At 39.6% G+C, this 144,179-nt stretch overlaps 2 protein-coding genes across 2 annotated transcripts; both read left to right on the top strand.

Annotated features, from left to right (window-relative positions):
* Positions 1–52,283: 52,283 nt before the first annotated feature.
* On the top strand, positions 52,284–95,986 carry Agtr1 (angiotensin II receptor type 1). Its single transcript, XM_021659957.1, has 3 exons — positions 52,284–52,427; positions 53,698–53,793; positions 93,386–95,986. The coding sequence occupies exon 3, from the start codon at positions 93,433–93,435 to the stop codon at positions 94,510–94,512; it is 1,080 nt and encodes a 359-aa protein (XP_021515632.1). The 5' UTR covers positions 52,284–52,427; positions 53,698–53,793; positions 93,386–93,432; the 3' UTR covers positions 94,513–95,986.
* Positions 95,987–116,604: 20,618 nt separating this feature from the next.
* On the top strand, positions 116,605–138,161 carry Cpb1 (carboxypeptidase B1). Its single transcript, XM_021659960.2, has 11 exons — positions 116,605–116,673; positions 116,765–116,840; positions 122,069–122,193; positions 125,437–125,536; positions 125,628–125,729; positions 126,512–126,613; positions 128,189–128,299; positions 128,421–128,511; positions 129,729–129,931; positions 137,156–137,240; positions 137,795–138,161. The coding sequence occupies exons 1-11, from the start codon at positions 116,609–116,611 to the stop codon at positions 137,980–137,982; spliced, it is 1,248 nt and encodes a 415-aa protein (XP_021515635.1). The 5' UTR covers positions 116,605–116,608; the 3' UTR covers positions 137,983–138,161.
* The last annotated feature ends 6,018 nt before the right edge of the window (positions 138,162–144,179 follow it).

The following is a 144,179-nucleotide window of genomic DNA, read 5'->3' as shown; positions in this document are numbered from 1 at the left end:
AGTGAGTAACCGAGGTGTGCAGGAACAATAAAGGAAATGTCTCTAAGAAAATGAAGTCAGTTCAAGGTGAATTGTCAAATGCAAAATCTCAAGTCCTGTAATTCCAGAACTGAAAAGATCCATTTGATTTCTCATTTAGCCTTGGCTAAGTTCAGTGAGTGTGTTGGTCAGGCTGCAGTGGACTAAAAAGTGAATTAAAACAAACGATGGAATATTTTTTATTAGAGATGTGAGGAAGCAGAGGAGAGAGATTGGGCAGTTGCTTAATGAAGATGCAAAGTTACTTTTTTCATTTTAAGGGGGAGGTGAGCTCAGAAACGCTCATATATATTTAAAACGTTGTATAGAATGAGCCTGCAGAAGTGTGTAGAAAATGTATAGAAAATGAGCCTGCAGAAGCCTGAAGAAAGGTGAAAGATGATAGTTGAAAAGCTAAGCAAGTTCTGACAAAACTGAGAGGAGATGGAACCATCAGGATAGGCAGAGTTTGGGTTACAACAAAAAGAAAAGAAGTGAGTTGGATGGCAAATGAAGACTAGCTGAAGGCAAAGGGGGGCTCACTGGGAGTCCACCCAGTATCTCTGCATCCATAGAGGAAGGGCCATGGACTGAAAGTGGGTGAATGCACGTGGAATGGAGCTGAGAAGATGGTTTCTTTCCATAAAGCACAATGCCCCAAATGAAGAACCAGACACCCCCTCTGCCTTCTGTTCTTTACAATCTAATCATGGACTCACCTCTACAATCCAGAGTGATATTCCCAGAACCTTGAACATCTGCTCCCACTAAACTGGGAACATCACCATGATGTTATTTTGTTTTGTCCTTTTCTTTTATATTTTTGCTACCACTTTCCTTTTGTATGTTGTTCTTAACGTTATGTAACTTGGAGGAGGTTTTCCTTTTTTTTTTTTTTTTTTTTTCTTTTTCCATTTTTTTCAAGTACCTACTCACCTGAAAGGTTCAATAGCTGCCTAATTCCCCCTGGATTTTCTGTTTGGAATTATCATCGTGTCACAAGCTCCTTTCTGTAGCTAAACTCCAACCCCACCCCACCCCCCCTTTTTTCAGTTTCATGGAAGGTTTTAAGGACTTTATTTTAAAGATGTTATCATGGAACGCAGTCTTCCATTTTTAACAATCTACTGCCCTCTAGAGCACATAAGGATATACAGCACCAAACGCTGGGAAACACCAAGATAATTGGTATGAAAAGGCTTATTCTGAAATTCCAGCGATCCTCATTAAGAAAATATCCACTGAGAGTAGTGTAATTTTATTGAATGCATAATTGAAATAAATAATTAAATTTTTATAATAGGCGCAATGGAAACTGAAGAGTCTCTGGCCACAGACTTAGCTATAACAGAAAATTTCCCAAATAAATTGGGCTCAGAAATAAATGACCACTGCTTTCTGTTTCTAATTTACATAATTATCTTTCTCCAAAGAATGAAAAAATCTTAAATAACAAAAAAAAATGTTGTCTAGTTTTCCATACATGTCTAGAAAGGCAGAAAAATGAGGAGTTAGGGAGGTCAAGTGTCATTAATATTGCAGCAGAAGACTGCATAACTGAAGCTCATTCTTTCAGTCCCTCCTCCCTGTTCTGTATGTCTGTATTTCACAGATGAGATCTCAGAGTCTAAACTCTAAACTCAGATCTTCTGGCTCTCAACTTAGGGTCTTCATTGCTTAACAAGATGATAACTGATGAACGCCTCACAGCAAGCCTGAGTGACAATGGGAGGTGGTTCTCATTATAATAAGAGCAAGCAACAAACACACAGCTTTTGTTTCATGGTGCTCTGTAAAAATAACATTAAAACGTGGAGCTGGGCCCTCTTCCATGGCTTCTGAACTCAGTTATTTGTCAAAAGCCTCTTTCAGAGAGAGCTTTTTTTATTCAGTGCCACCGAAATAAACCAGGGAATTTCAAGTATCATTTACCTAAAAAGATTAAGACCTTAATATAAAAATATGATTCTATGGAGACCATTCTCCTTCAAATCACCACATTCATCCGGAGTAAATTCAAACCCAGGTATTGAATTTTTAATATAAAAACAAAAATCATTTTTTCAGCCCTTAAGTTTTGTACTTCACCTCAGAGTTTGCCAGGTTAATTTTAGAAACAGATATAGATATCTAAAAAGAGGGGAAAAATGTCTTTACCCAGAAAATAAATTGTACTCAGCCTCCTGGTGTAAAGTTCTTCATTCACAGGACCTGGACAAATAAGAGAAGTTAGAAATTTTTTCATGAGAAAATTTGGCAAGTTTTATTAAGAGGGTTCCAAGAATTAACTCAGGTTTTGGGAGAGTGGGGAACACCAAAATTCAATAGAGTGTTTTTGGTTACTCTTTTGATTTTTTTTTTTTTTTATCTGAGCCTAGGGCAAAGCAAATTGTTTCATGCCTCTTGTTCTTTGCACCAGTGTGTGTTCACCCAGAGAAGAAAGATGTCATGGTGTAGGCTGAGACTAAAGAGAGAAAAATACAAAAGAAGAAAAAGATATAGAAGTGATTCATTTGAGAAAACACACATGCATAACCTTGACTTGGTACTAAAAAAAAAAAAATCAAAATAAGGTTTAAGATATGACATAAGCTTCATAAGGCAGAAATTTGTGATCCACATTTCGTTATTAACAATTGAAAGTTTCTGGCAAACATAAGTGACTTTGCTTGTACTGCTGAAGAAAAATACCAGAGACTGGGTAATTTATAAATAACAAAAAGAAATTTCTCACCACATTCGAGGTTGAAAAATACCAAGATCCAATCCCTAGCATCAACTGAGGACATCACTGCAGGGCAGCAAAGTGGGTTAGAAAGGACGGAACATTGAAAGTTGAGAACAGGGGGATAAACATACTAAAATCTCTACACCTAAAAAAGCTAAACAAGAAGGAGGACCCAGGGTAAGATGCTCATCCTCTTAGAAAGACAAATGGGATGGACATTGGAAGTAGGAGAAAACAAGAAACAGTACAGGAGCCTATGATAGAGGGCCTCTGAAAGACTCCACCTCGCAGTGTATCAAAGCAGATGTTGAGACTCATAACCAAACCTTGGGGTATCATTCTTTTCAGGGCCTTCATGGCTCAGTTGTTTTTTTTTTGTTGTTGTTGTTGTTGTTGTTGTTGTTATTTTTGTTTTGTTTTGTCTTGTTTTTGGCTCTGTTGATCTCCTTTTGGAGCTCCTATATCCTCCAGGTCTTTCTATCTCCCTCTTCTTTAATAAGATTCCCTGAACTCTGCCCAAAGTTTGGCTATGAGTCTCAGCCTCTGCTTTGATACCTTGATCAATAAAGTCTTGCAGAAGCTATCTGTGGTAGGCTCCTGTCCTGTTCCCTGTCTTCTCCTGATTCCGACGTCTATCGCATTGTCATTCTGAGAATCTTCCCTGGGGTCTTCCTTGTTGTTTAGCTTCTTTAGGAGTATAGATTTTAGTATGTTTTTCCTATATTATATGGCTAATATCCACTTATGAGTGAGTATATACCATGTGTGTCTTTCTGCTTCTGGTTTACCTCACTCAGTATGATATTTTCTAGTTCCCACCATTTGCCTGCAAATTTCTAATTTCCTTGTTTTTAATTGCTGAGTAGTATTCCATTGTGTAAATGTACCACAATTTCTGTATCCATTCCTCCATTGAGGGACATCTGGGTTGTTTCCAGCTTCTGGTTATTACAAATAAAGCTGCTATAAAAATGGTTGAGCAAATGTCCTTGTTGCATAGTTGAGCATATTTCAGATATATGCCCAGGAGTGGTGTAGCTGTATCTTGAGGTAGCACTATTCCTAGTTTTCTGAGAAAGCGCCAGATTGATTTCCAAAGTACAAACGCATTTTATAATGTAACATTTCCTGGAGCTATATGATCAAATGCCTATTTACCTCAGATAGGACAATGACAGACCTAAAAATCTATTACACACACATCTACTTTGGCAAACCAATAAAGTATACTGAGGTTACTGACAGGAGCACTATAGTCACTTACCAGATCATAGGTGGTTTATGGGAAACTATACCACTGAAACAGCCCACTTCAGTATGGGGTATGACTCTTCATAGCTGTGTCCCTCGAGATCCTGCCCTTCCTTCAGGTAGCCTTACTGAAAAGTCACCTCTTCCCTAACAGTTGCACTGGTGCTAAACCTTGGGGATGATTCAAAAATCTTCTAACTTTCTGAACTTCCCAAGTCTTATGAATTTCATGAGTCCTCTTCCTGCCTCCAGGAAAAAAACAAAAAAACAAAAAACAAAAACAAAACAAAACAAAACAAAAAAACTAGTACAAAGGCACAGCTAATGACACCAGCTCTCTCAACAGGCTAATTACCTAAACGGTTCACAAGAGGCTGCTTTCTAACTCCATTTTATCAGGAACTAAGTTTCCCCACACGTGAATTGGAGAGGACATGTTAAGATTATAGCACAACAATCTTGGAAAAAGATATTTTACACAAACATGCACAAAGAGCGAGAGAGAGATCCAAAATACAGGGGCTGAAGATTGGTTCAGTTGCTAAAAGCACCTGCTGCTTTCACAGTGGACCCAAGTTTGAGTCCCAGCATCTACACTGAATGGCTCACAACCACATATAACTCTAGCTGCAGGAGATCAAAGGCACTCTTCTGGCCTACAGGGCACATATGCATATACTGATACGCACACACACACACACACACACACACACGCACCAAATTAAAATTAAATGACTCTTCTTTTATGGAAAGGTGTCTCAGTGGTTAAGAACACTTTATCTCCTTACAGCGTCCACAATTTCAGTTCCCAGCAACCACAGTGAGCCACAACTACCTGTAACTCCAATTCCAGTAGAGAGAATACCCTTTTCTGGCCTCCACTTGCATTAGACATGCATCTGGTGCACACAGAGGGGAAAATGCAAGCAAAAACTCATTCCCATGCACTGAAAATAAATCTTAAAAACTAAAAATATAAATATTAAAAATGTAAGGTTTTTTTTTGAAAGTCCCGAAACCATTTTTTCTGGGGTTCGTGCGGTGCGCTTTGACAGCCCCTGGTATAATGCTCTGGGAGCATGATGTGTAAACATAAAAGATCCACTGCTCGTGTACTTTTTATGGCTTGCAGGACATGTTTATGCATTTTTGTGCACTTAGTTCTTTAAATTGCCCTATAAGGTCAGTCTTACCGTATTCATTTCAAGGATACAGAAGTGCAAGCTTAGTGGGGTTAAAACAAGGTCTCTTAAGTAATTATAGGAGATTCAAGACTGGAACTTTAGCTTAGAGTCTATGGTGTTTCCAGCAGGAGCACAATAACCAAACAGAGAAAAAAAGAAAGATTTGGGACATACATAATAAACTTCCTTTTAAGAAATTTAACTATGTTCTGAGTGCAGCCTCATTAATCACCCAGGATCTAGAGCTGGGCCAGAATTCCTAAAGTCCCATTTTGTAGCAGTTTTTCTTCTGTTTCTCTTCACATCAGACCCCAAACAATATTTTCTGCTTCTTCCAAAGTTCAGTTCACACAACTTGTCGTGCTCAATAGCACTGTTGTCTGATGGTTGTGGCATGAGCTGAGAGTACCGAAGTGGTCCAAGTAAGAAATGGACAATGGATGCCTCTCACCTGTCATCCCAAAGGACGCTTGCTGCATGATGCCTCTGTGACCCTCTGCCAACACTGGGAGTCAGAATCTGCACTTATTGTCAAAGCTCTTCGCAAAGAGAGGAATAGCTAGGCCAAACTGGAGATAGGGGGAAAAATCTTCAGTAAGAACAATGGCTGAGGGCTGGAGAGACAGCTAAGTCGGTAAAATTCTTTCTTTCAAAGCACTAGGTACTGAGTTCAAATACTCAGACTCCACATCGAATAAAAGCTTGTGGTGCTGAGGATAAGGAATCAGCAGATCCTTGGGGTGTGTTGGCCAGTTAGTGTAACTGAACAAATCAATGAGAGATGCGCTCTCTCAACACGGAAAGCAGATGGTACCTGAGAAATCACAGTCATGGTTCTCCTCTGTCCTCCACACACAGGCATACACAAGTACATCTGTACGAGCACACACACACTCTCACACGCATGCACGCACCACAAATAAATAAAACAACTTCAGTCCTTGAATTAGCAGGAAAGGGAAGGTTTTTAGAAAAACAATCCCAGACAGAATTAGTCCAAAAATGCTCATGAACTCTTCATTTCTGCCCCTACAAGTCACAAAAGATAGCAGGGCTGATGTGATATACATTTGCACACGCTGCTTCCTGGTGCTCCATCTGGTTTCCCTTTCTCCAAACCAGGGATTGTGATGCTTATGCACCTCATGAAATTGTGACAAGAGAATGAAGGTATGGGTGGTCCCCAGGAAACATTAGGACTCATGGGATCCATCTTTCTCCATCCCTTAGCCCATCACTGGAGGAGATCAACACTAAGACTAGTACTGCTGCAATGAGCATGTCTTTTGCCTCTAGCAGAAAGTAAATGCATAAAAAACACTGCACATTGGAGGTGTGGGGTGTGGTAATGACATTCTTTGCTACAATTTTCCATGTAAACCATGACCTCAGAAAAGACTGTTTAATCCCTTAGAACCTTCTATCTAAGACTCTTTGGGTCTCTGAAGGCTACCGGTGTTTATACCTAACTAGAAATCTGGAGCTAGTCATAGGAATCATATTTTCTTTGGTTAGTCTCTAGTGGGAGCAGACATCCTTCACAGAATGTTCCAGAACAGGCCAGAGAAGGCAGAGAAGTTTGCAATATGCTCTTGAACCTGACCAGTGATTTCCTGCAAAAGGGATCATTTTAAATAGCACTACTTCTCCCTAAAACTCATACTTTGAAACATGAATTTAAAACATAAAGTTTTCTAGTCACAGTATTACATTTATTAATAAATCTTAGAGCACTACACCTGAGCACATATTATAATCCGTCTATAATCCATCCTGGCTACTTCCCAGCTATGTGCCCCACTACTTACCATCTTGTCTTACCCCAGCCTCTCCTCTTCGTCTTTATCCTCATGACAACTCCTCATGACCAGTGCCTTTCTCTCTCTCTCTCTCTCTCTCTCTCTCTCTCTCTCATTCTCTCTCTCTCTGGGACTCCCAGACCGAGAATGGAGGTCCCACCTACTGTCTCCTCTGTCTAGTCAGAGACTCTTCAGCTTCTCCATAAACCAATCAGAGATAACTGGGGAATAATTTTTACACAGGATATTTCTCAATAGCAATGGCAATACCAAAATCTGTTAGCATTTGTCTCACTGCTGGTTCAGCAATTAACAATTAAACATATAGGTCACCCCCACTTGCAGCCCCAGAGACCAGCACCCATCATGGAGCAGCAGGTGAGAATCCTCCCCCAACTCTTGGCCTGCCCAAGCCCACCAGCAGTGGGGAAGTCGGCCCAGAGCCTTTTACATCTCGAACCCCACCTCCAGACAGCAATCAGGGAACAACAGAAAACAGCATCCACCATTGAACATCACAGACAAGCAGCCATTTAGGAATACTCATCTCCACCTGCAGTCCCAGCAACTGGCAAATATCAGAGCGTACCGGCTCTCCCCGTAGACCCGAAGGCCTACTGCCAACCAGGAAAACCGGAGGACTGCTGCCATCTGAGACCACCAGCTCTACCTACAACCCCAGAGATCTACTACCATCAGAGACCACCAGACCTGCTAATACGAGAGACAACCAGATGGCCAGAGGTCAGAGTAAGAACTCAAGCAACAAAACCCAAGGACATATGACACCATTGGAACCCAGCTATCCTACCACAGCAAGCCCTAATGATACTATCATGCCTGAAGTACAAAAAAAGAATCTTAAATCTGAGGTTATAAAAATGTTAGAGGCTTAAAAAAATAAATCCCTTAAAGAAATGCAAAAAAATACCATCAAACAGGTGATGGAATTCAATAAATCCCTTAAAGAAATATAGGAAAATAAAATTAAGCAGGAGAAGGAAATGCATAAGCCTGTTCAAGACCTAAAAGTGGAAACACAAAAAAAAAAAGAATAAATAAAATAAAGAAAAAACAATCTAAGGTAATCCTGGAGATGAAAAACCTATGGAAAAGAACAGGAATTACAAACACAAGCATCACCAACAGAATACAAGAGATAGAAGAGAGAATCCCAGCTGTAGACCATATGATTGAAGAAATCAATGTCAGTCAAAAAAAAAAAAAAAAGCACTAAAGCTAAAAAGTCCCTGACACAAAACATCCAAGAAATTTGAGACACTATAAAAAGACCAGCCTGAAGAATAATAGGAAGAGAAGATGGAGAAGACTTCCAGCTCCAAGGTCCAGAAAATATTTCAACAAAATCATAGAAAAAAGAATTTCCCAACCTAAAGAAAGAGATGCCTATAAACATACAAGAAGCTCACAGAACAACAAATAGGTTGGGCCAGAAAAGAAAATCCTGTACACTAAATATACAAAACAAAAAAAAAGCTGCAAGGGAAAAAAGCCAAGTCACACATAAAAGCAGACCTAAGAGAATTACACTTGAATTTCTACCAGAACCCCTTAAAACCAGAAGGGATGCAGAGATGGTTTAATATACAAAAATCAATGTAATCTACCATATGAACAAACTGAAAAAAAAAAACATGTGATCAACTCATTAGATTAAAAAAAATAACATTTGACAAAATCCAGTGCCCCTTCATGATAAAAGTCTTGGAGAGATCAGAGGTACAAGACACTTATCTAAACATAATAAAGGCAATATATAGTAAGCCTATAGCCAACATCAAAGAACAGAGAGAAACTTAAAGCAATTCCACTGAAATCAGGGATGGGACAAGACAATGTTCCCCACTTTCTCTGTATATCTTCAATATAGTACTTGAAGTCCTAGAGCAATAAGACACCTGAAGGAGATCAAGGGAATACATATGGAAAAGGAAGAAGTAAGTCAAAGTATTACTATTCATGGATGATATGTTAGTATATATAAGTGACCCCAAAAATTCTATCAGGGAACTCCTACAGCTGATAAACACTATCAGCAAAGTGGCTGGATACAAAAATCAACTTAAAAACAAATCAGTATCCCTCCTTTATCCAAGTGATAAATGGGCTGACAATGAAACAACAGCTTTCATAATAGCTGCAAATAATATAAAGTATGTTGCTGAAACTGTAAGACAAGTAAAGGAGATCAAAGGGATAAATATTGGAAAAGAAGAAGTCACAGTATCACTATTTGCAGAAGATATGATTATATACCTAAATGACCCCAAAAATTCTACGAGAGAATTCCTATAGCTGATAAACAACTTCAGCAAAGTGTCTGGATACAAAATTAACTCAAAAACTCAGTAGCCCTTCTCTATGCCTACAACAAATGGGCTGAGAAAGAAACTAGGGAAACAACAACCTTCACAGTAGCCACAAATAATATAAAGTGTCTTGGTGTAACTGTAAGCAAGTCAAAGACCTCTATGACAAGAACATTTAACTGGGGCTGGCTTACTGTCCAGAGGTTTAGTCCATTATCATCATGGTGGAAAGCAGGGCAGCAATGCAAGCAGACATGGTGCTGAGAGTTCTACCTCTGTATCTGCAGGCAGCAGGAAGAGACAGTGAGCCCCTGGCTTGAGCATTTCAATAGTTTCCTTCATTGCCTAAGTTCCGCCATCCTAGACCTCACTCTGTAGAACAGGCTGGCCTCAAACTCATGAGACTAAGTAAATCTTAATGTTCTAATTAATTACATTAGTTCTTAGCATGATTACAAATACATTTCTGGACACATTAAAGGATTTGATCATTTATAAGGTACTATCAACTTGCATTTCTTAATTATCATTAAAGACTAGGATGTAGGTTCCATTCCTGTTAGGTTTAGAGGCCTAAGAATGACTCTGAATCAAAACTCTTCTACTATCAAAACAAAGCTTTTTAATCTATAAACACAGTCAATAAAAAGACTAGGGACTTTTCTGACTTTTCCAGCATGTGCCACCACAACCTGGCCTGAATTTTTTAAAATTTCTTTTCATAAGTTAGAAGCCTAACTGGGTGGAATCTTGCCTTGAGGTCACCCCTGTCTTTATTCCATTTAACATCAGGCTTTTCTTTAATCTGCTTATATCCTTGAGTACAGTATTTAGCTTCATTCCTCTTCCTGGTGCCCCTTTTTTCTGCAAACTGTACACTTTCTATTTTTACCTTGGTCAGCTTGCTTCTTTCCATAATAGATCAGCATAAGACTTAAAATGAATAGCCACACAACAGAGTCAGTACTAGGCTGCCTTGAGATTTCCTCTGCCAATGCAATTAATCCAAAACTCTCAAATTTAGATCTCAAGTAGCAGTCACATTCTTTCCCAAAATATTACAAGAACTGTCTCTCAGCCTCAAAACATTCCTCGAGTCATGATCCCACAGTTCAAATCACCCTAGCACTACTGTCTTCCACATTCCTACCAGGAAGGCCCACTAAGCCCCACCTAAGGCATTCAGCTCTTTGCTAAGACCCAAAGTTCACACTCTTCCAAACAAAAGATTGGTCAGGCCTATCACAGCAATATGCCAATCCTTGGTAACAACTTCTGTCTTCATTAGGGCTTTGTTGTTGTAAAGAGATACCATGACCATGGAAAGAAGGAAAATATTTAATTGTGGCTAGCTTACTGTTCAGAGGTTTAGTCTATTATTATCGTGGCAGGAAGCACACAGGAAGACGTGGTTCTTGGGGTGGTGGGATAGCTGAGTGTCCTACATCTGTATCTGCAAGCAGCAGGAGGAGACAATGAGTTCTTAGGCCTGGCTTGAGCTTCTAAAACCTCAAAGCACAACCCCCAATGAGATACTTCCTCCAACAAGGCCACACCTACTCCAACAGTTCCATACCTTCTAATAGTGCCACTCCCTATGGACCTATGGGAGCCATTTTTGTTCAGATCACCACAGTTGGGTTTGCATTTCAAAATCTGTCAGGCTTGGCAAAGCTCCATAAAGGAAGTTCTGTATGTGACTGCGTGGGGCAGGGATTCTCAGAAGGTTAAGTACCTTTTCTCATGGGATGCATATTCCTCCCAACTCCTTAGTAAGTCTACAGGTGAACTAATCTCTTGAGGATTGTCTCATGGTCACATTGACAGGACTAGCTGTATAAACTCTTAAGAAAAGAGGTAGCAATATGTAACATGATCTTTGGAGCATATCCAAATGGGCCAGAGGTAGAACTCAGATTTTATTTATTTGACCAGGAAGAAGCAGTCTTCCTTTAATGTGTTTCAGCAATGCCCTGCTATGTTTACCTTTTTAATACGGTAGTTTAAATCCTAAGCAAAGATTGAGGGAATGTCCAACCAATGACTGCCCAACCTGAGACCCATCCCATAGGACAGAGTCAACCCCTGACACTATTACTGATACTCTGCTATGTTTACTGACAGGAGGTTAGCATAACTGTCCTCTGAGGGATTTCATCCAGCTGCAGATCAAAACAGATGCTGAGACTCACAGCCAAACATTAGGTGGAGCTTGGAAAGTCTTGTGGAAGTGAGGGGAAAGAATAGAAGGACCTAGAGGGGATAAGAACTCCACAAGAAAACCAACAATGTCAACTAACCTAGGCCCATGGGGGCTTACATAGACTGAAGCACCAACCAAAGAGCATGCAAGGCCTGGGCCTGGGCCCCCTACACATAGGTAACCTATGGGCAGCTTGGTCTTCATGTGGGTTCCCTAGCAAGTGGAGCAAGGACTGTCTCTTACATGGACTCTGTTGCTGGCTTTGGAGAACTTCCCTGAACTGGGCTGCCTTGCCTGACCTCAGAAGAAGAGGATGCTCTCAGCCCTGATTCAACTTGATAAGCCAGGGTGGGTTGATACGGGGAGTGGGAAACCCCTTTTTTCTGAAAAGAAGGAAATGAGGAAGAAGTGGTAGGATGGGATTGGGCAAAGTATTTTACCTACATGAGTGTTTATGTTATTTACAATTTTCCAAAACAAGATGTTTCATACTATTTACATAATGGAAGAAGGGAAAGAGCAGAAGTGGAAAAAGCATAGAGAAATCCTGGTGATTTTAGGTTGCCTGAACCCAGCAAGAGGAATTGCTGTGTTTACAAGGGGTGCAGAGTGTTTTTTTACTAGATAGTGTGATGAGTTTGGATTGATACAGAACATTACAAACTCAAACTTAGAATCCAACTGTTACAGACACAGATAGAGCACCAATCTTTGAAACACTAAACCTGATGTCAATCACACAGGGTGTGTGCTGTTATTAACTGTTTACAAGTTACATAAGGAATATATTGCATAGCTATGTTTCTCCTGGGGAAAAAATATTTCAGTCTCACAAAACACTGAACTTGGCGCTGATTATATTTCTCTTCTGGGAGTCATCTTTTAACAAGAATTACTTACTGCGAAGATGCTCAAGAATAGTCTCAAAAGTTGGGTTTTACTCTTTGTTTGTTTGTTTGTTTGTTTTGTTAATGTGTCTGAATTGGGCACTGACAAAGGTCAAGAGTTCATGGTGGCCTTGAAACAAATAAAGAATCAGAAGCAAAGACAACTGTTCTTGAAACAGGCCAACAAGAACGGTTGGTACATGGTGAACATAAAACTTTCTTGAGGAGAAATGCATTCTTGCCAGTAAAGCGCAGCACAGAGCCATCATCAGGAGACCTGACAGGGTGCACTGCTGGGAAGGAAACTCATAAGGTCACAAACTAAGATGCATGGCTCAGTACAGTCTAGTCTAAGTTATAGTGTAATAGCATGACAGCCGTGAACAAAGCAAATTCACCTGTCACTATCAGACAAAAACAGCTGCTCAAATCTGCATATAGAGAACGGCCTTCAAAAAAGAAAATGTCAAAACCATTTACAGAAAGGGTTTAAGAGTATAAAAAATAAAATAATTATCTGTGCCTATAAGCAAACCAGAAAAAAAAAAAACAATGAAAATAGGGCTATAAAAACTAAAATAATAGAAGATTGAGTTTTTGTACATTAAATAAGCAAAAAGCAATCAAATGGGCTGAAAATTCAAAGTATAGTTAAAGACTATTGACAACAGTAAACACAATAAAATGTAATGACAATTAATGAGTAAAAAACAAGCATCAGTTCAGAAATCAAAATTTGTTATCTCTTAAATACATTAAAAATAAAATATTGAAAAAATGGAGGGCATATTGTATATTTTCAATAGGGTTTGATTACATAAAACTACAAGACAGAACTCTAACTCACACAAAATTTCAGAAGGATCAGCAGACCACAAATTTTATTTGTTGAAAGTAGCCCTTTTTGGAAATAAAATAAACTGAGAAACTGAATTCAACAAAAGTAATTCAGCTAAGAGTAAGTTAATAAAGGAATGGGAAGTGAAAGGAAAGATGAACAGAAAAATGAATGGAAGTATTATGGAGTAATGACACAGGAAAGGTGGATACAGAGATCGGTAAATTTCTAGGGTTGGTTAAAAACAAAATATGTAAATAGTAAAAACAGTAAGATTATAGCTGTTTGTTTATTTTTGCCTTTTATTCCCAACTCGGGGATGAGCTAAGGGCTACATACCGACCTGGAAATTCCTCTGCCTATAGAATTGTAGCCCTTTAAGATTTTTGTCTCCTAAAATAACAATTGAAGACTGAGGGCTAACTAGATAACTCAGTGGGGAAAGGGCTTGCCATGCGGCCATGAGGACCTGGGTGCTCCTGTAAAGGCTGGGCATGGTTGTGTGGAGGCCCGCACTGGTGAGGAGGATACAGGTGGCTGGGCAGCAGGGCCTTGCTGGCCACCAGTCTATACAGATTGCTGAGCTCCAGGCTCGGTGAGAGATGAGGCCCACCTCCAAAAGTAAGGTGGAGAGCACCCAAGGGAGACGCCTCATGGCGACCTCTGTCCTTCACATGCCCCTGAATAGGGGAGCTCACTCCGTGTACACTTACCTGTATAACACATGCCGCACACAACAAAAACTAAGTTCCTCTAAGAATAACCCCCAAAATGTAAGTGAAAGCACACGCACACAAACAGCGTCAGACAGTGAAGAGGTTAAACAAGTAAGGAAAAAACTTTTTAATGTAATGAGGAAGTAACTGCAAAATAAAAGAAACAGATTTTTATTTAACACAACCTAAAATTCATTAAAACATACCGAGGGTTAAGAGTGCTTTGGGAGCAGGTGCTGCCAGCCCAGGACTTGGCTGTTGATGAGAGAGATGAGATGGAAGGGTTGGCTTTTAGCCTTCTAACCGCCTGCCTGATTTCATGTTTCTCTCTCAGCAGGAGGATGATTAGATTGTTTGAGAAAGTATTTCACAGAAACAATACCCCACTTTACCAGTGTGTGTAACATTAAGAGTCTCCCGGATGTCATCAACTCTCCATTTTTCTTTTTTTTTTTTTTTTGGTCAGGTCTTGTTTATTCTTCACAGATCTAAAAACTTTAGAGCTAACACCAAACAGGGAGCGTGAAGCAGGACTGTCGCTGAGGGAAAGAAAGCCTGCAGCTTGAGTTCTTAGACTTAATCCATGTCAGAGAGGCAATATATGGGATAAATTATTGATGACATAAGGTTGTTCCAAAAGTTTCAGAAAAACAAACAAACAAACAAAGAAACAGGAACACAATGATGTATAGCATAGCCTGACAAAAGGTTGGGAAGGAATACAGGAAACTGTTAAACAACAAGTTGATTGGGGGGATTACAAGAGTTTATTTTCCAGTATTTACAAAACATTTATTGTGGACATACAAACCATAACTTAAAAAAAAAATTATGTGTTGAATAAAGTCTTAAAGCTAAGATGATTTAGTTGAGGGCTTGTTAAAAAAATTATTAAGACACAGTGTGAATTCTCCTGAATAGGACATATTTAAAGATTAAACAAAATTACTATGTCATCTCCAGTCATCTAATGATAAAAGATAATATTAATAAATGGTAATAATAGATGATTTTTTTTTATAAGCTGTGTCTCCACGTTGTTGAAAGCTTGGTCTCCTGTGCAATACACCCTGGGGCTTGAACTCCAGGGAAGGAAGTGGATGATGAGTGGTCCAGTCTGTTAGTGATGGAATCTGCTGACGTTTTAACAGGTCTGCGAGGCGATGCTGGAGGCTGTATGTGGCCATGGCAGAGAAAGGCACAGGGCCTCCTTGGAAGGATCTGCTTTATCCTTGGATCCCTTTGAATTGTTTGGCTCAGGGTTTTGGCCACAGTGACAAAAAGTAAGTACTACATTTTTCTTGAGTTTGTCTTCACATTGGCCATAAAGCAAATATGTAATATCAATGATAAAATTAGTAGATATGATAGTGTGTCTGTGTATGTGTGTGTTCGTGTATGTGTGTGTTCTTGTATGTGAAGAATAAAACGCATCTGTATGTGAGAGGCTGAATTCGGGTATAGTTTTCAGGAACATCATCTTTCTTGAGACAGGGTCTCTCCTGAGCCTGAAGCTCAACTGTTAATCTGGTCTTATTTGTCAGCAATCACAGGAATCCCTCTGTTACCCTAGCTCACGGATTACAAACTTATGCCACCTCATTCCTGTCTTTACATAGTTTTTGGGGATCAAAGTGTGGTTCTCAGGCTCCTAATGCAAATGCTTTACTGACTGAGTCATTACCCTTTCTCCTGACTTTGAATGTTCCCCTACTCTGAGATAGTAGTTAGACAACTGGTAGACTTTATAGTATCTATACCTATGAAAGCATTATAAAAAATAAAATTAATACTATAACAGCTAACTGCAGCTAAACTGTATTGCATCACGTGAGAATAAGAGAGTAACACAAGCTCCTACACGTATGTTCTTCCCATAAACTGCCACAGACAGACACAAAGCTGAGAACCATACAAACCTGTCACCAACAGACACATGCTTAGCTGAGTTACATTTTCATCTCTATTGACACAGTGGCCTTTAAAGGGCCTGTGTTTATGTTTGCTTTATGAGGTGGTTTCAAATACTATTAATGTTATTATATATCTTAAGCTGCAAGGTAATTACAGGAGTGTAGAAGGAAGCAGAGTGAGATTATTGAATGTTTTTCCTGATTTAGCAAATGAATTTATGAGGGCTTTCTCAGTGCCTGTTTATAATGAAAACACAAATTACATGGGGGACTGACAATACAGACATAGCTACAGAATGATAAAATTCAAAGAACGGGAGAGAGAGTTAAAAGGCTTCCTGGAATGTGGAAGGCATGGGAGAAAACAATGCAGTCCATAGGAAGTGACATTTAGGCATGAATTGTGAAGTCTTCCTGAATGTAGGAAGATTGAAAACACAAAATCACAATAACAGAGGGAACTCCATTTGGAATACAAAGATTAAGTATGAAAACCAAAGGAAATCCATCTTCAAGGACTGTTGATTTCAAGCTCTAGACTTTGGAGAAACAGTGGTAATACATCTTCAAATGAGGATGGGGAGAAAAGACACATTTTAAGGACAAGACCATCAACTAGGTTTGATTGTAGCCTATCACAATTTGAATTTTGAGGGGTGGTCACAAGAGGCCTTCTGAAAGCTGGGTGAAAGTAGGCTGAAGCTGGGTGGACAAATCTGGTGAAAGACTACCTGAAAGGATTTGGCTCACAGACAAATGTATAAGGCAGAAATGAATGACAGAAGTTTCTAAAAACTGTTGAACAACGTCAAGATTTAATCAGTCCCCTCACTGAAAGACTGGAGTGAACAGAAGAGTTGATGATGGAAGAGACCCAAGAAGAACTTGAGCTAGCTAGAGAGCAAGGAAGAAGTGAAGTTGTCAGCTGAATCACACAAACGCTTTGAGTCACTTAGTCTTTGTCAACCTGACTGGATTTGGAATCACCTAGGAGACACACATCTGGCTGTGTCATCACGGAGAGAAAACCCACCTTGAGGGAATAAAAGATGGAAAGGAACAGCAGAACAGCTTGATCTCTGCTTCCTGATACTCCAGTATGGATGTGAGAAGTCCTAGCTGAATGTTTTTGCCACCCTCAATGCCTTCCACCCTGTCTTTCCTTTCTTAGGTAGGGTTTCTAGTGCTGTGAAGAGTCACCATGACCACAGAAAGTCTTATAAAGAAAAACATTTAATTGAGCCTGCCTTAAAATTTTATATATTTAGTTCACTATCATCACAGCAGAAAGCATGGAGGTATGCAGACACACTTGGTGCTGGAGAAGGAGCTTGTCTTCAGGCAGCAGAAGTAAAAGTTACACTAGGTCTACCTTGAGCATCTGAGACCTCAAATACCAGCCTTACTTCCTCACACGCTTCTTCACACTTCCTCACATACTTCCTCCAACCAGGCCACACCTTCTAATAGTGCCACTTCTTCTGGGCCAAGCACTAAAACACATAAGTCTATGGGGATCATTCCTACTCAAACCATCATAGCCTTTAACAGTGGACTAAAACAAATTCTTTCTTCTTCTAAGTTGCTTTTTTGTCACAGCAATGAGAAAGTCCACACCAAGACCTCAGGTGGTCAAAGGACAAAGAAAAATCTTTGGATTTGACTTGAAGGGAACCATGGTAACACTGAAAAGATTGAAACAGCTAGTTTGGATTTAGCAATGGAAGAGGAAAAGGACACTGTAGTCAGAGCCTGGAGTTTGACTGTCAGGAGAATAATAGTGAGAGACCACTTTACTGCATTCTTTCCCCACCCACTGGAGAAAAAGTTGCTAGGAAACTGGCCCATCCCCCTAGGGAGGGACTCCAGATCATTAATGGTCTGGGGACCTTCCTATAGCCAATCAATTCAAAATGTAGCATTTTGACCAATAGATGCTTGCCAGGCAGGAATCACCCCTGCCTTGGGCATGCTGGGAGGGACCAGAATCTTTAAATCATCCAACTAACCTGGGCACGGCGCTCTCAGCTCTCACCGCTTGGGTGGGGTGGGGTGAGCCCAAGCTGCGGGTTGTAATTTACAATTAAAAAAACCTCATGTTTTTACAGCAGAGTCTGTTTATTCCTGGTCTTTTGGGGTTCGTGAACTGGGCAGAACAATAGTAAGTCCCACAATGGCCAGAGAGTAACATGAAGTTAGTTTTCATTTGGATAGAGACACTGGACTGTTTACATACAAACACCGAGAGCAGAAAACAAGAAAATGGATTGATGTTCAAATGAGAAGATACTGATAGACATCTAGAGAAGGGAGAAGCAGAAGTTCAAATCATTTTCCACCTGTAGAGAGTCTCGGGCTAGTCTGGACTCCATGATACCCTATCTAGAGAAGGGAGAAGCAGAAGTTCAAGTCATCTTCTACCTGTAGAGAGTCTCAGGCTAGCCTGGACTCCATGATACCCTATCTCAAACAAACAAAAGATACAGAGACAAAGGGTGTAGGAATATTTAAAAAAAAAAAAAGAAGAAGAAGATAGCTTAGCATGTCATCATGGAAACAATGGCTACCTAGAGCAGATAGGCCATTGAGCCCATAAAAGTGTAGACACACAAAGGGCAAAGAGGAAATGCTCTAATAGGTGAAGTCAGGAATTATCTGATATGAATGATAAGGAAGAGAAAATGGTGGTAAAATAGAAAACCAATCAAAAAGTGCTCCGGCCAGCGGAGCTTGTTATTCCGGGGGATAGAAGAGAATCCGAACCTGTGAAAAGTTGAGCTGAGAGAAAAGAAACGAGTCCAAGCAAACAGGTGCTTGTCAAGGACTAACTTTACTGAGCAGAATCAGCTTTTATAAAGGGTTCAGGATGAGGAAGTAGGGTGGGTGAAAAATTACAGATTCTTCTCGGCCAGGGGCCTGAAACATCTTGTGATAAGCCACGGTTCTGTGAGCACATCTCTGCTGCTGCCAAGCAGTATGTTTACCGCAGGTAAGGGAACAGGCAAGTTGAGGCAGGTTGATGAGTTTCCACAGGTGGTCTCTGACTTCTCCAAGCAGTATGTTTACTGCAGGTAAGGGAATGGGCATCTCCAAGCAGTATGTTTACTGCAGGTAAGGGAACGGGCAAGTTGAGGCAAGTTGGTGAGCTCCTACAGGTGGTCTCTGAAGTTGGCGAGTTCCCTCAGGTGGTCCCTGACAAAAAAGGGCATTTAAAAGTCCACAGGGCAAAGCGCAGGACATTCAATGACGCTAACTCTTTAAGAATCAAATTGATGTTTTCTTTCAACTAGTAAAAGAAGTAAAAGTGTGAGGTGAGAAGGCACAGAAAAGCCTGTAACTGGGCCTGACTGTGAAGACTCAGAGCCTGGGGCAGAGTGATTGTGGGCAGCAGCAAAGGAGAGAGCACCATATTATTACTAGCAGGAACATTTGCTTAGCAGCTTCTTTGACAGCCACATCACCTGCCTGGCAGTGCTACTCTTCCTTGCCAGGCACCATGCTCACACACTGATTCGTCTGAGTACAATAATTAAGTAAAATTAGATTCTGGCACAGCTAGTTGAGTGTGAGTGCTTTTTATTATGCAAATATGCAAACCTCTGTGGCAGAACTTAAAGTGGACTAACTACTTGCATAGAACAGAAAATTAAAAAAAAAAAAGGATTTCTGAGTCTTTGAAAAATTAAAAATTAAGAAGTGAAATTTCTGACATTGGTTATCCTTCACATCATCCATATACTACATATGTGTAATATATACGCATATATATAATATATACCTTATAAAACACCAAAAACATCTGTGCAGAAGCAGAGCCAGTACCTCTGATTTTAACGTGCTAAAGGGAAAGTTTTATTTTCTATGACTATAAATAAAATTATTGATTGCAAATTTCTATGATTTTTTGTAACATAGTTTTTGTCAATTCAGTTACATCTTCATTCATCAGCATTTTATAATCTACCAGAAATTACATTATATATCTGAGATGAAACTGACAACAAGCAAGCTAGGTATTTCCCACAGGTGGGTGGTCAAAGAAAGCCATATCGCCCACAACACATGCTCCTCTGAGTTCTTAGATGCATGTAAATAAGGAGTTATGTTCTTGTTCCTGTCCCAAGAGCCCCTTGGAACATGAGGATGAAGTGGAAAGTTACAGCAACCATGGAAACTCGGAGAGTAGAATGAGGCATGTCAGTGTTCTCTTTTGCTTCCTAACTTTCCTTTGGCTATCATTTGTGAGGAGGTATTTCCCCTCATTAATATCCCACACTTCATGCGAATACTCATTACAGTAAATATCCTGTCTAGCAGGAGGCTTCATCAGAGACATTCATTCCCTGTAAGTGTCAAACAACAGTTATTGCACTAAAATTGCTGTCATTAGCAGGCAGGCATCATTCCAGCCTTCTAGAAATGAAGGAAACATAACTTGGAAGAAATGACGATTGAAACATCTAGAGTCTGGAGGCACCTGAGGGCACCACACTCACTCTCCCATCCCAAAATGCCATGCAGTCTTCAATCCAGGAGGGATTTGTCCCAGGGTAGAATGACCTAAATGGCCTAAAGGGACCTCTGAAATCCAGGAGAGGATTTTAACACTAGCAGCCTGTGCTTATGAAAAGTGTCTTTGCCAAGGGTGCACCAGAAACAGGAACTTATTGATAAAATCTAAGGCATAGCAAGTACAGGGTAGTAACAGTGTCTTTTGGGGGGAGGGTTAGAATGTCTATAGGATGGGGCTACACAGTTTATTTTGTCTTCCTTGGCTGTTGCTCTTTAGTAATGTTAATTCTTTCTTCAGATTAAGACCTTACCATTGGTTTTACAGCCCAAGACAATGCAAGTTACTTCTCTTCTACTGTCCAATTTCATGAGCACCATACTCTATTTTTTCAGGCCAATTTGAGTTTTTATCACTTCAGGCTTTAAGTTCAATTTCTAGTAATGCAAACACCAAAACAAACAAACAAACAACAAAAGCATTTCACACAAAATATATTGAAACAGGGCTAGACGCACTGCATTTAAATTTGTGCTTCACAATGACAGAATTGAAAGAAAAACCTGCGAAGCCGAGGCAGTGACTGCACCAGACAGCATGCAGTTTCTTACATCACTTTCACACTCTCACGCTGCCTTGTCTGAGCTCTGTGTCTGCAGAATCAGCTTTCCAGCACAAACCACTACTCTGGTCAAAACTTTCCACTTACACCGCAATCATAGTAAACCTTGACTTTCAACTTTTCCCTGCTTTCCTTCTGCAGTAGCCAGGAAAGATACCTGAAGGATTCTGACTCAGCCAGCTATAGCGATGCCTGCTCATTCATGTTTATGTTCTATTCATGATAGCCAGCTTCAATGTCCATCAACAGAATAATGGATACAAGAAATACAGTACATATACAAAATAAACTTTTATTTAGCTATGAAGATAAATGAAATTGTCATGATCTTTACAAAAATATGAATTGGAACTATATTATTATGTTAAGTGGGGCAGCCTGGATCAGAAGGACAAATACGGCATGCCATCTTAAGGTGTGATTCCTAGCATTGTATGTGTTATGGAGTGCAGGTATAGGTTATGAAACTAGGAAGGGTATTATGAAGGAGAAAAAAATGAGCAGGCCACAGGGAAACAGAGTACATATGACTTAAGAACAAAATAGGGACTAGCTGGTGGAGGAAGAGAACAGAAGGAAGTGAATGGGGAGGGGAAGTAGCGGGGAGAATAATTAAGGAGAACTGTCATTCTCCATTCAGCAGGGTCCTGGGATTTGGCATGGGCCTGGAACTTGGATTGTAGATAGAGAGCCGGGCTCCCTTTCTCTCAAGACCAGCTAGAGTGCTTCAGAGTAAGGCCCATATATTAGGCTACGATGCAGAAAAGGTTTTCCACAGAGTGTTACCATTTAGCTCACCAGAAGCAACAGAAGCTCAACATTCCAAAGCCTATGGCAATACCAAAATGTTACAACTTTTGATTAAGCTGCTGTGCTAAGGACTGCAAAGGTATGGGAGAAAGCCCATGCCTGGTCAGCTTGCAGCTGAGGCACAGGTCTGGTGAGGCCCAGGCTCAGTGGGCTGGAGGCAGGCCCGATGAGGAACAGGCTCAGGCCCAGCAGGCTAGAGGGCAGGCAAGGTGAGACAAGGGCTGATGGGGGATGAGTGACAAATCTCAGGTGGTTAGGGTGGAAGGCTGATGCTATCACAACCAGTCAGCTGCAAGTACCCCCAACAGCATGTTTAGTTGAAATCAGGGATTTACAAACCTTGGGCAGTGGGAGGGATTTCTAAGGTGAACGTGTTTGATCCAGTGGGGTCAGGAGATCAAGGATATTTGATTTGCATGTAGTAGAACACTGCATTTTCCATTCAGTAGCATGGTCCTATCACAAGAAGGAAAATACAATACCTAATTATCCTGTGGGTGAGGAGAAAAATCTCCAGGTGCAATTGAAGGTCACTGCTGGACTAAGATCCTTAGCAGGGTGGGGCATTTCTCAGAATTCCAAGATGTTTTCTTATCAGGGAAGGGTCCAGCCTGTAATCTGCCCTGAGGGCTGTGTAATATTCCTTACAAGACCTAGGCTCACCCAGATCAGGGGAGACCTTTAGAACCCCACTGAGAAAAGAAAGGCTGTTATCATAGACTGAGCTACCTCGAGACTTCAGCCTTATCCAGCAGAGCACCACAGAGAACCAACAAAAGCAAAGTGTGTGTGAAAATTCTAAGATAAAACCCACAGTTCTATATGCTGATGAGAAGGTATTTCAAAAGTAAAAATAAATAAAATACAAAAATAAAGAGCTGGTGTGTTTTTCTAAGCCCATCTTAAAGCAGGAGGCGTGTTCTTAAGCCTTGAGTACTTAATGAAGGAAACACCTGCTGGTGGTTTCTCATCCTTGGCTAAATGAGGCAGCATCTGAGGCTGTTTGTTTAAGGAGAAGCTGGTGCAGCTCTGCCATGTGTCATTCTCACATCTGACACATCTGAGTTGACCAAATTCTCTAAATATATTAGTGGTATGAAGACTGAAAGTATATCCACAGGAACCCGGAACAATATTCATATTTTTACACAGAATATTTATCATTTCAAGAAAATTGGCTAAGACAGATTCTACCCTACCTGGTTCCTTAGAGTATAAATTAAATCATGGAAATTAATTGTAAACCCAAGGGAAGGGTGTTGCCATTTTGTATTTTAATTTAGTTGGGACTCAAATTTACCTGAGTCCCTGTACTTTACAGCTTGGCACATGTGATGTAGATATAACTATTCTGAATCCAAACACAGTGTCATGTAAGCAGAAAACATCTGTATTAGTAAGGGTTCTCTAGGGGAGCGGTTTTGAAAGTTTGGATAAACACACACACAAATAGATACACAGACACACAAACATACAGAGAGACAGGGGTGGAAGGAGTGAGGAATGTATCAAAGCAGCTCAGATTGAAATAGTAACAACTGTTGTTGAACATTGAGAAGCAGGAAGTGGCTCAGTCCCCAAAGCCGGGCACTCCTAGAAAGCCACTGGTTCTAGTCACTGAGGAAACCTGGAATCAACTCAGTGACAAGAAGGAATGGTGAGCAAGCAAATGTAAGTGATAGTCATCCAGCCACAACGTTTTTATCTGGGATGTCACCAGAAGGTGCCATCACATTCAATCTTCCCACATCAACTTAAGCAACCAGACAGTTCTTCAGGTGATGCTCCCTACTCAGGTAATTCTAATTGGAGTCAAGTTAACCTTAAAATCAACCATCACGAAACTGTGACAGATAAGGGAATAGCTTTAGTCTCTCACAAGGTAGTTACACTCTAATCAGATCTGATCTTGTGTACCTCTTCATTACAGTCAATGTTGGCCATATGAGCTGTGTAGATCCTGGTGATGTGGGATGAAGAGTCAGCAACCATCTTTCCAGATGGTTTAAGCTCCATAGCCCAGAACATCTTCAGTTCAGACAATTATTATTACAGTGCTTCCTTCAGACAGTGCATAGCTACAAAACCAGGAAGAAAGGCGTAAAAAGAAGGGAAGAAAAGAATGTCTAATATTACCTTGTCAGGGGTGAGAAGATGGCTCAATCAGCAGAATGTTTCCTTTGCAAGTCTAATGACAAGAACCCAAGTAAAGCCAGATGTGCTAGCACATTCGGAAGCCCCAGAACCCCTGAAAGCTTGCAGCACAGTGAACATGTATTAGTAAGGGAAAAGGAATCTATTCAAACATGGTAGATGTCAAGGATTCACACCTAAAGTTGTCTTCCGACCTTCACACATGTGGCATTGCACACAGGCATAAACACACACACACGCGCGCGCGCACACACACTTTATATAACACATCATATCCATATGCACTAAAAATACTTCAAGTTCACATATCCAGGGTTCATTTCTAAGGGGGAAAAGTCAGTACAAAAAAATAAGAAAGGGAGTGACATTTTTTAAATGACCTTCTTACAGTAATTACTTAGAGCTGATATAGAATCAGAATTGAAAAGAGTGAGCACGGCTTCAGAAACTCCAAAGCCAAAGCCTATAACAACATTCAAACAGTGGATATTAGTGTAAAAACAAATGAGCCCAAAATAGTCAATGCGGAAATCTGAGAACACGCTGAAGGCTCTAAAGTGTTAGAAACTAGGGAGTAGGGTAGAGATTTCTATTGTATTTTGTTATTTTAAGTTTCAACAGGAATTAAAAATTACATATGATAAAATTAATCTGTACTGATGTCCGAGCTAATAAATATATATTTTATATGACACCATGGTAAGAGAAGTCTAGCAAACCCCAAAGCAAGAAATTTGTAAGTGAAATATCCAGAATGTTAGACAGGGGAAATAATAAATTAATATCCAACAACAAGCTGTAAAAAGTATTTATAATATCTATGAATATGAAAATGTGTTTTCAAATATACACAAATATTGCCATAAGACATGAAAAACAAGCTAAGAGGGAGAATAAAATTGCCAGGAAGTGTATTACTCAAAGACATTAATAAAAAAAAAATTTAAGTGTTAAAAAGAGAAAGAGATGTTTACTTTATAGTGGAGTGGGGAACAAAATGCCTGGTTTGTCACATACCAAGAAACAGAAACTTTCGTATTCTTTTTAATTAAATATTATCTTGAGAATTTCATACACTAAACGTTCTTTCCCCTCACCCAACTTCTTGCAGTCCCTTCCCCCACCCTACCTACCCTACTTCATGTTTTTTCTCTTTTTTAACCAAAACAAAAGAAAAAGAAGTATGCACGCACACACACACACACACACACACACACACACACACACTATGAAATCCAATTTGGGTTGGTCAAATATTCCTGAGCATGAGGCCACTCCTGAGTGTAGTTTATATATATCCAGTGATAGTACACTAGAGATAGCTGATTTTTTTACCCTCTCCCAGGATCTATCAATTGCAAGCAGCTTCATGATTAGTAGGAAAACTTTGTGCCCATTCTCCTCCTTCATACTGAGATTTTTTTTTTTCTTCTTCGAAGCTGTGTAGGCTTTGTATATGCTGTCACAGTTCCTGTAGGTTCATACATGCATCAGTACTGTTGGGTCCAGAAGACACTGTGTTCTTGGAGTCCTCTACCACCTCTGGCTCTTACAGTCTTTCCATCTCCTCTTATGAATGAATCTCTGAGATTTGAGGAGAAGGCTATGATGAAGACATCGCATTTAGGACTGAGTGTTCCAAGATTTCTCACTCTCTGTACATTGTGCAGTTGTGGGTCTTTGTCTGAATTCCCACCTGTTGCAGGAGTAAGTTTCTGGTTAGGACTGAGTGAGGCACTGATCTACAGGTAGAACAGAATGTCCTTAGGGGTTAGGAGTCATTTTACTGCTAAGTTCCTTTAGCAGAACAATAGTAGGACTTTTTTTGCCACATATCCATACCTATATACTGTCAGGTTCTTGGGTACTTTAACAATGTAAGGGATGGGTTTCATCTCCTGGACAGAGCCTTAAGTCCAATCAATGAGTGGTTGGTTATTCTTCCAAGGTTTGTGACATTATTGGATGAATGGACATATCATGCAGACTAGTAAGCTTTATTATTATCATTATCATTATTATTATTATTATTATTATTATTATTATTATTTGAGACATGGTTTCTCTCTGTAGCCTTGGCTGTCCTGGACTCACTTTGTAGAACAATTTGGCTTCAAACTCATAGAAACCGCCTACCTCTCTTGAGTGGTTACAGGTGTGTGCCACCACGCACTAGGCAGCTTTAATATTCTTTAGCTGCAAGTTCAAAACATTAATTACTCAGTTAACTTCTGACACATTTTTTATAAAACACAATGATTAAATTAATTGTGTATATTCTTGGAAAGAAATTCTTCTTAAGAATTCATGTTAAGAAAAAAGTCAGGAAAGCACACAGTTATCAAATGAAGTAGCATCAAGTATAGAAAAGAATATAAGTGAATACTACTTTTGTTAAGAGATATTTAACTGTTTTTTGTGTGTCATAGAATATTATGGTAAATATATTTTTACATATATTGTTATATTTATCCGCTGTAAGATCATTTCTTTCTTACTAGAGATTTGGCAGCACTTACCTTGATGCCTGTATATGTATCTGCCTTCGAGAATCGACTATCTGTCTATTTGACCGTTTCTCATTCCATCTATCCATCTAGCTATCCATATTCCATCTCCCCATTTGTGCTGGCTTGTTTTGTTTCAACTTGACACAGATCTAGGCAGATCTAGGAAGAGTGTGTCTTAGTTAAGAAAGTGCCTCCATAAGATTGGCCCCTCAGCCAGTCTGTGGAGTATTATCTTGACTAAATTGATGTGCGAGGCCCATCTTCTTGTAGGTGGTGTCACCCCTGGGCAGATTGTCTGAGAGTATATAGGACACAAGGTTGACCAAGGCATAAAGAACAAGCCAGCAGTGTTCCTCCATGCTCTCTGCCTCAGCTCATACCTCCAGGTTCCTGCCTTGAGTTCCTTCCCTGACTTTCCTTGCCAAGTTGCTTTTAGTCACTTTGTTTTATCACAGAAAAAAAGTCTGATAAAACAATATTTCTAATCCATCTTTCCATCTAATCCATACATGTGTACCTATCTTTCTTTCTATCTATCCATCTATCATCCATCCATGCAAAACAATCTAGTCTGAGATTGATGGTGTAATCATAATGCTCTGCGGTATAATGTGAGCCACAGCCATAGTGCTGGGAGCCGATAGAAGGTCACTAGCCTCTGGATCAATAAACCAATGCATGCACAACTGTGGGAGGAAAGTTAAGCTGTCCATCACAGCTTCACACCATTTTAAAAGAATATTGAAAAACACGGTTTCTTTTATTTGCCAAAATAAACTAAAATTATGACCACCCAATGAGATTTTGAGGCACCGATTTCAACTTACTCATGAACTACAAAGGATGGACAAAATTTTCCAGTCTTTTAATGATTCAAAAGAATAGATATTAATTAAAATTTCTATTTTGAATTTTGATCTTTTTTTTTCCTGACCACTGATAGACCCATATTCTGTCATGTTGTCTAAAAGGCACAGAAAACAGCTGCCTCCAGCATCCTTGAAGTCACAGGAAGAAGCAGCAGTCACCTCACTATGACCTGTGCTGAAGCTCCCGTTCAGCAGCTTACATGTCTTAAATGCATTTCCATACCTATTTTTCACTTACAATGGATGGACTGAGAGGGAGTGCCTGCTAGGTATTAGCCTCTTGACTTTGATTCTACTTTTAGTAAAAACTTCTTTCAAGCTCTTTCTGATAAAGGGTATTAAGGATTTAGGGAAACTTAGAAAGTAGAAAAGAAAAGAGTTCCATGGCAGCCTGGAAATCTTGTAGCTCCTGGGGCAGGTTGATGACTATACACTTCCCTCCCCTGTTTCCTGGGCTTCCCTGCTCCTGAGACTCCTAGTGCACTGACCATGAGCTTCACTAGCCATTCTGTCTTTTACTTTCAGCCTTTCTTGTATTGCTGTCGGGTCCCCAGCCCCTCAATCACTGGGCATCCTGTGTTGATGTAGCCATCCCTCTGTGTGTTGACTTGCTGCTAGATGAGGATGTCCTTTCTCTATCCTACATTAGGTATAATGTTTAAGGTGAAAGATATGTAAAGTATACAACAACCTAAAGTGTCCTGCTACTGAAGAGTCATGAGAGAGCCAAGAAAGAAAGAGAAAGAAAGAAAGAAAGAAAGAAGGAAGGAAGGAAGGAAGGAAGGAAGGAAGGAAGGAAGGAAAGAAAGAAAAACAAAAACAAGGTCAAATACATTTAAAAGCCTGGATCTCAGCAGGTTATCTCCTTCCCACACCCTCATCCTTCTGCAATCTTGGGGTATTCTCTTTCTCTGAAAATCTTATTTGGTTATTTCTCAGAATGGAATCTGTCTAAACTTTATCCAGTAAGTATTTGGCCAGATCCTGGAAGGCAACATGCCCTCAGAATGTTTTAAATACGAATTCATGTGAAAGAAAATGCTGCTGCTGAGGAACCTTCCAGTTCCTCTGGAAGATGATTAGAGACAGACATTGACCATCTCCAGAAGAAGATACAAATCCAGGTGACAAGAAAGTCCAAACACACACACACATCACAGACACAAAATGACAGAGCACAGAAATGTGTTGAGAAGACAAGGAGGTTGTTGAAAGGGTTAGGATAGTATAGCTCATACAGGGAGAGATGGTCGACCTGTGAGCACACCTGGCCCTGCTTCTTGGCTAGCTTCCACCACAGTCTGCTGACTGGCATCTTTGCAAGGCCCTTATGAAAACAACTGGAGATGTAGTCACATCAGAAAGGCCATCAAAATGAGTGGTCACAACTGTTTGACAGCTTCTCATGCTAACTCAGCACACAAGAAATGCTTTTGAAAAATTGTTTTATGTCACTTATCTTCAAAGAAAACTCCGGGAGATTGTCACAGCTCACCCCTCCCTCAAGAACTATAGATGTCACATAGCGAAGTTTATGCAATTGTCAGGAGTCCAAAAAAAAATCACATGGCCTTGGCTTTTCTGTTTTTTTTGGTTGTTTGTTTGAGGAGTGACCTTTCATTAATTATGTTGTACACATTTTCCTGCCTTCTAATTTGGTTCATTTGTAAGGAATTTATAATTACAACAGGACCAATATAACAAACAACACGGCCTTTATATGAACCTAAAACTCTAGAATTGTGTGAAACCTATCACAGTTTACACATCCCATTTACATGGAGTTATTTAAAAATGTACAGCCACTGACTTATTTGAGCTGACTTAATTTGAGCCGATTATGGTATCTTTTTCTCCATTTTAAGGAGGAGAAAATTGAGGTCTAGGAAGGTTAAGTCAAATCCCCAAGGTTCACACAGTTATAAGCAGTGTCGTCATCTTTGAAAACTCTCAGCCTCTGACAGTTTGTGTCTCCTCTGTTAAGAAGAGGAGACAGCCAGCAGACCATTCCCAGAGTCCCTTGCACAGTAGTTTAGAGGTCAAAAGATACACCAAATTCAATATGTCATCATGTTAAGAGCTCCATTGATTGCCATTGTCATCTCACTTTCACAGTGCAAAATGACACTTCTCAGGTAATACTGGAACTCCCTGGAACCAATGCCCTTTTCCCAGGGCTATTCGATGGAAAATTGGCAAGAAAAAAAAAAAGTTCTCCTGGGGATTTATTATTAACCTTTTGTGGATATTTCTGTTCATCCTGTCTTGAAGACAGCTGGTGATCCCTAAGATTCCTGTTCTCCAGGGCAATCTCCCAGCTCTGCCTTCTTCAGAAAGTATTCCATACCCTAGGTAAATTCTCTACAGTCACCTTCTCTCTATTGGATCTCAGACCCTTCCCTTTTTTGCTATCCTTCCTCATGATACAGGAAATAGTCAAATGGGTTCTGTGTAGGGTCTTGGTAAATGGCTTTGGGAAAACTCTGTCTTCTGTGATTCCAATAGGTAACTTCAACCACCTACAGCAAGCTGAAGAGAGACCCTGGACATGATTAGTCCTGCTTGTAACCATTCGCTCTGGGAGTTGTCTTAACTCATAACAAAATGTACATTTTCAAGGCTACCATCTGCTCTTCAATTAATAATTCATCTACGTTGCTTTTAGAATAAAGCATTGCACTTTTAAAAATGTTTAGACTATTATGCTGTAATGTTTTCTTAGTAAAAATGATAAAGGATCATGTAAAAGTGACTCTTCACTATAAGCACGTTAAGAGAAGATCTAAGAGATGAAGTCGAGGGACTGGAGCCTGTGGAGATTCCCCATATGCTCCCACGGAAGGAAATAAAACAGCCCTTTGCCTGACCATTTTAAGCCACAATTACATTAGCTTTTAGGAAATACACAAAGGAGACAGTCTTTACAGGTCTTCCAGGGATAAATTAGTCTATTTCTTGGAACTCCAGTAGCCACAGTAAATGGCAGCATATGCTGGAAATAACCTTGTATGACATTTCTGAACTAGCGTCCGACAGTCTCTGAAGCCATCTGTTTCCAGCCCTGAAAATAACCAGAGATAACTAACTTCTTGGAACACGTTTTTTTTGTTTTTGTTTTTTTTTTTTTCCTTCTGCTTTTCTGCTTAATTAGGAAAATACGGTCACCCTAGTCAATCTCTCTGATTTAAGGTAAATGTTGGATGGTCTAGGACACACAGCGGACTTCAAGCTCTCAGCTGAATGGCATTAGTTTGCTAGCTCCCAGGAACACAGCAGAATGTGCAGGTTCAAAGCTCACCGTTCACAGGAACACGTACTAGATGTAGGTTTGAAGATGCTAGAGAGATGCTCCAGTCAGTGCTTTTCACACAAGCATAAGGACCTGAGTTGGATCCCCAGCACACTTGTAAAAGTCAGGCATGATGGCACACACTTGCAACAGAAGTACAGGCAGGTAGACACTTGGGGGCTTGCTGACCAGCATGCCTAGCTGAATCCATGAGCTCCAGGCCTTAATAATTGTCTCAAAAACAAAGGTCTGGAAGGTGGTTCTGTGCTTAATGTTATTATAGACGACCCACATTTCCCAGCGCCCATGTCAAGAGGCTCACAACGGCCTATAATGCCAGCTTCAGAGGACTCTGATGCTCTAATCTCCTTGCACCTGCTCTCACGTGTGCATATGCCCATACAGACACAACACACACACACACACACACACACACACACACAAAATAACGGTAAATAAAAACAAGATAGGTGGAATAAAGTTAACCCTCTGGACTCCATATATAATTAACACTCGAGCACACACACGTGTACACATACAAAACACACAGTCACAGAAATAATGAAACTTCTAGAATCTTCTCTGCGTTGACACGGCTTTCTTACTCAAAGCCATGTCTCTGGCTGTGTTATTTTCCTGTAATCCATCTGTTTGTTTTCTTGCCGCTTTTTTTGGCTCACCCAGTTGTTTGTATTTGCCAGTTGGGGCACATCATCTCAGATGCTTGCACTGACTAACGGTGGGAAAGGAGCTTCTGACATCACAGACGTATTCCCGACAGATTTAGGATCCAGGTAGAATCTTCTCTGTCCAAATGAAGCAAAGACTACTTGAGGAAGGATAGCTAAGATATGGTTTTCATGAATAGACAGTTCCTAACTGCTTTTAATAAAGCAAACATAGAAGGAACAGAGGGGGTTGTAGGGAAAGAACATTGCTAAGTCATTGCATTTAGGAGTCTGGGAGACACGTATTGAATTGCTTTGTTTCTGCAATGCATGGAGTGCTGCGGAAACCCTCCTGTGACTTCCTTCCTTGCCTTCATTCAATTTCATATTGTTTCGAAGGTGCAGGCAGAGACAATATGTAACTGGGCATTCGGTGAATGTAGACAGTGAAACTGTACCCAAAGTTATTAGCTTATCTTAGTTTGAAGAGCAAGGTGAACATTTTGTGTCATCTAACTTTTTATAACAATCAATTAATGCTGAGCTCCAAGAGCGCTGAGACACCATCTTTATCCATTCCTGTGGAAACACTGACATCTAGTGGGTCGCTGCATTACTGCATGGCAGCTCTGAACATGTGGAGGGAAATCCTTAAATATCAAGAATATCAAGTGTGGTATTATAGCCTTCCTGAACTAATCAGGCCCCTGAGCTCATTATCTAGATCCTGTTTGGAATCATGAATTTATAAAATGACTCACAGACTGTTGTAGAAAGCAAAATTAGCATTGCAAACCAATGGCTTTCATGGATCTTACACAATTCTTTTTTTAATTGATTGATTTATTTATTCACTTTACATCCCAATTATAACCCCTTTCCTCCTCTGCTCTTGGTCCCACCTCCTCTGCTCCTTCCCACATCTCCCTTCCATATTCCTCAAAAAATGGGAGCCCCTCCCTACCAATCCACCCAAGCTCATCAAATCACATCAGGACTGGGGGCATCTTCTTCTCCTGTAGTCAGGCAAGGCAGCCCCACTAGGGGAAAGTGATCAAAAAGCAGTCAGTAAAGTCCATGTCAGAGACGGCCCCACTCCTCTTACTAGGGGCCCCACATGAAGACCAAGATGCTCGTCGACTAGGGGTCCTTGGTCCAGTCCATGCATGGTCCTTGGTTGGGTGCTTCAGTCTCCACAAGCCCCTCTATACCCTGTTTACTTGGCTCTGTTGCCATTCTTGTGGAGCCCCTGTCACCCCTAGGTCCTTCTACACACACACACACACACACACACACACACACACACTCACACACACACATATTTTTCCACAAGACTCCCTATGATTAGTTGAATGTTTGGCTATGAATCACAGCATCTGTTTTGATCCACTGCTGGGTGGAACCTCTCAGAGAACAGCTATGCTAGGTTCCTGTCTGCAAGCATAGAAGAGTATCATTAATAGTGTCAGGTTCTCTCCTGTGGGGTTGGTCTCAAGCTGGGCCAGGCATTAGTAGGATCTCTGTTCTGTCTTTATCACTTCACAGCTTGTAGGCAGGGTAAATTTTGGGTTGAAGTTTTTGTAGGAGTCCTGTTGAGCTAGAGGGTGTCCTCTTCAGTCTCCATTGACCCCTGCTACTAGGAATCTAAGCTAGCGCTATCCCCATAGCCTCCCAAGAGCTTACCCTGTCTTAGGTCTCCAGCTTGTCACTTAGATGCCCTTGCCCATGGTTTCTCTTCACTCTACAAGCCTTCTGTCCTCCTGCCTCCTCCCACTCCCGGGTCTGATCACCACCCTCACTTCTCCCTGCAGTCCCTCTTCTAACTTTCTTCAACCACTTCTCCTGTCTGTTCTATTTTCCCTTCTGAGTGAGATTTAAGCATTTTCCCTTGGGTTCTTCTTGTTGCTTATTTTCTTTGGATCTGTGAATTCTAGTATGTTTATCCAATACTATGTGGCCAAAATCTACTTGTGACTACATACCATGTGTGTCTTTCTGAGTGTGGGTTACCTCACTAGGATGATCTTTTCTACTTCCATTTCCCTGAAATTTCATAATTTTCTTGTTATTAACACCTGAGAAGTATTCCATTATGCAAATGTACCACGGTGTCTTTATCCATTCTTTGGTTGAGGGACATCTAGGTTGTTTCCAGATTCTGGCTACTACAAATAAAACTACAATGAACATAGTTGAACAAGTGTCCTTGTATCTTTTGGGTATACGCCCAGGAATGGTATAGTTGGGTCTTAAGGTATAGCTATTCCCAATTTTCTGAGAAAGTGCCAGATTGATTTCCAAACTGGTTATATAAAGTTTTTAATCCCACTACCAATGGAGGAGTGTTTCCCTTTCTCCACATCCTAGCCAGCATGTGCTGTCACTTGAGTTTTTAAATCTTAGCCATTTTGATGGGTGTAAGATGGAATCTCAGAGTCATTTTGATTTGCATTTCCCTGATTACTAAGGACATTGAGCATTTTCCTTAAGTGCTTCTTGGCCATTTGAGATTCCTCTGTTGAGAATTCTCTGTTTAGCTTTGTACCCCATAAGAACAATTCTAAACTTCATGTAGAAAAACAAAAACACAGAGTAGCTAAAACAATTCTATACAATAAAAAGAACTTCTGGAGGTATCTCCATTCCTGACTTCAAGCTATACTACAGAGCAATAGTAATAAAAACTGCTTGGTACTGGCATAGATATAGACTGGTTGATCAATGGAATTGAATCAAAGATCCAGAAACAAACCAACACACCTATGGACACTTGATATTTTTCAAAGGAGTCAAAACCATACAATGGAAAAAGATAGCATCTTCAACAGATGGTGCTGGTTTAACTGGATGTCTACAAGTAGAAAAATGCAAATAGATCCATATTTATCACCCTGCACAAAACTAAAGTCCAGGCGGATCAAAGACCTCAACATGAAACCAGAGGTTTCATCTTGTACCCGAGTGGTAGAGCTTGATCTTGAAATAAATCAAACCCATCCTGAGGAACCACCACACTGATCTCCATACTTACTGTACTCCCACCAACAGTGGATGAATTTGCCCCTTGTTCCACATTCTTACCAGCATAAGTTATCACTTGTATTTTAAATCTTTGCCATCCTGACAGGTACAAGATGGAAGCTCAAAATTGTTTTGATTTTGATTTACCTTATGGCTAAGAGTGCTAAGCATGTGTTTGTTTTTCGGCTATTTGAGAGTTTTCTGTTTAGATCTATAGTCTATAAAAAAATTGATTTCTTTTGGTTTGGTTGTTGTTTTTGATACCTAGTTTCTTGAGTTCACTATATATTTTGGATGTTAGGGCTCTATTAGATGTGGAGTAGGTTAAAAAAAATCTTTTCCGATTCTGTTGGCTGCTGCTTTGTCCAAATGATAGTATCTTTTGCCATGCACAAGCTTCCCAGTTTCATGATGTCACATTTATTAATTGCTAATCTTGGTTCCTGATCTAATGTTGTTCTGTTTAAAAGCCATTAGCTTGGGGCAGCTTTAGTGAAGGTTTATTGTGCAGCATCTCAGCTCCCTAGTCCCTAAGTACTGAGTGAAGCTCCATGACTCTAGAAGAAGCCACCGTCACCACTCTGAGTGGAGGGGTACAAAGCTTTGTGTAACTCTCCTGAGGTGTCTCAGTGTGAAGTTAGAGGGAAGGATAGAAGAACTGGACTAAGGATGTCCCACATGCCCCACCCGCCCAACAGTATGCCATCTACATGTATGCCCACCCTACACAATCTCTCTCCCATAGGCTGCTGGAAGATTGAGAAACAATGCCTATCAAGTTACTCTTTGGAAGCCTTTTTCCCAATCCCCAAACAATGAACTTTACTGGAAATGTCTTCTTTGGAATATGCTTTGACATGTAAGGGAGGAAATCCTGAGGTCTGTTACCATCTCCCCGGAGATACCCGTGTATTTTCTAGTACTCTGTGTAAACAGACAACTTTACCTGGTTCTTTGACCCATCCATGTACCTTTTCTTTGAAATGGATTCAGTGAAGACTTGAAAAATATTCCCTTCTGGAGTTTTCCCTTCCTCACCATTGGCTCAAATAGTTAACCAAAACAGAAAAGCAGCTATTGTTTTGAGAATGTGACTGGATTTATTAACAGGGAAATGTGATGTGGATAAAGAGGAACAGACTTGTCCACAGAGGGCTAAATATTTTCTCTAGTGAATCTTAGATGAGTTTAAAAGCAAAGTGCATATGTTTTCCAATTAAAAAGACTTCTGCAGGGCAGTGAATAATCCACATGTCAGCTCCTCTTGGATATAAATGAACATCATAAGATTGTGCTAAAAAAAGAAAAGCATTGCTCTTGCTTATGGCCTAGCAGTGTGGAGTCCCCCGTCATGACGAATGCATCTCTATTAGGACCACTGTTTTCTTAAGTATACTTCCACTGTTTAATGCCAAAAAAATTAATTCTACAACTAATGCAATGAAGTGCTACAAATAACCCATTCCAAAAGCATTTTCTCATTCTCATTTATTATTTCTCAACTAAAAATGTTCTCAGCACTATTGTAACTAGACGAAGCCAAATAGGAGATAAATGTATTCTGTGTAATAAGCTTTCATTTCTTGTGGCATATGAAAATGTTATTGTCAAATGGAAAATAAGTCTAGTGCAGCTTTTGAAAGAGCAAGCAGTTAAAAAGCAAGTAAACATGTTTCTTTGATTCTCTCAAATTTGAGTTTATTAAATTTCTTTCACACACACACACACACACACACACACACACACACACACACAGTTTTTCTGATGCACTTGTCAGCCTAAATGTCCGATGTATGCCCAGTCCTCTCTGAAGAAAGCACCTGCCTTTTGCAGATCTGCACAGGCTGTTATTTTCAGATAACAGCAACCAAGACTATGGAAACATCTGGTCCAGTCCCCGGTGAGTGGTAGCAAGATCATACAAAGTTCTCTCCCTCGGTATTGTGAAATTGTGAATGCAACGCTGTTAGTCACCATCACTCTGCTGTGTAATCCAGATAGATTCTTCTTCTGCACATAACATTGTCCTCCTCCTGCTGCTGCTGCTGGCTGCTGCTTGCTAGTTGGAGATCTCCTGATGACTAAGATAAAGCTTGCCCCAAAGAACTTAATACCCCAATCAGCAGGGACTAGTCTAATGCGATGGATATCCCCTTTCCCCTCTAACCTTCTTCCTCTCTTACCTAGGGTTGGGGGCTTGAAAGGGTGGAATAAAGGTGGAGAACGGTGGTAGGAAAAGCAACCCATAAAGTAGCCAAAGTCTAGCTACAGTTAGCCAAAACCATTATATGTTCACCATCTCTTTGTTGAAACCTCTACAGGTCCTTCCTTTGCTCATGTTCACTGCCTCTCCAGTCCATCAAACTAACACTAACCACTGCTCCCACCATGTTTTTTCATCCTATTCCTTCACTTTCTACTCTTATTCACAGTAACCAACGTATCAGTATGGAGCGCTGGCAGTAACCCAGTACTCACTGAAGCAGTGGTAATCAAGGGTAGTTGCTGAACATATTCCCGTTTCTCTAAACGAACAGCGATTTCACCCCGGTTAATGACTATCGCGGTAGGCAGTGGGTGGGAATAGGGCCTGAGGCCCTAAACATGAATCAAGTTCTGCACCTTAGTCACTCATGAATGTTGCAAACTTCCTACCAAAAGAAGAAACACGACTTGAACTTCAAAACAGGAGGTCAGCCAGCAAACCCACTCCAGTGCAAGTGCCCAAAACAAACACAGGTAGCATTAAAAGCCTTAAAAACAAAGACATGTCTTGTCCCAAAGTGATCAGTCCCACAGTAATGACCTCCAACAGGAATAATTCAGACATTACAGACACAGAACTCAAAAGAATATTGGAGAGGGGCATGGGAGGAGATGAGGAAGGGAGGGTGGGATTGGGAGGGAATGACAGAGAAACCTACAGTAGATACGAAGTAGATAAACTGTAATTAATATAAAAATGTAATTAAAAGAATATGTTCAGTGTAATGAAAGAGGATATCCATGCATTCCAAAACAAACAAACTAACAAAATTAAAACCTCAATGAAATAAAGGAGTTGATTTGGGTTAAAAATAGAAGTCAACAAAGAGATAGAAACACTGAAGAAAAAACAAAGTAAACTTAGTCTGGAAATGAAAATTTCAATATGTTAAATAAAAAAAAAACCTGGGGAAAATGCTCATCCATATGTGGAAAACAAGGCATCAGGACTTGATGACAAAGTGGAGGACTTGGATAACTACAAGTCAGGGATGAAGTTTCCTTTAATGAATGAACAAAACATGGAGCGCACATGAGACACACTGAAATGACAAAAATCTAGGAGTTTGGAGCAAAAAGAAGGAGTAATTCTATACCAAAGGCAAATGTATCTGAAATATTTCAGATGGAGGCATAGACTAAAATTCCCCAAATGAAGAGAAAATGGTGCCTATTCACTTATAGAAGAGGTATACAAATACCAGATAGACAGGACCAGGAGGAAGTCTCCATGTCATAGTGAGGTTAAACACTGAAAATGCAAGAATGGGAGGTATTAAAAACCACAAGAGAGAAAGAGAAAAAGGTCAAGTCACATACAAAGGCAATCATAATAAACAATGGCTATTCATCAGAAATACAGAAAATTTAAAGCACACTGTTACTATAACTGTGATTGAGCCAATTTTTGACTTTCTATTTAGTAATATTTTTTTTTTTTTGTAAAATTAGGTATACTTGTATTTGGTGCATATATAAATAGAGTTGAAATGGTTTTTTCCCTTAATGGGTTTTTGCCTTAATCAATATGAAGTGATCTTTAAAAACATTTTCTTTCTAATTTATTTAAAATCTATTTTACTTGTTTCTTGGTCCATTTGCATGTAGCAACTTTCACCATTCTTTTACCTAGGAGTAGCATTCATCTTTGATAGTGAGGAATGTTTCTTGGTGTTAGCAAAATGATAATTTCTGTTTTCTAAGTCTACTCTGCTAATCTGTCTTTTGTAGAGAAATTAAGATTATTTAACATGCAGAGTTATTTCCAGATGTCTCTGACTAATCAAAACTATCATCAGAATGTGAAAATATTTTAAACAGATTTATAACAATGAAATACAAATAGCGATAAAATAATGAAATACAAGTAGTTACTGCAGAACTCATCAAAACTTCTTCAGAGTATCATGACTCAAGTTATTCCACAAAACAGACAAGAAGAGAATACTTCCAAAATGTAACTCTCTTTCCCTCTCCCTCTCCCTATCCCTCTCACTTTCTCTCTCTCTCTCTCTATCCCTCATCTCTCTTTTCTCTCTTTTCATGGTCTCTCTGTGCTTCCCTGGCTGGTCTAGAACTCAGGTTTAGACCAACCGAGCCTCAACTTTACAGAGACAGAGTCCCACGTACTGAGGGACGTGCTGCGATTAAAACATGAACCACCATCACCATTCAAATTCTTTTCATGAAACCAGCATATCCTCTCGATTACATTATCTCAAATAACTTTCTTCCTCTGAGAGTTTTTCTGGTGGGAAAGGGCAGTTGGAAGGAAGAAAAGCTACTGAAATCTGTAAGGGTGAGGCTCAGGGTGCATTTAAAATAATGAGAAGAAGTACATGAAATGAAGCCTAAATGTGCTTAAGTGGGTGGGTTTGTACAGAATTTATCAAACTTAGAAACAAGTTTATGAATACAACTTAAGAAGAAAGATAAACTCTTTCCTCTTTTATTTTTCTAAGTTTTATACATATTTTATGTGGAATGTTGAACAAGTTTCACAGACTTACTCTCAACAAGCCAAAAAAACCATGAGAAAGCTACAAGCAGCTCCTGGATCATTTATAATCACTGCCTACAATATTTTAAAATTATATTTACATTCCAAATGCCTCTATCGTGTGTTGAAAATGATCCCAGTTTAAAAGTATACTCAAGCTTTGCTTAGCTAACAAATTTTATTAAATAACATGCCACAAATTTAGAAACGTCGCTCTAATATGAAAATCCCTGTGAAGGGTACCCAAATAGACTCATGGGCTCTGAGAGTCCGGGGCTCAGAGGATAATGGGAAAAGCCACAAGTTTCGCACCAGACACACTCCAGGTTTTGTCTTGTTTTGTTTTGTTCTCATGCATCCATGGTATTTTACCTGAGTCATACTTACACATCTTTCCTCTGATACAATGTCAGTTTTTTTTTCTATTAGAATATAACATATATGTTATACATCTATAAATGGTTTTGAATAACCACCTGAAACTTAAAGTTGCTTCATGGCTTTCTTGTGGAAAAGCAAGAAACTCTCTCTGTGCAAAATGTTTTTTTACCTTCCTACTCACCCATCACAAAGCTCAAAAGCACTCCCAAGAACTTTAATATTTTATCTGCAGGTGTTAATTGGGTGCTGCTAAGCACGTACTTTTTCTTGCCAACCTTGCTTATAGTCCTCCTTTCTCTTTGGCTTCCCAGTTATCTCTCTCTCTTTTTTTTTCCATGTTGTTAAATGATCCACTTTTTTAAAAATCAATTATTTAATTAAACTATAGGGTCAGAAAGTGCTCAAAAGTCATTAATTATGTAACCTTTAGACTATTAAATACACACACTCATTTCCAAATCCTCAGAAGTGTCACTGATTTAAAAACTTTTTTTTTGTTTTAGGAAATGACAATTATGACAGTTGAAAAAAATTTTTTTCAGGTTGATGGAAATTTATTGAACACTGAACAAAGACTAGACCTGTCAAAGACGTAATCTGGACTTGGGAGCCAGAGCCAAATTATTACACAGGTCAGTGTCTACGGCAGGTTTTTCATATGAATAACCAGGTAACAACCAGCTAACCAAGTGTAGGAAGCCATGGGGGGTAGGCAGCAACACATCATTTTGATTAACTAAACATAATCGATATTGTTCTAAGCATATTGTATCTAGGTAGCCAGACAACACACTTTAAGTTGATTGGCTGGGATTTAAGGTTTGAGGAGCTCTTGGAGGCTTTCCAGCTTTCTCAGAGTAAGGAACACAGCAGGGTGCTTTGGTCATAACACTAGCAGAGCATGCATGTATCTTTAACTCAAGTAGAGCTTGCATTCATTATATATTGTTTAATCATTAATCATAGAATGGTTAAATTCTTTTAGGGACCATAAATATACAAGCAAGCATCTTATGAGAGGGAATTAGACCCAATTCCATCATATTCCATAAGAGTCTATTTCATGCTGTGTGCCAAGCACCCACCCATAAACAACAGAATCATTATAACATCACAGGGAAGCTTAGTGACAATAAATATTTTGCTAGAATATATTTCTTCAATGGATGGGTGAAGTGGTTTGGCTTTCTCAATAATAATATGGTCACTATTGAGTATTTATTACATGTTAGGTAAGAGATTTGAACAGCATGGCAACTATTAAACTGCCACTTTCTTAGAAGTAATATACAAGAACCAAAATTGAGTATTCAAACTTTTCCACGGACAGAAAAATAACACAGCTGGTGGCAGAGCAGAGGCTGTGACTTTGTGCTCAGAATATGCCATGAATACTTTGTTTCCAATCACTTATTTACTGTCTGGCTCGGAGTTTGATAAAGTCACAAGTATTCTAAACAAAATGAGGTACCAACATATGTATTTCACTGATTTCTAAGTTAAATTAGTTTAGGAATTCAAATTGAGAGCAACAAGGTACATAACACAATACCACATAATTTTCTGAGATATTAATAGAACAGGAATCCTTTACAGAGAGAAAGAGAGAGAGAGTTACTTTCCCAACTATAAATATCCAAAAATTCAGGACATAGCCAATAAAATGTCAACATTTCTGGTTAGTTCAGGGATTCAAACTGTGTATTTTGCCTTGCTAACAAATCCTTTTCTGCAGAAACAGAGAAGGATTCGGTAAAATACGAGGGAACAGTTTCATTGTTTTTGGGGGAACAAGTCACCAAGGACACTTACAGAAATGATATAACCATAAAAAATTTTCAGTATTCCGTATTTTACAATGATAAACAATATGACTGGGCTTCACCTCAGAGCCAAAGCTTACATGCTCCAATCTGTTCAAGAAAATTCATATTGTGCATATTTAACTCACTTTTTACATTTTACCTAGTTTTCAATGACATTACGCAGTCTTCTATACCACTTTTTATTTTTATTTTTTGTATTTGTGTATTATTTGCTATTGTATTTATTTCCTTAGGGGGCTGAGGGGAGTACCCATGCCATGGCACACATGTGGATGTCAGAGGGGAACTCGGGGGATTTGCTTCTGCCGTTCTACCAGGCAGGTTCTAGGGTTCTCAACTTAGTCATCAGTCAGACTTGGCGGCAAAAGCCTTTATCACCTGCCAGCCCTATTCTTTTCACTTTTAACAGTACATCTTCACCTAAACTTATGATTTATAATCATATTTGACAACTATTCAGAACATTTTAGTGGATGCTATAGTAAACCCTTGAAACTTCCTTTTAAAGTAAATTGCAAAATCCTGCATTAGGTAGAATCCCAGCAAGAAACATAATTTACCCTAAGGACCAAAAGAGACTATTTTTGCTTTACAGGAATATAAAGGAAAAATAACAACAAATGCCTAGAAACTAAGTGATGGGAACTATCTCCACTGCTGAGATGGAGGGGTCAAGGGAAAGAAATGGTGGTACTTGAATGTATCAAGAAAGAGACCACAGAAAAAGGGATCTTCAGAGAATTAAGGTAACAGATGTGTAGAACTATTTCCAGAAACCCAGTACCCAAGCAGGGAGGAAGCCATTGACCAAGACCCAGCTTCTCTTGGGTATTCTGCCTTGTGTTAATCATCCAAATGTTTGAGGCACCAGGAGTTGTTCAGTGCAATTCAGCCTCCAATCAGATAAACTAAAACAAAAGCTGCCAGGTGCTGCTTCACCTGGGGCGAACTTCAACAGAGCAGGACAAAGCATGGCAGACTCTACATATAGGAGGCCCTGTGTCCAACGCACAGGACCGTCAACACACCAGTATAACTGTCCTTTAAGTTTAACACAGGATGTGGGGATATAAATAAAGTGCTTTGGGAGTTCATGAGCAACACCAGCCAGAAAAGTAACCATTCATGCCCTAAAGGAGTCACTTCATGAAGCCAGACCTATTAGAAGCCTATGTTCCACTGCGTGGGATCTTGTCTTGGATAAAGAGTAAAACTACAGACATTAAGTACAGAATATATATATATACATGGTGATACATGTATATGCACATATATATGGTGATATGTAGATATTGGATTTTATAATGAGGATCTTTCTTGGTAATTAGGTAATTCTTTTCCAGTTGATACATGTACGTATATGTATTTGATGTTTGTTACTTCAGTACATACTGTGGCCCATCCATTCTATTTTAAATATGTACCGTTGAGAAATATGTTCACTAGAAGCATGTACAAGCATGTTCACTCAAACAATAGTTGTTATAGCCAAAGGTTAATCCACAATGTTATGCAAGTGATATATATATATATATCATTTGTGTATATATATGGTATCATAAAATGAAAATTAACAGACTGGAATTGATACCTAACAATATGGAAATTCTTACCAACATCACATTGAGCAAAAGCAGTAAAGAAGAGGAAAATGCAATGCCAGACTGGGTTCATTTATAAGGCATAATAACTGCATTGCATTGTTTGGGATATGTTCCTATGCAGGGAAAGTATTAAGATAAATGAAGACCCTATTAACATGAAAACAGTATGGTGGTGAGACCCAATTGAGAGGGTAGGTATAGAAAACAGATCTGATTCTGGAATGAATTCTGTATTGTTCTGCTTGGCTAGCGTTTACCGCGGATGCTGGATGCTTCATTATTACTACAATGTATATTCATAAACTCTTCTATATTATACTTATTTAACAGAGTGTGTCTTTGCACTATTCTATAGGTGTGCAGTGTTTCTCATTAAAATGTTTTAAAGCAATTAATTGATTTTCTGTTGTTTAAAAATTTGGGGTTTTATAATGAGGATCTGTCTTGGTAATTAAATATATAATCCTTTTCCAGGAAACTTTATGCTTTGAGATAATTTCCTTTGCCTTTGAATCTTTAATTATAACACTTATCAGATAGAACACATTGGAAGGAAAATTCTGAACATTTTGTTTCTGAAATATTTAGAAGCTTCAGTTTTTTAAGTGGAATGATGTGCCTTCACCAACAAGGACAGTTTGTCACTAAATCATATGTTCTGGGCATCTGTTTTTAGAACAGGGAAAAATAAACATAACTGGTACTTTAATTTCTCAAGAGAGTTGTAGTACATAAATATTATTAACCAATAATTACAATTATATGTGTGTATGTGTGGAGTGCTTACCCACACATAACACATCTATATACCATTGTGGAAAAGATGGCTGCTTCTCCTCCCCTTCCTTTTCCTCCTCCTTCTTCCTGCTTCCTGCTTCTACTACTGCTTCTTCTTTTTGAGACAGGAATTTTCTCTGTAGCCTTGTCTGTCCTGGACTCGCTTTGTAGACCAGGCTGGCCCCGAACAATAGCTCTCTGCCTGCCTCTGCCTCCCAGAGTGCTGGGCTTATAGGTATGCACCACCATGCCCAGCTTCCTACTTCTTCTCATATGCACCTCTACCTCCCACTGGATCCTAAGTTTGGGTCCTCTTTTTTTCTTTTTTTATACCCCACTGAGTTCAATCTGGGCTGCACATGTACTCATAAGTGTTGGGCCATCCACTGGAATATGGTTTATCTACGAGAGGCCTTTGTAGTAGGAAATGTGATAGATGTCCCATTTTTGGTTGAGAACTCCATAGAAACCTATTTTCTGCACTTTGATCAGAAGTGAAATTCTCATGTTGTATGCTAGTGACACAAAGTCCAGCATACTTTCATTGACAGCCAGGTTGAGTGATTTGCCATAGGGTATCAATTTGCTCCTGCAAGAGGTCAATCCTTGAACACCATCAAGCTTCCTTTTAGTTGAGCATTAATTCCTTTATGTACAACTAAGGCATGAGCTACATTGGCTAAATGATTATTCAGGGTCTGAGCAGTCTGCCCAGTATGACTCATGGCTAATGCCCTGGTGGTAGCTCCAACAGCCGTCAATGAGATGGTAGTAACAATGGTGGCTGTAGTTCCAAGATCCCTTTTCTGTCTGAAGAGAGTCATAGCATGAGGGGCATCAATGGGCATAGGCACCCAGTGAGGCATGCGAGTAACCAGGGCATACCTAACTTTACTAGCATTCCAGCATTGGGCAAAAAAGCAAGTATCATTACCACAATTACTTGGCTCTATCTGGCTAATAATGAATAAAAATGGGGGATATAGACAAACAGGTGTGGGCTTATAGGAAATATTATGAGAAGCCTTAACCCCTCGTTGGAACATCCTGCGTCAGTTCTAGAACTAGCAGTGGTGGTGTCCGAGGTCTGAGTAGGTTCAGGAGACCATTGCCCCCAGGGGCGAGACGTGCTCCATGCCAATTGACTAACTCCATGTTTTCCTCCAATTTTGAAAGTCATTTAAGGTTCTTAAATTATTTTTTCCCTTTTTTCTTAAATTTTTCATCAATTACACTTTATTCATTCTGCATCCCCCCATACGCCCCTCCCTCCTCCCATCCCAATCCCACCCTCCCTCCTCCCTCTGCTTGCATGCCACTCCCCAAGTCCACTAATAGGGGAGGTTCTCCTCTCCTTTCTGATCTTAGTATGTCAGTTCACATCAAAAGTGGCTGTATTGTCCTCTACTGTGGCCTGGTAAGGCTGCTCCCCCCCCCCCCCAGAGGGAGGTGATCAAAGAGCAGGCCAATCAGATTATGTCAGAGGCAGTCCCTCTTCACATTACTATGTAACCCAATTGGACTCTGAACTGCCCTGGGCTACATCTGTGCAGGGGTTCTAGGTTATCTCCATGAATAGTCCTTGGTTGGAGTATGAGTCTCTGGGAAGTTCCCTATGTTCAAATTTTCTTGTTCTGTTGCTCTCCTTGTGGAGACCCTGTTTTTCCTGTGCTGCAAATCTGTCTAAACAATTGTCGAGCTATATTTTAGGTAATTGGACTGGAGAATTCGATACTACGATGGAGCAGCTGAGAGTGGCCATTGTCACAGTAAATTCTACCGGAGTGGAAGCAGGACTAGCCACAGGATTATCAACATGGATTGCTGCAGCCATGAATCATCTGAAGGAATGGGCGGGCATGGGAGTGTTAGCAGGCCTTCTGGTGTTGGTCTCCTTGGTTTGCCTGTGGTATATATGCAAGATTAGAGTCTCACAACTGTGTGATGCAGCCATGATCATTCAGGCCTTTACAGCCATTGAAGCAGGACATTCTCCCCAAGCATGGTTGGATACCATAAAAAGCTAAAATGATACGCTCAGGATGCGAGGCTAAGCACTGCACTCAGGGTCAGCCGCTTTGGACCCAGAGAAGAGCATGTCTGATTGCATGCGGGTTGATGCCCCAGGTCCCGCCTCTGAGAAAAAGGTATCGGTCGGTCTGATGCTCTTTGGGTGGATGACACCTAAATGAACATCTGTACAAAGTCCCAATTTATTTCTAATATCAGAGATCAGACCTCTACTCTTGCCTGATGCGTCTAAAACAAAAAGGGGGAACTGTAGAGAGCTGCGGAATGCTATGCCTTAAAGATGGAGCTGGTTTCCGCCTTCCACCTTCCCGATGGTGAGTGCTCTCTGTCACGAACAACTCCACATTTGGCTAAGGCCGAGGATCTGGCTTGCTTCCATGTATATGGACCTATCTGCATTGCCCACGTGGCACGCCTGGGTTGGCTACCCAGAGGCTATTTAAGCTGTGGGCTGGCTTTCCCCGGGGTCCGAGGATTGTTCAATGTTCCTGAATAAACTGCATTGAAAAATAAAAATAAAAAAAAAAAAAGAAGAAGTGAATATTTGCATTAACCACCATCCACTGCACAGAGAAACTTTTCCAATGAGGTCTTAAAGATGCAGTGATCTATGGGTGCAGAGCTCCAAATTTAGAGGGTACTTTGATACTGTGTTCATTTAGCAATATATTAGCACATTCGATCCTGGGTCCTGTGAGATCCCCACCTAGGTTCTCAGCCAGATTTATAGTATTAGGGATTAGGAACGTGTTTCTTCTTGCATAGTAGTTCTTAAATCCAAGCAAAAAGTTGGTTACCCTGTAATATTCATGACACTATTGCAACCATGACAATATCTTGCATAGCCAATGATGATTATTATTATTCAAATCTGTATAGGACTACTGATAAATGCCCTCAACACCAGAAGCCTACATATACATACATACATACATACATATATACATATAAATACATACATACATATATATTTCCAAATGGCTTTTTCAAACATCCTTAGCACTAGTTATCCTTCTCTCTCCTTATCATTTATCTTATTCTCTAGTCCATTTCTTTACTTAACCCCTTCTACATTATCTCCCTGTCTCTCACATCACCTCTGTTCTATTATACCCCTCCTGGAAGAGCTTTCTTCCCATTCTTGTCATGATAGTTTCTCAGGTTCTGTAGGTACTTTAAGTTAAATATACAAATATAAACAGATTCACTGCTAATATCCACATATGAATGAAAACATATGATGTGTGTATTCCTATGTTGGGTTACCTCATTCAGTATAATATTTTATGTTCTGGATGAAATGTTTGATGTAGTTAACAAAAACATTTCTTATGCATGGATAAGACAATTGCACCATTATACTTGAACTATCAGTAAACATGCTTGGGTGTTGTCTGCCTTCCTAGTCTGGTACATTGCATTTTTAGAGCAATCAGTAGTTAGAAAGAGATACTGTCTCAAGACAATTATTTTACAAATAACAGTATTAAACAAGTCCCTTCGTGTAAACATAAAGAAATGTCCTAAATGTTGCCAAGTGTTGTAATTCCATTTACAATTCAACTTAAAATTCTGTCAGACTGGATGATATTAAGAACCAAATTTAATTTCTTTCAACCATTTCAGTAACTGTCTTAACACTCGTAATGTCAGGGGGACCTGTGGTTGTTAGTTTTAATTGTCAACTGCCACAACTTAGAATCATGGAAAGAAAGTCTCAGTGAGAGATTGTTTACATTGGGTTGGCTTCAAGCATGTCTGTGAGGGATTGTCTTACTTAAGCTAAATGATGTCTGAAGATCTGGCCCAGGGTAGGCTGCACCATTCACTGGACAGGGGATTCTGAACTGTATGATAGAGAAGAATCAACATAACCACAAAAAAGCATGTGTATGTTCATTTTTCTCTGCTCTTGGTTAATGTGATGTTTGATGTTACTATCAATTTACCCCCAAATGATAGGCTGTACCTGTAATTATGAACTGAAAAAAAAAAAAACTTTTTATGTTTCTACTCTATGTTGATTTTTGTCAGGGCATTTTATCACAGTGGAAGTAGGGCAGGATCTATGAAAAGGAACATAGAATCTTAGGCCAAACCTCAAGCAAAGAACAAGTAGAAGCAAAGACCATCTGTTCCCTGCTCACAGAACTATGTACTCTTCTTTCTTGTGCTTCCTGTCTAACTGATAGCTTCTCCCTGAAACCCGAACTGGTTCTTATTTTCTGTATGGATCCCTTATATAATACATACATATAATATATATTATATATTATGTATACATACATATACTTCAAATATGGCAAGACTCCGTTTTTTTAAGATTTATTTATTTATTATGTATACAGTGTTCTACCTGAACACCAGAAGAGGGACCAGATCTCATTTTAGAAGGTCGTGAGCCACCATGTGATTGCTGGGAATTGAACTCAGGACCTCTGGAATTGCAGACAGTGCTCATAACCTCTGAGCCATCTCTCCAGTCCCCAAATATTACTTCAATTAAATGAAAAAAAAAAATACTAGCTATGTTCTGTCCCTTCATTTGATTTGGCATGTCAATTTTCTTTACCTTCCTGGCCAAACATAAGAATCTCTATGGTCTTTTCTATCAATATCCTAAATATTGCCAAATATAGTACAATTTAATTTATGGCCCCACTACTGAAAACTCATCTAAAGTTTTTGCTTTTAATTATTTGTATACATGTTTCTTTGTGTGGGTATGTGCACATGAGTGGTGCCCATAGGGGTCAGAAGAGGGTGTCATATTTACCTGATCTGCAGATAAAGGTAGTTGTGAGTTGCCAGACACAGGTACTGGAAATTGAAACTTGGGAGGCACTGGAGAGAATATGACCAAAATACACTGTATGGAAAAACTGTTATTTTTCCCTCCCCGTCTCTCATGAAAAAAATTTAAAGAAAAAAATAGTCTTTGTCTTCATATATAACAAGTGGGGTAATAGGACTTTTTGTTCTGTGACCTTGGTGACTTTAACTGGACATAGAAAATTGCTTAAACACTGAATCCTAGCTTTTCACCATCAGTTCGTCCCTTGAGACAGTGTGTACTGAGCATCTACTATGTGTTTAGCACATACCATACAACAGGTGGAGCAGTAAACGTGCTTGACATGTGCCAGAACAGTAAATAAGGCCCGCTGACTTCATGTGTCTAAAGATTTGACGTGTTCTTTGCTCACATCAGGATTCTAACCAATCAGAAAAAACAAAAAATAGTAAGGAAAGAATCATTGCATATCCCTTCCCCCCAAAAATTACACAAAAGCACGCTTTCATACATGTTTCACCAACATATGTAGTAAGCTTTGTCTAGTGTGCTCTCTAACTTTCAAGACATGGTCCAAAGTCTTCCTCTGTTATGAGAAAGTCCCCAACTTCTCACAGTCAGAGTTAGCTGTGACTTTTTTGTTGGTGCAGCATGGGAGTTCAAACCCACAGCCTTGTCAGTACTGGGCAAGCACTCTGTCACATTATACCTTTTTGTGATCTTTTAAAATTCAAGGACTGTGCAATATTTATGCTGCTAAAACCAGATGAGTAATCATTACACTCTGTTTAAGACATAAATTGTCTTTTCTGTGACTAAAGGCTTAAATCCAGCATATACAAACATACATATTGTAATAATGATCAAAGGTTTTAAATAGAAGCAGTAAAGAAAAAATATTTTAAAAAGATAGCATGTTGTCCCAGGATATTTATTCCTGGGGAGATAATATGTTATCCACATGCTTAAATTATTTGTTCTGTTTACATGACTTTTCCAGACCTTTTTTCTTTCAAGATAATCCAAGTGATTTGTCGTGAAAATGTGCTTAAGTACTGATGCTAATTTTAGCTACTAGATTTATATTTTTAATTCCAAACTTATCCATTGGCATATAAATACCTCTGTAAATAAATATTGATAGTAACGTCTTACCAATGAAACATTTGTTCTATGTAAATAATGTTTGTCTCCTCAAGTCATAAACAATGTGTAAAATAAGAACAGACTGTAGAAAGAGTAAAAAAACAAATTATCATAATAAATAGTCTAGCTTTGAAGATATGTCAAAGGAGAGATATTATCAAATAGCTAACTTCAATACCATGGAAGAATAAGAATGAATAATAATTAGGCTGATCAAGGAGTACTAGGCAAAAGCGACTTAATTAGCAGCTACCAGCCCGAGTCGATGTGCAAAGACTGTGGGTCACAAACCATTAGAAAGTCTGAATGATGGAACTGTGAGCCTAGGAAATCTAACTTTGTTAATTTTAAATTATAGCAAGAGACACATGGAAAGGTGTAATAAATTAAAGAAATCCCTATGAAAATGAAAATAAAATTGGTTCTTGCTAGTATATCAGAAAAGATACTGTTTCAGAAAAACTTCCTCTTTAGAAGACAATTTCATCCCAATTCTCCCTCTCCCACTGGACTCCAAGCAGCCCATCTCCCTCGCAAACATTGTTCAAAGCTTGCTCATAGTGCTTTTCTTCTCTTCACCTCTTTTGTTAAAAACATTTTTTCTCATACAGTATGTCCTTATTACAGTGTTCCCTCTCTCTGCTCCTCCAAGCTCCTTATCACTTCTTCTCCCATCAGCTGGATGCACTTCTTTTCTGTTTATCATTAGAAAAATAATGGGCTTCTAACAGATAATAGCAAAACATAACAAAATAAAATATAATAAGATAAAACAAAAACCATCAGACTGAAGTTGGTCAAAGCAAAACAACAGAAGGAAAAGATCTAAAAGAGAAGGCACAAGAGTCAAAGATCCACTTGTTCACAAACTCAGGAGCCCCATAAAAGCAGAAAAATGTGAACTATAATATATACCCAGAGGACCTGGTGCAGACCCATGCAGACTCTGTGTTCACTGTTTCAGTCTCTGAGGGTTCATATGAGATTTGCTCAGTTGATTTAGAGGGGCTTGTTCTCCTAATGTCCTCTATCTCCTTGGGCTCTTACACTCTTTTCTGTACCCTCTTTTGTGGTGGGGTTCCTTGAGCTCTGAAGGGGGGGATTTCATTTAGAGTTGAATTTTCCAAAGTCTCTCACTCTGTGATATATTTGGTTGTGGTTCTCTCATATTTATTTATTTATTTATTCTCATCTGATGCAGTAGGACACTTCTCTGATGATGACTGACTAAGGCAGCGATCTATGAGTATAGCAGAATATCATTAGGAGTTTATTACTATTTTTTTTTTGTATTTTAAAGACCAGTAGTATTTGGTTTTACCATAGGGCTCTGAGCTCTCTAGTCCCTAGTCCTTGGTCACCCAAGCACTGTCAAGTATTGGTTCCATCTTGTGGTCTTAAATCAAATCAAACATTGGTTGGTCGCTCCCACAAGCTTTGTGCCACCATTGCCTAGCATATTTTGCAAGCAGGGCTGGTTGTAGAGCAAAGGGTTTGTGGCTGGGTTGGTGTTTACATTTCTTTTTTGATAGCCTGCAAAGTACCTTCCCATAAAAAAGACACTAGGACATAGGGGTGAAGGTTCTCTGCAGGCACCAGCTTGATCTCTCCATGTTCAATGAGTACTGTATGTGGTCTTCAGCAAGGGGACCTTGTTGTCAGTCTGTGGAGAACAGCCTATTGTTTTGGCAGCATCCTGGCTGTTTGAGGATTTCTATGTGACTTCTTTGAACAACAACTCAATTAGATGCAACTCAGTCCCAGTACTGGAAGTTTCATTTGGTGACAAGAGATGTCCAGTAAGGATGCTTTCTTTAGGGAGACTTCTTTAGGGTTGCCTTCATATATGTTAGAGAGTTCCCATCTATGACTCCCAGCGGCATTGTCAAATTTTGACTTAGTACTATAAAAGACAAGAAAGTGTTCTAATTACTCTTTAAGAGTTTTTTGGGGGGCGTTAATTTTGTATCCAGCCACTTTGCCGAGGGTGTTTATCAGCTGAAGGAGTTCAGACAGGCTGTCTCTGGCATGAATTCAGTGGCGGGCTCTTTGATCACCTCCCCCTGATGGTACAGCCTTGCCAGGCCACAAAGGAAGATGATGCAGCCAGCCTTGATGAGCCCTGATAAGCTAGGGTCAGATAGAAGGGGAGGAGGTCCTCCTCTATCAGGGGACTAGGGAAAAGGCATAGGGGGAGAAGAGGGAGGGGTGGGACAGGGAGGAGACGAGGGAGGGGGGCTGCAGCGGGGGTACAACGTGAATAAATTATAATAAATAAATATATAAATTAAATTAAAAGGTGTTTTTTTTTCCAACTTAGAATGGAGCCAGCAGGTAGAGGAAGAAAGAAACTAGCAAACAAAAGGATATCTCCAAAGTTAGCAATGTTGTTTGAGTCCACCTAGCTCCCTACTTCTTAGAGACTTTGTCTAGGGCATGCTGGGTTCCAGGCCGGTGAGCCTGCATCTGGAGTACAGTGGTGTCATCCTTGCCTTGGTCAGAATCTGTCAGGGGAGGGGCCAGGAGGGCCTTTAGGGCAGGACTATAGGGGAAGGCGAACTCAGCCTTGGAACTCACAGAGCAGCCACGCCCCTTTGCTGTATAAATTGGAGCTGTCCCCTCTTGGATTCCAGCTGCCAGCAGCTTGGATCCCGGGCAGCAGTGAGTGACAGAGACCAGACAGGACATACACACAGCTCACAGCTCAGCCTCGCCAGTGAGGAAGGTGGATGGGGAGCGGCCACAAGGAGTGAGAGAAGCCCAGAGCTGGGCACCGCATTAGGGTGAGTCCTGGCCACCTTAGGGAGATCCCAGGGAGGGAGGCGACTTGATGGCAAGGGTCCTGGGATAAGAGGGATTCCAGCACATTGTCTGTCAGCGCCCTCCCTGGAACTGGCTACCATCCCCAGAACACCATTCCTGAGGGGCCTCAGGGATTCGTGTAGGCTTTTTTGCAGCTTATTCCAAATTTTAATTTTTCGAGAAGTAAGCCAGAAAATTTTCTCCTCCACCCAAGTGAGTCTAAACTGTGAACTGAAGCTTGTGACACACGTGACACATGACACACGTGAAAGTTATGTCGCTTTTAGGTAATGTTAAGGGGAGCGTTGTGCTCAGCCTCTGATTCTCAGACATGTATCTCCTTTTCCCAAGCTCTCTGCAAACACTGTCAGTGAGGTCATTGGCATCAGACCCTGGAAGTACATGGAACAAAGACAGGCACTCTGAATTGTTTCCTGATCCCCTTTGAGTCATTGGCATAACAGGTGGAGAAGTACAGGAACTAACTTTTTACTGAAGGCCACCGTTTCCAGCCTTCGACTCCTCTTCATCTGGCATCCCATTTTTCATTCTCTGACTCAACAAGCAGCTTGCTCTGGTCTCCAAACTCCAGCTGATCTTCCCCAGGGCCTCTCCCGGCTTACTGTCTTTAGATAAGCATCAGAGACCTCATTGCTATGCTTTCATTGAATATCAACCTCCCACCATCAGCACCAACACCAACACCCTCCACCTGCTCACTCCTACTGTCTCCTGTCCTTTCCTACCATCACATGCAGGAAGCTGACCATGCTTAGTGTCATTCCAAGAAGAGAAAAAGTTAAGAGTAAAAGAGGCAAGACCCCTCCCTCCTGCTAAATTATAACCCATGAGTAACTATTGTCACCTTTTGAAGGTGCTTCAGCCCCCAAAATAATTTTCCTAGTAGTTACCACTGGGGAGGCTCCTGAGGCCGTGGTGTTAGTTTTACTCCCATTTCCTGGGGTCTAACACAAACAAACAAGAAAATAAAACAAAGAACTGTTGCCAGGCCTGCCATAGCATTTCCCTAGCTGTAGATACTACGTTTGAACAATCCTTCCCCAAGCTTTTTTGATTGTGTGTTAGTTTCTTGGGACCTGTCCTCTCCATCACCCCTCCAAGCAGGGAAGCGAAGATGTGGGATGAAAGGTTGCTTTTCAACAACTCTTAACCTACTTCTGTGCTCTTAAGGTCCCTTTTGCTATAAATTCCCCCTAAACAAGTCTTGCTGTCACATGCCTGTTATTCCAGCACTCAGGGCATGCAGACAGAAGGAACAGGAGGTGAAGACCAACCTTACTAGATGCCAGATTCCAAGTCTTCCTGCCCATCTCAAAAAGCAAACAGGCAAGACAATGCTTTCTGTTTTTTAGTTATTGTTTAAAAGAAAAAAAAATGAAAGCCTGACCTAATTACCCTGTTAGGCGGCCCAAAACTGCCCAGCTCTGCTGCTAAATTATCTGCTCTGGATAAGCATTCAGTTTTCTGGTGAGAGTTATAAATGTCCTTCCTTGAATTATGAATGGCAGTGCCTGTAATGTAGCTTATGGTCCAGAGAAGCACCCCAAATATGGAGGTGTTAGCATCGACTAAAGTTTCATGATTGTCAGTTTGAAGTCTGCAACCTGCTTGGATTCATTTTCTCCCTGACGGCATTACTCTCCGACGCCCTCCTGGTGTATTGATTTCCAGTTCTGCTCACTTTGTCTTTAGACTGAGTAACTGCCTCATCATCTCCCAACATGGACTGACTCGATGTGGGGAAGGCTTGCCATTTTAGTGGGACTGGGAGGAAAGGAGGGAGGGGGCTGGGATCAGGCTGTAAAGTGATTAAATGAATTAGAAATTCGCTTCATTAATATATATATATATATATATATATATATATATATATTAAGATCTAGACTCTAGATCCTAGAATATCATCCTGTCACTGCTGCTATGGCAGTTCCCCCATCTTTAGTCTTTTCTCGTTGTCTTACTCTGCATCGTTGTTCAAAAACGAGGCCAATTTATGAACCCTGCAGGTGTCTCACTTTCACTTTCTAGTATGGAGTCAAACTGTATTTGTGTGTTCATGTGTGTGGTTCATGTGTGTCTCATCACTGTGCTGCTCCTATGGACAGCAGTGTCTGTCTTGTGTTAGAGAGACAATAGAAAAGGAGCGCTAATCTGCCACTTACCAAAGCCAGGGTAAATGTTGAACTGAGAAGGAAAATGAAGAATAGTTTGGCTGCTGTCCACCTGTGCCGTCCTTCGTCTCTCAAGAAAACAGAACTTTTCAAGAAAACAGTCGAAATGTGCTGTATTTTACTTCCAAACCTGTCCTGTGAACAGAGATGTAATTTCTCCCTTATTTACATGTTTAGCTGTCTGGTGCAAACTCCTGTCTCTTGGCCTCACGCTTAAGCAGGTGACTTTAATGCACACAACGAAGCAAAACAATAACCACAGTGAAAATATCTAAGCTCAGTTTAGGAGTGTTTTCCTCCCATGTGATTTTGCAAATTGGACACATTGGCTTTTCAATGCCTCATTGCTAGAAAGCACTATCATTTTTTCTTCAAAATAGTTTAAAGCGTTCTCTCTTTAAAAAATTACCTGAAGTCATTGGGTAAGATGGTCGGTGTTTCATCTCATGTATTAAAGCAGTATGCTAAAGCTCTCATAAACATAAGTAAGCTCTGTCTGGTTTCTATCTTAGCTTTACCTATACATACAGCTTCTATTACATTCACTATTTGAATTTTAGTTCTTTAAAAACAGCTTTTTTAATGGATTACTATCTAACACAACTAGTGTTTAACTCACTAGTATCTACTATCTTCAGAAATTTAAAGCAGTATTCTACTTGACAAATGACTTCCACTAGTTTACTATTGTTCTAAAATACATAATTCAGTGATGGGGAAAATGTAAAGAATCATAAACTTTCCTGATATTGTTTTAAAGCACTGTTCCTTTAAGGTCAATTTTGACCATTGGAAAAAGAAAACGAAGTGAGCTTAGAACAGTCATCACTATGCCACTATGCCATGCTGCTGTATTAAAAGTAAATGATTTCTGATTTTCACTTTGTAGGAGATTTTCACAAGGGATGAAAGTGGCTTTGTGTATGAAAACTAAATACAAAAGTTGTCTTATTTTAGATTATTTCTATAGGTCAGTTTAGAATTATTTACTCTTGGTTTTTTGTTTGTTTGTTTGTTTGTTCATTCAGCTCCTCCGTAGGCCAAATAGCCTCTCAGGCAGACTAACAAATTCAAAATTTTGTTTAGAAGCTTCACTCCAACTACTTCAAAGACTGAATAGCTGTCTTAAAGGCAGCATCTTGAGTCAGAGGGGAGGTCTGGAACCTCCTGGTACTATTGAAGCATTACTCCCATATGCAAGAAATTTTTCTGTTGCTTGGCCAGTCTGACTTTTAAAATATGGAGGTTGTCAAGAAGGTAAATGGTGAATTCAGGAGTGCTCTAGCTGCATTGTACCTTCTTGGCTTAAGTTTCCACTGGCATTGTCCTCAAATTCTAAACTATACAGTTAATAATTCTTTGGTTTGGGTCAACTCCTATGTGATTTCTCATCCAATTAATGTACATAAAATATACTTGGATCTTTACCAAAGTATTCAAATATCTTCTTTAGGACAATGAACTTAAATATCAAAGGCTAACTAGAAAATAAGAATACTGAAAAATATAACCACGGTTGTGCACTCTGAAAGAGTTCATGATTGCTAACGTGCCCTTCATGTTGATTTGTGTTTTCTCATTTTATATTAATTTCTTTAATAGGCTTTGGAAAAATAAAGAATGCAGATTCTTGCAAAGGGATAGATCAGATGACAAAATAACACATCAAAGGATAAAAGCGATCTTTGCCCCAAACAGGTGTTGGGCAAGCTAAGAATGTAGATAGAAAGAAAAGATGTTTAAGAACCACCACTTCTCTTGTCTTACTTACCTTTCAGGCCAAATGGAATGTGTAGCATGGTTCAGTTCCCACGACTTTTATAATAACTGATGCTTCTTTCCACCTCTCCTCTACCAAAGGCTGCTCCTCCTTTGGTAATAGGGACCCCAGTAATGTATGCCCACAATGCCCTCACAATCTCACTTACTGCACACTCCACAAAAGTCACTGCATTTCCTTTTTGTTTGTGGGCTGTTTTTTTTGTTTTTGTTTTTCAAATAAAGGTGTGGAAAGTGTTCAATGCATTTTCAGATCCCCATATTAAGAAGATAAATGTTACAGCAAACATTTATCTAGATAGATTGTTGTGCACAATTAAATGGCTTGGATTCTTCAGCCTTACCAACAGGGCAATTGGACATCTTTGGCATTTTTCAGTCTGAAGGAGTAATAATGGCAAATGAAAGTTAATTCCTTATCTTTTTTATTTGTGGTTTGATTGTTTCCAGTAGCAGTATGGAAAGCCTCCAATGCATTTTCAGATCTCTGTGTTGTATAAAATAAATGTTACAGTGAAACTACCTTTCAAATGTCATCTAGATAAATTATCCCATTAATGTATTAGTATACATTAAAATGGCTTAAAGTTGATTCCTTGGCCTTCCAAACAGGTTAACTAAACATCAATGCCATTTTTCATTCTGAAAAAAGACTGGCAAGAGAAAAACAAGACTTTAAAAAGAGAGGTTGAAATATAAATTACTGATCCTAAATGTGTTAAAAGGCAGGTAAAACAAGGCTGTTTAGTGCAGGCTTAGATTTTTCAAACACCTACTTTATTTAAGGTTCTTAAATGCCTCATCCCTTCCAACCCCTCAACCCTGTATAGGAGATTAGTAGAGAAAGGTGGGTGTTGTGTAGACCTCTTTGAGCTACTTCCTGCTGATAGGGGTCAATAGGTTCTCTGGGGATTATCAAACTCAGTCGTCGGGAGACCAGCAGTCCAATCAAACAGGAAAGCAGCAGCAGCAGCAGAATGATTCAGCAGAAGCGGCAACAGTCCATCCAAGGGGCACAAGTCAGCTGCAGAGCAAAACTCCACCACAGCAGCACAATCAGGTGTCTGCAGCACTCCTCTCTGCAGAGACCAGCGAAGGAGCTGAACCATTGCAATGCAGAGCAATACAGAAGGGGTTCTCACTGTCTGTGGGCTCCTATTTATCCCTTCTCAGGGTCCACAGGAGGATGTCCAGCTCACAAAAACTACTTACACGAGGTAGTTTTCAGCTGACAAACACCAATCGCCTTTTCACAGTGGCTGTTTTCCATGGGGGCTGTTTTTCACTGGGGGGAGGAGGTGGGACATTCCCACATCCCACACCTGGGACCCTAACAAAAAACATGTTCACATGGCACAACTGAGTTTCCAAAGAAACCAGAAACTTTCTCTTCAGGTTAGTATATTCTGAAAAGATGTTAAATCTGGACATATCATCCACACCTTCTTTTTACCCTTTTCTTCCCCAACCCGCTTCTTGAAATTCATCACATCACTATGCATGGTAAATGGTGGGAACTGGAAAACATCATCTTGAGTGAGGTTTCCCAGAAGTAGAAAGACACACAGGGTATATACTCACTCATAAGTGGATACTAGACATTAACATAGGATACTAGACATATAATATAGGATAAAATACTGAAATCTGTACACTTAAGGAAGCTAATCAAGAAGGAGGACTCTGGGTAAGATGTTCAACCCCCCCATTCAGAAAGGCAAAGAGGATGGACATCGGAGGAGGGAGAAAACAAGTAACAGGACAGGAGCCTACCACAGAGGGCCTCTGAAAGGCTCTACCCTGTGGGGTATCAGGCAGATGCTGAGACTCATAGCCAAACTTTGGGCAGAGTGCAGGGAATCTTATGAAAGAAGGGGGAGATAGTAAGACCTGGGGAGGTCAGGAGCTCCAGAAGGAGAGCAACAGATCCAAAAATTCTGGGCACAGTGGTCTTTTCTAAAACTGATACTCCAGCCAAGGACCACTCATGGAGATGGCCAGGAACCCCTGCACAGAGGTAGCCCATGGCAGCTCAGTCTCCAAGTGGGTTCATAGTAATGTGGACAGAGACTGTCTCTGACAGGAACTGATTGGCCTGTTCTTTGATCACCTCCCCCTAAGGGAGGAGGAGCCTTACCAGGCCACAGAGAAAAACAATGCAGCCACTCCTGATGAGACCTGATAGACTAGGATCAGAGGGAAGGGGAGGAGGACCTCCCCTATCAGTGGACTGGGGGAGGGGCACAGGTGTGGAAGAGGAAGAGAGGGTGGGATTGGGAGGGGAGGAGGGAAGAAGCTATGCGGGGGGAATAAAAAGTAAATAAACTGTAATTAATAAAAATAATTAATATAATAATAATTTTAAAAAGATAACTTTTTTTCTAAATTCTGGAAACTTTCTGCAAAGGAGCAGGTTTCTTAATGGCATTCTTGATTTGGGTTGATTTGGGTTGACACACACACACTCTACCTCCTCTCTGGTAACTTCCTGCCTCTTCATCTCTGATCAGACCTTCCATCCCAGTGTCTCCCTTTTAACCTTTTCACCTTCATATCACATATACTCTGTTACTCCTCTCCCTCGAAGCCTCTGGTTTTTGGTTTTTGGTTTTTCCCACTTTCTTGTGGGTCCCTTTCTACTTTCTTGGCCTTTGCACAAACTCACTCCAATGTAAATAAACAGATATAAGCATTAAAAGCTAAGATCTGCATGTGTGAGGGACTACGTGTGTTTGTCTTTCTGGGCCTGTATTTTCCATCTATTTTTCTGTAGCTTTCAGTTTAATTTACCTTTATGGCTGAATAAAATTCCATTGTGTCTCTGATAACATTTGTCTTTTCATGGACATCTAGGCAGATTTCATTTCCTGGCTATTATGAATAAAGCAGCAACAAAGATGAACAAGTGTCTCTCTAGTAGAATGTAGGGTATTTTGGATAAGTTTCAAGGAAAAGGATAGCTGGATTATATGGTATATCTATTTTTATATTTTTGAAAAACTATCATACTAGTTTCTATAACGTCTACATCAGTTCATACACCTATCAACAACAAATAAGGGCAAAATTATCTACAGATTTAATGTACTTCTCAAGAAAATTCTGACATCATTCTTCCCAGAAGCAAAATCACATTTTGAGAAAACTACAATTAACTGAGTTGGTGTTGACCTTTTCATAACAACTCTATAAAATAGTCACTACTTTGTCCTCATTTTATGGTCTAGAATACTGAAAATAAGATGAATAACTCTCCTAAATGTAGTAACTGACAGAGTCAAGATTTACACAGAGTAATTCTAATCTCAAATCCTGTCTTATTTAGTGCACAGTCTAATCTCTACTCCAGGTCACCTGTGTTCTAATGAAAGCTAACTATTTGAATGTTGAAAGTTAACAATTTGAAAAGTAAGTCCTCATTTCTTTATTTGTGAAAAGAAGAATACAAGATCTCTATTTCATTTAAAACATGTGACCCAAAGCACAATGATGAATTCTAGGCTTTTTTTTTTATTTGTAAAAAAACACTAAAATTAGGACAATCCTCTCAAACTCATTATTGGCGATATGCTTAATAGGTGGGTCAAGTGTAAACCAGGTTATCTTAGTCCTGCCTTTTACAAAGGAATAGTAGGTGACCCCAGTGCCACATGTATATAGCCTAGCTACAAGTGAAATGGAGACAGGAAGATTCCTTTAGTCACATAATTGAAGATCACCCTGGGCAACTTAGAACAATGTTATAAAATGTACATATCTCCTAAATGATGGTATAGTTTAAACATATTTTTGTTATCTCAACTAAAATTTACCATTAAACATTCAGGATTCTAATATTATCAAGTTGTTTCTCAGGCAAGTAAAACAAACTGTTCAGTAAGCCAACTGAAATCAGCAATCGCTTTTTTTTTTTTTTTTTTTTTTTTTGCTGTTACTATAAATGCTCCTTTACCTCAAGTATGATTTTATAGTAAATAAACAAAGCTACAGCTGATTACAGACTCTCAAGCAAGTGATGCCTTATTTTAAGCTTGTGGCTTCCAAAATGATTCAGTCTCTTTCATCTCAGCATATGCCGGTTTTCAAGAAACTTTCAGACGGTCCTGGCCAAATGCCTCTCATTTTGAGATAACCTATTCCACGAGGAGAGAGGTGTGCCTTCCACATTAAGCAGGCACAATTTTCTCAAGGGTAAACTTTGCCAGATGCTTGGATATGGGACGTTAGTATTCTGGGAGCATTCATACCTATGTAACAGTTAAGTTAAAGGTTAGTGCAACCATCATGCTACATAGGCACTCTGGGAAGGGAAGTAACACCAAGGACAGTCTACGGACAGTTCGAAAAGTTTCTATAGTGCTAACAAAATTATAAAATAACAATGACCATCCTCTTTGGCCTTTTAGAGTTCCACTGGACTCACCAAACCAAGTTTGTGAACATAATTGAAAACAACATGTAGCAAGACTTTTTTTAACCCCAAACAGATTGAAAATTAATTAATGAAGAAGTGATTCTTCCAACAAGGGCTACACACTTGCAATTTCATCATACTTTTCTTTGCTTGACCCAAATTCTTCTTGTTATTAAATTCAAATGTGTTCTTACATGCTTCTAATTCAGCACGGTATTTCTCTAGAACAGGAGTGTTCCATGAACCTGAAGTCAGTAACTGTCTCAAACATACGAAACACATGATGTTCTCTAGCTATTTGCCTGCGTATAGCTAACTGTTGCCACTTTATCTGGCGTGGAGATGTGTGTGTGTGTGTGTGTGTGTGTGTGTGTGTGTGTGTGTGTGTATACATATATATATATTGGGGTAAGAGTTTTCCTTCTGGTATCTTCTAGTAGGGCTGAGTTTGTGCATAGATATTTACATTTGGTTCTGTCGTGGAATATCTTGCTTTCTCCACCTATGGTGATTGAAAGTTTAGCTGGGTATAGTAGTCTGGACTGGCATCTGTGGTCTCTTATGGTTTGCAAGACATCTGCTAGGCCCTTCCAGCCTTTATTGTCTCTGCTGAAAAGTCAGGTGTGATTTTGATAGGTTTTTCATTATATAATACTTAGCTTTCTTTCCCTTGCAGTTTTTAATATTTTTCTTTGTTCTGTGCATTCAGTGTTTTGACTACTTTGTGGCAGGAGAATTTTCTATTCTGGTTTAATCTGTTTGGTGTTTTAAAGGCCTCTTGTGTGCTTATAGGCATCTCTTTGTTTAGATAGGGGAACCTTTCTTTCATGATTTTGTTGAAAATATTTTCTGGACCTTGGAGCCTGAAATTTTCTCTTTTGTCCATCCCTATTATTCTTAGGTTTCATATTTTCATGGTGTCCTTGATTTCTTGGATGTTTTGGGTCAAGAATTTTTAAGATTTACCATTTTCTTTGATTGTTGCATTGATTTCTTCCATTGTATCTTTTACACCTGAGATTCCCTTCTCCATCTCTTTTACTCTGTCGGTGAAGCTTACCTCTGTAGTTCCTGTTTTCTTTTCTAAGTTCTCTCTATGATTTTCTCAGTTTCTGCTTTCTTTATTGTTTCCATTTCCATCTTCAGAACTTGAAGTGTCTTATTAATTTCCTTCAACTGTTTATTTGTGTTTTCCTCCATTTCTTTAAATGATTTGTTCAATTCCTTTATCTGTTTCCTTGCATTTTCCTGTATTCCTTTGAATGATTTATCCATTTCCTCTCTACAAGCCTCTCTAAGGGCCTCAACCCACTTGACTGTATCTTCTTGTATTTCTTTACAGATTTATTCATTTGCTCTGTTGCATCTTCTTAAGCATAGATTTAAGGTCATTTTCTTGTGTTTCAGTTGTGTTAGGGTATCCAGGGCTGCTTGCCTTGAGATAACTGGGTTCTGGAGATGCCACATTTTCTGGATTTTATTGATTGTGTTTTTATGCTGGTCTTTAGCCATCTGGTTGTCTCTTGCTTTGGCTGGTAGTTTCTGGTGCCTCCTGGAGTTCTGAAGGGGCCGTGCTAGAAAAGCCCTGAGTGGCAGCTGGGTGTTTCTGCAGAAGCCCTCCTCAGATTAGTGGGTATGGTTTCTGACTGGTGGTGGTTCTCAAGGAATTGCCTGAGAATCTCCCCAGATGTGTGAACCTGTGGTCTAACTTGACTCCTCAGGAGTGCAGGGAGCGAGGGGGAGGGCTCTCCTCTTGCCAGGGGAAATCTGATGTAGTGGCCCCACCACCGACTTTGTTGCTCTGATGTTAATGAGCTGCAGCTGCCCAGACACTGTGCTTGATGGCTGAAGCCTTCTTAGAGAATCTGTGAGCCCAGAGGTCTGGTTGGTCTCCCTAGGGAGATGGGCTGAGCTTTGGAGTGGCATCTCTGGTTTACTGTGGCTCCTGTGTGTCAAGAGGCCTGAGGATAGAGCTGTGTGTTCTGGTACCCCAAAGGTATCCACAGGAAGGTGAGAGCAGCCTAAACGGGAATGGCTACGAGCTGAGACTGTCAGCTGGTGGGAACCCAGGATCTTTTCTAGTGATTAGCCTGGTGTCCTGAAGTTGGTACCTCTTGGTTTCCTCATGGTTACCTTTTCTCAACTGGGAGACCCAGACAATGGGGTTTGGGGGCCCACAGTTTGGTTTGGGACAGGCATGCAGGTGTGTGGCTAGATGCTGGAGACTGGAGCAAGTGGGAACCTGGGATCTTTTCTAGGGATTAGCTGAGTGACCTGAGGTCCGTCCTGCTCGTTTTCCTCACCTTTCCTCCTCTCACCTGGGAGACCCAGACAACCGTGTTTGGAGGCCCCAGTTCAGTGGGATAGTTAGAGCAATGCACAGGTGTGCAGGCATGCAGACATGTGGCTAGACATGGGAGACCACGTGTAGGAAATATTTTATAATAGATGTAAGATGCCAAAATTATTTCATATTACAACACCGTAGTCAGAGTAACATACATATATGCACATAATGTTTAAATCAGCTATGTGTTGTCTTCTTTGGTAACTTTTAAAAGTTAAAATAATCCTATTTTTAAATGTTCCAAGTCCACAGTTAATTAACAGTTAGGGACTGACTCGATACCTCTGCAAAGTAGTAAAGAGCAGCTGCCAGCCAAATCTGATGATCTAAGTTTGACACCCTGGATTCACAAGGTAGACGAACTTCAAAGTCATCATGTGACCTCCATACATGAACAATGACATGAGCACATTCCACTCCACACACAAATAAATGAATTTATTAAAGTAGATATGTAATGAAAAGTAGCATAAATAAGTTCCTGGGAAACCCAAGAGACCTATTGAGTAATACTCCATTGGGTAGATGTTACTCTGCAATGAAAAATAAGAAAATCATGAAATTTGCAGGTGAATGGTGGGACCTGGAAAGGATCATCCTGAGTGAGCTGTCCCAGAAACAGAAAGACACACGTGGTATATACTCACTCATATAGACATATAACATAGGATAAACCTACTAAAGTTTGTACATCTAAAGAAACTAATCAAGAGAGAGGACCCTGACTAAAACGTTCAATCTCCATCCCGAAAGGCAAAGACGATGGACATCAGAAGAAGAAGAAGAAGACAGGAAACAACCTAGGAACCTGCCACAGAGGGCCTCTGAAAGCCTCTGCCCTGCAGACTATCAAAGCAGACGCTGAGACTTATGGCCAACTGTTGGGCAGTGTGCATGGAATCTTATGTAAGAAGTGAGAAATAGTAAGATCTGGAGAGGACAGGAACCCCACAAGGAGAGCAACAGAACCAGAAAATTTGAAAACATGGGTCTTCCCAGAAACTCATACTCCAACTAAGTACCATGCATGGAGATAACCTAGAACCCCTGCACAGATGTAGCCCATAGCAGTTTAGTGTCCAAGTGTGTTACCTAGTAATGGGAAGAGGGACTGCCTCTGACATAATCTGATTGGCCTGCTCTTTGATCACCTCCCCTTGAGGGGGAGAGCAGTCTTACCAGGCCACAGAAGATGACAATGCAGCCACTCCTAATGAGATCTGATAGACTAAGAGCAGAAGGAAGGAGAGGAGGACCTCCCTTATCAGTGGACTTGGGGAGGGGCATGCGTGAAGAAGGGGGAGGGAGGGTGGGACCGGGAGGAAAGGAGGGAGGGGCTTATAGGGGATACAAAGTGAATAAAGTGTAATTAATAAAATAAAATAAAATTTAAAAAAGAGAGCTATTGAACATGTAAAATATTAGTTTCTGTGAAGTGACATGAGCTTTTCAAAACAAGAAAATGTGAACAGCTCAAAGAAAATTAAGCAAAAGGGATAACAAAGCAAACTGGTAGAAGAAAACCATGAAAATGTCAAGAAACTGAAAGGAAGCTCAAGTTATTTCCCAGTTAAAGAAATGCCAATCCAATCAAATCAATGGACAAAAAAAGAGTTCATGAAATTCAATTTTTCAACATCAAACTTTTGTTGGAAACTTTATAGAAGTGAGCTTGTAAATACCTGTCAAGAACTTAAGAATATAAAGATTGGTTCAATAAGGCCCTTTTAGATGTATCCTACTGATACATTCATGCAAGTACAAAAGTACTTCTGCCCAAGTGAGATGACTGAGACATTTTTGTGGCAGCTAAAGAGGAAATTGGGGAAACAGGTTGAGCCCCATAAACGTTGGTTGGTTAAATAAGTTGTTATCAAGAGAATTATCATGAAACAGAATACTATGCAGCCATCACAGAGGTTGCTTTATATGTGATAATGTAGGACATAGTGCTTAGTAGAACTAACAAGTGAGAGAAACAAGAAGAGTAATAAAATGAGTAAAAAGAAAGAGCATGTAGGCTGGGGGAATGGCTCAGTGGTAGAGCAGTTTGTCTAGTATGTGTGAGTCCCTGAGTTCTATTCCAAGCACAGATGTCAGTTCTATTACAGGCCCAGAAAAATATTTTTACAAAGCTATTTTTAAATTATGTTTTAATAGCCCTGGTAAAAATTTTAAGCTAAAAATTTTTTTAAAGTTCATTTAGCCACGTGACTATTGCTCTGTGAAAGAAACCGAGGAAACAAAGACATGTGAAATCCCAGAAATCCAATCTCATTCCATTCTCTTCAATATGCAGATTAAAAATGCATGCATTTCAGAGTTGAGCCCCGCCCCAAAGGATGCATCCACAGAACGCTCCAACACCTAAAGCTCAGGCATTGAAGAGGAGGGATCAGAACGATGGTAATTGCCAAAGGATCACAGACTTGGCTGTGAGATTGTGTCTCTTAGTAACATCAGAAGCTATAACCACTATGTCTCCCCAATGTAGTTGCCCAACTGTGACCTGAAAAAAAAAAAATGACACCAATGAACATGTCAACCTGAGAGGGAAAGGCCCATGATGCCTCAACCCTACACAAAGAACTATATGCAAATGCGGAAAGGTGGCCCAGAAAATGTGGTTCTTCTCAGGAATGAGCACATCTATTGGCCGTCCAGTGTCAAATAGCCCTGAAAACATACATAAAAGTAACATTATGCAAACTGAACTTATATGTAGGAATATGACCTGAAAAGAGGCCATGAGTTTTATGGGAGAGTGGAAAGGATACATGGAGGGCTTGAAGTGAGAAAAGTGAAGGAAGAAATATTGTAATTATATTATAATCTCAAAAATATAGGCATTTATAGAATGTTTTATACACACACACATATATATAATCAGAATTTCTAAGATGTATCCACTCATGTACTGATGGCAACTCATGTGAGAGGTATACAACTCTAGCAAAAAAACCTTTCCTGTCTACAGTTGATTGCTCTTAGCTGCGTTCTTGTCGCTATATAAAGCCTGTCAAGATTGGCCTGTGACTTCTCTTCAGCAATTCATGGTGGACATGTATGCTACTTCCGCTAGACCACAGACTTTAACATTTGACCTGTCCATCTTCAGAAAACCCACGTGCCTCATTCCTGCAAATTTTTCCTTTCCAGAGAAAGGCTAACTTGCAGTCAGAGGGAGTCCCTGAGCCTGGTGCAGTTTAACGATGTGATAGGCATGGATGAACGGCGTGAAGCCACGCTGTATGATAACAATCTCCAGAGAGCAACAGAGTGGGCTGGGGCTGCTTTGCCTTTCCAACCCATTCCTCATGAGCTTTCTGATAGTTTTCATGAAAGGACCCTTTGATTTACCTGACTACAAGGAGGAGGGAGCTTCAAATAAGTCCTCAGATTCTCATTATCCTGAGGGAAAGGGAATGTGGCTTCTCCCACTCTGGAGGTTGTTATTACATTCTACGGAAGTCGAAGCTAGGTAGGTGCTAGTTGACCAGGTACATATTGAAAGTGACTTTGCCCCTTCCTTGACAGGCAAGTAGGGAACACTATCTCTAAGGCACTCAACAGTAGAGCTGTGAGGAAGCTATACAAGATGTTTTAATCTTAGTGATTACAAAAAAAAAAAAAAATCATCACCTTTTTATAGGGTTCTGTCACTAGATATTTTTAGAGTTTGTTTTGTTTTTTATTTTCATGTATGTTTATTATTGATTTATCTTTTAGTTAAACCAAGGTTATTCCTAAACAACCCAAATCACCACAGAGAAACTAGGATTTATTTAATTAACCTAGAGCACAATGCTGGGCAATAGTTACTCCATCCTAAACTTCCAAGCCCAAATAGTTTCCTCCTATTCATATTTCCCACATTATACTTGTTTTCAATCATATCTTAGGTCCGGTTCCTCTCTCCTCATGGTTCCCAGTCCTCTCCTAAAGAGCTCTCCTCTCTGACTCCTCCCACTCGCTTCTTTCTCCTCCCCTCCAGACCAGGATGTCCCATCCTATTCTCACCATTGCACAACACTGGCTGGTTGTTTTATTGAAAATACAGAGAACAAATGGTGGTACGTTTACACAAACTTGAGACAGGTGATGCTTAGAATAAACATCACAATGCAATGTCCAGATTGAAACCAGAGAAATCAGCATTTGAATGAAGAAGGGTAAATTGAATACATTTTACGAGAACGTTTACCAGCACATGCATGTGCATGTTTATGTCTTTTTTTTAAAGTGTAGATAAGTTTGGAGATATGGGCTTTGAATGCTTTAAATTACATATATATATATTCAGCTCTAGAAACAATAATAATAAATTACATCATATACACCTTCCAGCCAGGAATATGGTAAGACTGGATGCATTTTTTCAAGTCTGGACCTTGAACCTAAGGTCCAGCTAGGCAAGCTAGGCAAATGCCAAACTCCTAACTCTTCTCTTTTATTTTTTATTTTGACACAGGCATAGTCACACAAAGTTGTCTGGGAACCTTTGCTCCCTGGGATCATCCTTGCCAGCCTCCCCCTGCACAGCTGGGTTGAATGGCTGCTTCACCAGGCTTGAGGGTTGGGGGGGGAGAAGATGCATTTAGCAAGAGTACTTCTTTCTTTGTAGCCCATTAAGCCTTTCAGTGGTAGAAAGCAGACAGCTAATGCCAAGAAATCCCGCTGAAAGTGATATTAAAACTCGCCACTCCTCTACTTAAAGACATTCAGATAGGATAAAGAAATTTCAAGCAGTCCTTTCTGAATAAAAATTGTCTGCCTTCAGAGCCTCTTCAGCTGCCCATGTTCAACATAAACCCAACTATATAACCAGGTCTGAGTAGCTGTCTGAATCCCCAGCAGGGCAGGAATAGTCAGCTGATCAAATCTAATTATATTTTCCTCAACTAATTGATAAATCACCCTCTCTCTCTTAATGGGGCCCTCAGTGTCTGATTATTCCAAACCTAATTAACCTGTGATGTTTCATTAAGGAAATTAATTATATCTATTGAATGAAAATTTTCTGCAAAATGAATTTTCACATTTAATGGTTCTTAATTGTTAGCTTTAATGTTGAATTACTTTCTCTTTATATTTACACATACGTATCATTTACACGTTTATGCAAATATATGAAACTCCCTCCCGTAGCCTATATGGAAAGGCAAATGTTGAGGGAACAAACATATTTAACAGTGTTCAGAAGATGGGTAGGACAATGAAGATTAGTGGTTTCTCTCATGTCAATTTGATTTTCTACAGCTCCTTTCCTGAAAGCTTAGGCAAAGGAGTTTGTTACTATTTCCAACAAATAGAGCCAAGATCTGTGATGTCATACCTCTCCCATGGAGGCCTTCTGTGCCATAAACTTGCAATAGAGACTTCTCAGTGTAGAAAAAAATAAGAACAAGTCTGTATTAAGGCTCCTTAGAAAAACAGAATTAATGCAGTGTGTGTGTGTGTGTATGTGTGTGTGTGTGTGTGTGTGTGTATCTGAGAGAGAGAGAGAGAGAGAGATTTTTAAAATGGCTTACAGGCAGGGTCCAATAATGGCTATCTCCTGAGGAAAGACCAAGAATCCAATAGTCGTTCAGTCCGCACTGCTGAAATATCTCAGCTGGTCTTCAGTATATGTCAGAATTCAAAAAAAAAATGTAGGATCAAAGAAATGAATTTATCAGCAACAATGAGGTCAAGTGGGCTAAAAGCAAAATATTCCTTCTCCCAGGTCCTTTACAAAGGAGGAATGGTGCAGATAGGATGGGTCTTTTGATTTCAATTGACCTGGATTTAATGTGGGTCTTTCTACTTCAAATGACTGAATTTAAGATGGGTCTTCCCACCCATGAAGAAAAATCGGTCAAAGGTGTGACCAGCTACTTGGGCTTTAGTCAATTCTAGATGAAGTCAAGTTGATAACCAAGAATAGCTCTCACATTATTATCTCAAGCAGAATAAGAAAAAAATTACAATGTCCATCACTGGAAGAAAATAGTAATAGCTCAATGTCTGGGAAGTTCTGTGACAAAGAATTTTGAAAATTATTTTTAAGTAATCTGATTCTAGATAGTCATGTGGTTGTTATTCCTTGCAGTAAGAAATACTTACTGTGTGTTTTTTAAGTAGGTATATATTAAATAGTTCTAAACTTGGGTAAATCAAGAATTTAAAACTATTATTAGGAAACATTTTAAATCAGGAAAATTAGGCCATTTGAAACCCATTTTATTCTTGTTTTTCATACGGACATATCTTTCCCACCAAAAGGTGAGTTTTAATATATAACTTATTTATATTTAATGTTCATACATCTCTACACCTCAAAAAATGTGATTTGGTGATTTGAACCAACTTGGTTCAATTTGAATCCATTTTTTTTTTTAATAATATCTTCTTTATGTACTCCAGGCTGGCCTGGAACTTTCTGTCACCCAGCCTCGGCCTCCTGAGTGCTAGGATGGTAGACATGCATCACCATGCCCAGCTGATTCCAGAACTTTTAAAACACAATAACCACCATAAGCCTAACCATAATTCAACAATAGCTCTTAAACCCCAAACTGTATTGTACTGAATATTTCTAATAAAATTAAACCAAACTATGGTCAGTGAACCTTCTGGTGTAAGTGAAGGGAGAGAAACAGCCTTCTGAAGTACCCTAATGTCCCTCTATAGGGGTTTCATCTCCTGGCTTATGATCTTTCTAAAATTCCATTTGTTACATGATTTTTTTTTTCTGACTTTATCCCACTTGCCTGGTTTCACAGAAATAAAAGAGGCTCTGGACATAGAAATATGTGGATTTGACAGAAATGTTTGAGGTTTAGTTTTAGTGGGTTTTTTTTTTCACCTTAATGAATGTTTTATTACCAAACATGAATTTGATTCCTTATAGCATTTTCCTTTTATTTATTCATTATTTATTACAATCTAGTCACTTTGTATCCCCGCTGTAGCCCCTCCTTTGTCTCCTCCTGATTCCACTGGCCCTCCTTTTTCTCCCCCTACTTCCCTCCCTTAGACCACTGATAGGGGAGGTCCTCCTCCCCCACTATCTGACCCTAGCCTATCAGGACTTATCAGGACTGGCTGCATACTCTTCCTCTGTGGACTGGCAAGGCTGTCTCTGCAGGGGAAGGTGATCAAAAAGCTGACCACTGAGTCCATGTCAGAGAATGCCCCTGCTCCCCTTACTAGGGAACCCACGTGGAGACTGAGCTACCTGTGGGCTGCATCTGAGCAGGGGGTCTAGGTCCTCTCCATGCATGGTCTTTGGTTGGAGTGTCTGTTATTGCAGGCCCCCTGGGCCCAGATATTTGGCTCTGTTGGTCTCCTTGTGGAGCTCCTGTCCCCTCCAGTTCTTTTTATCTCTCCCTTCTTCCATAAGATTCCCTGCACTCTGCCCAAAGTTTGGCTATAAGCCTCAGTATCTGCTTCAATACACTGCTGGGTAGTCTTTCAGAGGCCCTCTCTGGTAAGTTCCTGCCCTGTTCTCTGTCTTTTCCCACTTCCAATGTCTATCCTGTTTGCCCTTCTGAATGAGTGTCTTCCCTAGGGTCCGCTTTGTTGTTTAGCTTCTTTAGGAATATAGATTTTAGGATATTTATCCTATATTAAATGGCTAAATATCCACTTATAAGTGAGTATATACCATGTGTGTCTTTCTACTTTTCGGATGATCTATTCTAGTTCCCACCATTTGCCTGCAAATTTCATGATTTCCTTGTTTTTAATAGCTGAGTAGTATTCCATTATGTAAATGTACCACAAAATTTCTGTATCCATTCTTTGGTTGAGGGACATCTGGGTTGTTTCCAGATTCTGGCTATTACAAATAAAGCTCCTATGAACACGGTTGAGCAAATGTCCTTGTTGTATACTTGAGCATATTTTGGATGTATGCCTAGGAATGATATAGCTGTATCTTGAGGTACCACTATTCCTAATTGTCTGAGAAAGTGCCAGATTGATTTCCAAAGTGGTTCTACAAGTTTATGTTCCCACTAGCAATGGAAAAGGGACCCCCTTTCTCCATATCCTCTACAGCATGCGCTGTCACTTGAGGTTTTTTTTTGGGGGGGGGGTTGTTTTGTTTTTTGTTTTTGTTTTTTTATCTTAGCCATTCTGATGGGTATAAGGTGAAATCTCAGAGTCATTTTGATTTGCATTTCCTGAATGACTAAGGACGTTAAGCATTTCTTTAAGTGTTTCTCTGCCATTCGATATTCCTCTGTTGAGAATTCTCTGTTTAGCTTTGTACCCCATTTTTAATTGGATTACTTTGAGTACTTTATATATTCTGGATAATAGTCCTTTATCAGATATAGGGTTGGTGAAGATCTTTTCCCAGTGCATAGGCTGTCATTTTGTTCTGTTGTCAGTGTCTTTACAGAAGCTTTTCAGTTTCATGAGGTCCCATTTATTGATTGTTGCTCTTAGAGCCTGTGCTGTTGGTGTTCTGTTCAGGAAGTTCTCTCCTGTGCCAATGAATTCAAGGTTCTTCCCCGACTTTTTCTTCTAACAGGTTCCGTGTGTCTGGTTTTATGTTGAGGTCTTTAATCCATTTGGACATTAGTTTTGTGCAGGGTGATAAATATGGATCTATTTGCATTCTTCTACATGTAGACATCCAGTTAAACCAGCACCAGTTGAAGATGCTGTCTTTTGTCCATTGTATGGTTTTAGTTTCCTTGTCAAAAATCAAGTATCCGTAGGTGTATAGGTGGGTTTCTGGATCTTCAATTCTATTCCATTGATCCAACAGTGTGTTTCTATGCTAGGACTGTGCAGTTCTTATTATTGTTGCTCAATAATACAGTTTGAGATCAGGAATGGAGATACCTCCAGAAGTTCTTTTATTGTACAGGGTTATTTTAGCAATTCTGGGATTTTTGTTTTTCCATATGAACTTGAGAATTTTTCTTTCAAGATTATAAGAGATCTTTCCAACTTCTGATATCTTCCTCAATTTCTTTTTCCTCAGAGACTTACATTTTTGTGTTTTTTTGTTTGTTTGTTTGTTTGTTTTTTGATACAGATCTTTCACTTTCTTGCTTAGAGTCACACTTTATGTCATTTGTGGCTATTATGAAGGGTGTTGTTTCCCTAATTTCTTTCTCATCCTGTTAGTCTTTTGTATACTGGCGGGTTTCTGATTTTTTTGCTTTTTAGTTAATTCTGTATCCAGCCACTTTGTTTAAGGTGTTTATCCTAGATGAAGGAGTTCTCTGGTAGAATTTTTGTGGTCATTCATGTAAACTATCATGTCATCTGCAAACAGTGATACTTTGAGTTCTTCCTTTCAAGTTTGCATCCCCTTGATCTCCTTTAGTTGTCTTATTGCTCCAGCTAGGACCTCAAGCACTATGCTGAAGAGATACAGAGAGAGGTTTAGTTTTCAACTGCTGTGATGGCAAGTTTTATGTCAACTGGACACTCGCTAGAATCATTGTAGAAGAGGAGAGCTCAACTGAGAAAATGCCCCGACCAGATTGGCCAATGGACATGCCTATAAAGCATTTTTTGATTGATGGTTGATGTTGAAGATTTCAGCTCACCGTGAGCGGTGCCACCCTTGGGCTAGGAGTCCTGAGACTTGTAAGAAAGCAGCTGAGCGAACCATGGAAAGCAAACCAATAAGCAGCCTTCCATGGCCTCTGCATCAGCTCCTGCCTCCAGGTTCCTGCCTTGAGTTTCCACTCTGGCTTCCCCCATTGATGGGACATTACTTAAAAGTCATAAGATGAGATAAATCTTTTCCTCCTAACTTTCTTTTGGTCATGGTGTGTTTTTTTTTCCAGCAGTAGAAACCTAACTAATGCAACTACCAGCATGTGGCTGGTTCTCTAAACTGAAATCTGAACTCAAATGGAGCATTATTTCTGGCAGAATTCCTGGTCCTTGGGCTACTTAATAGTACAAGTGCAGTCATTTATTTATAAATATTCAGGAATTTATTTCCCAGAACCACTCCTAGCATGTCAGTACATAAAATAAAAGTAGCCTTTTAAGGAGGTAAGACATCTTGAGAATATAGAATGTGTGATGTTATATGAAGCGCTTTCTCCTTCACACACTGACACTAAGACAGGCTCCAATTTAAGTAGCTGTGGTTTCAGGAGACGTCTATATTTTTTGCAAATCCAGTGTCTTTGAAAATGGTATAGGGGCCAAAATGCCAAGATCTAGTCTTTATCCTCAGAGTGTCGGTAAGTTGTCGCCGTTCTCCTCAGTTCTCATTGAAAAATAGGGCTGTTTTAATTCTAAATCCCAACAGTATGGGAAAGGCAGGGGGCTTTCAGGGAATGTCTGTAATTTAGGGTTTAGCCAATAAGGGCACATGCCACCAAGCCTGATTACTAGAGTTCAATCCCAGGAACCCGGGTGTGGAGGAAGAGAATGGATGCCTGCACATTGATCTCCACGAATGCACACACATGTACATATTAAATAAATACATGTGCCAAAGACTACCTGTAATTTAATAAATGTCACACCCTGATCAAGAGCTTTCTCACCAACGTCACCTCTGAAGAAAATTACTACACAGCATTTTAAAGAAAACAAATTTCTATAAGTCACGAGGGATGGAATACTAAATGGACAGGGTTCTTAGCTTGAACCCAGATGCTTTTTTTTTCAGAGGAGGGTTAGCTGCTGTCTAACTCCATCTTACACAAAATCTGCCCTGTCCTTGCTAATGGGGCAAATTCTATCACCTTCCACATCTAGAATTTCTTCACTTCTAACTGGCATCCTTGGAAAAGTAGCCACCAATAGCTCTCGAGGAGGCCCCTTCCGAGTTGTTACATGAAATTTGACAACATGAGACCATAATCTTCCTCCTGTATTCTGTTTTACTCTGAGAGCTCTAGATTAATAAAGCCTGAAATGTGTCAAAGATAGCCTGGAAATTAGCACTTTTTCAGATTTTTTTTTTATTTAAAATTTTCTGAGAACTTTTTACACGAGTATTCCTATGATTTTTACCCTTCCATCTTCCCCTCTCCCTACTCCCTCTCAATTTTATGGCCTTTTCTTCTTTAATTTTTATTGACAAATGCACATACACACGCACACTCACACACATAGAAATACATATTTGTGGGTCCATTTGGTGTTGCTTATTTTGCACATGTGGATGATGGCTGGGTTTTTTTGTCAGCTTGGCACAAGCTAGAGCCATCTAGGAACAAGGAAAATCAATTAAAGAATTACCTCCATCAGATTTAGGCAAGTTTGGGGAGCATTTCCTTGACTAATGACTGATGTGTGAGGCCCAGGCTACTGTGCGTGGTGCCATCCTGGCAGGTGATCCTAGGTTGTGTTAGAAAGCATGATGAACCTGGCATGGAGACCAAAACGATAAGTAATGTTCTTCCATGGTTCTGCTTCCAAGTTCCTGCCCTGAGTGTCTGCTATAGCTTCTCCTCATGATGAAGGAGGACTAAGACAATGTATTAAAGGCTGACTATCTCAGAGCAGTTCCCACTGCTTTCTCAGCTGGGTGGTTTTTCCACCACTTCCCTACTTTGGACCAAGGATAATGCTGGATGTAGAAATGACAGCAGGCGTATGCAGTGGCTACCCCAAGTACTTGGTGTCATGTGAGAATGTTAGAAAGGTGTGTGTAGTATCTTCTTGAACCTTCAAATCTTCTTTCCCAGCTGTTAAAAGTAGATGGTTGACTTTGGTCCAAAATGGTAAGTTGGCAGTCCTAGAACCCAATCCAATCCTGTAAGAGTTCTGGTTAGTCTGTTATCATTTACGTTATATTAGTGTTTATCATCCCCATTAGTATAAATATTTTTAAAAGATATTTCACATAAAATATTTATTTTTCCAGCTTGTTTTAAAAAATCAGGTTGGCAACAGCTGACGGGTAAGTTCTTTGTCTCCCTTCAAGAATGAGTCAGGCCCTCCTTTCATCATCACGCACACTTCTACATTTCCGTTATTTTCAGATCCTGTAAGTATTTGAATATGAGACTCCTGGCTCTCCAAATTTATATGGTTTATTACAAAATTAAATACTATAAATCTCTGATTTAAGTCTTTTCAAAAGAAGCAAAAGACTAAAAGAATAGCAGTTCAACTACATGCTTCAAATGCTAAAGGAGACTTTGCTTGGATAGCCAAAGCAGCACTGATAATCCTCTATCTGTTTCTACCAACCAAGGGCAAACATTGATCCTTATATTCTTCTGAGAATGAAAAGGAATAAATTTGACTTTCTGTTCCATGTTAAAATAAACCTACTGCTCAAGCCCAAGTCAAAATGACCCATGCTGCAGATTAGTGTTTTATACCAAGAAAACATTTTTTGTTCTGGGTATAGCATAATTTATTTAGGATATAATTAGAGATATAATTAAAGCTGATGCTTCTTTTTAAGCACAGCTATGGCTACTGGAATATACTGGTTTCTGAAACATAATTTTTGTGTGGAAATTGGAATGTGTTCGTATGAAGATGTCCATAATATGCATATTATGTTCCTTTCACAAAATTCTATCAAACCTCACATATCTGCCTGTCCTAGTATGAAGATATTCGACCTAATTTGTTTTGCATTATTTTACATAGCAACAAACTAATAACAAAATTTATCAGCAGAAAAACATAGTATTATACAATTTTCAGAAAGTGAAACCTCTAAAATCACATTTAAAAATAGCGATATCTATATGATAAGTGAGAAAATCAAGGAAGAGCTAGAAATAGTAGGGTGGCCGTAGGCAAGGGAGGCACTGTATTTCTAAGGGAAAAATGTTTTCATTCAATTAGTTGAAGTTTTTTCACCCACCAAAGGTCTGTAATGATTTGGTTCTGTTCCTTCAACTTGATCTTACAAATATCTTTAATTAAAATGCTTATTCTTTCATTTCTTAAAAACTGATTTGATAATTTGCTTTATGCAATTAGTAACAGGTTATATCAGCACATAATCTGATAAAGGCTATTTTTATTATTTCAATCAATCTATTGACCATATGTATGAAATACTGCAACAAATTACACATGAAAGGTAAAATTTTATTGGGTAATTTAGTGTATTTATGGAGAAATTGGTAATATATAGTAGCGATTATGATCAAAAACATTTACTGTGTATTTTATTTGCAGCAACCTTTCCCCCATTTTTTTATATAAAAAAGTTACATTCACAGTAAACAGTTGAATTTCATACAGCTTCAAATAGATGAAGTCTAAGGTCGGAAGGAATGAGTAAATTGGCCAATCACATGAATAGCAAGGAATATAAGAAACAAATCTTTAAAGCTTATTATGGTTGTTTTGTTTCCTATGATACAGCAACCAATAACTGAGGGAAGCTGAATTGGCATTTCCCTTTAAGATTCTAAGTGCTGGTGCTAGGGATTTGATTCAGTGGTAGTGTACTTGCATGACCAAACTCTGAGCTCAATCCCAGTACCACCCAACCCAAGCGGTAAAGGCACAGGATCAAAAAGTCAAGGTCACCCTCAGTTACCTAACTAGTTAAAGCCAGTCTGTACTACACAAGACCTTCTTTAAAACAAAATGATTCTAAGTGCTTAATATCTATCACTATCTATTTTGGTGTATGTATTAGCTTTCCATTCCAGCCATTCACTGAATTTGCTTTTATCCTTTGTTGGTTTTTGTTGTTGTTTGGTTGATTGGTTGGTTTGTTTTGGGAACCAATTTTCTTTTTATTTTTACTTTCAATTTTTTGTTAATTTTTTCACTTTGCATCCTTGTTGTAGCCACGTCTCTTCTCCCCTCCCAGGCCCACGACCTCTCCCTCCACCTCCCCATGCTCCTTTTCTTCAGTTCCTGCATGCTCTTTGGTTGATGCTTCAGTCTCAGCAATCCCCTCTGGGACCTGGTCAGGTGGCTCTGTTGGTCCTCTTGTGAACTTCTGTCATGCCCAGGTCCTTTTCTCTTTCCTCCCACTTTTCCACAAGACTCCCTACTCATCCCAATGTTTGGCTGTGAGTCTCGGCATCTGTTTTGAGGTGCTGCTGGGTAGCGCCTCTCCAAGGACAACTCTGTCAGGCTCCTGACTGCAAGCTGAGCAGAGCATCAATCATAGTGTCAGAGGCTGGCACTCTCCCACAGGGTGGGTCTTTGGCTGGGTCAGGCATTGGTTGGGCATTCCCTCAATCTCTGCTCTCTCTTCATCCCTGCCGGGATAATTTGGAGTTGAAATTTTTGCGGGTGGGTTGGAGTCCCTCTACTAGGAGACTAGTCTGGTTAAAGGGTGTCCTCTTCAGTCTCTGTGCTCACTGCTATTAGGAGTCTCTGCTTGAATCCCTATCTTATCCTCCCAGGAGCCTACCCTGACTTAGGTCTCCAGCTTGTCACAGAGATACCCCCACCCTCAGTTTCTCTTTTCTCTACAGGCCTTCTGTCTTCTTGCCCTCACTCTTCCCAGACTTGATCTCCACCCTCTTAACTCTCTGATATATTCCCTCTTTTCAGACACTACCTTCGTCTATTCTATTTCCCCTTCTGAGTGAGATTTATGCATCCTCCCTTGGATCCTCTATGTCACTTATTTTCTTTGGGCCTGTCCCTTATTGTATGCTTATCCTGGATGATATGGCTGAAATCCACTTATAAGTGATTACATACCATGTGTGTCTTTCTGGGTTTGGATTACCTCACTCAGGATGATCTTTTCTAGTTCTATCCATTTGCCTGCAAATTTCATGCCTACTTTGTTTTTAATAGCTGGCACGTTGTGTAAATGTGCCAGTTTCTTTATCCAGTCTTCAATTGAAGGACATCTAGGTTGTTTCCAGATCCTGGCTACTGTGAATAAACCTGCAATAAACATGGCTGAGCAATTGTTCTTACTGTATGGTAGAGCATGTTTTGGGTATGTATCCTGGAGTGGTATAGCTGGTCTTGAGGTAAATCTATTCCCAACTTTCTGGGAAAGAGACAGATTGATTTACAAAGTGGTTGTACAAGTCTACACTCCCACCAGCAAAGAATGTGTGTTCCACTTCCTCTGCACTCTCCCCAGAATGTGCTGTTGTTTGAGATTTTGATCATAGCTATTCTGACAGTTGTGAGACGGAATCTTGGAATTGTTTTGATTTGTATTTCCCTGATGACTAAAGAAGTTGAGCATTTCTTTATGTGCCTCTCAGCTATTTAAGCTTCCAGTGTTGAGAACTCTGTTTAGTTCTGTGCCCCATTTTTTAATTGGGTTATTTTGTTTATTGATGTTTGATTCCTTGAGTTCATCATATATTTTGGATATTAGCCCTTTGTCAGATATAGGATTGGTGAAGATCTTTTTCCAATCTGTACTGTCGTTTCATTCTATTGACAGCATCCTTTGCCTTACAAGCTTCGCATGAGGACCTTTACATGATGTCCCATTTATAGTTGTTGATCCTATTTAAAGCCTAAGCTGTTGGTGTTCTGTTTAGTAAGTTGTTTCCTGGGCCAAATACTTCCCCAATTTCTCTTCTAATAGAGTTACTGTATATGGTGTCATATTGAGGTTTTTGATCCACTTGGATATGAGTGGGAGATAAATAAGGATCTCTTTACATTTTTCTACATGCACACATCCAGTTATACCAGCACCATTTGTTGAAAATGCTGTCTTTTTTTTCCATTGTATGGTTTTCACTCCTTTGTCAAAAATCTGGTGACCATAGATTTATGGGTTTATTTCTGGGTCTTTGATTTGATTCCATTGATCAACCAGTCTATTTCTATGCCTGTAGCAGAAAGTCACCTGTAGTGGTATTTTTCTTAACTCTACTTTATTTGGGGTGTTTAGGACTCTACCTCTTTTCCACCAACCCTCAACCTTAAGTAAGAGAGAGAAAAGGTTAGTGGGTAAAGTGGGCCTAGACCCCTTTAATTCTCCCTCATTTAGGGTCAAGGGGTTCCTTTAGCACTCTATACCAATCCCTTCAACCACAGACACAGCCAGCAGTCTCTCCACGCCACTGCACCCCAAAGCATTTCTCCCCACCTGTCTATTCCAAACAGCCACACCATCTCTGTTCTCTGGTCTCTGGTCTCTGGTCTCTCCAAAGCTCTCCACGCCACTAGCCAACACTGAACACCGCACAGTCTCTCTCTCAGCCTCATATTTATACTCTCAGAGTCCTAGACCACGCCCCTCTCCGTGCAGCATGTGGAAGGCCCTTACCCACTGGCAAAGATCACGCCCCACACGTGACAACTAACAAGTGTGGACAAACTATAGCCCAGCTAAAATCCCACACTTGGGATTAAGACACAAGCATATTTTCATAACATACAAAGAAACCAGAACTCCCATTACATATGCCAGTACCATGCGGTTTTTATTACTATTGCTCTGTAGTATAGCTTAAAGTCAGGGATGGGGATACCTCCAGAAATTCTCTTAGTGTATAGGATTGTTTTACCTATTCTGTTTTTGTTTGTTTGTTTGTTTTTCCATATGAAATTTAAAATTGTTCTTTCAAAGTCTGTAAATAACTTTGTTGGTATTTTGCTGTGGATTGCATGGAATCTGTAGATTGCTTTTGATAGGATGGTCATTTTTACTATGTTAATCCTACTGAGCCATGATCATAGGGGATCTTTCCATCTTTTGATATCTTCTTCATTTTCTTTCTTCAGAGACTTGAAGTTCTTGTCATGCAGGTCTTTTATTTGCTTGGTTAGAGTTACACCAAGGTATTTTATACTATTTGTGACTATTGTGAAGGTGATTTTTTTTCCATAATTTCCTTCTCATCTCATTTATCACTTATATGTTGGAGGGCTGCTAAATTATTTTAGTTAATTTTGTATCCACCCACTTAGCTGAAGGTGTTTATTAGCAATAGGAGTTCTCTGGTAGAAATTTTGGGGTCACTTATGTATATTATAATATCATCTATAAATTATGATGCTTTGATTTCTTCCTTTCCTATTTGTATCCCCTTGATCTCCAGTTGTCTTATTAGCTGCTTCTGCTTTTATGCTTTTATGCTTATCAGCTTTTTCTTTGTTCTGTGATCTTTTGACAGTTTTATGTTTTCAAGGAAAAGGCCTTGTTTGCCTAACATATCCCGACTTCAAATACCTTGCCAAAATGTTACCCATTTGGCTCTAGTATACAGAACCTGTGTTCTGATAACAATTCAGTGACTTTTTGTAGTAAGAGAATGGAGGTTTTACCACCACCGCCCAAGCCTCAGTTGTAGTGGGCCTGTCACTGAGCTACAAGTCCAGCTCAGAGAATAGAGCTCTTACTGAAAGAAAGAAATGTATAATTCCTTCTAATTTAGATCATCTTTCAAACTATAAAATTTGTGGTGGTGGTAATTTTCAAAGGATAAACCTTTATAATCATGGCCACATATCTCTATTCTAATGATATTGCTATTTGAAAGGTTTTCCTCAGTAAAGTTCTTTGGCAAAAAAAAAAAAAAAAAAAAATCATAACCCTGCAGCCTGATGGATCAGAAAAGCAGCTCTCTGTACTAGAGGCAACTAAGAGAATATCAAGCTAAATCACTAAGCTCTGGTTTATTTAACTCTGATATGGTTAACTTTTCTCTTCCTCATTTTTCTATAGTTACTTTCATTACAATTAGACCCTTACTGACATTTTATATTTAATGAACCATTCCATAGAAAAGAACTTAAATGTAAATGCAAACCTAAATCTGTACGTGGATATTGAAATATCAGTTCATGTCTTGTGGATGCAAGATCCCCTCTGATCCTCAGTCTGACCCTATCAGGTGTCTGAGGATATGGTACCAGCAGAGGGCAGGGTTTGACCTCCATTACTTCATTCTCGTGAAGAACTTGGGGCCAGAACAAGAGTTGTAGAGCCACTAGAAGTACCCATGGACAATTCAATAGGATCCCTTTGCCAGCGTTTGAATACAGAATCCTTGAGAGTTTAATTTCTAGACTTACTTCATAAGCAGATGCTTACCCAATGCCTACAGACAGAGCGTCTACTGTAAGCATCTAACACCACCTTGGGCTTTTGAGGAGTTATCCGGCATGAGGTAATCCCCGAGGTGAAATGTATAATGCTCCTGGGGAGATACAATACTGAAGTAAAGGATTCTAATAAAAAGTACTTTATCAATAAAGACAGGAAGAAAGAGGAAGGAGAAGAGCAGGGCTTTTCGATTTGACAGTTGGGGCCACGTGTTTCTTTATCATGGGAGTGTACTCCCTGTATCATAAAATACTTGACATTTCCCCTAGACTTTGAGCACTAAATGTTAACAGCCTTCCTCCCTGCAGCTTATTTTGTTGACAAAATGACTTATGTGTACATGTCACCAAATGCCCTGAAGGGCAAAATTACCCTATGAGTACAAGCCCTGAACTAGATCAGAGTACTACTTTTAGAGTAGAAAAAAAAAATAAGCACTTTTTCTGGAAGCTTATTTCCTCACCTGGAATATGAAAATTACCTGTGTCTTCTCTGTAGGGCTCTCACAGAGAGTGAGACAGTTAGCACAGTACTTGGAGTATAGTAAATGTCCATTTAATCCTAAACAATATGTTACTGTTAGCAGAAATCCACTATTATGAATCCTTTCTCTGAATCAGATTCCAGCAGAAGTTCACAGAAGAATAAAATAATTGCATCATAAATAAGCTCAATAAGACCCCTGTACATCTTTGTGCTGAAGAATGTAATTGGCAGGATTAAACTGGCCTTTCCCCTAGTACCATGTTAGTCAACTCAAGGATGTTCCATCTTCCTCTCGTGAAGGGTAGGAGCTCACCCACTGGAAAGCCTGAAGAGTAGCTGAGGATGCAGATACAAACTTCTTAGTGCTTTGGGAGCTATGTACAGATAAGTTCTTTGTAAACATTTTCCTACAGGGAAGTCTGAAATGAGGATTCCTTCTAACTTTTAATTTTATTTGTAATTTCACCCATCTTTCCAATTAATTGAAATTAATTAGATAGAAAGATTAATAGATGATTCTAAACTGCCATGAGCTATAAATGAGAAACTGCAGATGTCTTGAGATTGCAAATAAACTGAACTTACAAATGTTTGTTTATAAAAACTAGAGTTTAGGTACTTCTAACCTACCAGTTTATTGTTTGAAATGTCTGTTGGCTCAAGGAAATGGTGTTCTATTTTCTACTGGAGGGCTACTAACCAAGAAAAATCACTTTGGAATTGGAAGCTGTATCTTTGAGGAGTGTTGCCTAAGCCAGCCAAGAAGAACAAGGTGGTATTAATATTTCAGGAATAAAAGAAACCATGAACAAGCTTGCTGTCAGAACCAAGGTCATGAAGAGGGGAGTTCACTTTGACAGTTGCTGACTAGAACAGGTTTGTGGCTGGCAATAAAAGCAGAAAGCCCATGGTGAATTCACAGAGGCAAAATGAGAATTTCCTATGACAAAGCTTAAAACGAGAGCAGACGGTCGTCTTGGTGTCGACAGGGTGTGCAAACATCTTCTCTTTGGTCCTTATGTATTTGCTGATGTCTGAAGTGTGTACCACCACACTAGGACCTTCTTTTAGGCAGAAATGCTGTTTTCAATCGATAAGCCAAGGAATTCATTTTATTTTATCATCTTTTATGTTGTGAAGAAGAACAGCCGCCCAGAAGGTTAAAATTAAAACATTGTTGCAGCTCTTTTGGAAAGAATACATGTTCGACTCCTTCTTGGACCATATGAAGATACTGGGAATATATTTTAATTTCAGATTAGATGAGTAACTTGTGGTAAATTGTTTATTACTAACTAAAGTTTCCTAGGAAGCAGCACTCACCAGCAACTCTTCTTATTTTTCCATTGGCTCAGCATCCTTACATTTTATCCCAGCCTGTTCAGCAGAAAGTGAAAGAAGCCCAACAGAGGAAAGAGAAGGAAAGACACATCACAGTAAGGTACAGGGTCAAGTTATTTTTATTACAGTTAGTGTACTGTTTTATTTTAATTTACATAAAATCCAAAGGGACAGATTCAAGCTGGAAAACTGTCCACGTAGGCAGCATTTCACTGATGTCTTTCAGTTCCCCACCAACTATTTTACCTGTTATTTATACTTCCGTTTCTTTTACTTCTAGCACTTCTAGACTGAGGTAGATGTCTCTCAATCTGCCTTTACCAAGTTTGTTTACAGTGGAGGTGACTGGTCATTGACACCAGTGTGACTCTAGTAGCATTACCCAAAGTCCAAAAGTTCTAAGACCTCATAGCGTGTTCCCATACACCATCATATTTGATGTTTCCACCAGCCTTGCAAGTCAGAGTCAACAGATACTTACAGCTTCAATATCGTCCATCTCAGGTGACTGAAAATCCTAACTCCGTGCCATAAGAAGTAAATCTTAGGATGGATCCCATCTCTGTGCTCCCCCCATGGCCTCACCAACCCAGTTTTATTGGAGTCTGTGTTCTTGGTACATTGTTCTAAGGTAGTTTTAAGTACATTGTGGAGGTAGCATACAACCCCACCCAAAGTAAAGACATCGTAGATAAATGGGAATAAGTGAAAGAAGCATTTTAACATATAACATTCTGCTGGACAGACTTTAACTGTACCATTCCTGAATGTGTGAGAGAAATGCAGAATGTGACGAGTAATTCTTAAGCTCTGCATAGCAGTTTCTCCTGCTGCCATTTTTTACCCTATCAAAAGGCCAGATGAAAACACTACCTGAGTTAATTTTTGTTATTCCTTGGACTTGACTTTGTCTATTAGTCATTATTTCTGGTAATAGATATTCCATATTTGGAAACGTGGATGTCTATACTATGGTGTACTTCAATAATTAATATACACCAAAATCCCCTGCTCGTCCCACCCACAGTTTTTGATTCAGGGATCTCAGTGGTGCCTGAGTTTTGCATTTCCAATTAGCCCTGAATACTGAAGCTGGAACTTTGCTCGAGGGATCAACCAGAGGACATCAGTGATCTAAGTTCTGCTGTTGTTCACAGCAGCAGCCATCCCAAATATGAGGAACATTTGATCATGGCTGGTCTCAACTGATATGTGCTGGGAACAACATCATTCTTTGATGAAATGATGCAATAAAATACAAACTCTCCCAATACTTTTTAATTGAGTAAGTGTTTAAGTAATAGTGTTCATATCCTAGATTTACTTAAATATAATATCAAAATTAATTTTACCCTTGATCTGTTTGACTTGGTTTTAATTTACTTCTTAATGTGGCTACTACAGAGGCTGTGGTTACATATGTAGTTGATACTTCACTGCTTTTAGAGAGCACTGTCCACCTGAAAGGAATATAAAAGAATGGAGATTAGTGAACAAAGAAAGAATCAAATCCCCCAAAACCAGTGTGCAGTGGGGTTGAAGAAGCAAAGAAATGTTATCTATTGGGTTAGATTTGGGGTGAAGGTCCAAGGTTGTAGCTCAGCACTTGTCACAAGTTTTAATATATAAGTTATAGAATATCTACCCTCTTACATGTTTTCAACAGTAATCAAAAATCTTGTTGTAATTCTTTTCTCCACTATCACTTTTATTTTTATTTTACTTTTTATTTATTTTTATTACCATTATTATTATTATTTACAATTTATTCACGTTGTAGCCCAGTTGTAGCTCCCTCCCTCATCTCCTTCCAGTCTCACCCTCCCTCCCTCTCCCTCTCCTATCCCTCTTCCCTGGTCCACTGACAGGGGAAGTCCTTCTCCCCTAGCCTATCAGGTTCCATCAGGACTTCCTGGATCCTCTTCCTCTGTGGACTGGCTAGGTCGCCCCACCAGGGAGAAGCAGTCAAGGAGCAGGCTGCTGACATGTCAGAGACTGTCTCTTCTTCCCTTACTAGGGAACCCACATGGAGACTGAGCTGTCTATGGGATATATCTGAGTAGGGGGTCTAGGTCCTCTCTATTCATGGTCTTTGATGCATCAGTCTCTGCTGTCCCCACTGGGCCCAGCTTTTCTTGGCTTTGTTGTCTCCTGTCCCCTTGGGTCCTTCTGTATCCCCCTTCTTCCATAAGACTCCCTGTGCACTATCCAAAGTTTGGCTTTGAGTCTCTGCATCTGCTTCAATCCCCTGCTGGGTGGAGTCTTTTGGAGGATATCTGAGATAGGTTCCCATCCTGTTTCCTCTCTTCTACCGCTTCCGGTGTCTATCCTGTTTTCCCTTCTGAATGAGAATTAAGCATCTTCCCTAGGGTCCTCCTTGTTGTTTAGTGTCTTTAGGACTATAGGTTTTAGTATGTATATTATATGGCTAATGTCCACTTACAAGTGAGTATATACCATGCATGTCTTTCTGCTTCTGGGTTACCTCACTCAGGATGATCTTTTCTAGTTCCATCCATTTCCCAGCAAATTTCATAATTTCCTTGTTTTTAATAGCTGTAAATGCAACACAATTTCTGTATCCATTCTTTGGTTGAGGGACATTTAGGTTGTTTCCAGATTCTTCCCAGATATGCCCAGAAGCGGTATAGCTGGATCTTGAAGCAGCACTACTCCCAGTTTCCTGAGAGAGCACCAGATTGATTTCCAAAGTGGTTGTACAAGTTTACATTCCCACCAGCAGTGGAGGAGGGTTTCCCTTTCTTCACATCCTCTCCAGCATGTGTTGTCATGAGTTTTTGATCTTAGCCATTCTGATGGGTATGAGGTGGAATCTCAGAATCATTTTGGTTTGCATTTCCGTGACGACTAACGACACTGAACATTTCTTTAACTGTTTCTCTGCCATTTGATATCCTTCTATTGAGAATTTTCTGTTTAGCTCTGTACCCCATTTTTAATTGGATTATTTGGTTTGTTAGTATCTAATTTCTTGAGTTCTTTATATATTTTGGCTATTAGCCCTCTGTCAGATGTAGGGTTGGTGAAGATCTTTTCCCATTCTGTAGGCTGTCAGTTTGTTCTGTTGACAGTGTCCTTTGCTTTACAGAAGTTTATCAGTTTCATGAAGTCCCATTTATTGATTGTTGCTCTTAGAGCTTGTGCTGTTGGTGTTCTGTTCAGGAAGTTGTCTCCTGTGCCAATGCTCTTTCCTACTTTTTCTTCTCACACACTTAGTATGTCTGGATTTATGTTGAGGTCTTTGATCCGCTTGGACTTTACTTTTGTGCAGGGTGATAAGTATGGATCTATGTGCATTTTTCTACATATAGACATCCAGCTAGATCAGCACCATTTGTTGAAGATGCTATCTCTTTTCCGTTGTATGTTTTTGGCATCTTTGTCAAAAACCAGGTCTCTGTAGGTGTGTAAGTGTATTTCAAGGCTAGTGAGATGGCTTTGCCAGTAAAGGAACTGGTGACCTGAGTTCAGTCCCTGGAACCCACACAGTAGAAGGAGAAAACTGCCTCCTAAAAGCCATTCTCTGACCTTTACACAAGTTCCACAGCATGCATAAACCCACATATACACATGATTCTTTAAAAACTGACTTAAGATTGCAACAAAAATGTTTCTACTGAGTTTAAACTTTTTTTAGTTCTAACAATTTTTAAAGTTCAGGATTTGTCTTTCTTCAGTTGATGTGACTTGCCTTGAATAACCTTATGAAAGGTTATTTTTTAAATGTGTATTTGTCTTCCAACCCCCTCACTTTATACCTGTGGCAAATATGAAACAGAAGCGGAAACAGGTGGCTGCATTCTCAGTCTAAACACCTTGAAAAGTTTAAGCAGTAACAACACAGGATGACTGGCTGGAGGCACTCCACTCTGGAACTCACATCTGTCAGACCTTACTCGGGTCCCACAATTTCTTCACATTTTAGTATTTAAAAACAAAAATAAAACTTGGGGATAGAGGTGGCTCAGCGGATAAGAGTACTTACTGCTCTTGCAGAGGACCTGGTCCTATTCCCAGTGCCTACAACACACCTCACAAACATCTATAACTCCAGTCCTGGAGGACACAACACCTTCATGTGACCTACGTACAAGGGCACTGCACACATGTGGTGCATGTATATTCATGCAGGCAAAACACTTATACGCATAAAATAACATAAATTTAAAATATTAAAAGTATAATATACTTATAAGTATTCTTATAAAATATAATATAGAATATAATTATACTCATTAAAAGTATAATGCATACAAGAACATGGTCTCAAAAACTAACTAGGACAAAACCAGAAAACTTGTCCTTCATGATGTTCATTCTCAGGACAGAAGGGCCTAAAGTTCTCAAAATGCTGCTGACTGAATCCTTCAAATGCTGAACGATGTTGTGAAGAACTTTACTCCTCACTCTCTATTTTTATCCGGATTGCTGAACCACATTAACTAATTGTAAAACTAATAAGTAATACTTTTCTGCAAAGAATCCACGACTGTGTTTATTTTCCCGTGAGTTACTTTAATAATATCACACTGTGCCTGGCTTTTGTAGGATAGCATAATCTTGACTCCCTCATTGCAGGGCGTGCTTTTAATTCTGTTTACCAACCACAAACCATTCTTTTTTATGGCATTTCATTCTGCAACAACATTAAGTAAATATGGATTCCAGAGATGCTCACAACTTTTGGCTATAAATGGAATCAAACAAGCTGACCCAGGCAAGATTTACCAGGATATGTGGAAACCATTTCCCTGAGCGTTCACTTTATAAAGAAAGAATGAAACTGCTCCTATACAAATTATATGTGCTGTTTCTTTATTTACCCTGAACGTTGCTTAATTTTGTTGTTTTAATTAAAAGACTGCTTGTGTTCACTATAGGATTTTATTACTATATACTAACGTGTATACTTATACATAAAAAACTGACTTGATATATTCTGCTGTCAACACATGTTGCCTTCATCTTCAAAAGATGCATAGCCCTTCAGAACAAATACTATGTTATTTTGGTGGCTCAGGAGATTTTCTTAAGTATATAACTTCCCCCAAGGATGCAGAAGCCTGAAGAAGTTGAGTGCCTGGGTCAACTTCACCCAGCCGGAAAATTGGAAAGCTATCACAATCACAGTTTTCACTTTGTCCAGGGGTAGTTTTCAGACTGTAGTTCAAAGAATACTCCTACGGTAATAAGAACACTGAGCATTTGGGGATACGTGTGAACTGTGATGTACATTTTCTGCTCTCAGTTAATTTAAGTTTTATAGCTATCTACTCTATGTATTTAGAAATGTAATCTAAAATTATTGTTAAGTAGAATACAATTCCTAACACAAAATTCAAGATGCACATAAATTCTAGTTTCAGAAGGGTCTAAACTGCACTGCCTTGCCTGACTAGTCACTCCTCTTCCCTTTAAAATGACGGTTTTGAATGAAATAAAACAGTTTCAGCAATTGAGCGAGGATTCACAAAAAAAAAAAAAAAAAAAAAAATCTGACGGGTTGTGGCTGGAAAGAATAGACTCTTCTTGCAGAGGACCTAAGTTCTGTTCCCAGTACCCAAAGCAGGCAACTCACAACTGCCTTTAACTCCAGCTCAGATCCTTTTGCTCCCCACCTATGGACACCTGCCTTCACATGCACATCTCAACACACAAATATATACATAATTTAAAACAAAATGAACTTGCTCTTTAATCTGGGGGGGGGGAGTTTCACATGTAGAATAGCATAGATATTACTGAGATGCCCACAATGGTTATTGCTTTTCCATTCAACGACTGGGACTGCCGTGTGCAGACTCCAAGACCACGTTATCAGAACCGTGTTTTGTTCCCCATGGCCAGGCTGCTGATATGGTGAAATGTGGTAATTACAGTGGAAAAATTCTGTGACCTCATAAGCCTGAAAAATTTGAGAGCGAAAAAGACAGCACTCTGTTTGCTTCAGGCTTTTGTCTTCTTTTTTTTGTTTTCTTCCTTTCCTAGCCTCCAGAACTCTCATCTCTCCTCACTCCTTGAGCTGCCTTCACCCTTGAACTCTTTATGTAACATAAACAATATTTTCTGTTAAGTTCATAGTGTCACAGGGGGATTTTTCTAAAGCATAATAATTAGACTTGATCTCATATCTTTGATCCCTACCAATTGGTTCTTTTTTGTTTTATTTTGAAATAAAAAAATCAAAACGCAACCAAAACTTTGAGATGATTAGGAGGACATGCTTGGGACATGTGTTATTCTGACTATAATTTAAAGTGAATAGGGTTTTCTAGAGAAAGAGGCTTATCTTGAACTAGGTCTGAGAAACTAAAATGTGAGATTGACATTTTACTTTTATCAACATTCATATCCCAGGTTGAAAAGAACTTCTACATTTCCTTTCATAAAGCCAGAATCTGGACCAGCGGGCTTGGTGGGTAAAGGCAGTTGGTACCAAGCCTGATGACCCAAGTTCGATCATGAGGACCCACATAGTAGAAAAAGAGAGCTGAGTCTCTTAACTTGTCCTCTTAACTCCACATGTGTGTTGTGGCAACTACACACACACACACACACACACACACACACACGCACACAGCATGAAACAGGTAGGAGTTTTTAACACAGAGACAATCAAAATAATTGAGTAACTAAAGGAACACACAGCAGCCATAAGATAGGCATAAATCGTTAAGAAATAAGAACACCAGGGCATTTGTTCGGGTTTTTGTTGGTTGTTGGTTGGCTTTAAGAAACCATAGAGACTACGTTTGTGCTGAATAACTGCTGTCAGCTGTTCTCTGAAACATTGCCGGGAAAAATGGACAAACAGAAAAGAAGGGGTTGCTTTCTAATGTCTGGTTTGTAAAACCGTCACAAGAATGTGGATTTTGAATTAGATAGTTTATTGAGCTGTCCAAACCTGAAGCAAATGACAGCTGTATTCCTTCTATACAAGAGCTACTTCTATAGATGATGAATTGAAAATACACCTGTTTGGTCTTTGGGCTCTATATTAACATAGGGAACTATGGAGCATGTTTCTTTTTTAGATTGCAAACTCATTAAAAACAAGGCAGCACACAATTTAGATAGGTGTTCGGTGGCCTAAAAGCTTAAAAGTATTAACAGTCTAAGCAGAAGTCCCAGGACTTTTTAATTCTAAAGAAGAAAAAACAATGTTTGATCTTCTGCTTGCTTCAGGTAACCAAGTAAAATGTAAAGAAAGACAAAGTAATGCCTGCAAGAGCAAGTGGACAGAAGGTCCCACCTGCAGAATGGCAAATTTGTTCAGCTGTTTCCTATTTCCTTTTTACCCATACTCCCAGAAAAACAGTTTGAAGTTATAAGCCTTTTGATGTCAATGTGAGAAATTTACCACAATTTTGTTTGTATTATCTAATGCTTTCCTTACTGATAGGTGTTGTGAGTCAATGCTTGCCTTGCATTGAAAAAAAAATAAAGTTTTAATTTATTAAACCCTGTTTAAAATTAATGCCCAGTACTTTCACATAATCTCATTTCATGTGAACATGAAACTTCCAATATCATGGATAACAAGACTAAGGATAACATCAGAGAAATTATATGACAGAACCATAGTCACACTGTTCTAGAAGTGACAAAGGTTGATCCATTTGAAGTATTTCTACTACAAATCCTGCTTCCCTGGCCTATGGGAAAATGGTGCGTAAAATTCCTGTATGCTGCAGAGCCTGGATAAAGGCAGTAACAAGAAATAAAATACAAACTGTCCAAAACCTAAATGCTTTTTTTTAAGTTCCTCTGTCCTTTTTCTATTCTACACTTCTCACTAAGCTGGCCAACTATAAACAGAGAACAACCCACACATCCTGGAACACAGTGGAGATAATGGGATCTCTGAGGCTTCTTCTGTCTTCCTCCTAAAGGAAGAAGACTCTGCCTTACTCATTTGCGAATTTGACACACGTGGACATAGCAGGTGTTTGGGATTGTGATAGATAAGTAAGTGTCAGCAAACTATATCTGTCCACATTTGTGTTCTTTTGTTCTTGTCCCCTAAAATTCCACTTTCCTCCTTGTTTTCTAGTCTTAAGTATGAGATATGTGTTTCCTTGTTAGGCGATAAATCTTGGTCATTATTCAAAAATTCCTGTATGTATTAGCATAATCAGTGTTCTGTCTAGACTCTTTCATGTAATACATTGATTATTTAATCAAGACTTTCTTAAAATTTCCAAGGATGAGCTCTGTCTTAGGGTTTTATTGCTGAGATAAAGCGTCATGGCCAAAGCAACCTAGGGATGGAAAGGGTCTATTTCCTCTTACAGCTTGTAGTCTATCATCCAAAGGAAGTCAGAGCAGGAACCTGATGGCAGGAACTGATGCAGACACATTGGAGAGATGTTGCTTACTGGCTTGCTCCTCCTAGCTTTCTCGGCCTGCTTTCTTACAGAAGCCAAGGTCACTATCCCAGGGATGGTACCTCGAACAATGGGCCACATCAATCACTAATTAAGAAAATGCCCTACAGGCTTGCCTGTAGGCCAGTCTCATAAAAACATTTTCTCAGTTTTAGTTCCCTCTTCTCAGATAACCCCAGCTTGTGTTGAAATAACAGCAACAACACTCCCCTAGTGTCAATCTATTGAAGTACAGGAAAAGCCGATCTCAGCTTGGAAATTGGATTTCAAATTCAAGTTTATAAATCTGTCCTTTCAAATGCAGATGTTTTCTCTTTTTGTTCCAGGCTAGTCTCAGACTACTTAGTACAATCTTACTCACTTCAGACAAAACTAACGCAACCAATTGATTTGTGTGAAGTCGAGATGGGAAGAGATAGGAGAGGAGAATTTCTTCCTTGCTCTAGCCAGCTCAGAGCACCCAAGGGATTGTCATACTTTAAATAAATTTCGTTCTGTTTTTTTTTTTTGGTGTCCTTATTCCCAAACCAAGCCAAACATTCCTACTCTTAGTGTAGAGTTCATTCAGGCCTGTTTTGTTTTTTGAAACATTCTTTAACCTTGACATTTCTAAATATTTTCCTGAAGGAAATCCAGCTACTTACAACTACATGTGAGAGAAAGAGCAAACAAGTAAATTAATCTTTACTAAGGTAAAGATTGACTACTAACGATAATGACTACTAACCAATAAACGTTTTATGATAATTAACTTTTATAAAGAATATTTATCTAAGGAAACGGTCCTGTTATATTGGCGTAAGTTCCATAACTGTCGTGAAAGCAACGAAAAAGTAAACAACGCCAAGGGAAATCCTGCCGATTGAGAAAGAAAGAAGCCTATCGCACAAAAAAAACCATAGGTTCTGTCAGGTTATTTTCTTTTCCTTGTGACTCGGACTGTTTTGTAAACCACACATTTCTATGGTTTTCCTGCCTGTTCCTTTTGTTCCGCAGGGCATGTCTTCACGCTGGAACTCACAGCCACATGCATGCAGGAATTTGACCAGGGCATCATAACGGAATCCGTGTAATTAACAGGCTACCCTCATCTGAGAGCACTCCAGCTCCACACCCTGCCATGCTACTCTTACAGCAGCTCTACCTTCCTCCCAGGGCTTCCTGATGGACTTACCCTGTACAGAGCGTGTGGCTTTTCAGAATCACATAAGTGAACGGCTTAAGTGTTGATCGTGTGCAATGTTAGAGAAATAGCCGCAAAAGTCTCTGTGGAACTCCTTTCCAAGCATCTGACCATCTAAATACCATAAAAAAAAAATTGCTCCTGTTCTCCAGGTCTAATTAGATAACTGTCAGTCCTGGAAATAATCCTAGGCTAACCTGTTCATTTCACATCCTTCCTACCCAAATTGCAAACTATTAGTTAAATAGTTGACCTCAGCAGTAAGTCCAATAGGAATGAAAGTCCAAAAAGACCTTTTGGGATACTGAGTTGGGGATTAGAAAATAAACAGTTTCATCCCGAAGCAGCCTGAACAATCATGGAAGGAGTGTTACTCCACAAAGCATTGAACACTCCTTCCTACTCCTCTTAAATCTATTCACAGTGACCAATCGCTCAGTAACCAACCACAGCTCCCTGCTTAAGGGAGAACGCTAAGGATTTCTACACCCAAACAAAGGCTGAGAGATGAAATAAATTGGTTGAAAAATAACATATGTACACATCACACTTTTAAGGTTAAAGATCTGTTCATTAGCCGTGCTTATACCAGGAACAGCTCTCTAGTCATTCAGATCAGCTAATTTAGTTTGTACTTTAGTTGAGTATTTTCCAAGACTTAGATCGTTATCAATCAACTCGGAAGCTAGGATTTGCCAACCTACACAGACTTGGGATTTTTTTACCAAAGACTGAAGTTGAATTGCTAGACTTGTGATTGTGAATTAAAATTGCTTATTTACAACAGCAACTTACACTCTTAAACAAAACAAAACAAAACAAAACAAAATCTCTGTTTTCTCCAGGTGCGTTTTGAATAGTGTTGGACACCAATTCACCCCAAAAGAACGACATGATCTTTAACTCCTCTACTGAAGACGGGATTAGGAGAATTCAAGATGACTGCCCCAAGGCTGGCAGGCACAATTACATATTTGTCATGATTCCTACTCTCTACAGCATCATCTTCGTGATGGGAATATTTGGAAACAGCTTGGTGGTGATCGTTATTTACTTTTACATGAAGCTCAAGACCGTGGCCAGTGTTTTCCTTCTGAATCTCGCCCTGGCTGATTTATGCTTTTTGCTGACTTTGCCGCTCTGGGCAGTCTACACCGCCATGGAATACCGCTGGCCCTTCGGCAATCACCTGTGTAAGATCGCTTCGGCCGGCGTCAGTTTCAACCTCTACGCCAGCGTGTTCCTGCTCACTTGTCTCAGCATCGACCGCTACCTGGCCATCGTCCACCCAATGAGGTCTCGCCTCCGCCGCACGATGCTGGTGGCCAAAGTCACTTGCATCGTCATCTGGCTGCTGGCTGGCCTGGCCAGTCTGCCAGCCGTCATACACCGGAATGTATTTTTCATCGAGAACACCAATATCACGGTTTGTGCCTTCCATTATGAATCTCAGAACTCAACCCTCCCTGTCGGAATGGGCCTGACCAAGAACATCCTGGGCTTTGTGTTCCCTTTTCTGATCATTCTCACTAGCTATACTCTTATTTGGAAAGCCCTAAAGAAGGCCTATGAGATTCAGAAGAACAAGCCGAGAAACGATGACATCTTTAGGATAATTATGGCGATTGTGCTTTTCTTCTTCTTCTCCTGGATTCCACACCAAATCTTCACTTTTCTGGACGTGCTCATTCAGCTGGGCGTCATCCGAGACTGTAAAATCGCTGACGTCGTGGACACTGCCATGCCCATCACCATCTGCATAGCCTACTTTAACAATTGCCTGAACCCTCTGTTTTATGGCTTTCTGGGGAAAAAATTCAAAAAATATTTCCTCCAGCTTCTGAAATACATTCCCCCAAAGGCCAAGTCCCACGCAGGCTTGTCAACAAAAATGAGCACTCTTTCCTACCGCCCTTCAGATAACATGAGCTCATCGGCCAAGAAGCTCGCATCTTGTCTTGAGGTGGAGTGAGGGGGTTCAAAGCCTGGTAGTGACAGGATTCCCTGACAGAAGAAGACAGAGCAACATTTGGCTGCACTGCTCACTACCGAAAGATCGCTCAACTTCCACCTCTTCCGGATTGAAGCAGAGAAGGGATTCGGTACATGTTTTCTAAAGCACTAAACAAAAGTTCTTCTCGTTCTTCAAAACAAATTGGAGCAAAGCCCCCGTTCCCCACCCTTTTCGCTAACTAAACAATAGCTGCTCCAAAGACAACATCAGATATCGAGGGACTGAACTGATTTTGGAAAAAATGTACCGGCAGAAATGCAACCTCTCCAGTCCCCCTCCCAACTGTGTTACTTTTGATTATCACATTTAGAATGCATTAAACGTATTTGGAATGCGTCAGAGCTGCAGACTAGCAAAAGCGAGATTGGAGCTCACCAGCTTCCAAGGGGCGAGGAAGCTGTTCGTCTGCTTAGCTACTACTAGTGACTATGACACCACTGTTCCCGTCACTATACATTTTGTGCCAGATTTACTAGGCGGTAGTCATGGAGTTTCAAAACTCTTTGTGGAGTTTGGCCAATGTCTTAAGAATTTACGCTGTCAAAACAATGCCCACCGAACAGCTTATCTGTAGAATGGCCCCACTCCAGTCATGCAGCAAAGCTAAACTGCTTGTAAGGCTGTGATTCTGCCCAAGGCAATTGTGTCTTCCTAGTTGGATCAGTTTTATTTCCTATCTAATAAATGCATAGTCTTTGATAAGCAGATTTCCCATGAAGTGTGTCTTAGAATTCTAAAGATGTATATATTCTATGTGTATATGAATAGTTATATCTCTAAGCTACTGTTTGATTAAAGTTTAGCAAAGTTATATTTATCTTGAAATAAAAATTTATCAAAATATACTTAATCTTCACTACTTAAAACATATACTGATTTATTTAAACCATGAGTAAACACGAAGATATTTTAAGCTTGATTTAATTGTAATGTAATATGGGTAGATATAGTTTTTAATTTTTAGTACCTTTATTTTTTTGTGGTGCACATAGACCACAGCACACACGTGCAGGTCAGGGAATAACTGTGGGAGTCAGTTCTTTCTGTCTGCCATGTGGGTTCCCAGGTGCCAACTTAAGTCATTATACTTGGAGGCAAGCTCCTTTATCTACTGAGCTATTTCAGTGGATGCTGTACATTTTCGAGTCTTACTTTTGAAAGGATATAGAAGAAAACACTTCATTCTAATGAACAACATGAAATAATCACATCCTTTTAAATTTTCAATGTTACCCTATATAACAGCAAAATCATCAGCTCTTTATAACTCAAAATAATAACAGCATTTTACCTATAATTTGTAATGTTGGGATTTGTCTAATTATGTACATGAACACTGTAGAAAATTTAGAAGACATATAAAATGATAAAATTATAAAAGTCTTATTCAGTGTCCCAATGCACATTAAAATTTTAATCCATTTGTTTCTGGATATTTCATGCTCAGATATACACACAAATTATTACATGAATCATATATGCATTGAAATTTATTTTTCATAGAGCAATTGCTTCCTACACTAATAATATTTTTCTCGAGCATTGTAATATTTAGTTGTTATCAAACAAAGACATATACCTTCATGTAGTTAGCGAATCACCAATTTGGAATTTTTGTATTGTTTCAGTATTGTAAGTTTCATTGAGATGAGCTTTCAAACACATGGATATGACAGATTTCATTCTCTAACTAGTATAAGTGAGTATAAAGAGTATACAGTTGTAAACATTACTAAATGTTTTCTAAAATACATAAAACAATTTATAATATTGCCAACTGTTGGACTCAACAACATGAGCAATTTATAAAATTTCATCAAGAAGGAATTGATTGTAAGAATCCACATGCCGCATGCAAGGGTTAGGACCAAACTACATCTGAAGAACCTGCTGTAACATGATGTTTCTATCTGGTAGCTGCATCATTCCTCAACCTAGAGGTTTCAACTGTTTGTGAGGTCCACCTACAGAAGGCTAAGATGCCCACTCTTGTCCAAAAAAGTGTGACCAAAATATTTAAAGAACATAAACTAGTTGATGAGAGCTGTGAAAAAACTCCTTCAGAGTTGCTCTGGTGCACAAGGCAGAATCTTCAACAACAGCCTCTTGTGTTCATCCTCATTGCATAAAGGGTTATTTTCTGATTAGGTGCTTGCATATGCCTCATGTTATCTTTATTGGACTATTTAAAATTTATCTAATTCAGTGCCTGCCACTTACCAGTGTTCTTTTATTTCCACAAGGAATCATACCCGGTGAGGGAGTTTCCTGGTGGAGTTTTGGGGGTCACTCATGTATACAATCATATCATCTGCAAATAGTGATACTTTGACCTCTTCCTTTCCAATTTGTATCCACTTGATCTCCTTTGGTTGTCTTATTGCTCAAGCTAGGATTTCAAGCACTATGTTGAAGAGTTATAAAGACAGTGGGTTGCCTTGCCTTGTCCCTGATTTCAGTGCAATTTATTTAAGTTTCTGTCCTCTCAGTTTGATGTCGGCTATAGGTTTGCTGCATATTGCCTTTATTATGTTTAGGTATGTGCCTTGTCCTTGTATACTTGACCTAGATTTTGTCAAATGCTTTTTCAGCATCTAAGGAGAAAAACACCTTCAGCAAAGTGGCTGGCTACAAAATTAACTCAAAAGGTCAGAAGCCCTCCTGTGTACAAAAGATAAACAGGATGAGAGAGAAATTAGAAAAGCAACAGCCTTCACAATAGCCACAAATAACACAAAATACCTTGGTGTGACTGCAACCAAGCAAGTGAAAGACCTGCATGAAAAATTTTTTTTCAAGTCTCTGAAGAAGGAAATTGAAGAAGATATAAGAAGATGGAAAGGTCTTCCATGCTCACGGATCTGTAGGATTAACATAGTGAAAATGGCTATCCTGCCAAAAGCAATCCACAGATTCAGTGCAATTCCCATCAAAATACTAACACGAATCTTTACAGACTTTGAAAGAAAAATTCTCAACTTCATATGGAAAAACAGAAAACCCAGAATACTAAAACAACCCTGTACAATAAAAGATCTTCTGGAGGTATCTCCATTCCTGATCTCAAGTTGCTCTATAGAGCAACAGTAATTAAAACTGCATGGCACTGGCATTGAAATACACTGGAGGATCAATGGAATTGAATTGAAGATACAGAAATAAACCCACACACCTACGGTCACTTGATTTTTTACAAAGAAGCTAAAACCATACAATGGACAAAAGATAGCATCTTCAACAAATGGTGCTGGTCTAACTAGACGTCTACTTGTAGAAAATGAAAATAGATCCATACTTATCACCCTGCACAAGAATAAAATCCAAGTGGATCAAAGACCTCAATATAAAACCAGACACTAAACCTGTTAGAAGAAAAAGTGGGGAAGGGCCTAGAACTCATTGGCACAGGAGACAACTTCGTGAATAGACTACCAACAGCACAGGCTCTAAGAGCAACAATCAATAAATGGGACCTCATGAAACTGAAAAGTTTCTGTAAAGCAAAGGACACTGTCAACAAAACAAAACTACAGCCTACAGACTGGGAAAGGCTCTTTACCAACCCTACATCTGACAGAGGGCTAATATCCAGAATATACAAAGAACTCAAGAAGTTAAACATCAACAAACCAAATAATACAATTTTAAAAATGGGGTACAGAGCTAAACAGAGATTTCTCAATAAAGGAATATCGAAAGGCAGAGAAACACTTAAAGAAATGTTCAATGTCCTTAGTCATCAGGGAAATGCAAATAAAATGACCCTGAGATTTCACCTCACACCCATCAGAATGGCTAAGATCGAAAATTCAAGTGACAACAAATGCTGAAGATGATGTAGCAGCTTAGTCTTCATGTGAGTTCCCTAGTAAGAGGAGCAGGGGCTTTCTCTAATATGGACTCAGTGGCCAGCTCTTTGATCACCTCCCCCTGATTGAGGAACAGTCTTACCACGCCACAGAGAAAGAGGATGCAGCCAGTCCTGATAAGACCTGATAGGTCTAGGGTCAGATAGTAGGGGAGGAGGACCTCTACTATCAGTGGACTAGGGGTAGTACATAGGGGGGAAAAATGAAAGGGAGGGTGGCTCTGGGAGAATATGAGAGGGGGCTACAGCCAGAATACAAAGTGAATAAATTGTAATAAAAAATAACCACATCTATTAAATTCTACTTAAATTCTACTTAACCACAAATTATAGTGTAGACTTACTACTACTTGACATACCCTTTAGTCAATTTAATACTATGTTATCATTTTTCAATTGTTGTTATGCCGCGAGGGATCAGAAGCAGTTCATGTTTGCTAACCTACTATATTTAATATTTGATAATGTTTCTTAAAGGAAATTATATTTATATAATCCCTTATCCCCTTATTAACAGGTATGAATGTAATGTTATACGCCTCACTTTTGTTTTATTTTTAACAAATTACCTGGAAAATGGTAGGCGAAGAGCAGACCTTTATCTCTCCCTCTTCTCCTCTGTATCTAAAGCTTCAGTCTCATCCTCACTTTTGCAGTAGAACACCTACTTCAGCCTCCCTGTCCCCTGCATCTATCTCCAGTGGATCACACAGATCTCCACCACCTCCTAAACCCTATTCTCTAACTCAGTGCTTCACCTCAGTCCCCAACTCCATCAGGTACTCCCTGGAACACATATGCCATGCTGACAAAGAAAGCAAGTAGGCTGATGGCAGAGCTTCCCTTCTCCTTCCATTCCCCCAAGTTCAATCCCCAGCTCAGACCCAGCTATGCAGCAGACCTGCTACGATGGCCTTTCCTTTGTCCTCATTTTCGATGGACTGAGCAGATTCTGGAAGAACACCCTGCATTTCTCCATAATGTGGAGGCCTTCTGCACCACAACCTAACCCATCCCCATTCCTAAATACCCAGAAGCTCCAATACCCAGAAGCACATTTTACCAGAAGCCCCCTGTGGCCACACCTATCAGGACTCCAGGTGAATTGCTAACACACAGCCACCATACTGTCCTAAGAATCACAGAGGGTAGCAAAGAAAGGAAACAAAGAACAAAACACACACCCAACAAAGACAAGAACACATATTGACAGCTAGAATTACAATGTTCCCAATCCCATATGGACAGATAACAGCATAAAAACACAATTAATAGCTGCCAGGACAATATGTCTTCACTAAGGGCCAGCAACCCCCCACACACACCAGGCCCTGATTAAACCAACAAAAGCACAGTGGGGAAAGACATAAAATAGCCTCTCTGAATATGATAGTGTTGCTTAAAAAGCAAATGATTATTCCTTAAAGACATCTATGAAAACACAAACATTAGAAGAAAATTAATAAAACAATTCAAAGCGTGAAAGTGGAAACAGAAGCAAAAAAGAAAACCCAAATTAAGGAAATCTAGAAACAAAAAAATACAGGAATTCAAACAGGAACCTCAGAGACAAACATTACAAATAAGAGTATAGGAGCTAGAAAGGAGAATCTTGGGCATTAAAAACATGATAGAAGAATAACTCAGTCAAATAAAATATTAAATTAAAAAATCTCCTTGCACAAAAACATCCAGGAAATCTGGGACATTGTGAAAAGACCAAATCTAAGGATAATAGTAATAGAGGAAGGAAGGAAAACATGGGGAAAAGGCACAAAAGATACTTTCAATGAAATCATGGAAAGAAAAATGTCTAACCTAAAGAAAGTGATGTCTATCAAGGCATAAGAAGCATGCAACACACCAGATCATGGATCAGAAAAGAAAGTACCCTCAGCACATGATAATCAAAACACTGCATGTAGAGAAGAAATAATATTAACATCTACAAGGGAAGAAGACCAACTAACATCTAAAGGAAGACAGATTAAGATTTACACATGAATTCTTTTTTTTTTTTTTTTTTTTTTTTTTTTTTTTTTTTTTTTTTTCAATGCAGTTTATTCAGGAACATTGAACAATCCTCGGACCCCGGGGAAAGCCAGCCCACAGCTTAAATAGCCTCTGGGTAGCCAACCCAGGCGTGCCACGGGGGCAATGCAGATAGGTCCACATACATGGAGCAAGCCAGATCCTCGGCCTTAGCCAAATGTGGAGTTGTTCGTGACAGAGAGCACTCACCATCGGGAAGGTGGAAGGCGGAAACCAGCTCCATCTTTAAGGCATAGCATTCCGCAGCTCTCTACAGTTCCCCCTTTTTGTTTTAGACGCATCAGGCAAGAGTAGAGGTCTGATCTCTGATATTAGAAATAAATTGGGACTTTGTACAGATGTTCATTTAGGTGTCATCCACCCAAAGAGCATCAGACCGTCTGATACCTTTTTCTCAGAGGCGGGACCTGGGGCATCAACCCGCATGCAATCAGACATGCTCTTCTCTGGGTCCAAAGCGGCTGACCCTGAGTGCAGTGCTTAGCCTCGCATCCTGAGCGTATCATTTTAGCTTTTTATGGTATCCAACCATGCTTGGGGAGAATGTCCTGCTTCAATGGCTGTAAAGGCCTGAATGATCATGGCTGCATCACACTGTTGTGAGACTCTAATCTTGCATATATACCACAGGCAAACCAAGGAGACCAACACCAGAAGGCCTGCTAACACTCCCATGCGCGCCCATTCCTTCAGATGATTCATGGCTGCAGCAATCCATGTTGATAATCCTGTGGCTAGTCCTGCGTCCACTCCGGTAGAATTTACTGTGACAATGGCCACTCTCAGCTGCTCCATCGTAGTATCGAATTCTCCAGTCCAATTACCTAAAATATAGCTCGACAATTGTTTAGACAGATTTGCAGCACAGGAAAAATTCTCATGTTGTATGCTAGTGACACAAAGTCCAGCATACTTTCATTGACAGCCAGGTTGAGCGATTTGCCATAGGGTATCAATTTGCTCCTGCAAGAGGTCAATCCTCTGATTGAACACCATCAAGCTTCCTTTTAGTTGAGCATTAATTCCTTTATGTACAACTAAGGCATGAGCTACATTGGCTAAATGATTATTCAGGGTCTGAGCAGTCTGCCCAGTATGACTCATGGCTAATGCCCTGGTGGTAGCTCCAACAGCCGTCAATGAGATGGTAGTAACAATGGTGGCTGTAGTTCCAAGATCCCTTTTCTGTCTGAAGAGAGTCATAGCGTGAGGGGCATCAATGGGCATAGGCACCCAGTGAGGCATGCGAGTAACCAGGGCATACCTAACTTTACTAGCATTCCAGCATTGGGCAAAAAAGCAAGTATCATTACCACAATTACTTGGCTCTATCTGGCTAATAATGAATAAAAATGGGGGATATAGACAAACAGGTGTGGGCTTATAGGAAATATTATGAGAAGCCTTAACCCCTCGTTGGAACATCCTGCGTCAGTTCTAGAACTAGCAGTGGTGGTGTCCGAGGTCTGAGTAGGTTCAGGAGACCATTGCCCCCAGGGGCGAGACGTGCTCCATGCCAATTGATTAACTCCATGTTTTCCTCCAATTTTGAAAGTCTTTTAAGGTTCTTAAATTATTTTTTTCCCTTTTTTCTTAAAGTTTTCATCAATTACACTTTATTCATTCTGCATCCCCCCATAAGCCCCTCCCTCCTCCCATCCCAATCCCACCCTCCCTCCTCCCTCTGCTTGCATGCCACTCCCCAAGTCCACTAATAGGGGAGGTTCTCCTCTCCTTTCTGATCTTAGTCTCGCGCTTTCTCAGACAACTAGGAATAGCACTTCCTCAAGATCCAGCCATACCACTACTGGGCATATATCCAAAAGAGGCTCAAGTACACAAAAAGGACATTTGCTCAACCATGTTTGTAGCAGCTTTATTTGTAATAGCCAGAAGCTGGAAACAACCCAGATGCCCCTCAACTGAAGAATGGATGCAGAAATTGTGGTACATCTACACAATGGAATATTACGCAGCAATGAAAAATAAGGAAATCATGAAATTTGCAGGTAAATGGTGGGATCTGGAAAGGATCATCCTGAGTGAGTTGTCTCAGAAGCAAAAAGACACACATGGTATATACTCACTCATATAGACATACAACATAGGACAAACCCACTAAAACCTGTGCATCTAAAGAAACTAAGCAAGAGAGAGGACCCTAACTAAAACGTCCAATCCCCATCCAGAAAGGCAAAGAGGATGGACATCAGAAGAAGAAGAAAACAGGAAACAACCTAGGAACCTACCACAGAGGGCCTCTGAAAGCCTCTGCCCTTCAGACTATCAAAGCAGATGCTGAGCCTGATGGGCAACTGTTGGGCAGAGTGAACGGAATTTTAGGTAAGAACTGGGAAATAGTAAGAGCTGGAGAGGACAGGGTCTCCACAAGGAGAGCAACAGAACAAGAAAATTTGAACATAGGGAACTTCCCAGAGACTCAAACTCCAACCAAGGACTATTCATGGAGATAACCTAGAACCCCTGCACAGATGTAGCCCAGGGCAGTTCAGAGTCCAATTGGGTTACATAGTAATGTGAAGAGGGACTGCCTCTGACATAATCAGATTGGCCTGCTCTTTGATCACCTCCCTCTGGGGGGGGGGGGGAGCAGCCTTACCAGGCCACAGTAGAGGACAATACAGCCACTTTTGATGTGAACTGACAGACTACACATGAATTCTTAACAGAGGCTCTAAGAGCCAGAAAGGCCTGGAGAGCTGTGCTGCAGACTCTAAGAGAACACACATGCCAGCAAAGAATACTATTCTAAGAAAAACTTTCTATCACTATAGATGGGAAAATAAGACAGTCTATGATAAAATCAAATTTAAGCAATATCTACAAATGCAGCCATACAGAGATGCTAAAGGAAATAAATTCAACCTAGAGGTAAACATCCACAGGGAATAAATGATCCCAGACCTGCAAATCAAAAGAAGGGAAGCACATAAACACAAGATCACCACTACCAACAACAACAATAACAACAACAACAAAATCAACACTGCTCACGGATACCTTTCAACATCAGTGGTCTCAATCCCCTAATAAAATAACAAAGAATAACAGAATGGATGCAAAACACATCTTATCAAAAATAGACATCACCTTGAATGAAAGGGTGAAAAGTTATTTCAAGCAAGTGGACTAAGAAACAAGCTATTACTAATGGCATTCCAATAGCTGAAAAAAAAAATAGACTTCAAACCAGAAATAATCAGAAGAGAGAGGAGAGGACACTACATTCTCATCAAAGGAAAAAATCCACTTAGAGATTCTAATACCTATGCACCAAACACACGGGCACTCAAGTTTATAAAGGAAACACTACCACTAGTCACATATTGTCTTTCACACACTGAGAGAATTGTGGTGGGAGAATTCAATGTAGCACTCTCAGCAACAGGCAAGTCATCCGAACAAAAACTAATAGAGAAAGGCTGGAGTGGAGTTAACCGACTTTATAAACCAAATAGACTAAACAATATTTACAAAACCCATCTGCCAAAACACAAACTGACATACCTGTTTCTCAGTAGCTCATGAAACTTTCTCACAAACTGACCACATACTCAGACACAAAGCAAGTCTCAGTAAATACAAGAAAATTAAAATAACACCCCACATCTTTTGTGACCACTGTGAATTGAGGCTGGATATCAACAGCAGAACCAACAGAAAGCTTATAAACTCATGGACACTGAAAAATTCACTACTGAATGAAAAATATGTCCAAACAGAAATTAAGGGGGGAGAGAGGTAAATACTTTCTAAAATTTCATGAAAATGAATATACAACATACCCAAACTTATGATACACAATGAAGGTTGTTCTAAGAGTCAAGTTCATGGCACTCAGGATCAAAGGGCCTAAACAAAACAAAAGATGGAGAGATCTCGTATGAGCAATTTAGTGGCACACCTGAAATTTCTAGAACCAGAAGAAGAAATCACACCCAAAAAGAGTAGATGGCAAGAAGCAATAAAACTCAGGGATGAAATTAATAAAGTAGAGAAAAAAAAACAATACAAAGAATCAATAAAACAAAGAGCTAATTCTGTGAAAAAAAATCAGTAATATTGACAAATTCTTATATAAGTTAATTAAAAATCAGGGGAAAAAAATCCAATTGACAGAATTAGAAATGAAAAGGGGGACATAACAATAGACATTAAGGAATCCAAGATAATCATAAGACATACTTTAAAAACCTCTACTCCATCAAATTGGAAAGCCTAAAAGAAATGGATAATTTTCTCAGTACACAGCACTTACCAAATTTAAATCAATATCAGTTAAATAATTTAAACAGGTGTATAACTCCTGGTGAAATAGAAGCCTTCATTAAAACTCTCCCAACCAAGAAAAGCCCAGGGCTTGATGGGTTTAGGGCAGAATTCTACCAGACTTCCAAAAAGAGTTAGTGCTGCACTCCATCCTCTGTGAGCCCTATTCCCCGTACACAGCTCACCCTCCATCTCCAGGGACTGTAGTCACCCAGGACAGAAAGGGGTGATGTCCATGTGCCACCCCCCTGCTTGTGCCCCAGGGCAAGCAAAGCAGCAGTAAGCTATGACCCCCCCCCCCATGTCAGCTCCACCCCCAGATCACAGCCATACCTGCATTCCCAGGGGCCTGAGGCCATCAGAGACCACAAGCTCCATTTTCTGGCCCACAGCTCAGCTTGCATCACCTAAGGCCTGTCAATATCAGAGACAACAAGATGGCTGGGGGCAAGCATAATAACATTACTAAGAGCCATCTCTGAGCACCTTCCTCTAACAACACAGGAAAAATACAAACTCATCAAAGTCTTGCTCATTTGTTGCTTGTCAGAATTTTTCAAAATATTTCACACAATTATACAAAACAGAAACACAAAGGTGTCTTCTGCTTTAACAATCACCAAAACTATACATACAGAAGGATAATTTAAAATAAAACATGAGACAGGAAACAGAAATGTCAGTATCTGTGAAAAAATTATGGAACTTAGTTTCCTCTACTTAGATTTACAAATCACTAATTTGAGATAAACAAGTATTTTTCACTCAAGTTCAAAGCAAACTCTCAAGTTCAAAACACAGGTCAGGCATAGATGATATGTCTTTCCTGAGGGAATCTCTGTGATTCTCAGTCATCTGGATCTGAGCTCATTACCTGAATTTAGAGAATTCTCCAGATAAGTTACCATAGGAAGCAAAATTGGTAGATTTTTAATACTTCCAACCTTCCTTGCAGTAAAGGCATTGATCTGAGTTTAATTTTCACTTGGGAAATACTGACACACAGAAAGAACTTCTCAAGATCTGAACAGAAATGGGTAAAATCAGAATCTGGAAAATTCTGCAATAGTATGAAATGAATGTACATGCCATGTTGGATTAGGATAATTCAGAATAAATTAATGACTAATGAATAAATCACACTGTAAAGGAATTTTAATTCAGAACATGGTTACTCTGGCAAGAGATCTTATTCAAAGACCTTCTGGGTCTGTTTGATCCGGCTGGAATACAGACATGCCTTTAATCCCAGGAGACAGAGGCAAGCAGATCTCTGAGTTCAAAGCCAGCTTAGTATAGAACAAGTTTCAGGTAAAGAAAAGTTTAGATCCAGCTGTGGTGGTACATGCCTTTAATCCCAGCACTCAGGAGACAGAGGCATGCAGATCTCTGAGTTCTAGTCAGTGCTGTTCAGTCAGTTTGGTTGCATCAGTACATTAAGAGGCTATGCAGTAGAGCTGAGTTCATAGCACTTCAGTTCATGAAATTCAGAGGCAATTTTACCGGGAGAGTTTTACGGAAACAGGTTGAAGAAAGAACAAGTTAGACAGCGGTAAAGACAGAACAAGCCAGAGAATGGGAAGGAGACAGATGATTAGGACATGTTGCTAGAGTTAGTTTGAGGCCAAGTGGAGAAATACAGTGAGAAAATAAGAGAAGCCAGATTGAGTCAGTCATTTTGGAAAAGAATTTGAGCCAGTTGAACCAGCTAGCCAGCGTTCATAATGAGCTAGAAAGGGTGAGCTTATTCAGCATTAAGTCTCAGAGGCTAAAAATATTCTAGGCCTAGATTAGATTGTACTGGGGCTAGAAGCTTCCAGGACTAGGACTAGGCCTAGATTAGTAGATGGAGGAAGTAAGCCTCGAAGATGGCAATTAAATCAGGTGAATAAAAGTTACTTTTATATAACACTATTTACCATTTATGTAGGAGCCAGAGCACAATATGTGATATGGGTGTGATTAAATAGCTCATACCTGTGAGCCTGAGGTAGGAAGATTGCTGTGAGTGAGCTTGAGGACAAGATAGAGACACAGTGGATCATGTCTGAAAGACAAGAAGAAATAGAGGGAGGGATGGGGAAGAGAAGGGGGTGGATTCTAAGAAGAATCCGTCAATGGACGCTGTCAGCCATAAGAATATAGACAGTGGCAGTAGGCTTATAAGTTGAAGTGTTTCTAATTTTTCTTTCATGTGACTTTTCATATAATTATATAAAAAGAGGGAATTCCAGAAGAAATCATTGCTATCAACCAAAGAGAAGAACATTTGGCCTTTCTATAAAAAGGTTACCTGTCTTAATAGCAATCTTCCTATAATGTGTTATCGAACAGTACCAAGGTAATTGGGATTTTGTGGGTATATCAGACTGTTATTTCTTTTTATTTCTACTCAACAAACAGCTCTGAGTGTACTAAAATATGTCCCTCAATTTGTCTTTTGACATCTATACACAACCATGTGTCCTGGCTAGTTTTACGTCAGCTCGACACAAGTTAAAGTCATATGAAATAAGGCAATCTCAACTGAGAAAATTATTCCATAAGATCAGGCTTCAGGTGAGCCTTGTGAGCATTTCCTTAATTAGTGATGATGTGGGAGGGGCCAGCGCATTATGGGAGGTGATATCCCTGGGCTGGTGGTCCTAGGTTCTATAAAAAAGCAGCTGAGCAAGCCATGGGGAGCAAGCCAGTAAGCCGCACCCCTCCGTGGCCTCTGCATCAGCTCCTGCTTCCATGTTCCTGCCCTGCTTGAGTTCTTGTCCTGGTTCCTTCATTGACAGACCACAGTGTGGAAGTGTAAGCCAAATAAACCTTTTCCTCCCTAAGTTGCTTTGGTCCTGATGTTTTGTCACAGCAATAGTAACCCTAACTAAAACTCTGTGGCACATATACACGCACATGTGTGCACACGCACACATTGAAGTGTGGTAAAAATAAAGCCACCAAAAACTGAATAAGATCCAATTCAATAAAGATCAACTCAACCTACCTGGGAGCCTGCCATCCTAATGAGAGGAAAAGATTTAGAAATAGTCAACCAAGATCCAAACAATAGAAATAACATGCATAGATACGAGCAAAATGTTAAAAGATGGTGTAGAGGAGGAAATAATATCTCAAAAGAGGCCAACTGTTCAAACTGCTACTTAGTTTTGTACATGAACTACTTATAGCTTCATATTCATGATGTAGTTGAGATTTAATTGTTTTTAACTTCTCAATAAAATTATGATAAATAAGGAGACAAATCAAGCATATATTAACCATATAATACAGGATAATCCTATTATAATTCACATATGTAAAAAAAGATAAATGACAAGGAGGACTCTAGGGAGGATGTTTAAGTCTCATTCAGAAGGGCAAACAGAATAGACACAGGAAGGAGTTGAAGAGAGGGAACAGGACTGGAGCTTAACAAAGAGGTGTTCTGAAAGACCTCCACCCAGCAGCAGATCAAAGCAGATACTGAGACTCACAGCCAAACATTGGGCAGAGCAGGGGGAGTTTTATGGAAGAGTGGGAAGATAGAAGGACCCAGAGAGGAAAGTAGCCCCACAAGGAGACCAACAAAGCCAACAAATCAGAGTCCAGGGTGGGCTGCAAAGACTGATGCACCAGCCAAGGACCATGCAAAAAGAGGACCTAGGCCCCCTGCTCAGATGTAGCCGATGTAAGCCAATTGGCAGCTCAGTCTCCATATGGGTCCCCTTGTATAGGGAGTAGGAGCTGTCTCTGACATGGACTCTGTTGCCTGCTCTTTGATCACTTTTTCCTTACAGGGAGGCTTTGCCAGGCCACAGAGGAAGATGATGCAGGCAGTGCTGATGAGACTTGATAGGCTGGGGCCAGAGATCTCCCTTTCTGAGGGGTAAGGGAGGGGGATAAGAGGTAGGAGGGAAGGAGGTTGGGACTGGGAGGAGATGAGGGAGGGGCCAAATCAGAATATAAAGTGAATAAATCATAAAAATAAATTACAAAGAAGGGGATAAATAAAACAAAGGAAAACTGAGTTGTACTCTTTTAAAACATCAGTGATATGGAAGATAACTGTAGACATTCTAGTCCACGTTAAAGAAGACTGAAAAGAGAATCAACAATCAAACCTTGATTGAACCCTAACTCATTTACACACACAGTTCATTGAACATCTTAGCTCTGGAAGACAATAGTCAGTTCCTTCTCACTGGCCACAAAAGAGATCTAGACTTCTTTCTGAAAGACTGTAATACAGTTTGGTATACTTTAATAGACCCAGTACCCAGCACGAACATGATGTAAAGTCTGAAACTTGAGAAAGCTGCCCATTTTTAAAGGAAGAAAATTTCACCCATTGGGCCCAGTGCTTTGGAGAGGCAATTCTGAGGTTGGTGTGGTAAACTAGCTTCTTTACATCACTTTGAGTCCTATCAATATTAGGCCTAATTGTTAGCATGTTAGACAGATTGCATGGAGTTAGTTCCAGTTTTCATCAGCCAGGTTGATCAGAGTGAATAACCAAGTGGCACATTAATGGGAATGTTTGTTATAGAAAATATAGAATGCTTTAGTATTGTTGAAAGCCAATCCAGTGTGAGTCACACTCATTCCCTGTTTTTAGAACAGCTTTATTCTGCATTGTCCCTGTATTTTGGAGAGCAGAAGACAGAGATGTCCTTTCTTTTGCCCTTTCTTTGCCCTGACTCCAACACAAAGGAAAGGATATTTGATAGCCAAGATCTCTCTACTATCTCCTTTACAACAACGCTGTCTCAAATTTGTAAGCATCCCCTTCCGGAGAAGGTTTACTAAACTCAGTAGGTGCAAGCCTGTATACAGAGTATCTAATAGAGCCCGGTCCATTCAATTCCCAAACCATCCAGAAGAAATAGAACTGATACAAATGTAACTCCTGTGTTTCAGGCTTTTCAAGAATAACTCCTTTGTTTCTGACTTGAGTTTCATGTCCTCTGCCAACATGTTTGTGACTAGCCAAGGCAACTAACGTGCTATCTTCTGGATAGAAAACAAACAAAAAACAAAGATTTTGACAAAGACTGAACTAATGCCAGCAAGTGTCTATTTTATGAGATAAAAGACCCAGTAAAACAGATTTAATTTATCCTCAAACTTGTCTGTAAACTGGGTTCAAATCCCAGTGAAAGTAAGGATTTTCACGAAAATAGAAAAATAAAATTAAAATAAATGTTAATGTAAAGTTCTTATAACTAAAACAATATTATAAAAGAAAAAAGTTACAGGACTCTATTGTCTGCTCTTACGGCATGCTTTAAAAAGTAGTAATCAAGACATTTCAGGCAGTGTCTCACATTAGACCAACAGGTCCATGCAACATAACAGAGAGTCCAAGGAAGCCCAGAAGTGAGCTCATGCATACACGGTAAATACATTTTTACAAAGAATCCAAAGTAATTCAGCAAGGAAAGAAAACTGGATCTACTGGATCTTTTAAAATTAGATCTTTTAAAACTGGATCTTTTAAAATTAGATAACACCTTACCAAAAAAAGAAAGAAAGAAAAAAAAAAAAGCAAAGCTTCTATAAGAAACAGGTGAACATGTTTTGAGACCCTGGAATAGACAATTTCATACAGGAAAAAAAAAAAAAACACTCAGACTCCAACTACAACTATAAGAATTAAAAGAAAAAAACCATAAAATTTTGATTCTTCTAAAGAAAACATTCAGGAAATGAAAATATGAACTATGTAGAGGGAAGAAATATTTTCAGCAGCAAGCATGTACCCAGGACCCATTAGATGGCTCGGAAGATAAAAATCACCTGCTGCAATAGCTTAATGACCCAACATCAATACTTCAGAACAAACAGTGGAAGGAGATGACAGACTCTGGAAAGTTGCCCTCTGACCTCAGGCACGTTTTGGCATGCGCATGCCATTGCATGCACATACATGTGCACACACACACATAAAAATTATAAAGAATATGCATTTGAGCTATATAAAGAAGCCCTGTTCCTGTGTGCATGAGCACACACACACACAAATAAAAATTATAAAGAATATGCATTTGAGCTATATAAAGAAGCCCTGTTCCTGTGTGCATGAGCACACACACACACAAATAAATGAATAAATAAATAAACAGATAATTTTTAAAGTACATGTATGGAAAGAAGTCCTAAAAAAAATGAAGAGAGGATCCAAGATGGTGGCGCTGAGACCATACTGTGTCTGACCAGCAGGACAGCAGTGACTGCACAGTGACCAACAGGCCGAAGTGTGGACCTGTGAGAGGAAACCCCATGGTGAGAGAAGCAATTGAGTCCACTGTAAGGTCACCCAGTTAAACCCCAGGAGAGTTCCTGGGTCCAAGCTAGCCACATGCCTGCATGCTCTGATCGCCACTCCAGACTGAACTGCAGGCCCCACAACAGCAGAGACTGGGATTTCCAGTCGAGAGAAAACCCCACAGTGGAGGAAGCAGTCAGGACTGACCTCAGGTCACCCAGACAATCCCTGGAAAAGGTGTCACTCCAACAGGCGCTCAGCCGCCAGCCCAGAGGCACATGCCTGCGCGTGTGACTCACCATCTCAGACAGAACTGAGAACTGTGGGCCCCAAAACACCAGAGACTGGGTTTCCCTGTCTGAAGGAATCAGGTCCAACCTCAGGGCACCCAGCCAACCCTTCCTCTCCCCCCTGGAAAAGTTCCTGGGCTCCTGCAGGTGCTCAGTCCACAGCACAAAGCATAAGGTCTGATCTCAGGAAACCCAGCTAATCCCCCAGAAAAATTCCTGGGTTCCCCAAGGCTCTGGGCTCTAGCCTCCAGTCACACACCTGTATACTGCCCTCACCTGCCACTGATTACCGCTTGGGTACTGGGGCACAGAGCTCCAACCTCAGACATATAGAAGCCTGGGGCCCACACACACTGCTCCAAAGCACAACCTGTCACCCTAGATAAACTGACAAAACCTTGGGGCTCCCTGGTTCTTCAAGAGGGCTGCACCCAGCAAACACAGTATATGAACACCAGCAGTTCACTAAATTCAGAGCAAGAAACTTAGTGGAAGGGCAGTTGTCTCCAGGACTTCTGGTGAGAGGAGAGCCCCTGGACTCCCAAATGAGCCCAGTTACCCCACAGGACGATACACCTGAGGAGAGCTGTGGCAGTTCCTTGAGAAGCACTGGCCATTTGGTGACCATACCCAAAAGTCTGAGGCAGCCTTCTTCAGGAACAACCATCTTCCTGCCAAGGGGATTCCCTCCACCCCAGGATTCCAGAAGGCACCAAAAATTAACAGCCAACACCTGAGACAGACAGGTGGGTAGAAGCCAGCGTAAAAGTACAATCAACAAAGGCCAAAACAATATTGCATCTCCAGAATCCAGTTATCCAGGGACAAGTAGCCCTGGATACCTGATATAAGTTCAAACAAATACTAAAAGTTGCAGGAGAAAAAGGCCAAGTAACATATAATAGCAAACCCATCAGAATCACACCTGACTTCTCAACAAAGACTTTGAAAGTCAGAAGGGCCTGGACAGATATCATGCAGACCCTAAGATAACACAGATGTCAACCCAGACTACTATACCCAGAAAAACTCACAATCAGCATAGATAAAGAAAACAAGATATTCAACAACAAAAACAAATTCAAACAGTACCTACCCAAAAATCCAGCCTTACAGAAGGTACTAGAAGAAAAAATACAACCCAAGAAAGCTAACTACATCCAGGAAAACACAAGAAATAAATAACCCACTACAGCAAAACTAAAAGTAGCCAAGCACACAAACACACTACCACAACCAACATCAAAATCAAAGGATCTAACAGCCACTGGTCATTAATCTCCCTCAACATCAATGGACTCAACTCTCCAGTAAAAAGACACAGATTAACAGAATGGATTCATAAACAAGATCCAACAATCTGTTGCATACAAGAAACACACCTAAGTCACAAAGATAGAAATTACCTGAAAGTAAAGGGCTAACAGACACAAGAAGCAAGCAGGAGTAGCCATTCTAATATTTAATAAAATAGACTTTCAACCAAAACTAATCAAAAGAGATGGGGAAGGTCACTTCATACTCATCAAAGGAAATTCCACCCAGGTGTAACTCTAACCAAGCAAGCTAAAGACTTGTACAAAAAAAAAAAAAAAAAAAAAAAACTTCAAGTCCCTGAAGAAAGAAATTGAAGAAGATATCAGAAGATGGAAAGATCTCCCATGCTCATAGCTCAGTAGAAGTAACATAGTAAAAATGGCCATCTTACCAAAAGCAATCTACAGCTTCAATGCAATTCCCATCAAAATGCCAACACAATTCTTTTTTTTAAATATTGCAGAGTTTTATGTGCTCACTTTGACACAGAACACAAATACAAAGGGAAGAATTAAATAAAAAATGAACAGCACCGATGTGACTATACCACAAAGCTGGACTATGCACAATAAGTAATCAGTATCTCTATCCCCAACAGTATTTTTTTTAATTTTTTTATTCATTACACTTTATTCATTTTGTATCCCCCCATAAGCCCCTCCCTCCTCCCCTCCCGATCCCACCCTTCCTCCCCTTTCTGCATGCATGCCCCTCCCCAAGTCCACTGATAGGGGAGGTTCTCCTCTCCTTTCTGATCTTAGTCTATCAGTTCTCATCAAAAATGGCTGCATTGTCCTCTACTGTGGCCTGGAAAGGCTGCTCCCCCCAGGGGGAGGTGATCAAAGAGCAGGCCAATCAGATTACCCAACGCAATTCTTTACAGACCTTGAAAGAAAAATTTTCAACTTCATATGAAATCACAAGAAACCCAGAATTGCTAAAACAATCCTCTACAATAAAAGATCTTCTGGAGGTATCTCCATCCCTGATCTGAAGCTGTACTATAGAACAACAGTTATAAAAAAAATACATGGTACTGGCATAGAAACATACTCATGGGTCAATGGAATCAAACTGAGGACCCAGAAATAAACCCACACACTTATGGACACCTGATCTTTGACAAAGATGCCAAAACCATACAATGGAAAAAAGACAGCATCTTCAACAAATAGTGTCGGTCTAACTGTAAGTCCACATGTACAAAAATGCAAATAGACCTATATCTATCGCCCTGCACAAAAGTAAAGTCCAAGTGAATCAAAGATCTCAACATAATACTAGACACACTAAATCTATTGGAAGTGGGGAAGAGTCTTGACCTCATTGGCACAGGAGACAATTTCCTGAACAGAAAACCAACAGCACAAGCTATAAGATCAATAATCAGTAAATGGGACCTCATGAAACAGAAAAAAAGCTTCTGTACAGCAAAGGACACTGTCATTAGAACAAAACGACAGGCTACAAGCTGGGAAAGGATGTTCACCACCCTGCATCTGACAGAGGGCTAATATCCAGAATATATAAAGAACTAAAGAAGTTAAACACCAACAAACAAAATAATACAGTTTTTTTTTAATGGGGTACAGAGCCAAACAGAGAATTCACAGTAAAGGAATATCCAATGGTGGAGAAACACTTAAAGAAATGCTCAACATCTTTAGTCATCAGGGAAATGCAAATCATAACAACTCTGAGATTCCATCTTACACCAATCAGAATGGCTAAGATCAAAAACTCAAGTGACAACACATGTTGGAGAGGATGTGAAGAAAGGGGAACCCTCCTCTGTTGCTGGCAAACTTGTACAACTACTTTGGAAATCAATCTGGCGCTTTCTTGGAAAATTGGGAATAACACTACCTCAAGATCCAGCTATACCACTCCTTGGCATATACCCAAAAGATGCCCCACCATTCAATAAGGACGTTTGCTCAACTGTTTTCATAGCAGCTTTTTTTGTAAAAGCCAGAATCTGGAAACAACCTAGATGTCCTTCAGTCAAAGAATGGATACAGAAATCATGGTACATTTATACAATGGAATACTATTTGGCTATTAGAAAGAAGGAAATCATAAAATTTGCAAGCAAATGAATGGAACTAGAAAAGATCATCCTGAGTGAGGTAACCCAGAAACAGAAAGACAGGCACAACAGATACTCACTTATAAGCGGATATTAACAGTATAATATAGGATAGCCATCCACAGACTTAAAGAAGGTAAACACTGCGGAGGACCCTAGTGGGGGAGGGTGCTTAAATCTCATTCAGAATGACAAACAGAAGAAGCAGTGGAAGAGAGAAAACAGGATGGAAGCCTACTATAAAGGGTCCTTTGAAAGGATCCACTCAACAGGGGATAGAAGCAGATGCTGAGACTCATGGCCAAACTTTGTGCTGAATGCATGGAGTCTTATGGAAGAAGAGAAGGGTGGGGATACAGGGACATGGAGGGGACAGGACCCCCACAAGGAGACCAACAAAGCTAAAAGAATCTGAGCCCAGGGGGTCCTGCAGAGATGATGCACCAGCTGAGGACCATGCATGGAGAGGACCTAGACTTCCTGCTCAGATGTGGCCTATTGGCAGCTCAGTCTCCATGTGTATCTCCAAGTGAAGGGAGAAGGGGCAGCCTCTATCATGAACTCAGTTGGTGCCCTTTGATCACTCACCCCTGCTGATGTGACCTTCCCAAGCCACAGTGGAAGAGGATCCAGGTAGTCCTGATGAGACTTAACAAGCTATGGGCAGATGGCAATGATAGAAAACTCCCTCTCTCAGTGGACTCGGGGGAGGGGACTAGGGAAAAGAGAGAGGAAAGGAGGGGAATTGAGGGAGGGGGCTTTAATCAGAATATATAATGAATAAATTGTGAAAAAAATTAAAATAAAAAATGAAGAAAAGAAGCAAAATATTAATTTCTTTTCAAAATAGTTCAGTAGATACTTCATACAACCAGATTTTACAAATTGCAATTAACCATATGAAAAGGTGTTGAGCATTTTCAAGCACTGGGAAGATGCGAATTACAACCATTTTGAAGTCCCTTCACAGTTACTAGAATTAGCAAAATGAAAGGTGACAAATTAGAGGATTCAGAGAAACTAGTTAAAGATTAAAGTCTTATAAACACCATGGAAAATGCTTGATAGGATCATGTTAACCCTGATTCTAAATTATTATTCATGAATTCCACTCAGAGAGCTACATGCTGTGCAAATGAAAGCTTATGCCAACAAAAAGTCTTGTACAAAATATTTGTTAAACTATTATTTATAGTAGCAAAAAGTTGCAAGTGCTTTCAGTATTCACTAAGAAGGAAACAGAAAAATTGGAGTATGCTCCTACAGTGAAATGGTACTTGTGAGTAACAAGATATGAATGTTATAAAGAAAAACATGATTACTCCAATAATAGAAGTCATTGTCCAAAAGAATGTAAGCAGTATCTACAATCTCATTTGTGTGAAGCTTGAATGGGCAAAATTAATATAAAAGTCAAAACATCAATAGTAATTGCTTGAAGAAAGTTTAAGTATATTCAAGGAAAGGTGCTAATGGAACTTCTTAAGCTAAGAAATTGTCTGCCTTTTATGGGAGGTCAATTAATATGGGGTTTACATTTGCCAAAGCCCACCAAGCATACTTAAATCTGTCTCACTTGCTGCATGTAAATCTCAATTCAAAAATGAAAACAAAAAGACCACAACAGAGGTTTTATTTAAAATCCCCCCTCCAAATGATTCTAGCTTTAACGTGCAAATTAAACCAATTAAATGTGGGAGCATTTACTGTTTCTACAGGTGTTCAAAAAAGATAACTTCCGAGACTCTAAATGCCTCCTAGTCACTGTGCCAGGAAAATTATTAATCAAGCTCTGATAATGCCCTTTTTTTTTTTTCAGTCAGGAGAGGCATGGAAGGAACACTCTAGATTATAAAAGCAGGACTCTGTCACCAAGATAGTCCTAGTCAAGCACAATGTTGCTGCTACTGTTTCTGGTGAGTGTGGCTCTGGCTCACCCTTCTGAGGAACACCTTGATGGGTAAGTCCCTAGTTCCTTACAAAGTAAGTTTAGTTAGCTTTTGGACATGTTATTGAAATGTAACTTTCTATTCATTCTTCTGATCACTTAGCAACCGGGTGTTCCGTGTCAGTGTATCTGATGAAGATCATGTCAACTTAATCCAGGAGCTGGCCAACACCAAGGAGGTAAAGAAACAGCTCAGTTCTCTGCTTTATACTTACTTTAAAGTCTGATTTAGTCTGGTTATATCAAAGAGCAACGACATGAAATATTCTCTGCAGGATTTTTAGAAGAAATAAAACTTGGAAAATACTTAATGCCACATTGCTTTCCTTTGGTGCTTAAATTAGACTGTGACAAGCCCTGTAGTGTTATAAATCTATACAACCTTTTAGAAGAACTGACAGGGACAGTTAGATGAGTTGGATCTGTCTTGAAGGTCACAGAACATCTAACATGCAAGTCACTTCCCTTCCACGACAAAAGAGAAAAATGATCAATTTGGAACGGACTGAAAAACTGGGCTTTGGTCCAACTTCAAATTCATTTCCGTACTCCATGTGTAATCCTTTCCCTTTGATTTTCTTTCATTTATAATCACACAACTTGAATTTTCCTAACCTTGATTCTGGCTGCCTTCATGATATGACGGGAGGAAGAGAAAGAAGGCAAAAAGCACAAGTAATTTTCATATTACTCTTTTGCTTTAAAAAAAAGTGAAATTTTGCTATCAAAAATATCTATGGCTTAGAATATATATTTTAATTACATATACAATGTGGTAAAAAAAAATCTACTCCTTAATACAGGTAGCACCACTTGGGTCAATGCTAGTTATCCTTGAGCATATGAACTAAAACAATGTCCTAGCTCCTAGGTGTCATTCTGCCCATCCATGTTCCTATCCATCCATCATCCATCCATCCATCCATCCACTCACCCACCTATTCATCCATCCATCCATTCATCTATGTATCCATATATATATATATAGTCTATCTATCATCTCTGTGTGTCTCTGTTTTAGCTTTTAAGGCAGATGTGGAGAAATGAAGCAAAAGGTAGAAAGTGTCATAATCATAAAATGTGAAGTTTTGATTAAAAAGAAAAAACATAAAGTCACCTATTCTAACCTTCTTTCAAATCTGGAATTTCCCCCTAGCAAGTAGCACCCCTGACTGCCAGCCTTAACCAAAATTAGCTGAGTTGCTTCCATGGACAATGGCAACACCTTATACCCCACCCCACAGGATTTCTTTAATGCGTCAAGATGGAAGGTGCCTTCCTTCTAACTTTGACTCACTAGAACTAACTGAGTCAAATATCGATTGCCTCTAAAATTTCTCTTTTTTGTGTCTTTCTATCATTTCTCCTAGGATTAGCTTAGAGTCTGGAGCATTATGGTCACATCTGGAGACAGTTCAGTCTTTGTATTTTGTCTTGCAAATGTGTCTTTCAGAAGTGGCAGGGGTCTGCATTAGAGCCACAGGGCTATTTCCTGCCTTCTTGTATATAGCCAACACTTAATTAGTGGAGAATAACATACTTCTGCTTCTACTAACCTTGGGTCCTATATGAACCATTTTTTTTTCTCACACAAACAAATTACTCAAATCACTCTCAAACAAATCACACACACACCCATTTTTCTGTGCTTATCTATTTTTTTAATGTAATTTCAGGATTTTAGACTTGTTCTGCTAAATTCTGTAGCCTGTTTTCAACACACTGAACTTGTTTGAATGCGACCAGATCCTCCAGGACTGGAGTTACAGGTGGTCCCCTGGAAGGGCATTCAGTGCTTTAAGCTGCCTCTCCGCCTCCTCAAGCATGCTCTCTTAATTTATGTATTTCACAGGTGAAGGAAACGTTGAGGAAGGGGTCCACACAAAGAGACGTTCACTGCAGTTCATTTAGTCAAAACGTATTTATCATCGGTCCCCAATGTACCATGTAAGGCATTAAATAATGAAAGTGATTCATCAGCTTGCTCTCCTGAGGAAAAGTATGTTCAAACTGCCTAGCGTGAGTGAGGTGTTCTCTAGATACAGCACTGTGTGGCTTTCTGACTTGTAAAAAGGCGTATCAGTACAGATACTTTATCAAGTGTTTTCCTGAGATCAAGATTCTACCAGGCTAGCAGTGGGCTCTTCCAATTATCAGAGGAAGTCAGCTGAGCCTGACCCTTGCTTCCACCCATGCTACCTCCCAGGGATCACCCTTGTTTTTCTGAGCATTCACGGTCCATCAGCTTCCAGTTGGCTCTGCAGCTTCTTGAATTCAGTGACAGGTCCCAGGAGTTACCACTACTGCTTCTTTATTTCCCAAGGAATGCCTTCATTCCCCAGTGAGCCTCTGGAATTTTTTGACCCCTCAGTACTTTAATGCTGTCTGCCATATTGTTTTAGTCACCTGAATTGTCCCGTTTTGTTGTGGTCAAGCACAGGGAGTGATTTCAGATTCACCAGACTTAGTTTGTGGCCATATCACTTGTAGCTAGTCTTGTGCTCCTCTCTGCACCTCAGCTTTCTCATTTGTGCTGGGGTTAATACTCTCTTCCTTTGAGATTTGTTGTAAGAGCTTAAATTAGAGTATAAGTATGCCACTTGGAAATAATGAGGAAAAACCCTGTAACTGCTAATGGCTACTGTCATTGGATGAACCCAAGGGTTCCTAGTACCAATATCTGCAGAACTTACCCTACAAGGTTTCTAAAAGGACAGACAGAGACTCATGTAGCCCAGGCTGGTCTCAATCATGTTACATAGTAGAAATGGCTTTGAATTTCTTTGGGGTACAGTTTCTAAGACAGTATAATCACTTCTATTCTCATCGCCTTGAACCTCAGTGTTCTCTTTGGAAGCTGAAAAATCTTGGTTTCTACCTTTTGGTAGAAGCCAAGAGAGTTAAATAGTCCAGCTCTCCTCCAGCTGCAGTAGCCCAGTCTAGCTCAACACAGGAAGGGACATGTTTCTTTCTTACATTTTTCTTTATTTCTAACATAAATTTTCAAAAGATTTAAATCCTCTTTACTGATCATGTGGGTGTGGTGTATTCTGGGAAGTAGCCTTCCTGATAAGATCATCAAAAGGACATCTAGTCTTTTGTGTATCCTTGGCCCAGTGTGTCCTTCCTCCCAGCTTTTGAACGTGTCCTTTTAAGGACGCAGTGTGTTGAAGGATCAGAGCCACACTGTACTTTCTCTCATCATTTGTAATTTCAGAGCGAGGGCTTTATTTTACTCTTTGCACTGACATTATATTGATCCTCTTGAGAAACCAAGGTATTTATAGTAAAACTTACTCTCTGTCCTATGAATTTTCCTAGTCTCTGTTTCTGGGGTTTTAAGTCTATTTTTCTCTGTCTAGAGTAGCATTATCACTATCTGCTTTATTGTTGACACCAATGCTAAGTCCCTGAGTCTACAACAGTGAAAGGACAGAGACACAAGTGACAATGAAAGGGCAGGAACATAAATTGAAAGCTCGTATTCAAACTGGATTTTCCAAGCCGGGCGTGGTGGCGCACGCCTTTAATCCCAGATCTCAGGAGGCAGAGGCAGGCAGATCTCTAGGAGTCTGAGGCCAGCCTGGTCTACAAAGTGAGTTCCAGGACAGGCCTATTACACAGAGAAACCCTGTCTCAAATAAAAAATAAAAACAAAACAAAACAAAACAAAAATCCTTTCTCTTCTATTGTCATAGCTTTTCTCTTTGCAGTGCTGCCTTTGCCGCTAGACCCCAGCTTCCTCTGTGTTTGTTGTGGGTTATGTTTACACTGTCACCACTAGCATTTTAGCTGCAATCCTCTTGATTCAGCTTTTTTCTTTCAGTCCTTTTCTACACATTAATATAGTATTCTTTCAAGCATCTTTTATAGCTGTACTGACACTCTTCTGGAATCCTTCTTGTTGGAATTATGTATCCCTGCCCTCTGTCGCCCTGGTTTCCTGTGTAGCCCTCAGCATCCACTGGACTAATACAGTGGTTTCAAATTCAGCAGGGCCAGCTATGGTTACTGAACTCCACGAATGCACACCAGAAACTTGGTCACCTTAAAACCTTTCCTCCTCAATTTCTGGTATACAGTCTTCAAATCTGCTCAGTTTTTCCCGACAAGGTTCCCAAAAATGGTCCCAAGTATCACCAGAATTCACATTTTCACCCTGAGCCTAGCTTGCAAACATCTAAACAGGTATTGAGTGAGACACAATAGGAAATCAAGACGCAGTGTCAAATTTATCCCAGACCTCCAGGCCTCTGCTCAATGTAAAGAAGAAAGAGAAAAACATACCTACAAAAGGCAGTAGAACCTAGTTCATGTTTTTCCATGAAAATGGATATCTGTGATGATGTATGAGTAAATAAAAGCATTATAATAGTCAAATGTGTCAGTCACATTATTATTTCCATTTTCTCGAAAGTCTCCCTCGGGAAGATAAATACTAGGTTTGAGTCACCCACTACTGTGTCACCAACCTGAAGCCCATTATGTAATAAGCCTCAATAACGTTAATAAAAGTTAATGAACTAGATAGGAATCTCAGTATAGTCCTGGATCCCCAATATTATTTTGTTTGCAGCCACAGTACAGAACACATCAGGAAGATTCTCTTGGGCTCATATTAGTGTGTTTTATAGAAATAAGCTCAAAGATTATAAAAATAAATCTATTAAAGTGAAGGAAGGCTCAGTTTCTCTCCCCTACCTTTGTGGTCTGTAATGGTTTTATTATTACTTGGCAGCTTTATCCATTACCAGAGAAGATGCTATCATAATAAACAAGTGTTCCGTAAAATTGAAAATCAGAGGAGCTAGAGAACACTGCAATTAACTAGTGTTATGAGAAATAATCATGCTCTTCATGCTTCTTGCTAATCAATGTCTTAGCCTCGTATGTGTCTGTATTTGTGTGTGAGTATGTGATAATGCAGTGGGTGCTAGCACACACACCCATCTGTGCACACAGAGGCCAGAGGGGGATGGCAGTATCTGCTCTGTCATTCTGTGCCTTGTTCCGCTGAGAGAGGGTTTTTACACTGAAGCCGGAGGGAGGCTGGTGGACAGCAAGCCCCAGTCATCCTCTTGTCTCTGCCCCTCTGTGTCCCCACCAAACACTGGGTTTATAGGCACATACAACCATACTCATCTTGTCCTGGCAGCATTTGAACTCAGGTCTTCATGTTTATAGAACAAGCATTCTTACCCACGAAGCCATCAATCCCCAGCCTTGTAGACATTTTTTATTGTCATCTAACTGGTTGGTCCTTATTAATTCAAAGGAGATGTTTATAACAGATTTTCTGAATGATTTAAGTTTTAAGAAAATTGTATGAAATAGAGCATTCATGTGCTCTCAAATCCTAACTTGCCACTGAACTGTAGATATTTAGTACATATATGTTTTTATTCAGATTGATTTCTGGAAACCAGACTCTGCTACACAAGTGAAACCTCTCACTACAGTTGACTTTCATGTTAAGGCGGAAGACGTCGCCACTGTGGAGAACTTTTTGGAAGAGAATGAATTTTACTATGAGTAAGTTTATGCCTGTACATTTTATAGTTATTAAAATTCTCTCCCCTTTTATCTAGGCCTGTTTAACTGCAAGTTCTTACCAGTGATAGACTAGCTGATACAAATTAATTATCCGATTGAACAATAACAAGTTATGTAGAGACTGTTGTGACTACCATAGTTATTGCTGGAGTGATTCGAGGGGACTTATTTATTATTATCCCATCGATCTCTAGTGATATACTTTGCTGTCACTACTCATTCTTTGTTTCTGGGAGAATTCTATAGAAAGTTGGATGTAAAACTACAGTTTACAGATTTTTTAAATTTGCTCTATGCTAATTCATGATCTGATTAAAATTGCTAAATGATGCAAGTCTTCTGATGCTCTTTCCCAAGATGCAAAAGGATACCTTTACTATTATGATCTATAATTTAAACTGTTTTTAATACCTCATTGTCATGATTCTTGATTAAACTGTTGACTAACACAATAAAAACTTTTCTCTTTCTTCCTGAAAGAAAACCCCAATAGCCTTTCATAGTTACTAAGTCTTCTTTAGGTCATTTGAACTAGACATTGACTGTTTTGAAAGGATAGCTACATCCTTTCTGTGAGCTTTGCTGTTGCCTTCACCCAACGCTGATTGCTGAATATCAGCACCGGCCGTGATTATGGCTTTATAGAAGAGATGTCTCCTGAAAGCCTTAACTCTGTGAGTGTTAAGGACAATTAACTTAGGATATATTTTCCCCGGGGAACGCAGTGAGAAGCCATGTAACTTACATATTCTGTAGCACATCTTAGAATATAAAAACTAGGGATACAGCTCAACTGTATGTTCAACTTGCCTGTGCAAAGCCCCGGGCTCAGGCTTAAAAACTGAGAAAATAAAAGGTGAAAGTATAAATCACTTGCAATTTCTATTGGCTCCTTCTTTCATTCAGAGAAGTCTGTCTGGGCTTGGCAGTATTTGTTCTTTCTATCGGGCGGTATTGAAATGGAATTGTTTTCTTAAAGTTTTCTGCCAGCTGATTGTTTTGGTTTTTAGATTTCTGTTTTGCTTGTTCTGTTTTGGCTCGATGGCTTTTTATTATTAATTATCTTGAAGAGCATTTTCCCAATCTTTTTTCTAGCCCAGGGTTTAGTATCTCTCTGTTTTCTTAGTTTATAGAGGTTGTAAATAGTTTTTGCATCTAGTTTTGAAGGCGTCTATGTAAATGACCAAGAACGGTGGGTTTTATTTCAACTCAGGACTGAAAAGGACATTGAGTATCCTCTAATCAAGGTCCCATTCTCAAGTCATGAAGGCCAGGCAGTGCATGATTTTTCTCAACTCCATACATACATTGAACTACACCATTACCTTGACCTCTTTATTCCCAATTCATGATTCCTTCTACTTCCTGTTCAAATTTTTAGCCTTCTAGTTTGGACGCTGAATACAAAGAAAGCCCTTCTAAACAGGATGGGCCCTCAAAGGTCTCATCCTCATCCCCAAGTGACTGAAAGCAAGAACTCAATTTGTTGTTGCTGGCTTTGGAGATGGAGGAGGCAGCCTTAGCCAAGGAATTCAGGAAGCCTTCAGGAGGTGCAAAAGGCTCATGAGGATCAGGTTCTCCCGTAGTAGGTCAGACGAGAACATTTCCACACTGATATTTTTCTCTCAGCCCAGGGAGACCTATGTGGGACTCTTCATCACCAGAACTATATACTGATAGACCTATCTTGCTTTAAGATACTGATAGACTATATCAGTATACTATATACTGATAGACCTATTTTGCTTTAAGATATCTTGCTTTAAGTTTGAGATGAATTGCAGAAGACTAACTCAGTAAAAGAGTTTTTATGACTGTTCCAAAGAAAAAATTTCTTTGTTCAGTAAAACTCTAACATTGGCTCCTTTTCATCTTTTAAATATTAAGAGTTAAGTCATAAGAAAGAACTTGCTAAGAACTCAGATAAGTCATTTAGTATTAACTTATTGCATTTCCACAAACAGGCACAAGCTCATACCCAAATTCACCAAATGGAGGGGGACTGCGTGAGAGGTTCAGAGGGTGTTCCTGATAGGTGCCCTTAAGTCTAAAGAGAACGAAAGAAGATTTTTACGGGTGCCTACAATTCTCTTATGTCAGACAAAAATCACTGAAAGGCTTAACTCTGAATGACAAAGTTTTTGCAAACTGACCTTGTTCTGGCATATTCAGTGATTAAGGACATTGAGGTCCTTTTTTCCCTTCCCAGCATACTTCGCACTCAAAGTAGTAGTGGGAAATAAAGATAAATACATGAGCACATGTAGAAATGTTCAACTGAATTTATTTATAGGAATAAGCAGGCCTCTAAGCTTCTTTCTCTTCAGTTTTAATATTGCCTTGCTATAAAATCATTAGATTATTAGGCTAGACAAACAGCAAAGATTTTTTATTTGATTTATTTTTATTTTACTCAACTTTTTAAATTTTTTTCTTTACAATTTATTCATTATATATTCCGATTGAAGCCCCCTCCCCCAACTCCCCTAGCCCCACGCTCCATCCCTTTTTTCCCCCATCCCCTCCCCCCAGTCCACTGAAAGGGGGAGTTCTCCACTATTGCCATCTGCCCATGGCTTGTTAAATCTCAGCAGAACTGCTTGGATCCTCTTCCTCCATGGCCTGGCGAGGCTGCATCATCAGGGCCGAGAGTGATCAGAGAGCAGTCACCTACTCATGATAGATACTAGCTCTTTAAACCCAGTGTCACTTGCGTAATAAATATTTAATACTGTTAATATTTCTGAACTTTCAACCAGCAGTTGTTTTCCTAAAATCCTGAAGACTGGCCCTCGGTGGCCAACTTTCATATCACATTGCTAGTGATGAGTAGGTTTCTAAGACATGGGGCATTTGTTCAGTGCTAAAATCAGGAAAACACTTGAGGTTTAAAAAACAAAATAAAATAAATATGCCTCAAATATGTACCGTTGTGTGGATACCCAAGGCCCTGGGGCAAATGCCTGAGTATCAAAGAAAACCATTTCTGTGTTTAGGGTCACTAAGGCATGTGAAATATGGGCCCTAGAAGAGTTTCACGTCTCTCAGTGTCCTCAATGGCTCACAGTTTCTGACTGATACCGCAATCTCCCTTAAGTGGCTCAGCTTGAAGAGCCTTAATAAAGGTCAGAAGTCAGTAGGAGGTGCTGCAGCATCTACTAAAGCTGTGGTTCTTGGCTTCGTGTGTTTCACACTCAGAAACACCTGTGTTCTCTCACACAGGGTATTGATTAGCAACGTGAAAACCGTTCTGGAAGCCCAGTTTGATAGCCACACCCGTGCCAGTGGACACAGCTACACCAAGTACAACAAGTGGGAGACGGTATGGAGGGGCCCCTCTCTCTGATACTTTGGGGAAGGTTTGGGCTGAACCAACAATATCACATTAATCCAATCGTAATTTCTTTTGGTAGATAGAGGCTTGGGTTCAACAAGTTGCCACTGAGAATCCAGACCTCGTCTCTCTGAACGTCATTGGAACCACATTTGAAGGACGGAACATGTATCTCCTCAAGGTAACAATTTTTAAACGTAGCCTGAGCTCTTTAAATCAACGAATTCTGAATTCTGAATTCTGAATTCTGAATCAATGAATTCATTAGCATCTGTTCCACAGACATGCTTACCCCCCCCAAAAAAAAAAAACTCTAGCTCAGATTCCTTGGATTCTTCGATTCTATATGCATTTTCAAATAATTACTTTCGATTTATTCAAAAAGAAAATCCAGTAAACTAGGAGAAGTCTTATGACTTTTACCACATTGCTAGGCACTCTAGGTGATGGTCGACCTGATGAGAGTCCCCTCTCCCAGATGAGGTTTCCAAATACGGTGGCGGGTTGCAAGCTTTCGTTGAAAAGTCATCCGTCAGGCTGCTCTCAGTTATCAGACCACATTACAAGGAACACCAACAGTTTGTTTCCATCATCCTCAGTGCTACTTTTATCATGCAATTCCAGCAATAAAATGAAAAGATGAGAACTAGGTGGAGAGAAGGAAAATGTTTATAAAAGTTGCAATGGTCATAATCACTTACAATTAGTCATCCAGTATCGTAGTCGGGTCTCCTAATAACAGGCTGAATATAAGTGCTACGGGGATACAGGTAAGCAGGGAATCAAGCTTCTTGTGGCAATATAGCCTAATGATATTGCAAGAGTTCAGCTCAAACCCAGTTTGAGTGCTGAGCATCACCCACTGATGTCAGGATTCACCTATTGAGGCCAAAGGGAGAGGATGTTAACCCCTGATGGCCACACAGTAAATGACATTTCTCCTTTTCCTTTTGTTCACAATAGGTTGGCAAAGCTAAACCCAATAAGCCTGCCTTCTTCATAGATTGTGGTTTCCACGCAAGAGAGTGGATTTCTCCTGCATTCTGTCAGTGGTTTGTGAGAGAGGTGGGTTGATGGAATGATTTTTGGTGAAAGAAATAGAAAGTATTAATTTCAATTAATTATTTTCTATGGAATTCCTAATATGAGAAAATATACATACACACACACAAAAAAAACATAATTCCAAGTTTTTATTGAGGGAAATTAGTTTTAATATTTGTCAACACACCTTTGTAAGACATGCATTTTTAAGTTAAAAAATGGTTTTATTTCAATTTCACTAAATTATACTTTCTCACATGTCTTTGGTGGACTGGCTGACAGCAAAAATAGTAATCTGTCCTTTAAAATTGGATAAGTATAGATAAATCACCAGCTGACCATTGAATTCTCTTGATGAAATGAAATGTTCAAGTTTTCAAATATCCATGCAGTAATATTGATACAAATAGATACTTCATAAATAAAAAGGAAGAAGAAATAACCATTTCTTACAAGATAATTACAAGCAATATGGGCACAAATAATAAACAAAATCATATTTAGAGTATCACAGTTATAACGATTTTAGCAAACTCACCGAAGGGTGCAGAAGTTAGTGTATACAATTTTAAGGAGATACAAGATATTTTCAAAGCCATAAAGTATGTTCCATCCAAAATATATTACTCCCAAAGTGAAAACTTACAATGAAAAAAATTTAAACTATTTTAACTGAATTTTTAAGAATAATATCACCAGTATTAAATAAAATACTAATAACATGTAAGTCAGGTCACCTTTGTAGCCTTCTCTAAGTATATAATCTCCTCATAATCATAAGAAATAACAAAACAACCAAACAAGTTCAAACTTCAGGCCATCCACCAAACAACTAGACCAGTGCTTTTCAAGGATGTGAAAGTCATAAAAGATGAGGAGAGACTGAAAATTAACATACACCGATGGAGACTGAGGAAGTATGACAGCTGTCTATTCCGGTACATGCCTATAATTCCAGTGTGTGGGAAATAGAGACAGAAGTGTAAGAAACTCAGGGACAGGTTCAATTACTTAGCAAGTTTAAGGCAGTCTGGGCAACATGAGACCCAAAAGAGGGAGAGAAAGTAGGGGAGGCAAGGAAAGCCCTATAACCAGAAAGGGACATTAATAGAAACACTGATGAAATCTAAATAAAGTCTAAAGTTCAGTTTACAATAGTGTTCCCACGTCAATGTCTTTACTTCGATACCTCTACTGTGATTACAAAAACTGATAACATTAGGGAAAACTAAATAAAGAATATTTGGGAACTCCCTGTATTATTTTTACAGCTCTTTTCTAAATATAAAACCTTCCATTGATATGTTCTTAAACTATAAGAATTTATTATATGAAATCTAATTTCTTTTCTTCAAAGGACTTCTGTATTAATTTGCAATGTTTTATCCAAGAAAGCCCAGGAAAAGGTTGGATTTAAATGCAGGCTGGCCATGAGGCAGAGAACCCTGCTTATGTTACCAAAATCAACATGCATCCAGACCAAGTAATGGCCCATTCCCTCATCTTTTGTGGTTTTCACATTGTTGAACAGTTAGGAAGGCGTGCCTCATTCTATTGCATTCTCCCATGAAATCCCACCTTGTCACTCACGTACAGGCCACCCGTACCTACGGAAAAGAGATCCACATGACTCAGCTTCTTGATGAACTGGACTTTTATGTTCTGCCTGTGGTCAACATTGATGGCTATGTCTATACCTGGACGAAGGTACATGAGCTCAAACAGACTTGTGAACTTCACACTGCTACTTCCTGTGTGTGCGTGCGTGTGTGTGTGTGTGTGTGTGTGTGTGTGTGTGTGTTGATCTAACTATATAATTTACTTTCAGAGCCGAATGTGGAGAAAGACCCGCTCCACCAAGGCGGGAAGTTCCTGCGTGGGTGTAGACCCCAACAGAAATTTTAACGCCGGTTGGTGTGGTGAGTAAATGCTGGCTAACCATTTTGTGCACAACATTAAAAAGCGTAAGGGGTAAAGTAGCCTAAGAAAACAATAGGTCAATATTTAAAACAAGAAGTGTGCTTAACAGCCTATGGCCATTCATGCTCTCTTGCTGCCTCGGCATTATTGTTAAGATTAATTACTGAATTCAGATGGTGAAAGTTTGACATCATCGCTGTGTCCAGTAGTTAGCTGAGTAGCACAGCCTGTGACCATGGTACATAGCAAAATTATAATACCCAGTGCCTTGGAACTGTAAAGGTTCCAACTAGGCACACGGATCACTATAATTTCCAGAAAATAAAGTTTCAATGCAAAGTGGAGATGGACCTTTTGATTGTCTCAAAGTTCTGTCTCTGTGGCAAGCAGTTATGTATTAAAATAAGTTCACTTAATTTTGATGATGGCTATTTGTCTTTAACCTGGCATGTGTTTCCTCTTCACTATGCTTTCTGCTCCGTATATCAATAAAATAACAGTGAAAGTAAAAGTGAAATTATATCTTTTAAAAAAACAGAAAAACTATAATGTTTTAGCATTCTAACTTTCTCAAAGCACAGAAAACAGTTTATTGACTCATTTGATACTGTATGGAGCAAAGCTCTGTATTGTGTTCCTAGATACATTAAATTCTAAAATTGTGCAGTTGATGCACTTGATACAGTGTATCCATGTGTGTGATGTATCTACAGGATCTAATATAACGACCACTTAGACACAATATTAAGTAAGTATCATTTAAAGAAAATCGTGATGCAATTAAGTGATTACAGCAACATAGGATTTTTTTTTTTTCATGGTCACGATTAATAAGTAGTCCAGCCAGAACACAGGTATACTACTTGTCTTCATAAATACTGATGTTTTTAAAGGCCTGTGATAGAAAGATATTGGTGATTTCATGTGTATGACAATGTAATATATGTGATATATGCATAGTCAGATGGGTAGATGATAGATAGGTACGTAGATAGATAAATAAGAAGACAGAATATAGATATAGATAAATGATAGATAGATACATAGATAGATAGACAGATGTCAGACAGATAAAGAATCATGAATTGTAAAAACTCCTGAGAAAATAGCTTATATTATTTAGCTTCCTAACCTGAAAATCTGAAGCATCTAACATCTCCCATGAGAACTTCAGTAGGTGACCACTGGCCACTAAGAGCGATCCATGTTTTCGCAGAAGTGGGAGCTTCTCGGAGTCCCTGCTCTGACACCTACTGTGGACCAGCCCCAGAGTCCGAAAAAGAGACAAAGGCCCTGGCAGACTTTATCCGCAAAAATCTCTCCTCCATCAAGGCCTATCTGACAGTCCACTCCTACTCCCAGATGATGCTCTACCCTTACTCCTATGACTACAAGCTGCCTGAGAACTACGAGGAATTGGTGAGTGGGTGCAGCGGGAAGGAGGTGATTTCAGTGTTGAAACTGAGAACAGTTGTCAGAACAATTTCATGTTCGTTTCAGGAGTAGAAAGTGTGGGGGTGGGATATTATGTTTATATGTATATGCATATATGGTATATATTAAGGAACTTAATTCTGAACAAACTAGAAGAAAGAAATGGAATTTCGATACAGAGAACAATCTCCTTCGAATACGATTTCTTTACCAATATTCAAAATGACAGTAGTTCCATTTAGCTCTACCGCAGTAATGACTGTGTTAGTTATTCTCTGTTGCTGTGATGAAATGCCCTGACAAAAGCAAGCTAAGAAAAGGGTAATCTATTTTGCTTTACAGTTCCAGAGAAGATAAAGTCCATCCTGTCGGGGGAGGTAGGACGGGAAAATAATACTGGTCTTGCAGTCAGGAAACAGAAAGCTCACATTTCATCCACGCATGGGAGACAGAGAAAGAGACAAGTGTGGGCAGGCTGCACAGCCACATATGGCTGTATTTACCAGTTACAAAAAATGCCACAATCGTTGGCTGACACACACAGGCTAGTTAACAATAACAATACACTACTTCAAAATGAAAAGCAAGATGCTAAAAGAATATGAGCTAAGTACCTTGTCTCACCACACACACTGAGCCAGGAAGAAAAAAAAAAAAGACAATGGACCCAGAGTGGCCAGTCTAAGACACAAAGACCTTTCTGCATTAAAAATTATTCCAGCACCTCCTCCATCCACCTGTAACTATTCTATTTCCTTTTCCTAGGAAGACCTATTTGTCCCCTCTATGCCCTCACTCCATACCTAATCTCTGTGGTTTTGTGGATTGATGCTTATTTATCATTGACTTGAGAGCTAATGTCTAAAACTAATCAATTTCATACCATATGTGTCTTTATGGGTCTGAGGTTCTCCACTCAGGATAATTTTTTTTCTAGTTCCATCCATCTACCTTTAAATTTCATGATGTCAGGTTTTTTTGGTTTTTTTTGGTTTTTTTTAATGGCTGAGTAATACTCCATTGTGTAAATGAACTACGTTTTCTTTATCCCTTCTTCTGTCAAGGGATATCTAGGTTGTTTCCAATTTCTGGCTCTTATGAATAGAGCAGCAATACACATAATTGAGCTAGTGTCTGTGGTAGGATGAAGCATCATTTTGGTGTATGATAGGAGAGATATAGCTGGATTCTGAGGAAGATTGGCTCCCATCTTCCTAAGGAGCCTCCACACAGTTTGTCATAGTGCCTGCACAAGTTTGCACTCTCACCACAATTGATGAGTGTTCCCCTTACTCCAGATCCTCAACAGCACAAGCTGTCACCTGTTTTCTAGATCTTAGCCATTCTGACAGGTAGAAGATGAAATCTCAAGGAAGTTTTGATTTGCATCTGCATGGTGGCTAAGGATGCTGAACATTTCTTTAAGTGTTTCTTAATCATTTGAGTTTTCTCTATTGAGAATTTTTCTGTTTAGATCTGTATTCCATTTTTAAATAGGGTTGTTTTCTTGATATTTAGTTTCTTGAGTTCTTCATATATTTTGTATATTAGTCCTCTATCAAATGTGAAATTAATAAAAAAAAAAAACTTTTTTCCTTTTTGTAGGCTGCCACTTTGACCTATTAATAGTGTCCTTTGACGGACAAAAACTTTTCCGTTTCATGAGGCTACTCATGAATTGTTCATTCTAGTACCTGCACCAACAATGTTCTATTCAGAGTCTTCTTCTGTGCCAGTGAATTCAAGGCTATTCTCTGCTTTTCCTGATGTGTCTGGTTTTCTGTTGAGGTCTTTGATACATCTAGACTTGAGTTTTGTATAGAGTGATAAGTATGGATCTACTTGGATTTTTCTACATGCAGCCAAATGGTTTGACCAACACTATTTGTTAACGGTACTTTCAGTGTGTATTCCTGGCTTACTTATAAACAAAAAGAAATCAAGTGATCAAGAAATCAAGTGGGGTACATGGATTTATGTCTGGGTCTTCAATTTTATTACACTGACCAATGTAAGACTCTCGTATTTCTATTCATTCTAAAATGGTAGCCCAATAATTTTTTTGAGAAAATTTATGAGAAAAGTTTTGCATCTCACTATTAATTCCCTCTGACCCTGGATATTACAAAAGATTTACTTAGATTACCTGATACGGCTGACTTCTCAAAGTACAATCTTGTATCCTTTACTATTCTTTTGATGAGTATTTATTCATTGTCCAAGAGGAGAAAAATGAAAATCAACAAAAAAAATAATAGTTCTCTGAAGAACTATTGAATATGATCACAGATTTAAAGCACTTTCCAATTCAGAGGCACGTCATTCACTTACTCCTCATTAAGATTTTAGCTACCGAGCTACAAAAATAGAATCCTTTCAAGCTGAGTGTGGTGGCACACCCCTCATCTCAGCACTTAGATGGCAGAAGCAGCAGATTTCTGTGAATTCAAGGTCAACCTGGTCTATATAGCAAGTTCCAGTACAATCAGGGCTACATAATGAGACTTTGTCTCAAGAAGGAGGAGGAGGGAAAAGAAAAGAGAAAAAAAAAGAAGAAAGAAGGAAGAAAAGGAAAGAGAAGAAAGAAAGAAAGAAAGAAAGAAAGAAAGAAAGAAAGAAAGAAACCCTGTCACCTTGCTCACGCATGTTATCACAATGTAAGGTCACATTTACAGGTAAACATTCAAAGAGAAGGAATATTGATTAGAAGGTAGACAGCCACAGCACTGTGCATTTCCCCATCACAGCTGTCACCACAGCCCTGCCTCGTGACCAATCTAGCAGGACTACAGTCCCACAGTCAAGAAGTTTCTTATACACTAAGAAACTTATACACTTATAGAGCTTGGGGCACAAAATATCCACTTAAGGTATTTTCTCAGAATTTCTCATTCCAAATTTTAAAAAAGACACCAAAAGGTTAAAATGAAACAATAAAATATATTTTAATAAAGAAGTTTGTTTCTTTTACACCATTAGAAAGTTCAGAAGATTTCTTTCTTGGCTTGATGAAATTCTCCTCCTGGACCTAGATAGTCCATGACTTAAGAGACATTTATTGAGCATTAAGTTTCCACAATTATGGCCCATGCCAGTTGAGAACTTAGGGTTGGGATGGAGAGATGGCTCAGCCATTAAAGGCTAGGCTCACAACCAAAAAAAAAAAAGTAAGAGAACTTAGGATCTGACTGAAGTTCAGAGGCAGGCAACAAAAAGTGCTTAAATGGGGGCTCACAGTTGTAGGGATTCATGAGGTGGAAATGGCCACATGTGTGGCATTCAGTAAGAAAGGGGACGCAGCATTGACGCATGCCTTCATTCCATCACTAAGAAGGTGGAGATCTATGTGAGCTCAAGGACAGCCTCACCTAAATAGTAAATACTCAGACAACCAAAGTTAAGTATATGTCAGAAAGAAAGGAAGGAAGGAAGGCAAAAAGGAAGGAAGAAAGGGAAAAGAAAAAGCAAAATAGAAAGGAGATGTGATTTGTTCTGAGAGTTGAAGAATGGACATGATTCTGATGAGCAGGGAAGGAATGGAGCATTGAAAGCATAGAATAAAACCAAGAAAAATCAGACTAAAAGACAGGGCTAAGGGCAATTCTTGATAGAGAAGGTGAGTGGTGAGATGGACATCTTGTGGAAGACTGGAGACAGTGACGTGGTAAATGTGTTTACATGGCTCCTCGTTTAATTTATATTTCCATAAAAAATCCTACTTTTTTTCGATAATTGTGTCTCAAATCCTTCATGAGGTAGACTCATACTGGGAAAAAATGTCCTTAGTTTATGTTACGTTTACACTTAACTGGGAGTCAAATATTTTTGGTAAATTTACCAGTCATGCTAGCAATGGCATTTTTGGAGAGCCAAAGTACTGAAGACATACCTGCAATGTCATCAGTAAACACACCTTTTAAAATCTGTCTTCCTTTTTAACTTTTCTCCTAAATTTTCATTAGCGATAATTGTATATTTTGCTTCACTTTGAACTAATTTTGTTACCCACTCCTGCCCAGAGAAGACATTTGGTAATGGTGTGAGACATTTTGATTGACATACTATAGGAGTTTAGTGACATCTCGTGGTGGAGGCCAGAGAATGCTGATAAACATCCTACAGTGTACCAGGAAACATAAACACACACACACACACACACACACACACACACACACACACTCACGGAATGATTCAGCCAAATGCCAGGGGAGCAGACACTGAAAAACAGCTTCAAACAAAGAAAGAACAAAGTCACATTCTTGGTCAAAGGCTCTTGCCTTTCACAGGATCTCCTCAAAAATAATATATGGTGTTCTGCCAATCTCAACTGCCAAAAATTGCCCCTTTTCCGTGTTATAATGTGTTTATTTTTTAAGTATATTTGGGAAAAACACCATTTCAATCAAACAAAAAATTCTCCGGGCTGCAAATTCAACCAACCCACACGGTGTTTTCCTTGAATGTTAGAGTGAGGAATGCACATACAGGTTAACTGAAGGAAAAAGTTGCTTCGTGTCAGGGCCAGCATTCCTCTACCCTGCATCACTGCTGGGCTCTAGAGGAAGCAGCAGGCCCTGCTGTCTAAACCACGTGTTTCTCTGACTTCTTTCCTCACTGCACTCAGGAGTCTCCTTTTCTTCAGAATCATATTGATTTTTCCCAGTTCCAAATTCTTTCTCCTTGGTGCCTACTTGAAGCTTGGAACCTCCTTAGGCACCAAAAATTATAAGAGTAATGTTTTTTATTGGTCCCGTGGTATAAGTTAAGATTATCACAGGGCAAGAGAAAGGAAACCAACGTTAGAGATAATTTGACTCTCCCATCACCACAGGGATAGCTAAACTTTTGTCTTTAATTTAAATTCTTTAGAATTATTTCATACCTCAGGCTTGATTGGAGGCCTGTTTTTCTACACTGTAATAATTGACTCTGGACAATTCGCCCACTGGGCCATCTTTGGCTGTGTGCAGGAGATTTGAGTGAGTGCCATGTGCACAGCCGTGAAATGGTGGGGGGGGGGGCTTTTTATCCTGTTACTTATGAGCAGGGGTCATTGGAGGAGAAGAGCTCCCTCTACTGATTCATCCCACTGGGCCCTGGTAGCTCAGGGACCTGTGAATAGTGCACTGCTTTTTCTTGTGTGACATTGTAGATGTCTTTTGCTATAGCATTCTTAAGAAAACAAAGGTGAGCCCTGCATAAGATATGGTAGGAAATTCATAGAAAAGGATTGATACAGAACATGTTGGCCCTTTGCAGAAAGCAAAGCCTCATCATGGCTGATGAATATTCAACTTCCTCCTTCTCTTGGAAATCAGTAAACCAGCTCCAACAGCACTTCTTTTGGAACTGTTCAAAGGCTAGGAAAAGTGGGAAAGAAGGAGAGGCGGACAGATTTCATAGTTCATGCTGACCAGGCCTGGATGCGGGCCCTCATGCGTGTTCTTTTAGCCTGCCTGCGCTTTGTTTCTAGTTGTTAGGAAGAACTCTTTAAAAGGAAGGTTTATGTACATTTGACGCCTGTTCCTCAAGTGGAAATTTCCAAAGAAAGGAAAGTGTCATTAACTAGAGTTTTGAGTTGTGAATTCTTCTCTCTTTGGCTCTCTTGTTCCTTGGCTCCTCTTTCCACATGGCATTCCATTCTTCTAGAAAATCCTGTGGTTGTGAATGTGGATGGATGAGATTGGGAAGATAATTGAATAATTGATACAGGGCGTGTTGGCCCTTGACGGAGAGCAAAGCTTCAAAATTATTTGAACTTTCAAAAAAAAAGTCCTATACCGATTGCAAGAAATTTTATTAAGATAATTGGAATTTTAAATATATTTTAGCTGATGAATATTTATTATGACTTTTTTCTGTGTATTATTAACTTTAAGTGGAATCAGAAAAAGGATCCATAGATTTCATCTTTTGTAATTAATGCTAAAATCTAAATATGACAGCCATCAACCATAAATACATGATATAACTGTCCACCTCCATACAATTCGTAGTCTCTTCTCAGGAGGTCACAATCCAACTTTTGAGAAGTTCAACACTGTGAACCCAGATATGACCCATTTATAATGACCCTGAGCCCCAGCACAGGACTCACTCAACCAACCTATTCTGAGTGACATGCTAAGGATAGAAAGGAATAGCCTGACCATGGCATGAGAGTCTTAAGTTCAAAGCCAACCTGAGCTATATATAGAAAGAGAACAAAGAACAAAAATTTTTAAAACACACATAATCTGCTGAGAAATAATATAAAATAATAAGTGCCTGGACAATTGATTCCAATAGACTGAGGGAATTCTGGTTGAAGGGAGCTGCTGCAAAAGAGAGATAACATGAAAGTAAACCTGAGAGAGGAAAGAAGTTCTCTGTTTAAGCAGAGAAGAAAGAGCATCCCAATGAAGAAAGAAGAGCGCCTAGAGACAGAGGTAAAGAGAGGAAGAGAGGTGCAAAGGTCTGTTCAGGCTTTCCTACCTCAGAGAGAATATGAGATAAGGCTTGAGGTGGACCGCTGTGGTGGGTTCAGAGTGGGTCTTTTTGACAAAAGAGGAAGTTGGAGACATTGGAGACACGTGATGAGGTAACCCTAAAAGTTGTGCAGGGAGACGAATGTCCACTTGAGAGAGCAGCTAAGGACAAGAACAGCAGAGGCTAAGGCACAAATGTTCCTTTAAAGTACAATAACAATAAAATAACAGCCCTTTAAAGGCTGGCATCAGTCTCAGAGCAATTGCCTCAAAGAACAGTTGCATTGTCTATACAATCATTTTGTGCTCATCTGCTAATGCTCCAGCCCTAATTCGCTCCATCCTGAATGACTCAACCTTGTCTTTCTAACTCCCACCTTGCCAAGTCATAGTTGTTTTGTCTGCCTTTTCGGGTATGTTTTGTTTTTGTGCAATGACATCAACAACCTCTGTGCATAGCATTAGGACTTCCTAGCTTTTGCTTTGCTCTTAAACACTGCAGAAATGAAACAGAAAGAAATTCAGCGTGAGTGCTTGCGGAGGGCGTTGAAGAAACATCCACTCGCAAGACTTACAAATTTTAATATGACCCAGCTGGAAAAATTGCGATAGGTATTGAAAAGCATAAAATATTAACCCAACTGCGGCATAAATGTCTTTGGTTTTTAAGCAAGTGTGCAGGATGTGTGTTTGTTTGGCGTGGTGGTTTTCATGTATTCACTTCCTGATGGTTCTTCTTCAGAATGCCCTGGTGAAAGGCGCAGCAAAGGAGCTTGCCTCTCTGCATGGCACCAAGTACACATATGGCCCAGGAGCTACAACAATCTGTGAGTCGTGGGTTCAAAACCAATTAATGCAAAATTTAAAAAAAAAAAAAACTGTATATCTAGAAAGAAGGGACCAGGGGTAGCATGGCTCAGTAAAGAGTTTGCCTGACATGAACAAGGCCCCAGGTTCAATCTCTAACAGTGAAAAAGAAGACAGGGGCACCCCTGCCCTCAAGCTTTCAAGTTTCACAATTTTGAGGTTTCTGCAAGCTCGGGTCCTGTCCTCTTAGCACTCAGTTTTCTTTGCTTTCCTGGGAGACATCCATTCTTTAGTGAGATATCCATAGAGTGTGCTCCCACTACATCCTTATAAGTGCACCGAGAATTTCATATTACTAAAAACATACTTTCTGAAATCATTCTCACAAAATAATTTTTGGGCAAAATTGGACTGACTTTTTTTGAAGTAAATTGTTTTTCTATTGACTAGAATGTTAGCTTACCTGTAATATTTTTCACGGTGAAAAATTTGTAGTTAGAAACAGAAGCTGGTGGTTTATTTTACCCTCCTTACTTGACTTAAAGGTTTTTCTCCGGTTGTTTTCTAATTTCAGATCCCGCTGCTGGGGGCTCTGATGACTGGGCTTATGATCAGGGAATCAAATATTCCTTCACCTTTGAACTCCGGGATACAGGCTACTATGGCTTTCTGCTTCCTGAGTCTCAGATCCGCCAAACTTGTGAGGAGACAATGCTTGCAGTCAAGTACATAGCCAATTATGTCCGAGAACATCTATATTAGTGAAGACTCTAGACCACCTTATTTCAAAACGCTTATTTTTCATTTCTTGCCTGTCTTGACTTCGTTTGTTGTTTAGAGGCTTCCAGATCATAATCTTTCTTTTAATTTTCTGGGCATATCAACCCACTTGAACCTCTAAAAACATTCCTAATAAAATCATATCATTATTGGAAAAGAAAGCAGATTGCCTGCTTTGGGAGGGAGAGTGACTATGAACAATTAGCAAGCCAGATGTGTGCAGATGCTGGTCTGTGGAGAAGCTGGTCCTTCAGAGGTTGGCCAACACTGGCAGAAAACCCTGGTAAATACAGTGGGAGGTAATGATTGTAAAACATAGTGCAAATGAAAAGGTGACTGTTTTAAATACAAAATTCCAAATGTTTGAATTTACCAATAAAACTCAGGAACCAGATACAGGTGTAAAAGCTGACTAGCTCAGAGAGGCAGAGAAAGTACCCAGCTGACCCTCCTACCCACATAATGTCCTAGAAGGAAAAAGGCCCTACTCCTTCTCCCAACTCAATGTCCCTCCTTTCTATTTACTCTCTGTCAGCTGGCTTCTTGCTCCATCTCTTGATCTAAGGTCAATTTTAGTTAATCCTGTTCACAGAAAATCTTAAATAAAAGGTGAGTACTAGAGGTGAGCCACACAAAGCCACTTATTTACAATAAACAGAAAGTTTTTGGGTTAAAGGTGTGTGCTAGGGCTGAGCCACCTCACAACTAGAAAAAGGTGTTTTCCAGTACACAAACTCAAAGTTCACAGTGTGATCAAATACCCTGCAACAAGTGACATCCTGGCTTAAGTTCTAACTCAGCTCATTCAAGTAACATAAGGAAATATCTACAGTATGCCAAGGGTTTCACTAAGCAATTGAAGACAGAGCAATGAAAGACAATAATTACACATTTTCTCATTCTGTATATATAGATATGGGCCATTAGATAAGTCAGATTTTGACTAAGTAATCAATTAAAATAATAAATAAAATAATATATAAATAAATATATTTTACGTATTATGTGTAATATAATAAATGTATAATATAATGAATATATTATATATCATAAAATAATAAGATATGTATAGTATATAATAAAAGAGTAAGAACTACTACTCCTGGGTATATACCCAATAGATGATCCACCAGACAAGGACATTTGCTCAACCACTGAGGAAATGCAAACAATCATTGGGTCTTACTTCAAAAGACTATAAGCCATCAAATTTGAAAATCTAAATGAAAGGGGCAATATTCTTGATAGATTCCACTTACCAAAGCTGAATCAAGAATAGGTAAATACCTGAAGATACCTGATAAAACAGGGTCAGATGAATGGGGAGGAGGTCCCCCCATCACTGGACCTGGAAAGGGGCACGGTGGAGATGAGGGAGGGAGGGAGGGACTGGGAGGGAATGAGGGATCGGGACACGGCTGGGATACAGAGTTAATAAAATGTAACTGATAAAAAAAATAATAATAAAATAAAAAAGAATAGGTAAATAAATTAAATAATCCTATGTTCCCTAAGGAAACAAAAGCAGTCATCAAGTCTCCCATCCAAAATAAAAGCCCAGGGCCAGATGGTTTCAGTGCAGAATTCTACAAGATCTTCAATACTCTTCAAACTGTTCCACAAAACAGAAACAGAAGAAACATTACCAAACCCATTCTATGAGGCCATAGTCACCTTGATACCTAAACTCACAAAGACCCAACAAAGAAAGAGAATTTTAGACCACTTTCCCTTATGAACATTGACACCAAAAAAATTTCAATAAAATACTCCCAAACTGAATCCAAGAATACATCAAAGCTATTGTCCACTATGACCAAAAGTAGGCTTCATCCCAGGTATGCAGGAGTGGTTCAATATATGGAAATCCATCAATGTAATCCACCATATAAACAAACTGAAAGAAAAAAAAACCACATAATCATCTCCTTAGATGTAAAAAAATAAAAGCATTTGATAAAATCCAATACCCATTAATGTTTAAAGTCTTGAAGAGATCAGGGATACAAGGCACATACCTAAACATAGTAAAGACAATATAAAGCAAGCCTATAGCCAACATCAAATTAAACAGAGAGAAATTTATATCAATTCCACTGAAATCAGGGACATGGCAAGGCTGCCCACTCTCTCTGTATCTCTTCAACTTAGTACTTGAAGCCCTAGCTAGAGCAATAAGACAACTAAAGGAGAACAAAGAGATAAAAATTGGAAAAGAAGACATCAAAATATCACTATTTGCAGATGATATGATGGTATACATGAGTGACCCCAAAAAAATCTACCTGGGAACTCCTACAGCTGATAAACACCTTCAGCAAACTGGCTGGATACAAAATTAACTCAAAAAAAATCAGTAGCCCTCCTGTTTACAAAAGACAAATGGGTTGAGAAAGAAATTAAGGAAGCAGCACCCTTCACAATAGGCACAAAAAACATAAAATACTTTGGGGTGACTCTAACCAAGCAAGCCAAAGACTTGTATTTAAAAAAAAATTAAAAAAAAAAAAACCTTCAAGTCTCTGATGAAAGAAATTGAAGACGATATCAGAAGATGGAAAGATCTCCCATGCTTACGGATCGGTAGGATTAACATAGAAAAATGGTCATCCTACCAAAAGTAATCTACAGATTCAATGCAATTCCCATCAAGATACCAACACAATTCTTTACAGAACTCAAAAGAACAATTCTCAATTTCAAATGGAAAAACAGAAAGTCCTGGTATGACTGGGGTGGATGGGAAAGGAGTCTCCCCTTTTCTGAGGGATAGTACAGAGAGCTGTGGAAAGGGAGAGAGGGTGCAACCAGAAGGTGAGGAAGGATGGGGCTCCGGCCAAGATGTGAGTGAATAAATAAATAAATAAATAAATAAATAAATAAATAAATAAATTTTGTTGATTATATGTAATATAATAAATGTGTTCTATAATAAATATATTATATGTAATATATGATAAAATAATAAGAATTAATAAAATAATTAGTTATTTGCTTTATGCTAAATAAATAAGTTCTGGACTTCTGAAAGACAACACTTCTGTAAGAAGAGTCACAATACGCTGTACAAAGTGACAAACAGAGGCTCCTGTGATCGAGCAAATGGTAATGGAAGAAAGTCAGTGAAAGGGGAATTGAGCGAGTTATTGGAGAGGGCACGGGAAGGCTTGGGGAGGAAGACAAGGACCACAACAGGCAGAGCTAAGATGCCATGCTTACAGCTAGGGCATAGTCTTAGAACCATGGGAAACCATGGAAGTTGGTGAATTTTTAAATGACATCTCCAGTGTCTTCTTGGAACAGCAGATTGTGGCAAGCGGATTGGAAGTGAGACCAGCTGGACAAATAAAAGAGCCAAAAAAGCTATTTTATGATTTACAAACCACACATGAATTGGTATTTTCTGGAATTAGGAGAAAATGAGCTAGTATATCACAAGTTCTATTGTTAAAATGGAATGATATATACCTAATCTGTAATTTGGAAGCATCTTATAAAAAAAGCATGCCAAAAATATAATTTAATATTCAATATAATATAAACATAATATGTTAAAATGTAGCAATATTCTAATACAAAAATCATTTGAAGTCAGTTATTTGGGGGTTGGGAAGAAGCGATCAAGCCCAAAACAGCCTAATGCCCCAACTTCCCACAAGGTGGCAGCATCGCAACCACGCAACTCATCAATGTCTTCAAAGCTATTCAGGGATCATCACTTGAACTGAGAGATTCTTTCTTTTTTTCTTTAAAAAAAAAAAAATGTGCCAAAGGTGCCTCTTGGTCTAAAAATCTCGATATTTAAATTTTGTTACCAATATTAAAAATAGACATGAATTGTAAATTGTCCTTGATATATGAGAAATTCTGGGGTGATGTAAATAAAAGTAAAAGGCAACCCTCAGTAGGGCATCATGCTGCTGCAGGCTTCTAACAGACACTGTAACTAGTGGGTTGAAATGAAGTATCTAGAAAAGGCTGTTTGCTGGAATATTAAGTGAAACAAATCTTTAAAAGCCACACACACACACACACACACAAAAAAAAAAAAAAAAAAAAAAAAAAAACAGGGAAAGAGAAGTCATAGGTACCCAGGGAAGTCCCTGAGCCAATGAAACCCTGTAGAATAATGATGAAGTGTTTTACAATTGACTTACCAAGTGGCCTGCTACTATTGTCTAAAAACCTTGCCACAAGTTTTTTCATCATTGTTATTAGTCACTCTTGGTTCCTGCTGCCAGAAGGAACCCTCCTCATAAAGGAGAGCCAGCAAGCTGTGGGCTTTCTTCCAGCCTAGCTCTTCCGCAGTCAGAACGTCGCTCCTCATTGACCTGAAGGCTAAAGCAGGTAGCCTTGGTTCATTTACAAAACGGGACCACATAGCGCTGGGCATTAGATATGCAGAGATTGCACAGCTGGAACCAGAATATAACTGGTAATTTTTTGTTTGTTTGTTTTTAGCTAAACCATAAGAGACAAAGATTCAGCACAGCCTTTAATTCTATTGTCTTTTGCTTCAAAAAGTAAATTGACTATCGGGGTCAAGACCCTGAATGTTTGGCATGTCAAGATATTATTCAGAAACACTAAGTTATCAACATGCAATGGATGTTGCCAAGTCCAAAGATGCAGTTTATTGTCCGAATACTATCATGAGGTCACCACTCTCCTGAAATCATCTAGATCCCTAAGAAAATCAAGGCTTTTCCCAACTTTACACAAGGAATAAAGCAGGCACTCAGAACAAACGAGGTGAGTTGGTCCTCTCCTACCATGCTATCAGGCTTGGTGTCAGAGTTTTAAGACAAATAATACAAAAACAAACAAACAAAAATTTAAAAAAAAAAAACAGAAATGAAAAACAAAAAAAAACTTCAAGAAAATACCTTTCGACTGTCAGAATTAAGAGCTTTCTCTTTTCATTATCTTATAATTTACAAAATTATTTTCAGTGGTGAATTAGAAGCTTGAAAATCTAAAGACAAAGTGCTTAGAAATTTCTGTTTCTTGACATAGGAGCCATCAAGATGAACGCAGGGAGTGCTTTCACCCCTACGGGTCACTGCCTCCGCTTGAATCTACCACCTGATCCATGTGCCACCCTGACAGTTCTACACCCTGACAGTGGCCGGCCGTGAGTCTCTGTTTGTGGAACACGGAGGTGAGCTCCTACTCTCTAGCCTCTTTCCAGGTGCTAATTCCCTTACATACACTATGTCAGATAAGCCCTCAGCATCACTCATCAGCATCTTCTTAGCACCCTTACCTTACAATGCACTGCTCACCACGGCACAGCTGAAGGTGAGGAGCCGTTCTGAACCTGTATCTGTCTGAATCTAAAAATCAAGCTGTCCTGGGCTGGAGGGATGGCTCAGAGGTTAAGAGCACTGGCTGCTCTTCCAGAGGTCCTGAGTTCAATTCCCAGCAACCACATGGTGGCTCATAGCCATCTATCATGAGATCTGGTGCCCTCTTCTGTGGTGTTCAGGTGTACATGCAGGCAGAACATTGGATACATAATAAAATAAATAAATCTTAAAAAAAAAAAGAGCATTTGCTGCTAAAAAAAAAAAAAACTGCAATTTAAAAAAAAAAATCAAGCTATTAAGTTTACCCTTATCAAACACACCTTCCGGCAAAAGCGACAGAAGAAAGCTTTTGCTCTGAGAGTTTCTAGTGTTGGTGGCCTTAACCGATGAAGACACGTGGTATTTTATAAGAACCTTCGTCTTTGTTATCTTCAGAGTTCAGACAAGATTCTTGGGAGAATACAGGAAAGTCTTGAATAGAGTATTCACTGTTACCCAGATAATAAGGACATAACATTATTTTGATAATTATGATATGTAACCAGGCTTGCCATCACAGCACACACTTACGATTCCTGAACGGATAAGGCTGAGGCAGGGAGTTTCTGAATTGGAGGCCAATCTTGAACTCAGAAACCAAGCGTGAACATCGTGATAACTTGCCCCCCCACCCTACCCCCCAAAGGAAAGAAAGAAAAGAAAACAGCCACAGCTCTGTAAAGTTTCATTACTTAAAACTACCCCCAAAGTTCTGCGGCAGTTTTCCAAATTCACTTGAGGTGATAAATATAAGTTTTAAAATATAAGACAGAGGCCAGTGCAATGGGCTAGTGGGTAAAGGAACTTGCCACCAATCTCCAGGGACCCCCA

The sequence above is a fragment of the Meriones unguiculatus genome, chromosome 2 (assembly GCF_030254825.1).
Source record: "Meriones unguiculatus strain TT.TT164.6M chromosome 2, Bangor_MerUng_6.1, whole genome shotgun sequence".
NCBI classification, from domain to species: domain Eukaryota; kingdom Metazoa; phylum Chordata; class Mammalia; order Rodentia; family Muridae; genus Meriones; species Meriones unguiculatus.
Note: the sequence above shows the minus strand (reverse complement) of the source record. Positions and strands in the feature narration are given on the sequence as shown.

What these genes read in the sequence shown, in the direction of transcription:
- Agtr1 (XM_021659957.1), top strand. Translation starts at nt 93,433, where the DNA reads ATGATCTTTAACTCCTCTACTGAAGACGGGATTAGGAGAATTCAAGAT.
- Cpb1 (XM_021659960.2), top strand. Translation starts at nt 116,609, where the DNA reads ATGTTGCTGCTACTGTTTCTGGTGAGTGTGGCTCTGGCTCACCCTTCT. An exon ending in GGAACATGTATCTCCTCAAG is followed by an intron (nt 125,730 to 126,511) that starts GTAACAATTTTT and finishes TGTTCACAATAG; the next exon opens with GTTGGCAAAGCTAAACCCAA. An exon ending in ATGTCTATACCTGGACGAAG is followed by an intron (nt 128,300 to 128,420) that starts GTACATGAGCTC and finishes ATTTACTTTCAG; the next exon opens with AGCCGAATGTGGAGAAAGAC.